General features: G+C 39.6%; 3 protein-coding genes and 1 long non-coding RNA gene across 6 annotated transcripts; 2 read left to right on the top strand and 2 right to left on the bottom strand.

Moving 5' to 3' along the window:
- Positions 1-5,569: 5,569 nt before the first annotated feature.
- Positions 5,570-40,340, bottom strand: LOC135254714 (sorting nexin-3). Of its 2 annotated transcripts, XM_064335142.1 has the most exons (4): positions 40,086-40,324; positions 18,131-18,226; positions 17,263-17,387; positions 5,570-6,202 (listed from the first exon to the last, which is right to left on the bottom strand). In XM_064335142.1, the coding sequence occupies exons 1-4, from the start codon at positions 40,245-40,247 to the stop codon at positions 6,097-6,099; spliced, it is 489 nt and encodes a 162-aa protein (XP_064191212.1). In that variant the 5' UTR covers positions 40,248-40,324; the 3' UTR covers positions 5,570-6,096. The 2 variants fall into 2 exon arrangements, with proteins under 2 accessions (XP_064191212.1, XP_064191220.1); XM_064335150.1 differs by lacking the exon at positions 18,131-18,226 and having other exon boundaries at positions 40,086-40,340.
- A 22,541-nt stretch (positions 40,341-62,881) lies between these two features.
- On the top strand, positions 62,882-84,595 carry afg1la (AFG1 like ATPase a). Of its 2 annotated transcripts, XM_064335039.1 has the most exons (13): positions 62,882-63,041; positions 63,798-64,021; positions 65,628-65,679; positions 67,335-67,436; positions 77,494-77,624; positions 77,809-77,908; positions 78,123-78,181; positions 78,566-78,648; positions 79,133-79,203; positions 79,651-79,751; positions 80,264-80,404; positions 80,725-80,838; positions 83,593-84,595. In XM_064335039.1, the coding sequence occupies exons 1-13, from the start codon at positions 62,933-62,935 to the stop codon at positions 83,719-83,721; spliced, it is 1,416 nt and encodes a 471-aa protein (XP_064191109.1). In that variant the 5' UTR covers positions 62,882-62,932; the 3' UTR covers positions 83,722-84,595. The 2 variants fall into 2 exon arrangements, with proteins under 2 accessions (XP_064191109.1, XP_064191119.1); XM_064335049.1 differs by lacking the exons at positions 62,882-63,041; positions 63,798-64,021; positions 65,628-65,679; positions 67,335-67,436 and adding an exon at positions 76,158-76,270.
- A 7,586-nt stretch (positions 84,596-92,181) lies between these two features.
- foxo3a (forkhead box O3A) lies at positions 92,182-136,606 on the top strand. The gene is made up of 3 exons (XM_064335016.1): positions 92,182-93,760; positions 124,550-125,909; positions 131,497-136,606. The coding sequence occupies exons 1-2, from the start codon at positions 93,209-93,211 to the stop codon at positions 125,888-125,890; spliced, it is 1,893 nt and encodes a 630-aa protein (XP_064191086.1). The 5' UTR covers positions 92,182-93,208; the 3' UTR covers positions 125,891-125,909; positions 131,497-136,606.
- LOC135254667 (uncharacterized) lies at positions 113,361-128,984 on the bottom strand. The gene is made up of 2 exons (XR_010329946.1): positions 128,850-128,984; positions 113,361-115,624 (listed from the first exon to the last, which is right to left on the bottom strand). It is a non-coding gene; the product is annotated as an uncharacterized LOC135254667 (long non-coding RNA).
- Positions 136,607-136,912: the final 306 nt, after the last annotated feature.

Below are 136,912 nucleotides of genomic sequence, written 5' to 3'. Positions count from 1 at the left end.
TTTCTTGACCCCTATATATTTGAGACCACTGTATTGACGGATGCTTGTAATTCCCACTTGAAAATGATGCAACAGTGAGTTTTTTTTGTTGAGTCAAAACAGTTGATTTTTTGGCAAAATACGTTTATATTGTAGCGAGACGAGGCTCCATCAATAAGCTGAGACACAAGCAATTCAAACTCAACGTAACTTTATTGAGAAATACATCCCAGAAACAAGCCAACCGCCAGATCCACCCACTTTCCATAGCAAACAGCGGAGTAGCCCCAAAATACAACACCACGGGCTCACTCACAGTAACACATATAAAACTAAACTAGACAGCAACAAACACCATCCAGTTAACACAGAAACACATATTTACGCATAATAACTCCACTATTTACACATATTTAACACTTCGTAGTCCTGCAAGCACTATTCACAAAAGTCTGCGCGCCGTGCATTCTGGAACCTGCAGGAACAGCCCTGGGACGTCACATTATGTTGTGATTTACAGCAATGTGTAACCCATGTTACTAGGCCTTAACTAGGAGACGGTAACAAAGTAATTATTGCAAAATTGATATTTTCCATAAAGGAAATAACTTGTTATTGGGTGGATTTACAAACAAAATAGTGCACTGTGAGTGAATATGTTATCCTCTTTTTGGCCTATTCAGGCCGGGTTTTTTCCTTTCTCCCTGTTTGTGTATGCTTTGTATTGGATTCGACATCTTCGAAGGAGAGTGGACTTCTTCTGCTGCTTCTCTGCGCTCCTACAGTGGTGGTAGATTTCAGCAGTTGTGGCAAGCCAAGCTAATTGATGGGACGATCTGAACTGTTATTTTCATCTGAAATCCTGGTAGGACTGATCATTGCCAGAACACTGAAGGATACATTTCATAGACTATATTTTCATTCCTTTCACTGGACTGACAAAAGAATAAAAGGGATGCACTGTTCATTACTCAAGTCATTGTTTCATTGGTTGAAGAACTTTTATTGATCTGTTGATTGATATTGATATTTGGGGAATTGGTACTATTTCTTTTAAAAGGTATTTTGATACATTGATGTTAAAGGAGTAACATGGTGGTTGAATGTGACACTTACCAGTTGTCTTTAGGCAACAGCAAAACAAATGTGCATAATTTTTCTATTATTCAGTCATTTAAATGTATTTTAAAACATATTTTTCTGAGCCTAAATTTCCCACTATAAAAGTTCACCCGAACTGTCTGGGCGTGGTAATGAGAACTGTCAGTTAGCTATGATTGACAGACCGTGCCCCGTTACCATAGCTACCCCCATGATACGTGCTCTTTTTGGGAGACTGATTTTTCACAAGCTAGCTAGCTTAGTAGTATATCAAGTATCGACAGCTAAGGACGTTGACTTATATCCAATAATAATTTTTGCTAGCTAGCTAGCTAGCCAGCCAGCCAAGTTAAGATTAAACCACAACTATAACGTCCTTATGAAAGCAAACTAGCTAGCTAAACTTATCGATAACATTACATTATGAAAGAAAACTACATAGCTAGAAATTAATATAACCAACCAGAGATAGTCTAATAGTCCTTAAAAGGCACTCTAATAAGTGAACCTAACGTTAGTAAAATATTTGCATTGGCTTGCCTGTAAGCCAGCGGCACAAACTATGAGTCACGAGTTATCCATTTAGAATGAGCTATCACAGCAATCTGACTGACTTTAGGGATGGCAAAACGTAGTTTTAGAATGTCGCCAGCAGTGTACGCACATGAGCTTGACAATACATTTTTCACAGAAAAGGTAGTTTGTCGCCTTTTTTTTGTTCATGACAGTGGTGATAGAAGTGACAATAATTAAGAGGTGCTGTGCTGTTAGCCTTTACTGATCGCCGTACAAGGTTAATGTGAAGTAGCTAGCACAATCAGACAGCACTAACCCATAAAAATGTACTTTGAATGATACTTACTCAATCGAACGGTAAATCTGAAAAACATTTGATTACAGTCAGCGGCACCGAAATTTTCTTTCACACCGTCAACAAACGGCACAAGTCCCAGTAGAAGATTGAATTAAACCTTTTAAAGTTATATATTTTCTGAAACGTTATCGATTTCGCTTGGCCACAGTGAGTGAAACTAGGCTACCTGAGCGTACAGTTTTTATGTAAATTACGTCAGAAGGATTTAGCCTTGTTGTTTGCTACCTAAACTTCACAGCACACTTGTAGCAGGACGGTGTGTCCAGTCAGACTTCTTTACAGGGCGTGGAAAGGGGAGTGATTACTGTACTTGTGACGCACTAAGTTGACGCACATTCTCAACCCGCTGAAAATAGGACGATAAATTTAATAGATATAGATAGCTATAGACATACTTTATTGAATTTGTCCTCTGCATTTTGACCCATCCTAGTTACTTAGGAGCAGTGGGCAGCCAGAGTGCAGCGCCCGGGGACCAACTCCAGTTCTGAGGCCAGTGCCTTGGTCAAGGGCAACTGCAGGAGTGCACCTAACATGCATGTCTTTGAATTTAAAACACATATTTCTCCAAAAATAAAGAACGGACATATTTAATACTTTACTCATCGTGTTTCTTCAATGCCTCTTGTGCAAATAGCACATAAAACCGAGAAAGTGTGAAAACCACCATGTTACTCCTTTAAAATATATTTTGATGTATATACATTGAGGTTAAAAGGTGTTTTGCCAATACACAAAAAGGGTTTAGCTCATGGAAAAGAAAACCCATAGCGTGTGAGTTAAACTAGTTGGGTAGCTTAACCCTAGGACAAACACCAATATAGGATAACTTAGATTCTAAATAGATCTATGACTAAGTAACCACTAACTACGATCTACTAACTGGTGTTTGGTTATACACCGTGAGTGATTCCATTCAAGAAGGGAAGCAGTACATTGATTTACGGTTATTATATGTTTCATTATTTATTTTTTTAAATATACAAACAGTTAATACATGTTAACTTTTCTCAAACTGTTGGTCTGTGAGTCTTCTTTACTCTTGCTACCTAATGCTTACTGCTTGATACTCCTTTCTCCTGTGAACAAACCTAAAGTCTCTGATGCGCTGGTCCATATGATTACTGATCGATGTAGATGTAGAGATACACGTGTCTGTACCACCCAGTGTCTACTATAGTAAGCTAGAGCTGAGCCTGTTTACAAATGCATAATTTATAAATTTTGAATAGATTTGGAGACGCTGGGTACACTGCTTAGTTTTTGCTTCATAGATCTTTAGTAGTTCTACATATCCACCCTAAGATTTTATGAACTTGTGGTCAAGGAATTTTTGATCCAGGACATGTATAGTTTAACCTGCTGTATATATGCAATCTCTCTCCTGCCTTCACTGATTACTTTAGCTTCACATACATTGTTTTCATTTGTTCACAGTTCAACAATCTTTTCCTGCATATAATAAAGGGCAGTGATTATGTATGGGCACCATGGTAATTGAATTTTTGGTATTTTCCAGTGGCTATCACTGGTTAACAACTTGCAGTAAAATCCAGCACTCAACACAGTCTAAGACTCTAAATTAAACAAGGGGTCAGGCTGATTTTAGTTTTTAAGCCGCAAAACTACTGGTTTTTATTATCTTATTGTTTTTATCTGTTCTATTGCATTCCTTTTGGGGTGCGAAGTGAGTTTTCCATAAATTATGTCCATTTTGAGTTATGGTTTCTTTTTTCTTAGTACTGTAAATAACTATGCGTTACAAATTTATATGAACAGTACAATATATATAATTATATCTTAAGTGTCAGGACTGGAGATTGGAGGGAGAGGACAAGTGCCACCTTAAACTATAGCAGTACTCAGTTTGGTATTACACATTAATTTCTTATAGCCCAAATTAGATGACGGCATTTAAAAATAGCATTCTCTTAAATTACTACTTTCATTGGTCACTAATTCAAGGTGCAATGCTGTAACACCTACACCATTGGACAGCATGGACTCTTCGCACTTTGATACAAAAAAATCCATATCGATTGGTAAAACCACTAGAGATAACAAAAGAAATAACAAGGTAGTCTCCTTCCCCAAAGGGCTGAAAATTACACCCCAGGTGGATGATTATGGTATTTTATAATCCAACAACTGACCGCAACAAGTCACACAACTGCTGATACTACAGTGATGGTATTGCTATCCCTAAAATCTTCCTGCTCTTTGTATACAGGCTACAAAAAGTCATTTTTTATTATGCATTATTTCCATTAAGCTGAAAGCATTTTCATGAGAATTTGAAAAACAAGCATTTCTATGTAAGTAAATAAAAAAATTATCTCAATCGCAAGCTGCTGCAACTCTCTCTAAGATCTACCAATCAAGATTTTTACCCCTGCTTGGAAACCCTGTATACAGTACAGCAATCATACATGTTGTGTTTTTCAAGCTCATTTACATAGCTTTCGAATATAGCTTACGGGTTACTTTTAGCTGAAACTACGGCTAAGCTATTCTACTGCGTACCGACTTGCTTTCACTTTGCATTTTAGCATAGCACATGAGTGGGAGCTTAATGCACACTTTATTGGAGCTTTGTTTATCGGCAAATGCTTGCTTAAAAGACACTGCAGTAGTGATAAAGGGCATAATATTATGGTAAATTGTTTACGACTTTATACTGTCATTTTCCTCCTTGTGAGCTCTGCTGGGATCAGGTTTACAGCTGACAAGCCTCATTTACAGATGTCTGGCAGATGATTGCAGGTCGGAGCACTCAGCATGGTGATTGTTTTCAAGTGAATATAGTTTGTGCAATAACTAACCATTATGAACACATTTTTCTAATTTGCACATAATAGCTTTCCAAAAGGACAGCAATAGACTGAAATACAAGGCTTAGTGAAAAAGAGAATAGGTAAATACAGTATTTGTTTCATGGTGTTCCAGAGGGTACCACCCTCTATTAACACCTGGATGTTGAATATGGCTGGGAAAAAATATATACACAACATTCCAATTTGGAGAGGTTTGGTGCCATTTGGAGAGGTTTTGGGGACATTTGGGCCCACCTTTGGGAAAATGTGTGTCAAATTTCACTGCCTTGTTCAGTCCACTCCACTTTTTTCTTGGTGTTGTATACATCCTGGGGTATAATTGGAAAAAGAAACCTGGTTTCATCCAGCATTAGGAGTACATATAAACACTACAGAATAAAACAAATACAAAAATGATTTTTGGACTTCTTTGTTGTTTTTCTGAATAAATATGCCCTGTATGTTTACAGAGTGAGACTCCCATAGGATCAGGGGATTTTGTCATTTTGGTCATAATATGCTCTTTATTTTAAGCTTTGAACCATGTCTGTTCTGTATATAATTTTGGAGATAATAGGGTTTATTGAAGATGGGGGAATTCTTACAAAAAGCCCCGGATTTTAAGTGGGCTTAAGGGGTTAAGTACCTAATTTCAGCTACCACATTTTACCTCAGAAAGGTCCATATGAACGGATACATTTTAATAAATGTTGAAAATGAAATACCATGTCATATGAAGACATTAATGTATTTCAAAATAACAGTGTTCCAAAAAAGCCCAGTCGTCTATCATGCATACAAATTTGTTCCACTTGTTTTATTGGAAAGTTTTAAAACAAAATGGCACAGCAGTGTACAAACTTTTAAAAATGACAGTCTCTTATTGCCTCAGTGTGTTCTTGATAGAAATTCATTTACAGGCTCCAAGTGCTGGTAGACTGCACACATAATATACATCATAAAGTGAACAAGAGTTGTGCAGACAGCCAAATGGCGAACAGGTGAGGCAGTTTGTGCATGTGGATTAGATATGGTAGTGTAGCATGGGCGTTGTTCATTAAAATGACAGATTTTGCAATACAGAATATATATTAGAAAAATACCTTACTGGTAAAGACAACATTTCACACTGAACTTGTGATATTTCAAGAGTAGATCATGTATTAACCATACTGTTTGCTTCAGAGTTCAGTTTTAAAACAGAAGCATTGTGTATTAAGCAAAATAAAGAACTCTGATCTGAAAATATTTCAATCAAGGCTTAAAACGGATCACTCTCAACTTTGGGATACACAATTTGGACATAATCAAAGCAACTTGCAATAAAAATCAGGCTTGTCGGACTTTGGAGGGTGTGTAATTTTTGTCCAGAGACTCATCTTGTAAAAACATGTGGAGGCAGCGTTCGTTTTGAGCCAAGGGGTGTCCTGCCACTCTGAAATAAGAAAGCCAAAGTCAAAGTCAAACAACACATTCATGAGCAGCAGCAAGACAGAAACATGAAACATTAAAAATATGACCTACAACTACATCTGTTATGATTATGAAATCTGGGTATAATTACCAGTGTATTACTGCAGCAGCCTATTCAAACCACAACTTTGTTGTAATGTACCAGTTACATTTTTTCATACTGCACTTACATGTAGCACAAGAGGGTGTGTCTTCTTGGAGCCATTTTTTGCCTATGCAGCCAACTAACTTAGACATCAGTATTACTCACTGGGTTACTGCTTAAACATGCACTTGCACTGTTGCCAAAAGAAACAGCCTTTATTGCATTTTTAAAAATGCAACAAAGTAGCGATGCATGTTGTCCATGCAAGACACTCTCTGCCTACAACCCATAACCTGAATTGGTACAAAAGCTAGAATTGTTAGGGGGTGCAGATAGGCAGGGAACCACAATTCAGTCTGTGTTGGAAGATGGGCAACAATACTGCCAACCTGACCACTGTGGGAAGATCATTCCTGGAATATTCATTCAACACCATACACTGACACCATAAAAATGTGTTTATATGAGGGTTTTCTCACAGCACAATACTTGATTATTTGTCAATACTGGCAGACAGTGAAATTTGTATGTCTGAACCATTTAGGGAAAGTGAAGTTCCACTTCCAAAAACAGGAAAGCTCTCCCTGAAAATAAAGTACAGCAGTTGGATTACCAGCAGGCAGTCTACCCCTGCCGGCCATTTTCAGCTGAGACGAAAACGATAACAGCACATTTATGTCAGGGATTCCTAAAGACTTTCTGTTATGAAAGCAATAAACAGTTTGCTGGTAGTTAAAACCAGAAAACCCTATATCCTGTGCACATGGGCTCTGTAAAAGATGGCAACCATAATGCCCAAGTTGGGCTTGGTCACAAGCTTATAAGTTAATGGAATCTGCTTGACCATATTTCTCCTCTGGATTCCTCAAACATCTCGTTTTTGTTCAAATGGACTGGCAAATTAAATACATATTATGTTAGGAGAATACAAAATCTCAGATTCAAAAAGGCCTTTGTAAGGCTGCTGGGTCTACTAGGTTAAGTTTTGCCTCAGGTCTTTACAAGTTGGAATCAATGTCAGGGTACTTATAGTGGTTTTAAATACATTTCTATAGTTCTGTTTAACACATGATTGTGCAGGTGTTGGTGGGTTAAATGTTCCATCACACATCACATTTGTTTTAGTGTGGGATTTCCAGAATTTTTGTGTACAATGAAAAATATATTTACAGAGGTTTCTGAACACCTACATCTTTACAACAGCTGTAATGGGGTATTTGGGGATCATGGTCTATAGCAAGGAAACACACCTCAAGTAACTGCAAAGCAGTTCGTACAGCATTGCCACATCTCCAGAGGTTGTATGTGTATATGACCCGATTATTTTCAGCAGGAAATATTTACTACAGTGCATGCCCAGCGATCAAATTGTAAAATGTTAATAGGGAGGATGGTGTTTTTCATAAATCACTGAAACGGTTCATTCTGATGAATACGGAGTAGAAAATTAATTTATTAAACAGTTACAAAATCAAGGATGTATGCATTTTGCCAGCCTTAATAAAACCAATAACATTTTCAGAAAACAAAGACAAGTCTGGAATTACAGAACATTTTTATTTGAACTGCTCATAAGTGTACAGTGCCGTGAAATAGTACTTGCCCCCTTCCTGATTTCCTCCATTCTTGCATGTCACACTGAATGGTTTCCGATCTTCAGACAGAATGTAGTATTAGGGAAAGGGTTACAAAGTGAACACAAAACACATTCTTTTTAATAGTTAATTTATTTACAAAAGAAAGTTATAAAACAGCCATATCACCCATGTGAAAAAGTAATTGACCCCTTATTTCTCTGAGGGTGCTGCAGCAACTCATCCAGAAGTCACAAAAGATCCCAGAAGAACATCCTAAAAACTGCAGGCCTCTCTAGCCTCAGCTAAGTTCAGTGTTAATGACTCCCCAATAAGAAAGAGAATGGGAAAAAATGGGATTTATGGGAGGGTAACAAGGTGGAAACCATAAACATGTATACATAGACGCTGCATTGGCCTTTGGATCGTACGTCAACGTAGCCGCCATATCGGAGCGGACAAGACTGGCCTGTAAACAAATACAAGTATACGGGGGAGCTGCGGTTTTTCTAGATAAAAAGCACTATTTTTTACATTTCTCAACCGATTTCAAGGAGTCATTTTTATATTCAACGGTTTATGATCTACGTGGAGGAGAAAAAAAAAGTGTTTTTTTTTTTCAAAACTTTTTTTCTTCTCCACGTAGATCATAAACCCTTGAACATGCCTTGTGGGGGTGCCACCACCTCTCATTCAAAATGAATGGAGGCGGTGTCGCATACAGTGGCTTCACAGTCAGTGAGCATTGTATTAGCTAGCAAAAGATAATGTTAACTAGCTAGCCATCATCTTTCTCTAAAATTCAGTTTTATTGGCATACATATTGCCAAAGCATGAGTACAATAAACATATGAACAGAATCCAAGTTAGGGTCTGTATGTGTGTGGTATTTGTGTATGTTAGCTTGTGTAATGTCATGTGTAAATTAGGTGAAACTGAATGCTTTGCTGGCTAGCTACAGGACTCATTGTGGCTATTTCTGATATGGTTCATAACATTTCTGCAAGTAGAAGTAATAAATAGGGCAGTCGATGTTTTTATAGAAGCATTCGGCAAGACTGTACATTACATTAGCTAGTTAGCTAGATACGTTGTCTACTTATGAAAAAGCTACGCCGAGCTAGCAAGACTGAAATGCAGTGCGAAGTTCTGGTTAGCTAGCTAACTAAATAACTATTAGGTTTCACAAGCTAGCTCTTCAGCTGTCTTACTGAATAGCCACAGCCAGTTAGCTAGACAGTAGAACAGTTGAAGATGGCTATCGTTTACATTTCTCAACCGATTTCAATGAGTCGTTTTTATATTCAACGGTTTATGATCTACGTGGAGGGGAAAAAAAAAAAAAATTCTACTCTACGTAGATCATAAACCCTTGAATATAAAAATGACTCACTGAAATTGGTTGAGAAATGTAAACATTATAGTGCTTTTTTTATCCAGAAAACCCGCAGCTCCCCCGTATACTTGTATTTGTTTACAGGCCAGTCTTGCCCGCTCCAATATGGCAGCGATGTTGACCTATCGCAGCAACGGGCCAAAGCAGTCAATGCGGTATCTACGTTTCTATATCTATGGTGGAAACTACTGCTAACCAAGAGAAACATCAATGCTCGTTTCACATTAGCAAAAAAGTACCTGGATGATCCCCCAGCCTTTTGGGATAATGCTCTATGGACAGAAGAGTCAAAAATTGAACTTTTTTGATGACACAGGTGCCAGATCATCACACCTAGTCAAACATGGTGGTGGTAGTGTGATGGTGGGGGATGCTTTGCTGTCTCAGGATCTGGATGACTTACCCTCATTGAAGGTGCCATGAAATTGTCCAGGAAACTGTATTCCAATTGCAGTTATATTCCCCAGAATTGACAACTGATTGTCTACTTAATGTTCAAGTTTTTAACCCAAATATAACCGTTAAATTGTAATAAACATCATTAGATTATTGTGACCTGTTCAGCAGACGAGGACAGGGTGGGCGTGTATCCTTCGCTCATTAACATTCATACCTGTAAGACACGTCATATGTAGACCAATTGTCATCGCTAACTAGGTTAGAGGCGGTTAGAGCAGTAACCTTAAGACTACCAGACAGAATGAAAAAAAGTAAAGTAACAGACTAGGCTTTACCATCCTATAGTTAACCCTGAAGATCATTCAATGTTTAATAACGTTGTAACACTGAGCTACTGTACACTAACACAGACTCTATAGCAGTCGCAAACTCCAGACATCACATGTGAATAAAAGTATATGATTCCACAAGTCTAAGCTTGAAAGCTATTTAAGTGTCACTAGCTAAAGGTAGGCCTACTTACCGATCCCACACGTTCAGTGACAAGTTCCAGGTGAAAATGGGCACTGCAAATATTAACTATACAGGTTATTGTAATATTGCAGCGCCCATGGCCTACAGAAATAAAACCCATTTCTTGTAGGCGTCTTCTTTTTCCAGAAAAGAAAAAAATGCATTGCTTTCTCCTCATTCAACTTTGCTTGCCTTACCCGCACAAGAGCGTCATTTAAATTACACGTAGAAAGGATTTCACAGGACTTAAGGTTTGTGTTAAGTAACTAACACCCAGTTACCCCTGCCCACTGAAAATTAGATATTTTTTTATTATTTATTTTTTATTATAGTTTGGCAAGAATCATTACAAAATATTTCTTGGTCATTCATGAATGCAAAAAAGTATTAAAGCACATCACCAAAGAACGCACAGTTTCCTGGACCATTAAGGAGAATGTCCGGCCATCGATGATCCAAAACACAGAAGCAAATTCAGATTTAAATGTTGGAAAATATACAACTTTTGGAGTGGTCAAACTCAATAGAGATGCTATGACAGGACCTAAAACAAGCAGTTCATGCTCAAAAAACTACCAATGTGTGTGAATTAAAGCAGTTCTGCAAAGATGAGTGGCCTAAAATTCCTCCACAGTGATATGAAAGACCGATATCGAATTACAGTGTTTGGTTGTAGTTATTGCTGCTAAAGGTGGTGCAACCAGTTACTAATTTTAAGGGGGCAACTACTTTTTCACATGGGTGACATAAATGACATGCGTATTCTGTATACTCAGATTCCCTTTATCTAGCATTACATTTTGTCTAAAGATCTGAAACCATTCAGTGGGAGACATAGGCCTATGTAATAATAGAGGAAATCAGGAAGGGGCATATACTTTTCCATGACACTACATTTTCTTTTGCCATCCATTGTGCTTCACATAGACAGCTAGATAATGTCAGCCAATCCATTTCAGCTTACCTTAATATGAATGAAAGTTAATATATCAAGGAAACATTTGTATACCAAGGGACATCTTTTTTCAACTTCAAATAGCTAAAAAGTTTAATCAACAGGTTTCAAGCTGAAATTTCTTTAGAAAGAAAATATTCCAACTACATGTACATCTTGTGTCAACCTTCAGCTTAAAACAACACTGGAACTTGTTTAACATTCAACAGCTTTGAATAAATTGATATAATTGTCACTGTTACACATCAATTGTGATATAGCAAATTGCTCCCAACGAGCTGATTGGCGCCTAGCATGGCAGCCTTTCACCGTTGGTGTGTGAGTGTGTGTGAATGGGTGAATGACAGGCATGAATTGTAAAGCGCTTCGGATAAAAGCGCTATATAAATGCAGTCCATTCACCATTTATAGTACAATAAGGGTGTAGCTACCATTAGTTTTAAATTGATAGACCAATATAACCACTTTGTTCATTTGATGCAAATATTTTGAGTTACCGCAGAGAATTGGCAACTCTATCAAACTTGGCAACCAGCCACAAATTAATTCAAATATAATTCAAATACGACATTTTCGACATACAAAAATGCCAAGTTACTCACACATACAAATCACTGTAAGTCATTAAGACTTGCAAAATCTAGGCCTGTCATTAAAAGTGTTGATATCAAAATTAGGCCAAGTTACAATACACAATATTGCCTATCTTAGTAACACTAATTAAACATGCTGTATTCCAAAGCCATGCTGCTACCCAATGTTTCCTAAATTATTTCACGTAACTTGGCCCTTTGTTTTCTCTTCTTACCGTCTCAACACATTGTGGTCATTCAAACTTTTACGTGTCACATCAAAGTATCACAAAAAAAGACAAGAAATGGCCACATGGAAGAACACATTTAAATGAATATTTTAAACACCCGATGAACACTCACACACCAGAAAGCATATGTTTATACTTGTCCAGTTTATTTTACAAAACATACAAGCTCTCAAAATCTGCAACATTTCTGATTGTAAAAATTTAAATAAAATACTGTACACACGTACACAAGCACACACACACAATACTTCATTATCCCCATTTTCCAAGCAGCATATAATATTCACATGTACAAACACACATCTAAACAAAGGAACATTCAATGACTTGAAGGGGGGAGGGGAATAAATAAATATCATATAAAAATCTGGAATATGTAGGCTTGTAAAATACATATTGAATCTTACAAACCTATCCAGACATGTTTGCCACAATAAAGTACTATAGGCTTGATATTCAAATAAAGTTTCGCCAAGAAAGTACAATAGTATAATTTCTTCTATATATCTTGGCTGAAAACAATTTTCCCAAACAAAACCATTTTATTCATGCATTTTATTCAAGATGTGCTTCTCATATAGCCTGAATGCAGGCAATTGTGTAAACATACTATGTAGTCATACAACAGAAATTGCTGTAAAACAGCTGAAATTATTCAACAAATGCCAGTATGACTGGCATTTGACACTTTAATATGACACATATGCTTTGAATGACCACATTCTCTTCACATAGTAAAATGACAAAACACAGGGCCTTGTTACTTGAAATAACATAGGAAACACTGGGTAGCAAAATGGCTTTGAAATACTGCATGTTTAATTAGTGTTAGCTAAGATAGGCAATATTGTGTATTATAACTTGGCCTAATTTTGATATCAGTACTTTTAATAGCAGGCCTAGATTTTGCAAGTCTTAATGACTTATAGTGCTTTTGTATGTGTGAGTAACTTGCCATTTCTGTATGTTGAAAATGTGTTTTGTTTCAGATATCATTTCTCTTTGCCCTGCATTTATAATGAGCAAGTGATAACAGTAATGCATATAAATGTAGAATATGAAAGGTATGCATACACATACATGCATGCAAAAGTATACATTGTAGCCAGTCCTGGATCTAGACAGCTGTGATTGGGAGGCAGACAGAGATTTTGGGGGGGCCAACTTGATCACAATTTGTGATGAGAAGTGCAGCGAACCTGGGTGTAAAATTGTGAACTAACACTTAAAAATGCTTGTGGATTACGGTTATGTTTACGTGAACTTTTACAGTCTGATCAACGTTTACCATTTAGCACAGACGCTTTGCTATATATATATATATATATATATATAAAACAATTGCTGAGAAAAACGGCACGGTGGCACAATGGAAACTATAACAGGCTGGCACCATCAGAAACTGAACAGAAATCTCCTTGAAAAAGCACTATGTACTCACTGGTTCGAGAAGTATCCAACGATCCTTCATTTACAAAATTATCAGCAATGTCTTTCAATTTCAACTTGTGTAGCCTTCTCTCATGCTCCGTATTCTCTTTTTTCTTCTGAGATCCACGTTTTGTGTTGATAAGGTTTATAAGGCATACCCTTAGTTGTGCACAAGGACTCCTCTTTGCAGTCTTCCTTAGCTAGCTGGCTGACCTTACAGTTTACAATGTGCATATTTCCCAGCAATCGTTGCATATCATAAAATAAAAATAGTACCAAAGAAATGACCACATATTATTCAATGGAATAGTTTAAACAAAATGTTTTCTACAGAATGGGCATGTATATTAAGTTTAACATGATCACAGAATATTGTACAAAGTAAGCACCACTAACCATGACCGGAATGAGATTATTAACTGAACGATATATAAAACGCCACCCAGATGCTTCCTGTATTCTCTCAAATGAGCATTTGAAATACAATTTAAGAACTTGTGCGTGAAGGTACTTTTTAACATAGACTACAGTGTTTTTAATGGGTGTTGTAGACACGACAGATGTACTAATTGTTTGTATGTTGGTTGAGAATACGGCTTGCTAACGTGATGTCAACAAATCTTATCCGGGCTGCAAAAATTATCCGGGTGACGTAATGACTTTCTAAAACAGACGTTATAGCCATTGTGATGTCCTTTAAGTTGTTACAGTGTCGGTTGCTATGCCGACACAGCCAGCTTGATACATTCTGTGACGATAAAGATTATAAGACAATTCAGCAACTTCTCTGGTTTAACCATACTCCAAGGGTTTAACAGGTTATTTTCCAGCCTGAAATGCGATCGCATTAGTAAACAGCTACACGTCATCCAACTTGCAAGTAGTTGGCTATCTCCCTGAATATGAATTAAATGTTTTTACAGAAAATAATAATAATAATAATAATAATAATAAATGTAATTTTATCCACGGAAATAGCTATACAAAAAAGCAAAATAAATGTCAAAACACCACAGCGGCGGGCTGTTGTCACTTCAGAAAATCAATAAATCTGCCTCCATAAAATGCATATGGCTCCCCATTCCCCATTTTGCTAAATATATGCATTGCACATGGTGATATAATTAGAATGTCAATATTACATAAGAGAATAAAGTTATACACATACTTAGTGAAATGTCTATGAATGGCTTTGCAATAAGATGTTGTTTAATGCCGTGCTTTTAAAGAAGATAGCCCAGTAAGCACAAGCGCAAATAATAGAATGTAGACGTCTAAAGGCGTGGAAATGTAGGTTGAAATGTTTTGACGTAAAGGACTAGTTTAGCTCAATTCAACTGTAATTCAAGTCAGGTTTTAGTTTATGGCCTGGCTCCTAGACGGCAAGAAAACTTTCACATTGAACCAGATATAGCTGGTGAAACGAACGTGTAGGTATGACATAATACAGTGTATGTTCAGCGAAAGAGCGGCTAGATTGGGTTGAAATGTGATTCTAATATTTTCTAACCGGCTAGGACCTAGGCAGGCTATATCAGGGTAAATCATGAACAAATTACAGGTAAACAGAGCTAACCTACCACGTTCGTGAAAACATCAGTCAATGTATTTACATCCCTTCAGACATTTAGATACCTAACTCACCTTCTGTCTTCAGTCTTGTGCTCACTGAGAGAAGAATAATACTCATCCATATTCATGGTAGTACTACGTGGAGTTTGCATGTGAAATGATAGAGAGAGTTCCCACAAGGATTGTACAGTTGCAAAAGCAATAGGTTTAAAGTAGCAGGCAATTATAAAATATTAGTAAAGAAATAAGCTTACATTGGAAATGACAGATTTTCCTGAGGCTGGACTCGATCCAGAGCCTGAATGGTCCCAAAGGCAAGCGCCAACAGAGTAGTTACACTGGGAGCAATTTTTTTTTTTGCATAAGTGAATAAAGTTATAGACACCTACTTAGTTAAATGACCATGAACGGCTTTGCAATAAGACAACATTCTTTAATACTGTCATTTGCTCGTGCTTTTAAAGAAAGCAGCCCAGTAAGCACAATGCAGCTCTGGTTTTATTCCATATGGCCTGGCTGTATCCTATCTGGCTAAAAAACATTCACATTGCAACTAAACATAACCGGTTAACCGAACAGCTAGATGGTATGTCATAATACAGACTATATGTTCTGTTAAAGACTGGCTAGATTTGGTCCACAAGGATCCAGAAGAATTGTAGACTTGCAAAAGCAAGAGTTCAGAAGTAATAGACAATCATTAGTTATCAAGTAAGCGTTCATACGAAATTAAAAATTTGCCCAGCCTTGCGCCTCAACGGTCCTTTAGCAACAACGTTATCAGCGAGCCACCAACAAAGTATCTGCACTGGCCTATAATTTTCTTGGTCAAAAACATGTCTTTTTTGCATGTGTATGTAATGTTTTGATTGGCTGGTGTAGCTAAATGTCTAATGGGGAGACATACTGCTTGTGGGCTTGGACCATTGTGATGTAATCAGGCAGCGGGAGGAGAAGGAGGAGAAGAAGAAAAGTCCCCTAAGTCTGGGGCTTTATTGTGCAGACAAGTGAAGTAGTTTGTGAATTCTGTATGTTGAAATGGGGTCAGAAGGTACAGAAATGAATGTTTTTAAGGGCTGAGAGTGTGCAGTAATTGTGGTTATTTCTATAGGAAACCCAGAAAAGTTCCAAACTCTCAGTGCTGTATAGTTATGGGGCATGCTGCCCTACCAATTGCATAACTTGGCAGGATGGCATACCTGCCATACCAATCTACAGTATTACTCCCTCACATAATCGACATAACTTTAGGCTTCAGTCGATTGCAAATAGCTTTGCTAAATTGATACTGGAAATAATGTTTTAAACCATTGTAACCACATTCACATAGATGTAGCTAGCGAATAGATAATTAACTCAAGCCATGTTCTCTCCTCAGAATGCGTTCTAGACCAACAATTTCCAGAAGTTGAGATGCAGGACTCAAGTGTTTCAAAGAGACTACAGTCAGTGCCGAAGGCATATAGCAACGGCAGGGGAGAAGGTGACTGGCTGCGAGTGAGAGGTGTTTAGTCGGTACAACGGTATAAAAATCATATAGCAATCTTTTAATTAAAACTTTTTTTATTTATTTTTGCCTCATTCTGAAAATCAATTGTGGATTTAGTTTAAGGGTTTAGTTAATGAGAAACACTACACAACCCACCACAACAGGGATTGAAGCACACCTGACATTGAATATATGACAATGAATATTAGAGCAGCTGCTTTGTTTATGCAACAATATTCCCTTTTGTGGAACCAATGCATTTCATTGTAGCTACAGAATTGCTTCTCTTAACCAGGGGAAAGGCTTTTCCAACTTCGGTTAACAAGGGGGACGACGCTCCCCAACATTCAACGACGATTCAAACTTTGGCAACACCGCATGCAACTTCAGAATGTTGCAATCAAAAAATCTGTTGTGCGGCTTCCCATGCCAACATTACGACATGCATCCTTGGGAGTGAAGAGCTAGTGCCTCTTAAGAAATGAAGATTATTTATTCAGTTTTTTTTTTTGTTGTTGTTGCTTAAAGCTCCAAGGCCTGAATACCCCTGCAACTGTAAAGCTGGCTGATTGTCAAATTTCAAGTATCACAAATGTCCATTGTTGCACATTACAATTTAAAAAATATATATTTTTAAACCGAAAACTCAAAATAAGTGATCACAAGGGAAATGCACTGAAGACCTGCACTAAAAGCATGACTGCACAGTTGTTGGTGTGTTAAAGGTTCTATTATACTCATGCAAGTACATTAAACATGCCGATCGCACAGGTGAATGTACACACTTGTTTATGAACTGTTCCAGGCCTTGCCGTCTCTCTTCAATGAAAGCATCCTCAAAAATCCCGTCATCTCCTCGAAATGGAAGTTGGCGGAACAAAGCCTTCCCAGGTAGAGGGGGAACCACAACCTGGAGGGACACACATAAACGCTTAAAACGCTTTAGCAGTTCCACATGCTGGACCCTGAATTTCCAACACTGGTGATAGTCATTTGTGAAGCTAAAAACACTCCTCAATAATCAATTTGTGAAATCCTTCAATGTAAACTTCTCACTGAAAGTTCTGTGCTAAAAGGGTAATTTGTTTACCTTATAATTATTGTTTTAAAAGATCTAAAAAGAAAGCATCCAAAGAACTCCAAGGAAAGTAGCATGAACCCGTAGAACATCTAACCACTCCCCCCTCCTCACATTGTCAGTCATGATTTGCGAAGCCAAAGTGTTGTCTTGCCATCTCTCCCTTGCCATCTTTGGTTTTTATTTATAAGCACAAATCAAGGCTCTGGACTAATTAAACAATAGGAGCCCAAACGTTTCAGTGCTGGCTTCAGTTTGAAGCAGAATTAACAGATTTCACAGGTAGTCACCTTACAGGACTTCATGGTTACCTTCTTATTGTTGAATGAATTATATCTGGGATTCAGGGTCTTGCCCAAAAATGATTAATATTATGTAAAATGTAGCACAAGAGGATTTGCTTTATGATACAAAAAATGCAGCCATGGAGATTACAGGTTGAGTACATGAAATGTTTTGACTTGTGTGACTTATAATTGCTATCCAAAGAAAATTCTCTTTTCAACTTTTCACACCATAATCGTTAAAAAAAACAAAAAAAAAATCCTGGATTCAGTCAACAGCTACCTACTCACCTTGCTTTCCCTCTCCAGCTCGCTTTTCAACCACTCAAAGTCACTGTATCGTCGCGTCACACAGGAGTCCTTCAGCTTAAAAACAGGGAGGTTGGTCTGAAACAACCAAGGGCACTGCTTTGAGAATGGGAACGGGATGGCAGGAAGGAGCCCAACAGGAATGCAACGCACATTTTGCCTGCGCTGCTAATGGTGCTCTACATTCTAGTTGATGTCAGCTATTTACAAAAAGATTTGCAGGGCTATGTTGGGAATGGATGTGTGTGGAGTGACTAGTAGTTAAATAGCTATAGCCCTTGGGCTTTCCATATCAGAGTTCAGTGAGGCTAACCATATTAGCAATAATTTTAAAATGCCAATGGATATTTGTCGTGCTGCAGCTTTTTCTTGAATGTGTAAGCAGCCAATGACCATGAGTGATCAGGAGGTCTTACCATTTTTAAGTCTCATTATGAAATGAAAGAGAGAATTCGGAAATAAAAACACCATTTGGAAATAGCCTAAGTCATTCAGAAGTGTCATTATGAAATGAAGAAGCAATACGACAAGTTATTATAAAATAAAATATAATGATGTTTTCGTGAAAAGGACAATCATGAGGTGGCAGTTATTTGATTAAAAGAAGTATTTATTTAATTATTGACCAATTTATTTATGTATCTATTCATTTACATATTTGTTTCATTTTGGCACATATAGTCCTCCATAAATTACAAGCAATACAATGTTGAAAATATTATAACAGATACATTTTGATGTTAGTGCTCTCTTTACTCGATCTGTTATCCTCCGTAGTTAGTTACATGTGTTTGTCATATAAAAGTGAAATGTCCCTTTAAATTATGGTTGGGTATCAAGAGCTGGTTCCGAATTGCAACCGAATGAAACTTAAGAAATGCCAAAAAGCTAATTTCCCGATTGAAGTCCATTAAAGTCGGACTGAATTTGCTTCGCTTATATTTTGTACTACCCTTGGTGGTAAAATAGGAAGTGTCAAGCTGTATTATCAAATCATTTACAATTCATAATTTTATGTTTTGAATTATAAAAATTGCTGTTTTAAAAATCACTGCGCCACCCACTGTGCTTTTTTCCACATTTAAAAAATTGCCACTTCCTGACGTCAGGAAGCAGTCTCATTTGCATGCAGCCTATCACAGCGTGTATTTGCTTATGATTGACATTGTGGGCTAGGCTGCATTTGCCACTGTCAAGTCTGGCAAACATGGCACCTTGCAAGCGGCACTGTTGTGTTGAAGGATGCACAAATAGTGACTCACTACACGCAATCCCGAAGGACACAAATGTAAAAAACAAGTGGGTAGAATTTTTTATCAGGTTCATTAGTGTCAAACAACACAAGAGTCTGCAGTCTGCATTTTAAACCAGACGACCAGATGCAAAAACAGAGTGGATTTTGCAAAGAACTGCGACTGAACCCGGGAGCAGTCCCTACAATTCGATCAAGCACAGTATGGAGGATAACCACAAAGTAAGTTTCTTACTATATTTAGATGTATAATTACTGAGTGTATGAATTACCTTTGCCTGGCTTACAAGGAGGATAGCTAACAGCTACATTTGCTAACGTTAGCTGGCATAGCTGAAAAGCAATCTTAGCATCAACATAATTACTACACGAAACATAAAGCAACAATTCAGGAAAGCCAAATATTATTTATTGAACTAGCTACGGAGATTTTTGGACTTTGCAATATGACAACTCATTTAGCTTTACAGGGCTTTCCGCAGGGCCTTAAGCCGAATGAATGTAAAAACACATACCAGATTCAGAATGAATGTAAAAACAACAGTGCTGCAACGGAAACAGCGATAGATTTACCCACTAGCCACATCTGTCCAAAATGTAAACAAGTAAGGCAGTTTTCACGGTCGGGAAAATTTTATGACAACGTTAGCCAATGAAGCTAGTTAGCTGACGCTACATAAAGATACCTCGACTGAGCTAACGTTAGTATCTAACGTGGCTTGGTCAACAAAGTTGTCGCAGGTCAGCCAACGTGGTTGCGTTGGTCACTCTAGCACGTACAGCACGCCCGAGCTGATCCCACAAGTGTTCAATTGGGTTGAGGTCTGGGCTGTTGGCAGGCCATTCCATTCAACCACATTGGCTGACCTGCGACGAATCCTGGTTGAGGAGTGGAATGCCATCCCACAGCAATGCGTGACCAGCCTGGTGACCAGCATGAGGAGGAGGTGCTAGGCTGTTGTGGCTGCGTATGGTTCTTCCACCCGCTACTGAGGCTCCTGACTGTTTGTTCAATGAATAAAGCGTAAAATTACCAATATGTCTTGTTTGTTCCTGATAGAGTTCAATCATCCAATCCCCCAAACAACTCAAAACAATAGAGTCAATACCAACAGGAGAATACACTGTTTGACATTGGCAAGGAAACTTGGCACATGTCACTTGGGACCCCACCAACATAATCAGCTGTGCTGCTCATCCCACAAATGCATGATCTTACAAAGGGGACACCATTGTAAAGGGAAATGAACAGGCTTTCCAATGATATAAGATACAATGCTAATAATACAGTAACAACAGAGATATGATCAACCAAACACCAAATTTCCAAACTTTTTTTGAGGAGTTTACAATCAAATTATCAAGTTACCAACCACATTTCTATTTCACTTCCTTTAAACAGCAGTAACTAGTAGTAGCTAGCTACCATAACACGGAATGGGGCATGCACATTTGACTGCAGAATTTCAACCAGTCAGGAGTTGTGGCTAGCCTGCTAGCTAAATATAATGTTACAGTCGAGTGCTACCAAAATTTTATTGCATTCTTTGGGAAAGTTAGCCAGCTACAGTACAACTGTTCTACTGTCTAGCAAGATGGCTGGGGCTAGTCAGTAAGACGGCTCGATAGCTAAGCTTGTGAAACATATAGTTATTTAGTCAGCTAGCAAACCACAACTTCTCACTGCATTTCAGTCTGGCTAGCTCACGCAGTAATTTAATGAACAATCAGGTGTTGCCAAATGTTTCTATAAAAATATCAACTGCCTTATTTATAACTTTAACTTGCAGAAATGTTAGAAACCACATTAGAAATGGCCTTGTCACAATGAGTAACTTGTTTTCTTCCACAAAATCCCAACAGCAGCCATCTGCAGTTTTGCAGACCGGCATGAGGCGTGAGCAGAACGGCCTGAAGCGTGAGCGAGGAAGTGCGCATGGGCTTACAAGCGGAAGGAGAAAAACAGAGAGAAAGAGCAGCAAAGCCACACTGAAATAAAACAATCGCTCGTAATTCATGGACCCTTCTGAATTTCAAAAGCAATGGTATCTCGGTAACACTTTACAATAATGTTACATGAATTGGCATTAACTAATATATATAGTTAACATTAATTAATGATGTATAAATCCATTAACAAAGCATTCAATTAACTTTTCATTATTTAGTAGGGGATAGCGGGGTATGTTGTCACACTTCTCACTCTTTCTTACATTGACTGGGCACAATACATCACAATGGTATAAATGTCATACCAAATGAAAGAAAGAAGTCTTGGGTACATATTTTGTATTCATTACATATTCATATCTTATTTCCGTACAAAGTTGTAGACAGTTAAATACGGTGTGCGCACTTGTGACAACTTGCCCCATCATCGGGTAAGTTGTCACACTATGTCAGGTAGGTTGCCACATTGGATTATCAACAAATAAAAACAACTACTTAATTGTGAATATTGATTTTTTTTTTCAAATTCAAAACCAAATTCATCATCATAAAAGAACTCAAAACAACAATCATCCTTAAATAACAACAAAGACTCATCTTCAGAGTTACAGTTCTGGCACACATAAATTTCCTGGCCTGAGGTGCAAGCATCATGGGCCCATTTGTTGCACCTCACACACTGCACCCAAGTCTTCTTTGGGCGGCTTTTTGAGAATGGCTCCACACAGACGAGGCAGAAGCACTCCTCTTCATCTGATGACTCATCCAGGATTTTTCTGTTTTTAGCTGCCTTCTTTTCTTTACAGATCCATATTTTGACTCCCCCCTTTGCTTCCCTTTCTTCTGAAACAGACGTTTGTTAAATTGTGCCTTTTTCTTTTCCATTTCTAGTGCCTGCTTCACAGGTGTGTCAGTTAGACTTGCTGTTTTGCGTGGGCCAGCTTTGGATAGGGCCAGATGTCCTCTGGAGTTGGTAGACTCGTGTCAGCACTGACATTGCTGGGCAATGGAGAGCTGACGCTAGCATAGGAACTGGGCAGGTCTGCGTCTGAGCTTGTGGCAGGAAGGGCTGGGCTGGTGATGGGGCCTGCCATGGCTGGATTGGTACTGGGGTCTGGCATGGCTCTGTTGGTGTCATAGACTGTATAAAAATATGGACAAAGTGCTTCATGACGTCACCCACTGATTTGCCATGGTTAGTGCTCACTGGCGCATGAAGCCCAAACTAGGGCGCAGCCACATTGCCCATTGCAACCAACGCAAGCGCAGTGTAGCGAAAGAGTGGAGTCCACGACTACAGGAAAATCCACCCCAACTACCTAACATGGTAATTAAGACACGCCCACGTCTGGACAACAAGAGTGGCCTTGCAACCACAGAACCGTACTGTCATAACATTTCAAAAAAGTTAATTGTGATATGTTTAGTGTTAAGATATTAACATAGAAAAATAGATAATAGATCACTAGCTAACTAGCCAGCTAGTTATATAGACAGATAACAGAACTCTAGATAGCTAGACAGATATATCACAAGATAAATAGCTAGCAAGTTAGCTAGATAGACAGACAGATCGATAGCAAGACAGTAAGCTTGCTCCCCCTACCTAAGTAAATTCCCCTAACTTGTCTTCTTAAAGCTTCAAAACTGCTTACAAATCTGATTTCACCAACAACATACAAATTATAAAAGACGAGACTTAATGAGAATCAACTGAAACCCCGAAATGGTCAGAAATCACGTTTTGACACAGAACATTGTTTATCTGAAAATGTCTCAAATGTATTAACCGAAAGAACTGGAGAGACGAATCCTTAGAATAGCGGTTAGTACAGGTGAACGCAGAACACAACATTTTTGGACCTTTGACTTTTAAATGGTGAGACCGTATGTAGCTAGCTAATCGGAATAAAACGGCACAGCATCACACCTGCCGCTGAAGCACTCTGCCTGCCTGCGAGGATGGGGAAATCCTTATATGGTCATACGGTAGATTTGGGAATTTTGGCAGAATTATTTTAAAAAATCTGACCCAGGGGAGACATTACAAGGGATGGGATTAACTAGTTAAACCATCATTTCTTGTGTAAAAAATGTATAGACTTCATATTTCTTCTGAAAAAATTGGCCTCTTTTCAGGCTTTCCCCATTGATTTAACATTGGTTGGGCAGGGTTTCAAGTTCTTTTTGCAACCAGGCATTGCAGTTCACGCAGTAGCCACTGGGGTAAAAGGCTTCACTAATAGAGGCAAGTTGTTGCCCCTTGGTTGGTGCTGTGGCATGGCTGGGTTGGTGCTGGGGCCTGGCATGGCTGGATTCTGAATGGGGCGATCCATAACATAGGATGGTGCAAACTCAGTTTCCAAAAATACATCCCTGTTGTAAGGTTGTACCCTAGCCACCCTAAAGCCAGCCTGAATGTTCAAGGGGGTTGCACCCAGAGGATAGCCAATTGTTTTCCCGGGATTGTTCCTCATCCAGGCATCACACGCGGTGTTGATGTGCCTCTTTAGCGGCCCGAAGACAGACCTGTCTAAGGGTTGAAGGTGATGAGAGCAGTGGGGTGGGAAAGACAGCATTATTATGCCATTTTGTTTGGCATAATTGAGTCCATCTACGGACAGATGAGTCTCGTGGTTGTCCAAAAGGAGCAAACAGGGCTTCTCCTTTGAGCACTTTGTTGACTTCTTGAAACATTTCGTGGAGCATACAAAGTGCACATCTTTCATCCAGCCAGAGGGATTTGCCCCTCCTTTGCTCCCAGGTGGTCCATTGATCAGGAAGTGCTCTTGGACACGGGGGAATATAAAATATGGTAGTATACTATTCCCTGTGGCTGAGACAGCACAGGCCAGTATGATGAGGCTTCCCCTTTCAGCAGAGGTCAGTGACCCTACCTGTTTGAATCCGCGTCTGGCCACCACTTTTTCAGATTTATGTACAGTGGTCACCCCAGTTTCATCAACATTCCATATGCCTCCTGGTCCAAACTGATGTCTCTGTAGCACTTCTGCCACATTGTCGAAGAAAGCATTAACATTTTCCCTGTTAAAGCTACTTGCCCTGGCAAGGCTAGTTGCCTCTGGCTTTCTCAGCGACAGCGTTGGGTGCCGCTTTAAGAAGGCTATAAACCACTCCGAGCTGGCCTTCTCTTTTTCTGCCCACACTGGAGTGAAGTTCAACTTGTGTGCCACAGCAAACTGGAAGGAAAACCTTCTGACCTCACTTGGCGACAGACCGAAATAAATATCAGCTGACCTAGCAATATACTGAACAAGCTGCATCTCCAAATCAGGTGAAAAAACCTGCCGTGGCTTTCTATAGCCAACCACTGTTGTTGGCACGGCTGTCTGACTTTCCACTTCTTCTGTGGGACCATTTGGCCATACCGAGTCAGAGTATGGTAATTTATGCCAAAATCCCTCGCTGTACTTCTGATTGATTTATTTTGCAACTTCACCTGCCTCACCGCCTTTAACATTATATCAGGTGGTGTGCTGCCAGTCTCCGTCTTTCTTTCATAATTTCTAACTATCTTTCTTCCTTCCTTCCATCAAAATATCACAATGTTCTATGTGCCTATTCAAACTGGGGCTAGTTGTCACGTGACAACTTGCCCCAAACTGACGTGTGCTAATGTTGGCTAAATCTCATGGATAGTTCAACATAGGACTGCAGCTAAAGTATGTCTCCTCTATTCAGTACAAATTAAGAGCCCGACCGATATATTGGTTTGGCCGATATATCGGCCATTATTTGACTTTTTTGACGACATCGGGATCGGCAGTTATGCAGCCGATGTGTCCCTATTTTTAAATAAGTATAATAAACAAAAAAACAATGATTATTTATCTGTACTTGTCTGTTCGAACATTTTTGCTATTTACTAGAATTATCCAGTAGAGGGAGCTCTAATACAAGTGTGAACTGCAGCAGCTGACGCTCTACTTCTGTAATAAGACGTTTGTCACTCGTGCCTCATCCAGTATTCTCTACTGCAAGACTTGTCTGCACAGATGAGATTGCCGCAATAAAGGTATGTATATTTAAGCCGCGTTTCCACCAAAATTACCCGGAACTTTCAGTCCCAGGAACTACTTTACCAGGAACTAAAAGGTTCCTTCAGCCAATGGTTGTCTGCGTTTCCACCGGGGTCTAAAGTACCGCGAAGATTAGGCAAAGTAGCCCACTGACGTATGAAAAAGCGACGTTGTCGTCGGTCCATCTGTCATATGATTTCTTCTGTAACCCCATACTACCACCGAAGTAGCCTACATTATTTTCTAATAACCGGGACAGCCCGGAGGGGTTTATTCCACTTATATACAACGGGTTACCAACAATGACTATATATGGTTACTTTTGTATTTATTGATTTTCGTATCCTCTCAAACACATTCATTATGTTTTTATGCGAACATTCGCTTTCATGTCTTGACATCCGAAGCGACAGAATGCATTCACATTTATATGTATAACTGGCAACAACAGCAGAAAGCATGCACACGTTGTAAACAATTTGCTGTTTGATTACTTTCTCATCGTCAATTCCATATAGGCTAATCGCAAAATGACAAGAATAGAACGAAAACTCGGACTTGCGTGAAAATGTAAATTAGTAGTGGTACAGCCACCGTTTGCTTTCCTTCGAAGTTACTGCTAGCCGAGCAGCGAAGTGTGCCCTCCAGATGCGAACCATGCACCATAAATTAGTCCATAGTCTTCTTGGTCTTTTCGTGGAATTGAAGAATGGCAGTAAAATGGAGTAAAATTACGGCAGTCTGAAAAAGCTAATGGGACGGTTACTAGAATTAACCTTTTATTTTACCCTGACAAAAAGTGCGGAAGGTGATTTCCAGTTTGCTTTTACTGTATCACCAATGTGAATTACGCAGAACTACCGCATACCTCACATAACTGTATCAAACGTTTTGAGTCAATTACAACGGGCTAACAAAGAAAATCCGGAAGAAAATATTCAGCAACCGAATTAATCCGTTTGAATGTTTTAGTACGTAATATGCTGCCCCAGCACGAATGCTTAGCATTTTATAAAACGAATACTAAAGCAAGAAAAGAGCAGAAGAGCACACGTTATAATTCCAAGACGTTGGCAGGCTATAACCAAAAGTAGGCTACTGCGCTGCATAACATACAAGTTTGATTTGAAGTTATTATGAAAATAAATTGGTTTGCTCCTGCTTATTTTTAAACATGGCGCCTGAAAACAAAAAACACAAAAATGCTGCGAGTACTCGACCAATCAGAAATGTTCAGCGCTGCAAGCTCCACCCAAAAGGTTCCTGTACTTTCGGAAAGTACTACCCCCCGAGCAGGAACCTTTTGGGGGGTAAAATAAAGCCCCAGGAACTAAATTTAGTTCCTGCGGTGGAAACGCACTGAGTTCCTCAAAAGGTTCCTAGTTCCGGGGTATAGTTCCTGCGGTGGAAACACGGCTTTAGTGAAAGTTTTTAATTAAATGCGTTAATACGACCACTGTTTATCAATCCTCATTATCAAGCGAGCGAGCTAGCTAACATATTTGGTTCACTTTAGCAAGCTAGCTGGCTAGCAAGGCTTTATGAAGCGGCAGTGAGCACATAAGCAGCGTAGGATCTACATTTCCAGAGGACATCGCTGTATTCTCAAATAAATAACCAGCCAAAATAAAACGGTGATTGAATGCATCACACATTTGTTTTTTTATCTGAGATAATGATATTAGCTACTATATGATGCTGTGTCAATAGCCAACGCGTTATTGCAAGCGAGTGTGTCATCTAGTCACGCGTCATCGTAGCAAGCTAACCAGACAATAAAAACACAGATAAAACACTTCTAACGTGGATAATTTTAATCCATGTTATCTAGCTTTGTCGTGATAACATGAGAGAAGGATTGCTGTTGGAGAAGTGAATCAACCAACAGTTAGCGTGGGTAACCTGCACGAAAGCGCATTGTAGTTTATTTCACGTATTTCATCCAGTCAATTAAATTTTTTCTAACGTTACACTTGATTCACTCATTAGCTCCGCTAGATAATGTCTTATTCTTTGAGATCATGTAGTAGAAATAAAATAAGAAAATATAATTCATTTAACTTACTGAGAATATATAATAAGAAATAATGAGGCTGTGTCAATAGCTAATGCGTTATTGCGAGCGAGTGTGTCATCTAGTCACGCGTCAGAGCGTATTGTAGTTATTTTCACCACCGAATTCTTATGGACAGGGAAGCTCGCTAGATAAAGTATTACTCTTTGAGATCATGTAGTAGGAATAAAATAATAAAATATAATTAATTTACTGAGAATAGATACTAAGAAATAATAACAAATTAATAACAACAATAATAATATTCATAAAAATACATGTTTGAAACTGGAAAACTGATTTTTTTATTTTTTTAATTAATTTTTTATAGACGTCTGGAAAAAAAAAGGAGTAAAAGCAAGGTGTGGAGTTATTTTGATTTCACACACTTAAGGATGGTGTTAATATATACATTTAATTTAATATCATCTTTTATATTTTTTTATCTAAAAAGTTCTTTGTGTGTTTATTTTTATTTGTTTGCTTATAAGTTAAATGTTCTCAAATATAGAAACTTAAAATATATGTTTTTTCAAATTGATTTGAAAATGTTGCACTTTTTGACAAAATATCGGTCAAAACATCGGTAATCGGTGGGCTAGGACTCTCCAAAATCGGGATCGGCATCGGACCCAAAAATCTGGCATCGGTCGGGCTCTAGTACAAATATATAATTTTGAACATTCATACCTGACAAAATTTTATTACATAAAATGTAGTGTCATTTTTTTACCTTTGAAGGTGAAAAATAATAAAATTGTGCTCAATAGTGACTTTGACCACATGTGAACAGGAAGTTGACCATAGAACATGTTGTCACACAAAGTAGCTATTTGATTTTTGAGATAGCGCCTCTTCTGCTGGAGGTATGAACAGTGACAACTTACCCGTGTGACAACTTACCCCGTTCTCCCCTACCCTTATTGAAAGTACAAACCTTTAGCTAATGTATTTGTTAACCGTTAACTAACTAATGGTAAGTTTAGCCCATGATAATGGACTTCATTTATCATTAGTTAATGCTACAATCCGTAATCAAATTGCACCCCACTACTACTGCCATTGTTTTGGTCATAAATGTGTATACACATGGTCTAGCTAATCATTTTCTTAGCTAGAAAACCTCATGTCAGCTTCTGAATTAACTTCGGATGAGCCACTGAGGACGAAGATGAAACGTCATTGTAAGTAGCAGCTCGTGTTGTAGTAATATTCAGCTAAACACAGCGTGGCGCAGACATAACAGATTTTACTGTTCATAAACAGTTGACAAATACATTAACTAATGGTTTGTAATTTCAAACCATTTGTTAATGTTTGAAAATACTTTGTAAATGTATTTGTGCATCATTAATTCATATTAACAACTACATTAGTTAATGCCAATTCATGTAACCTTATTGTAAAGTGTTACCAGATAGTCTTTGGTAGTCAAACCAAGGGCTTTGTTCTACCCTCTATTGTCAAACTTTTGGTGGCAGCCACTTATAAACAAATGTTTCCAGTGGATTTTATCATGACATGCATGGCTATACAATGGTATAATTAATTTGAATGTCATCCACTTTAATCACGCCACAGGACCCCGCTTTCTCTCTGTTTTTCTCCTTACACTTGTAAGCGCATGCGCACTTCCTCGCTCACGCCTCAGGCCGGTCTGCGGAGCTGCAGATGGACCCTTCTCCAAAATCTGAGGCTGGATTCACACCAGATCAGCTTACTGCAGGGTTGTGCGGCAAAAACGGCAGTCTTCCCATTCATTTGAATGGGGGTAGTGCGTTTAGGCTGCGGCAGTGGTTGACCGCATGGGGTGCCGAGAAAAAACGCAGCGGCCTGCAGCAAGAAAGTTGAAGCAGATTCAACATTTGCCGGAACGCAACCCGACGTCACGCTGCAGTGGCCAATCATGTAAGTTGTTTAAATTACCATGTAGCAGTCCGCTGTTTACCGAGCAACTGTCAGATGAATTACTGACGCGATTAATTTCCCAAGATTTAATTTTATAATCGCCATCATGATTTGAGAGTACCGGGTAATGGGATGAGTACAGAAACAATAATTACTAGCTAAATATCAATTCCGAACGTTGGAATTAAGCTGTATAAAAGATTCGCTATTTAGCAGTTCTTGCATGTTAGTTTACTGTACCTAGCACTATGGAGTTCATGGACCAAACGATAATACTCTCCCAGTTGTGTCCTTGCTTGGTTTATTTTGTGTACCTAGCTTCGACGTCTGCGTCTGGCTGGCAGTCTACGCTGCAAAATAACGATAGCAAGAAGCTTCCTTCGGTTTGCGTTTTTGTCCATTTTCTTTTTTTTGAGTTAGCGGACAGGAAATGGAGGGGAAGGTGGTTAAAGTTCACAATACAACGTCACACAAATGGGCCATGTAGTGACATGCCCACACCGCCGCACAACCCTGCGGTAAGGTGCCGCATTGCCTGATTTGGTGGGAATGCAGCCTAAGTCACAGCTCGTCAGACGATTTGAAAGCTTTAAAGGAGTAACATGGTGGTTGGTCACACTTTCTCGGTTTTATGTGCTATTTGCTTAAGAGGCATTGAAGAAACACTATGAGTAAAGTATTAAATATGTGCGTTCTTTATTTTTTGGAGAAATATGCGTTTTAAATTTATCGTCCTATTTTCAGCCAGTTGAGAATGTTATCAACTTAGTGCGTCACAAGTACAGTAACCACTCCCCTTTCCACGCCCCGTAAAGAAATCTGACTGGACACACCGCCCTGCTACAAGTGTGCGGTGAAGTTTAGGTAGCAAACAACAAGGCTGAATCCTTCTGATGTAATTCACATAAGCCGCGTTTCCACCAAAATTACCCGGAACTTTCAGTCCCAGGAACTACTTTACCAGGAACTAAAAGGTTCCTTCAGCCAATGGTTGTCTGCGTTTCCACCGGGGTCTAAAGTACCGCGAAGATTAGGCAAATAAGCCCACTGACGTTGTCGTCGGTCCATCTGTCATATGATTTCTTCTGTAACCCCATACTACCACCGAAGTAGCCTACATTATTTTCTAATAACCGGGACAGCCCGGAGGGGTTTATTCCACTTATATACAACGGGTTACCAACAATGACTATATATGGTTACTTTTGTATTTATTGATTTTCATATATCCTCTCAAACACATTCATTAACAGCAGAAAACATGCACACGTTGTAAACAATTTGCTGTTTTATTACTTTCTCGTCGTCAATTCCATATAGGCTAATCGCAAAATGACAAGAATAGAACGAAAACTCGGACTTGCGTGAAAATGTAAATTAGTAGTGGTACAGCCACCGTTTGCTTTCCTTCGAAGTTACTGCTAGCCGAGCAGCGAAGTGTGCCCTCCAGATGCGAACCATGCACCATAAATGAGTCCATAGTCTTCCTGGTCTTTTCGTGGAATTGAAAAATGGCAGTAAAATTGAGTAAAATTACGGCAGTCTGAAAAAGCTAAAGCGAAGATTACTAGAATTAACCTGTTATTTTACCCAGAAGGTGATTTCCAGTTTGCTTGTACTGTATCACCAATGTTAATTATGCAGAACTACCGCATACCTCACATAACTGTATCAAACGTTTTGAGTCAATTACAACGGGCTAACAAAGAAAATCCGGAAGAAAATATTCAGCAACCGAATTAATCCGTTTGAATGTTTTGGTAGCCTACGTAATATGCTGTCCCAGCACGAATGCTTAGCATTTTATAAAACGAATACTAAAGCAAGAAAAGAACAGAAGAGCACACGTTATAATTCCAAGACGTTGGCAGGCTATAACCAAAAGTAGGCTACTGCGCCGCATAACATACAAGTTTGATTTGAAGTTATTATGAAAATAAATTGGTTTGCCGCTGCATATTTTCAAACATGGCGGGTAATGGCGGAAAATAAATACAACACAAATGCTACGAGTACTCGACCAATCAGAAATGTTCAGCGCTGCAAGCTCCACCCAAAAGGTTCCTGTACTTTCGGAAAGTACTACCCCCCGAGCAGGAACGTTTTGGGGGTAAAACAAAGCCCCCAGAACTAAATTTAGACCCTAGTTCCTGCGGTGGAAACGCACTGAGTTCCTCAAAAGGTTCCTAGTTCCGGGGTATAGTTCCTGCGGTGGAAACGCGGCTATAGAAAATGTTGGAAAACATGGGAGCCACAGTTTACCCTTCTGAGGTGTCTCACATTGTAGTGGGCTAGTTGCAGATAACATTGATTGTTTACCACCACACTCAGTTAAATTGACCTTTTAATCACACCCTTTGTGCTACATCCTCTACCCCCTTGCCCACTCAAATTGTCTCCCTTTGATATGCAGTACCATCGTGTGATATCCTCTACCCCCTACTTCAGTCCAACTCCCCCACACCTTGTTTCTTCTCCCCAATGTCTGATTACTCCCCCCCCCCCTTCCCCATGATGTGTTTAAGATAACCATTTGGCCCTTTGTTTCCTTGAAGGAACAGGGTATAAGTATTCACTGTCTCCATCATTTGTTGGTTCTTTGTTTATCTGTACTTGGGTAACAGACCCACTAGTTCCTTTGCTACATTAAACTACCTATTTTGAAACGAAGACGTGTCTGCATTTATTTTTCTACTTACAAAAGTACGGCGGAATAAATTGAACTCTTAAAAATTCCACAACTATACGCTCAGATCGCCTAGTTTCACTCACTGTGGCCAAGCGGAATTGATAACGTTTCAGAAAATATATAGCCTTAAAAGGTTTAATTCAATCTTCTGCTGGGACTTGTACAGTTTATTGAGAGTGTGAAAGAAAATTTTGGTGCCGCTGACTAATCGAATGTTTTTCAGATTTACCATTTGATTGAGCAACTATCACAAAGTACATTTTTATGGGTTATGACCTGCTAATTGGGATGACAGGTATGCCATGCAGCCAAGTTATGCCTTGGCGGGGCATGCCCCAGACCTATACAGCACAGAGAGTTTGGCACTTCTCAGAAATTTCAAAAAAATTTCTGTACATTCGGACCCCATTTCAACAGACAGAATTCATAAACAACTTCACACGTCCACACAATAAAGTCCCAAACTAAGGGTATTTTGCATTTTCTCCTTTTTCCAGGCAGAAATGCTTCTAGCCCACAAAGAATGTCTCCCCATTGGTCATTTTACATACACCAGCCAATCCTTCACCTACATCAGCCAATCAAAATGTCACACACACACACACACACACACACGTAAAATGGACTTATACCTTCTTCCCCAAGAAAATTGCAAGTCCCTACAGCTAGTCAGTTCGTGGCTCAGTGGTAATGTCGCGGTCTATGGATTGTCGAGTCACAGGGTCAAATCCCACCTGAAGCAAATTTCTAATAATTAGCCTATTAGTAAGCAAATAAGCTTTTGTCTATTACTTCTCAACTAATATTATATCATTACTGGAGCGGCCGAAACAAAGGAGCTTCTCAAAATTCCGTCATTCAAATACCATTAATTCAAGCGAATGCACAGCACTATTTGCTACTAGCTGTTAGCTTGCTTCCCACAGTCTTTTAAGAGAAGAAGGCGCGATGTGCCAGTCGTAACCATACCATAGGCTGTATGAACGAGACATCCTTTGTCAATCTAGTGTCATTTTTAAGTGGCATAACGGTCACTTCAGTAATGATATGATACGTGTTAATTTTACATTTTTATACTATTATCAATGTTGCGTTTATTAAAAAAAAAAAAAAAAAAAACGCTACTTACCCATGGGTTGTTCGAAGATCCAAACGGCTGGCCTGTCTCATTGACAGCACCCATCATAATCCAGGTGAAACTACAGGTTCAGCTTTATGTTACATACCCTTATTTTTAGACTTGCTTGGCAAATTGAGTATTCGTTACCCTTAAGTAGAATAAATTAATTATTCAACCTCGCGTGCAGTTGACCACTCTGTTTTCAGTTTTTGCAACACCGTAAACTCTCTTGCCTGCAGTTACCGGCTCATGTTACAGAATTTTAAACTCGGCGATTGGATGTTTCATGTCGAAGCGCACCATGGGAGTCGTAGTTAACCTAGAAATCTCCACACACATTTGCAAATCGCCACACGCATTTGCAGATCTCTGCCACGGCTGAAATGTAGAAAAATCATGTGTAAAAAGACAGCCAACTGAGAGGCCCGCCTGAGTTCTAACTGATGATATAGACATTTACAGATCTATGCATGCATTTACAGTTCTGTGTACGCATTTACAGATTTATGTATGCATTTACAGATCTGTGTACACATTTACAGATCTGTGTACGCATTTACAGATTTATGTACTCATTTACAGATCTGTGTACAAATCTGATTACGCACACACAGACTGAGATACAGTTACACAACTCTCCACACACATTTGCAAATAATTCTGCTACAATAATAGCAGCCCCATAAAATAAACTCACGCTGTGGGGCCGTTGGAAATATTTTGCGAAAAGGTTAAAACATTATTTAAAAACATGATTCATTCATAATTATAACTATTAGTACTGAACATGAGAAAAGTGCAAGTGCAACAACAGTTTTCCTACACTATTTCACACGTTACTTCAACAACTATTTAAATGAGTAATTAGTAATATTGTCTGTTTTACATACCGTTTGGCAAGGAAACTCATCTCGCTCATAGTCACTATTTTCTTTGTAGTCTTTGATCATGTCAGAATTCGCCTACCTGCCCATTCAGCTAAAAACATATTGTTTCAACTACTCAATTTCATCATTTGTCCTCATTCCTCTCGTACTACTGTTATTTTCTAATATGCAAAGATTGCTGGGACATACGTGTGTGCTGCTATTCTCCACTGTTAAGTGTTCCTCTTCTACTACTTCCAATTCTCAAGTAAGGTCAGTGATCTAGCTAAGCAAAACAGCGAAGATGAGTCCTACCTACAGTTAAGTGTATCAAAATGCCTTATAAACCTTAGAAACACAAAGTGCATCTTGACGAAATAACAGAAAACGGGTCAGGACAGAAGGGTACACAAGTTGCGACCTAGGGAGCTCAAATTCTACGAGCTTGCTAATAATTTGTCAATTAAGGCTCGTTGGATGGCCGTCAAATCGGTGAGTACATACACTGGGGACATATGTGTTGCTTTTCTGATGATGGAAGCCTCTTTTATACTTACGCCACTGCACCCTTTGTCACAGCCATTGTTTTACATATATAGCAAAGCAAAAGTGTTAAACAGTACACGTTGACTCGCTCTGCCTCCCAATAAAACCAGTCTACATCCGGGACTGCCTACGCTGTATGCATGTTTTCATGGATGTATGTGTACGCATACTTCTGATAGTCTACATTTAGGCTATATGCATTACTGTTCTCACTTTCTCATAACAAACACTCTGCAAAAACAAATGATATCTCATAAAAAAAAACATGTTTTCAACGTACAAAAATGCCAAATTACTGACACATACAAAGCACTGTTTATAACTCATTCATTCAAACTGGCAAAATCTAGGCCTGCCATTAAAAGTATTGATATCAAAATGACGCCAAGTTACTGTACTACAAACTATAGGCTATTTTGCCTCACTGAAATTAAAGAAGCTGTGTTCCAAAGCAATACTACCCAATGTTTTCTAATCCAGTGTTTCCCATACATTGATTTATTTGTGGAGGCCCGCCACAATATCAACATTGACTGCCACATATTGATTTTCTATTTTTTTTAACCATTTAAAATTGGTAAAATCTTATTTCACTGTAGAGCTGCGCGCAGCACATTGATTCGCTCTGCCCCTCCTTGCCCCGCTCTTGCTCTCTCTCTCTCTCACAAACACATTGACAACGGACCCATCTGTGAATAGCCCCTCCTCTGCGTGCACACTCTGAATCAAAACAGAATCAATCCGGAGTTCACGAATGGTTTATCATGAACACAAATTTGTCCAAATCTGATGCATTCAAGTTAACTCTGATAAGTTAGTATATCTATGTTCTTAACACAACGCTGTCAATCTCGGAAACCCAACTCTTCAAATAACTTATTAGCAAGCATGTAAGGAGCCTAGCTAGTAAAGATAGCTATAAGTTAACGTTAATACATCTGGGTTGTCAGGGTTAGCAGGCTGTACATAGCTGCTAGTCAATATCAACTGCTCGTGCAAGTGGATAATGTTAATGTTAATTCTTTAACTCTGACGCTGAATGTTTGCCCCCTCAATCCAGATGAATACTGAAAAATATTTTCAAAGACTCAAAAGGGCGAGCCCTGAGGAGGCGCAAAGACAGTCTGGACCAGAGGCATTAGCAAAACAAAGTACCTAGAAACTTAAGAAAACACGCGTGGGAAAGCTGAACAGTCCGACCAGTGTGATTAGCTATCCAATTCATTTGTTTCAAATATTTCCAGGCTGCAACCAGTGCTGCTGTGGCAGCTGAAGCAGCAAGAGAGGGTCAGGAAGGGATAGCTGTAGCTAATAGAGAGAGAGATGTAGGACAGGAGGAGGAGGACAGCAGCCAACATGCTGCTGTGGGAGAGCCAGCTAGGGCAGAAACAACAGGTGAGTGACAGCAACCACAATAAATCTATTTATTAAAATCTGTTTGATTTGATACATTGAAATGAGGGTTGTTTGCGTGTCTGACCAATACTAAACAGCAGCTATTCTTTTTTAAATTTAGGTTCCTGTCACAATTCAAACTCTGAGGAGCATCAAAGAGGCCGGACAGACTCCACTCCCTGGATCATTCCTGTCTCGCCTCCATCAGGACCTTGATGCTCCCCAAGGACTTGGAGCCTTCAACCTACAGCACGAGGAGGAGAGGAATAGGAGAGGGCGAGATGTCCAAGAAGTGCCGAGGGAGGAGCAGTGGGCCAGATTCCAGCGAGAGGTAAATGCCTAAGTTTAAAACTAATTAATTTTCTTTTTTCTCCTCTTCAAAGAAAATTTTATTATTTGTATTAATATTATTTGTACTCCTGAACAGACTCTATGGCCTGGCCCTTAATGACTGTAGTAAAGGTGGGTGTAGGCTCTTCCTAAAAAAATGTTGATCTGTTCATTGTAGGTCATCCACCCTTACATAACTGGCCTGGAAACACACCTGGACAGGAGGTTCCATGATCTGGACATCCTTGGGGTCTTCAGTGTCTTGGGACCGCACAATCAGCTGCTCTACAAGATGATACAATCAACATCTCTCATCTGCAGACTCTTACCAGGAAATTTTGCCCTCAACATGAGAATGAGGTCCTGCAGGAGTGGTCCTCGTTCAAGAATCATGTCCTTACTGGGGCATTCAAGGTGGGTGAATTAAGATGATTGTGACTACAAATGTTGTTTCAAGAACAAGAACCAGGAGGAGATCATGAGTCTGCTGGCAAGCGAGTTTGATGAGTGGGCCAACCTCTACCCCTGCCTGAGCCTCCTTGCGGGCATTGCACTAGCTATCCCCGTTTCCAGTGTGAACTGTGAACATGATTTCTCGACGATGAACAGGGTAAGAGCATCACTTTGAAAAGTACAACAAATATTTACGCATTTTCTTTATATTAGTGCAGTCTGTGGTATTTTTTTTTTGCTTTATCCTCAGGTGAAAACAGACCTCTGAAACCAGCTTCAAGGAGAACACCTGGCTGCCTGCTTGAGGATCTCCATAAATGGACCCCACCCTGAGGCCTTCCCATATGATAGGGCACTGGAATATTTTTTCAGAAAGCCCCGTAAAATAAGATTTTCAATCAAAGGGTGCAAACTTTGCAACAAGTAGGCTGTGGAGCAGTCACTTAAAGTGTAACAATGGAGCACTCACTGTATATAATTTTTTCAGTTATTTGCCACAAAGTGTTGGCAATGGAGCACTGTATATTTTTCAGTTATTTGACACAAAGTGAAGTAATGGAGCACTGTATATATTGTGTTATTTGTTTGACACAACATGAAACAATGGAGCTGTATATATTATTCAGTTATTTATTTGTCACGAAGTACTTGGCAATGAAAATATTTGCCATGGAGCACCTTATATACGGTATTATTTAATAATTAATTTAAGAAAGCCTGGGTGTGCCTCCCTCCTCCCACGCACGCATACCCCCCCCCCCCCAATTCTAATTCTGTGGGAAACACTGTAAACTGTTTCAAGTCACTTGCTTACGTGTTTGCAAAAGCTATAATTTGCTTCGAAAAGTAAGATACAGCTCATGAGAAATTGAACAATGTTGGTCATGTGGAAATTATTTTTTTATTTATGTTACGTTCACTTCACATGTATTTTTTAAGCTGTAATAAGGAAAGATCAGATACCCAAGTGTCACACAGTTTTCTCCTCAAAATCTAATGGTCTCAACATTGCATCACGTGTGTATGAGAGAACAGGAAATAATGTACATCTGAAACTGTGTGGATGAAATATTACTCCACCGTCTGCAAATAATACTCCAAACAGTCTATATAAACAAATACAGTAATAAAATCCTATTGAAAAATGGACATAATAGATGCCAATTTCCCCTAAAAATGTAAAGGTCTCAAACTTTTGACATTTAAAGACAGAAGGGGTCCTGAAGTAGCACTGACCTGATTTTGGTGAAATATTCCTGAAGCGTTTTCAAATAATCCCACCCCAAATATGTAATAAAATATAGGTTTACATATAGTAAAAAAAAAGTAATATTCTGGATTGGAATATCCTGAAATTTTAAAGGTCTCAAAGATTTGACACTTGTTCATGACAGAAGGGGTCCTGGTCTACACAGTACCCAATTTCCGTGAAATTTACAGTAGCATTTTTACATAATCCCACTTCAAACCTTCAGTGTAATCCAATAAAGGGCAATTTAAAAAAAATGGAAATCTGTATAGCAATTTCTCTATAAATGTAAAAGGTCTCAAACTTTTGACACGTGTTCGTGACAGAAGAGTTTCTGTGGAATTTTACTTTAGCATTTGTGAATAATCCCACATTAAACTTTCTATGTAATCTAATACAAACCTAATGAAAAAAAATTAAGATTTGAATTTGAATTTCTCTCCATATTTAAAAGGTCTTAAAGTGTTGATGCTTGTTCATGACAGACGGGGACCTGGTCTATCCTACATTTGGATTAGAAACTGGGTAGGACATAGAACAGGATCTCTTCTGTCATGACCAAGTGTCAGAAGTTTGAGACCTTTTATTTTTTGGGAGATATTTAAATCCAAAAGTTCACTTTTTTAGGTTAGTCTTTATTGGATTACATGGAAGGGTTTAAATGGGATTATTCAAAAATACTAGAGTAAAATTTCAAAGAAATTGGGTGGGATGTAGACCAGGACCCTATCTGTCATGAACAAGTGCCAAAACTTTGAGACCTTTTAATTTTCAAGAGATATTCCCATCCAAATTGTTACTTTTTCACTCAGCCTGTATTACATTACATAGTTTGGAGAGGGATTATTTGAAAACGCTTCAGGAGTATTTCAACCAAATCAGTTTCATTTGCATACAACGCAATGATATTTAATTCCACATCATTTCAGATGTACATTAGTTCCTGTTCTGTCATACATATGTAATGCGATGCTGAGACTTAGATTTTGAGGAGAAATCCTGATCCTTCAACATCACCGCTATAAAAACACATGTAATGTTAACGAAACATAATTTAAAAAATAATTTACACATGGCCACCATTGTTCAGTTTCTCTCTTTAGCAGTATCTCACTACAAGAAGCAAATTACAGCTTTTACAAACACGTAAGGAAGACCGCGAAACCATCAGATCATATAACGCAACCGATTTCAGGGGGACCGGAATTTTCGAATCGGGAGCCAACTTCAGCCTCGTGAGGGACGCGGCTAATTTTTTCAATCGTATTTTAGGAAACAACACTGTTAAACTGCGGTTTATATGTTGTTATTTGATTAGACTGTAGTATGACATTATGCATGAAAAATGAACCGTCAAATTATTTTCTGAAAGATCGCCAAAGCAGGTTTGACCTCCCTACAACTATTTCACCAGAAAAATAAGACCGGTTGTTTTCACAACCTGCTTAGCTGGCCAGGACATGAGCTTTGATGCTGCCTGAAAACATATGGATCCGTTAGCTACCCAGTAACCACATAAGGTTTATATCCAATACTGTAGGTCTACAAAATATCAGTTGTGATTCAACTTATTAATGATATCTTGTAACATGTAAAGCGTGTTTACTGTGATATGTACTAAACAACATTTTAACCCGTTACAACCGAAAAGCGTTTCACTTTAACGTTTTAATGTTTTATTCAACAGCTGTAAAGTACAGCCTCAACATGTAGAGGCTAACATTATACCAAAGAGATCATATCATCTAGTTAATAATCTTTGAATAGCTAGCAAAGACGCTGGCAAAACAACTCAAGCTAAGTAGACTAGTTCGGCTACACAGCGAATTTGCTTCTTATATGACTCGAGCTCACGACCAGCGCAAGTGGAACCCTAAACGACCTTTGCTTTGATTTTTTATATTTGTCCGGCAACCACAACAGTGGTTGTTGGTCAACGAATAACCACCGAGCTATTATAGAGATAAATGTTAAGTGTAAAATCGCAACGTTATATTGCGCTGGCACGCAACAGGATTAGCTTACTTGCTAACACAGTTAGCGGTTTCTGTGGTCCGGATTCCGTTCATCGCTCCGTTTTACTTACCTTCAATTTAATTTCATATGTAGTAAACCTTCCTCTACCCACGCCGACCGTCTGTGGGTTACTCACGTCAATCTCTAAAAAATTACTCGGAGGTCCATAGGCGTCGTTTAAGTTCTGAGGCTTGGAGAACAACCTCCTTGTATCAGCTATGGCCTCAGTCATGTCTCCCACTTCACTTCTTCCTACGCCAGTGATTTGTCTTATGAGAGAGTTCTCTCCTTTGCCTTTCAGAGAACGCACGTCACGTGGTCTGACAGTCAAGTTCACGCGCAGGAAACGCGCATTGGCTTTAAAATGTGATAGGCCACGAATTTATGGAAGGTGAATTTTTCGAGAACATCACCCTGAAACGATTAGCCATACTTGATATCTTTGCTTGACTTCTGAAGCACGGATCAATTATGTGTTTGTATGAAGAGCTCACACATGGGCCCACAACGTCAGAGGCAGCGCTAGCTCACACAGTAGCCTAGTTTAGGTCAGCCTCTGCAAGGCAAGTGCTGTGGAATCTTATTCTTACTCTCACATCTATAATAGGCTACTGGATCATAAGCGGAAGTTTTCTAAAAAAATTAATAAATGAAATAAATAAAAAGACATGTATTTTCCTTCCTTTTTTACTTTTTATATTCAATTTTAAAATGTGTCTTTTTCAGAGGCGGTTTTAGTGATTTGAGGCCCCAGGCAAAGACCAATGTGAGGCCCTTCTCCATTTTGCTTAACGCAATCATAGCTAATGAACAAAAACTATTTGGAGACAGCTCTTTTCAGTTAACAAAGCCACAGAACTAAAGGACAGACCCAAATGAGAATTCTAATTGTTCTAAATGAAGAACTTCAAATGACCTTCAATCAGTTAGAAGACAATATGGCAAGAAAAAGATTATTATATAGATTATTATAAGTATATAATCTTTAATTCGTTCAAGACAAAAGTATTGTACATGCTTTTTGATAAAGCATTTGAACATCCACTATTCTCTAGGGGTAAAAGTCACTGTCCGAGCGGGTATCTGGTTTGTGGTGGGCTGCTGCTGTCTGTTGGTGTTACCTCTGACACTTTCCTCCCACACTGTAGCTGGTTCACCGCAACCAGCAGAAACACTGACACTAGAAGTTGTAGTAGGTGCACAACAGGCTGAGGCAACAGTAAGGCTGCTAACGTTAACTAGCTCAGCTTCTGCAATGTTACACCAGGCTGTTGTAACGTCAGCTAGAGTGAGAGCACCTATTATCGTCCACCTTGGTTCGACAGACAGGAAATCGTAAACTGTATATGAAATAGGCGAAATATCGGTAACAACATGTACCTAGTTATGTAGGAGAAAATGTCCTTGTTATCCTCCAGTGGTTATTTTTTCAGTACTTTCGCGATTTTTTTATGTGCCAGCAAATAACTGGTGGTGGTGTGCTGGTGGTCCAGCGCTAGCTTTTGGTTGTTAAGGGGACGTGTATCGACCACCCCATATAAATTAATGGAACTTGACATACATTTGCTAGCATACTGTGTAAGTGTCCTGTCTTGCGTATTTGAGGTTAGCATTTAGAGAATTCGAACAGCTCTTATCATGGCTGCCACTTAGATACTTCTGGGTCATTTCACTCAGTTAGGAACAGAGACTGTAAAAAATGGTTAGGAACCTTCCTATGCAAAAAAGACTATTCGGACGCAGCCCTAGTTTCAAACTGCTTTCCTAAAGGCTATTTTGCATCCTGCAACTTGGGTTACAATAGTGAATATGTACGGATTCCTAGACATGCTGATAGCGACCACCCTTTCTCATATTAAGGAAAGGTGCTTCAATGCTTCCTATCTTATCTCCTTTACAATTTGGCCGTTCACGAAAACAAGCGATCATCATGACTACGTTGTGTGTTGGTTCTTAAGCTATTATATGCATAGGCTTATAATCAGATCATAATCAGCATATTAATCATAACACAAAAGTCTGTCTTTCAAGAAAAATGGATATCAGACATTTTTAGCCAGATTATGTTTTTAATTCCACATGTTTGAAACTTATGAATGATGTACAGTAGTAAATTTGTAGGCCTAACATGTTATGCCTATCTTGCATTAAATTTAATGAATTATTTTCATACAATCATACTAATTGGGATTCATGTCGATAAATATGAGTGGACAGGAGGGTGAGCGTGCAACCATTCTCAATGTGACAACCATTTCGTTTCACTTTTGTGACTGGTAGCCTATATTCCTTTTTTATTTCAATTCCAACCTTGGTAATGAAGTAATATTTTTCACCGGGTTGTCCACGTTTATATAGCCTGCATGAAACAACACGGACAAACGCACGGGGCAAAGTATCTAAGATGCGCTTTTAGTAGTTCATCTTCTGAACATTGTAGTTTTACCACGGCAGACTCACGTCAATAACATCCGCCGTCGCATAATTACGTAGCCTAGTGTAAGTGCAGTCGGATTCTCTTAGCACCCCGGTTGTCTTTTCCTAAGTCCTTTTGAATTATCCTTCACATCTTTCCTTAACCTTATGATGCTTTCCATCGAGGTCAAGGAAAAGTGGTTAGGAAAAGACATAGGACGTAATTTTTTTGACTATTCAGACGCAGCCTAGAAGAGTGCACTCAGTAAAGTTCAGATCTCCGCCAGGCGTGTTAGCTTTGCTGATGCAACAAGGCTACACAATCAATGCAACCAGACAAATACAATAGGCTATTACAAGTTTTTACCATGTGCCACTGAAAATCTCAAAAACGCCGATTCAGTGAAGTAACGCTAAAGGTGGTGAACGTTGACGTTATAGTTTGGCACTTTCATTTCAAATCTGGACGGGAACAATTCCAAAAGACCAGCAATGTAAAATATTAATTTCAGCGTGAAAATGGCAACAAAATAATTGCCACAGATTCACACATTAACGTACCCCATTAATTGGCGGATTATTTTGTTGGCATTTTAACGTTGAAATTGACATTTTACTGGTCTTTCGTTCCAAACGGAAGCAGTTGTTGATCACTTGCGGCCCCTACCGGCCGGTTAGTAGGAGTGTGGCGTTAGCTGATACATTTCTATCTGCTTCTGTCTTACACCAGAAAACGATGTCAGTTAGGTCTATCAGCAAACATATGGTTTAGCTATGCCCAGAAGTCCTCAATAATAATAGTATTTCCAAAGAAATTACGAAAAATGATTGACAATGTTTCGTTATGAGCAACGTCTTTGACTGCTACCACAGGAGTGAAAGCGATTTTAACGCCGGGCACCCACCGCACGCATAGCGTAAGTGGCACGTAAAAGCAGCATGGCGAAGCAGCACGGCACGGTGCGTAGCATATCTACACTGGTTCCGTTTGTGTCGCGCAAAGGCTTGCTTAAAGCTTTATATTCCTAGTAGTCTGCAGTGGGATTACATTGTGTATTTCACGTTTGTTCACGACTGTTGATTATGGGTTAAGTGAATACTTGGCGAGAGACCTTTTTCAGTTTGTTAATTTGGTAATATTTCGTTAACTCATGTAAATACGTGAGAAAGTAAACGCTTTCAAGAATTACCATAAGCTTAAATCGCAACGTAGCCTGCATAATAATCAATCTCAAACTGTATTAATTTATTTGCTTGGTTAACAAGCGTGCCAATTTCATGAAGAATATGTAATGATCATAATAATAATAAATAATCCGTAATCAACCATTGAGAATTCCCGTGTTGTCTTGTCATTCACGTCAAAACATTTATAGGATCAGATTTAGTAAAATCGGCTAATCATCAAAAAGATGAACAGCGTAACAGTTTAATCTTGAAGGGATATGAACACCACAACACCATGAACACCGGAAGCTTTGAAGTACAAGTGCAATAAAGGCTTGCTTACAACTTCATTTATAAAATAGGTGCATTTTCATCGGCAAGACCACTAAATAATCTGATTTTTTAAAGCTCTGTGGATTATCTGATTTTTATTAACAAGCCCTTTTTGAAAGCACGGCGAACGAAGACATCGGAGAAGTCAAATAGGTTGAGCAATGGTTGGTTAAAAACTACCTTCCAATACTCGAGCTAACAAACCGCTGCTCGGTGCATTCACTTCTACATCATTCAATAGGCTATGTCTTTCTGTGGTGTATTTTCAAATTTACCCCACCCCCTCCGCAAAATAAGAGAGCGAAACTAAGTTTGCCTTTTCCCCAGGTTCCAGTTTTTTTTTTTTTTTTGGTTTTTTTTTCTGCAAGGACAATATAAAAACGAAAAAGGCTTGTATTTTTTTAGCTGCTTATAAAATATCTGGGAGGGAACTATGGACACACCCCCAGTAGCCTAATATAAGGATGAAATATAAATCAGAGCATGTATACCTAGCATTTTAGAGCATATTTCTGTGTATAAACAGGTCATCGTGACGCGCGACAAGCTGAAAAAATAGAACAAAAGCGAAAAACTACACCTCAGTTCGCTTGTGTCGCGCAAGCTTCGCAGCCGGTTCGCGTTCGCATCTGGTGGAGAGGACGTTGCCCGCTGCCGTTAACAATACTTCAACTACGCTTCAGTTACGCGCGTAGTGCGCTCGCGGTCGATACGCGTGCAGTGAGTGTCCGGCTTACGGTGAAGCTCACTATAGGCCTACACGGCGGTACTGCCTCCATTTATTTTGAATGAGAGGTGGCGGCCAGACCCCGCAATGCATGTCGGGCGAAGCCGCAGGGGAAATGGCAAAAATTCTACTTTGACCCCCTCACCGCGTCGTGGTAATCATTAGATCAAATCAGGTCAAATCTGATTTGATCTAATGATCCGTCAAGTAAATTGTCCCTATTTTTTTCTACTTTTAGTTCCACATTCTATCGTTCCACAATGGAGGACCTAACTCGTAATTTCCGTATCAGGTTTCCCAAATTAATAAAATCTCCTACAGAGACATTGATAAGAGGAACGCAACGTGGAGAAAAGTCCCTGAAATTGTCGGTGGCTCTGCAATGTAGTTATCGCCGTTAGCTACTATCACTGTCCAGTCTGAATAAAAATCATTTTTGCAGTAACCTAGCTCTGAAAAATGTTAATAAGCTGCCTAGCTAGGCTGTCTAATGTCTAGCTATAGTGAGTAACAACAAACAAAAAAATCTTCCTAATGCATTAGTTGCAAGTTGTTCGTTTCTACCAGCCACCTAGCTAGCTGACCAGATGTAGCCTAACTCTGAAGGCATTATCTGGCTAATTAGCCAGACAATGTTTTTGTTGTGACTGTCCATGGGTCGATTTCATGATTCATTGTGTCATTTGGGCACTGTTATATTTGTTGTGGACCAATTAGGTTTTTTTTTTTTTTACATTCTCTGCTCTGAACCAAACGCATAATCCCCTCCAGGCTCTCGCCTGAAGTGTTGTATCGTTCCCGAACGATTCGTTCAAAAGAACGAATCTTTTGGGTGAACGAAGTGTGCTGAATCACTTCGTGAAACAATTCGTTCGCGAACGTGAACTGGTCGTTCACTGAACGTAGCCTACTACGCCCGTCCCGAATCGTTCGCGATCGTTACAGTACAGTACACTTGCCCGAATCTATGGCGTCAATTTAATGCAAATAATCAGCGCGAGCAGATATTCACTGCGCGAGCAAAAAACCACTTTCACGCACGCAAATTTCAACACCGAGAGTAAACAATAAGCCGCGCGCGAGCTGGTTCTACTAGCTCGCAAAGTCAGTGTGGGGGCGGGGATGGGGTGGAGACTTATGCTAATGTATTCACTGCTATGATTGGTCACTTTAAATAGGAAGCCTATGCATACACTTCTTATGCCTTCTAACGGCAATGTTCTTGTTAGCTAAGGGACGATATGGAGACACAAGTTGTGATTAGCCTACCAGAGACAATGCAGTGCCATTAAATGTTTATTAATATATGTAATTAAAGCCCCATTCAGATCAGATTTAGTGGGTTACTCGCGCAGTGAATATCTGCGCGCGCGGCTGCTTGTTTTACTCACGCGGTGAATATCTGCTCGCGCTGATTATTGGCATTAAATTGACGCCATACGAATCGCTCGCGAAGGACACAACAATAGTTAGTTCCTCTTGTTGTAGCAAACGAGGAGCCTCTGGTGAGGAAAGTGGGTACGGTATGGAAATATGGATAATAAATGGATAATAATCGAACATCACTGTCAAGTGTGCTGTTTATTTTCAATGAAATAACAAGCCTTTTTTTAAAAAACGTCTCAAAGTAGGCTAGCCAAGGCTACTATATTATCGACTACATTTTATGAGAAAACGATAGTCTATACTTAGAGAACGGAAATCAGCACTTTCTCTTTCAAGCAGCCGTTAGAATAAGTCACGGTAAATAAATCAGCATCTAGGGCTAAGACAACACATTTTGGGAAATTTAGTAAAATAAAATGGCCATATCACACACATTCTTTGAAACTAAATTGTTTAGAGTAAAATTGAAACGAAAACAAAATTTTATTACAAATAGGAAAAGAAAGTGCTTGGTTCTTTGGCTGTTAAATATTCTGTGGGAAATGCTAATAGCCTTCTTTTTAAACTGGAAAACTACATTCAATTAAAATAATGTGCTAATATATGAACCGTGGTTCGCCTGTTTTCATTTTCGGTAGGCTACTAACCGTCAGCTGTTTTCGGTACGATTTTTCGGTACACTGGGTTTTTTCACACCCCTAATCTTTATCCAACTAAATTCTCAGCTCACTGGCTTCTTCACGAACGACCGTTCTCAGTTCACTGGTCAACAAATTATGAATAGCATTAAAATATGTGAATTACAGCAATAAATATGAATGACAACTCAGTATACATGTCAGCAGAATATATGCATGGCAACGAATATATGAATAGCAGAACACAATATGAATAGCAGAGCAAAATGAAAAAAAAACTGAAAAATAATACCAATCAATTACAAAATAATTGTTCATAGTCCTCAGGCAGCTAGTGCAAAAAAAAAATTAAGCTTTTACTATATGGGCTGCTTGTTCAAGTAGCCTACTGAACGAAATATGATTTTATATTAGGAAGCTTTGTTTTATTTCTTGTACCTGAGAATTCATTGCAATGCAAATTGTATGCTTGGCTTACAATTAAATTGCACTTCTATATAACAACTTTTTGTTTTCTTGAGTGTTGTTTTCTTCTGAAACTAGCTGTCACCTGGTCCTGGATAGGACCCAACCATTAGTGAGGTGTTGTAATGGGTCTGTGTTTCCGTCTCTGTCTTTCCTTGTTGGGCCGCCAGATGGCGGCACGTCTGTTTTGTGTCCTGCTTGTACCCTGTTTAATTGTATTATTGTTTTCAGTTGTTCAATTATTGTTTTTTGGTTGTCTCGTTTTCCCTTCCCTCTCTGTGGCCTGATTGCGCATTGTGCCCTGCTGTGTCTCGTCAGTGTCTCGTCTATTTAAGTTCCCTTCTTCCTTGACTCAGGTGCTGGATCCTTGTTTGGTTTTTGTGTCTGTGTTTTCTGATGGTGTTTCGGTATGTGCTCCCTCGTCTACTTGTGACTCTCTATTTTAGTCCTGAGTGTTTTCTTCCCTGCCCGAGTTCTGTTTTTTGCCTGGTTATGTTTTTCTGGATCTTCCTTGTTTTGCATTTCAAGAACTCTTGCTTAGTCCAGTTTTGAGACTTGCCCTGCGTGGCTGAGTTTTTGTTCTCCTTTGTCTTTCGTTCTTTCCCGTTTGGTTTTTGAATATTTTTCTCTGCGTTTGGGTCCATTCCCTCGCCCACCCTGACAGGTGTGACCACACAGCACACACACACACACACACACACTTTTATTGACAGTTATCAAAATCTGCAAACAATCGCCGTACACTGAAAAGAACCATCACTACTTGCCTAGCGGAGATAATTAGGCTTGTTTGAGATGACTTTCGGCTTGCCTCGAAAACAGGCGAAAGTAGCCGATTGCAGTCGGGGGAGGAGTAAAAAAAATCGGACTCTTCTTGGTCGACTAGCCTGGTAGCCTCGTCTAGCAATGGCTGAAAACAAAAAACACAAAAAAATGCTGCGAGTACTCGACCAATCAGAAATGTTCAGCGCTGCAAGCTCCACCCAAAAGGTTCCTGTACTTTTGGAAAGTACTACCCCCGAGCAGGAACTTTTTGGGGGGTAAAATAAAGCCCCCGGAACTAAATTTAGACCCTAGTTCCTGCGGTGGAAACGCACTGAGTTCCTTAAAAGGTTCCTAGTTCCGGGGTAAAGTTCCTGCGGTGGAAACGCGGCTTAAGACAGCATTCATGAGGAATATGTAAAGCGTTCAATGTCAGTACTCTGATAAAAATAATTTGGTGTCTGTCTGACAGTTCATGAAGTTTATCTTGGAATAATGATGGATAAGATAGAAGTCTCATAACTTCCTTGTGGGTGGTGACAGCTTTTCTGAGCCAATAGGTGCTTCGCTCAAACCAGAGCAAGTTGTTTCCCATCATGCATGAAGTTGTGCAGTCGGTGGAGAGCAACTGCGTCGCCTAGCCTTGAAAACTGCGAGTGCCTCGCTCCCGTGAGATTTCCGCGGCTCGCGCAGTCGGATTTCCAGAGCAAGTTGGACAACATTCTAACCGTCATACAATGCACATGGCAAGGCGGTGGTCAAAACTGCGCAGGCCTAGCTAATCTCAAACAAGCCTATTATGAAGCAACGTCTGCGCCATAGGATTTAATGGGTCGCGATGAGATAATAACGAGCGTGTTGCTTGTCTTAAAGTTGATATAGTAAATAAGGCTGCGTTAATATAACTAAATGTATATGTATGATATATGTTGGTTTTTTACATTTAGACAGTTTATTATGTGTATTTTTACAGGACTTACATTTAAATAGGTAACAATGTCCAGTTCTCTCTAATAAATACGAAGTAAATACACTAGCAGTTAGGGTGGTCGATAATAGGTGCTCTCACTGTACTTGCTGCTCCTCCATCGTGGAGACTCTGGCTGTTATATTTATTTCATCAGTTTAGGCGAACTTTCTTTAAACTGGGCATCTTCCTTCTTCCTCTTTCTCTTCTCAGATCCACTTTGAAAACGCTTCATGGTAACAAAGATAGTGACTGTCTGATGGTAACTCGAATTGCTACGTCATTGATTTGGCACAAATGCAGCATGCAAAGGTACAGGAAGGTCAAGGTGGAATAGTCCATTATGTGAAATGTGGGTGATAATAAATATTGGCAAATATAGGGTGAATACTGGTAAAGTGGGACAATGGGTAAAGTGGGACAATGGGTAAAGTGGGACAGTTAAGCTTCATCATTTTTATATTTACATGTATATACTTCCATTACTAAAAATCAACACTGAGCTCATCTTAAGCAAGTATGATATACATAGGTTCTGTGGCTACGAGATCACTTCCGGGGGCGTGGCACACCATATTCAACATCCTTGCAGTGAACCACGATGGTAAGTAAAATGACATAGCATTCTGAGGTGGATAATGTTATGGTTATAAAAATAAAAAAAACTGATGGATTTTATTATTATTATTGTTGTTGTTGTTTATATTATTATTGCGTATTTAATTAATTAGGCCTACACTTGAATAACAATTGAATATGTTTTAAGTATCTGAGTTTGCCAATAAAGGTGTCCCAGTTTGACAGTAGCGCCTGGAAAAATGTGGTTTTGGGTCAATGTGTGTTTGAGGAAGAGTCATCCATCCTGTGTTTAATGTTTCTTTCTTTTTTCTTCTGTATAGTATAGTACAGCTCTTCAGCTATTTAGAATAGTATCATATGTGGGGCTAAGACATTTGGATCATAATTAAAAATGACGCAGAAGATGAATTATCAGAAAGTGTCCCACTTTACCGGAGAAAGAGTGCATGAGTCACATGCACAATTTAAAAGGAAACACAAATGTGACGGGTGCTGGAGGAAAGGTCCACAAATCGCAAATCTTGAATAGGAGGCAAAAAAGGTTTTTTTTTGTTTGTTTTTTTTTTTTTACTGTTTTCCTTTTTTTCATATTATGAAAGTTAAAGTGTTGAAGAAGTCACTCAATATAATAAACAACATTTTTAGGATCACTAAATACTCATATCTTTTCAGAAAATTCGGCTTGTTTTAGTGATTCTTACAGCGGGGTTTTGGGGGCGTGATGGGGGTGCAGTTTGATTAGCATGTTTGGTTTCGTTGGCTATTGTCACTTAGTTTCGGTCAAGCCACCGCCCATAAATAAAGCTGCGTGGTAGTATGTTTGTTTACTGTGAGGTTGCTACAATGGCAGACACTCATTTCACTTGGCTATTGTCATTAGTTTCGGTCAAGCTTCGTTTCGGTACCACTTTTTAGTCCCTCCAGGAAATCGCGATCTTGCGATCGCAATAATTAATGCAAATTCAACCAACGAGACAAAGTTTAAAAAAATTATACCATGTCATTCTACAGTCAATATCTGGGACCAAATATTGAATAAATATACAACCATACCATTGGTTTTACACATGTGAGACTGAGTGGTCATGTATTGTCTTGGACAATCCGTTTGTGAAATATACGTGCATTTGTGATGCCTGGGTACCTTCCAAAATAGCTGTGCGTAATGCCACACGTGTTGTTTATGGCGTTGTCACCCTTTTTAGTACAGTCTGGACGATTTACAAGTCATTTATTCTGTAGGTGAGAGTATAAGCTTTCTTATGATGTATACCGTCTAATTTTGCTTTTGGAATAGCGTTTTATAAGTCAGCGTAATCGAAAATTTTCTTATCGCATTCACTTACGCATTCACTCTGTGGTAGCAGTAAAAGACGCTGCACCTAACGAAACGTTGTCAATGATTTTTCGTAATTTCTTGGAAAATGCTGTTATTGAGGACTTCTGGGCATAGCTAAGCCATATGTTTGCTGATAGACCTATCGGTCATCTTTTTCTGGGGCAAAACAGAAGTGGATAGAACAGTCATTGATTTGCTGTCTCTATCTACTGAACACAGATAACATTTCATCATTTCTATGTAAGTATTACTGCTCAAAATATTTCAGTTATATACGTTATTTTTTAAATTGAGTGTCTTTAAATAGGTTAGTGGTATTATATAATGTGGATATTTCACACTGTAATGTAAGCGTTAGTTAGTACTGTAATCGTTTTTGTGAAGCATTTGGCAAACCTCAATTCAATTAGGGTACACAATGTTACCTTTAGAAGCAACCTTGTTAGTTTGGTGGTCTTTTGTAGTGTGTAATAATAATGGTTCAGAATGAACAATCACAGATTTCAATATAATACACCTGTTTTAGAGAGGACCCACAGTCAGTCGATCATAATGACCATAACTTTCCAAAGTACATGCAAGATCAAGTTATAGCAAAGCAGATATGAGGAGAAATGTACAAAACATTGTTTCAGTCTCTGAACCACATGGGGACAGTCCACCATATCATCAAGCAATGAAAGAAGCATCATACAATACAAATATTGTCAAATCAGGCCGTCCCTCCAATCTGTGCACCTAGGCAAGGAGCAAACTGGTAAGAGATCACAATCCGAGACCAAAAATAACTTTGAAAAAGTTCAGTGGCAATAAGAGAAAGAGTGCATGAGTCACATTTTCTGAATGCTGTACAAGTATGGCCTATATGGCATGATGGCAAGAAAGAAGCCATTACTTTTTCTAAAAAATGGGGGGAAAACTCATCAAAGATCCAAGTGGCAAATGGCCCAAGGTACCGTGGTCAGAAAAAATTACAATAAAGTTGTTGACTTCATACAAACCCTCACTTTATTGTGCAGACTCAACACAGGGTATCACCCATGTACCCCAATCACAAAAGTGAATAACAGGTTTATAGTCTGTCACTTCAATCTTGGAGTGGCTGTGATCCAGTTCAAGCCATGTTTAGGATGTTATGAAGAGTCTGTGCTGAGACTTGCAAATGCAATCTACAAGTGAAGTCCATGCAACTTGATAGAGCTCAAACTGATTTGCCAATGTGCACACAACTGTGTGTGTGTATATGTTACTGTAATTAAGAGTTGTCAATTTGTTCAGCTACTCTCTGCTGACCATTTTAGCCCTGTTAATAAAAGCATTTCCTCTTATACATCAACTATTCAATTATGTGACTAGAAAGATACCAACAAATCTGAGAGAACTTACATTAATGTTGAGCCACAAAGCCATCACTTGGTTTATAAAGGTTATGGTATTATGCAAAATATTGAATAAATGAAAAAATAAAGAGAGTCACATTCTTCATGAACTACCAGCATCAAATTAAAAGATAATGAGGTGTAAACAATAAATGAATACTAAATAAAGATTGTTTTAAAATTGGCTCAACTCAACCCAAACCCCAACCCATCTTACCCTAAGGTACAATGCCACTTAACCCTTCACTCCCCTTTTGCCTTAAAACATCTCTGCAGATCATTCCTTCTACTTTGGGAGAATTAAGCTGTGTTGCCTCACCTTGAGGGTGGAAAATCTATCAATCACTTTTTGGTGTTTGACTCTCTCGAGCACCTCCTTCTCAATTGACATCACAGCCAGGTGCTGAAGTCTGCTTTGCCCCATGGTCCTCCTGAGCCAGGTATGGAGCCGACGCAAGGCACTTTCACAGCTACAGCTGCTAACTGGTATAGTCAAGGCAACCTGAATAATAGCTTTCGGGGAAGGGAACATATCAGAATCCAGTAGGTTGTACTCTGTGAGCATGTCTTGAATAGCACCAGCCTCTCTCTTGTGCCTTAGATAGTTTTTGGAAACCATCACTTCCTCTAAGGTCAATATGGTAATGCAGGGTCAGTTCTGACAAATGTGGCTCAGACAAGAAGTGGTCTGAGGTTGGACTGCACACCTGAATTCCATTAAGCAATCTTCTTCATTCACACCAGAAAAATGCTTCTCAAGTTCAGAAGTCATTCTGTCCATACAGGGAAATAACAATTTCCTTTTGAGTTCTTCTGACTCGGAAGAACCACTGACTTCACTAGCTGCCCCACAAGTCGACTCAACAACGAATCCATCCATTCGCTTTGTCTTCCGCCTCTGTTCAGAAGATGACTCTGGGACTGCTATCTGGTTAGCCTCACATAAGGCCTATTGTTCTGGCGTGAAGATCTGCAGCAGTGGCATCACTGCGTTTCTCCTTAAGGGAGTCAATCACTGCATCTTTGTATTTCACTGCTTGGGCAAGATCAATGGTCTCCTTCTGTAGGTATCTGTGTCAATATGCTGTTACAGACGGGAGAGCCTGGAAAACAATCAGCAAATACACTGAGGAGAATTTACTGAGTTTTGCCTTCAATCCCACTGCCATAGGTGTGTTGATGGTAGAGAGGCACTCAATGATGTATCTTTATTGGTTTTTAACATTTTACATTTAAAACAAATTTCCTTTTAAAAGTCAAAAGGTCAAAAAAGGAAAACCAAACACATTTAAACATAGACATGAGCAATAATCACAAAACAAGAAACTAGCCAAAAAAGAAAAAACCGAGTCTACAAAACTTTGCGAATTACGAAAAACAATCAAAGGAGAAACCCAATCTACAAATCAAGAAACACATAATGTTCATAACAACAATCGCAAAGACCATAATTATTTTAAGAAGCTTTACATTAAATAGTAGTTAAAACAAAGAGTGAAGTACGTGCGCTCTGGAAGAGTGAAGGGTGAAGAGCGGGTGCCCCTCCTAGGGGGGTGGACTATATGATTAGTTCTTTCCAGTGGTCCACCCCCCATTTCTCTCTCGCTAGGTCCTTATTTTTGTAGACCTTGATATTCTCCCACAGGACCTGCTTGATGGTGTTGATGATCCCCCACTGACGCTGGAGCTCCTTGGTCTTAAGTCCCTCTCGGGGACCATAGAGGACTCTCTCAGCTGTCAGGGAGGACATCGGCAGCAATCTGTTTAGGGAGACAGAGGAAACAACAAGGCCCCAGACCCGCCTAGCCACGGTGCACTCCCAGAACAGATGGTGAATGTGTTCTGAGTCAGTGCAACTGTGGCAGCAGCGTTCAGTTAGAGCTAAGTGCCGGCAATACATGAATGTTCTTGTGGGGAGACACCTATGAGCTGTCATCCAGGCAATGTCTTTTTGTTTATTTGTGAGACACTTGTATGTCACATTTGCCCAGATGACTTGCGAGTCCCGGGCCGGCCCTGACCTCGGGAGTGTGGCTGTTTTGTTAGATCTTAAATAAGCCATGATGATTTTATTGCTCCACGAGGTCAAGCCAGCCCTGGGCAATCCTGCCCCAAAAGCAAAGTCCTTCAGGGCCTGATAGACATAGGGGGGGTCCCAGCTGTACGGTATGGTAAGATCCAGCACACCTAGGCCCATTGTCCTTAGGAAGGGGGTGGCGTAGTACCTAGCAAAGGCACCAAAGGCCTTTCCCTCCTTCCCAGCATTCTGGACCAGGGCGGCCAGACCCTGCACCATGATGATTTTAACTATGTCCGGGACCCCCCGCCCCCTATTCCTCTCCTCTTTGAGGAGGGTGAGGGTGGCTCTACTCAATTTTTCCATATTGCTCCCCCAGACAAAGTGAAAGGCTAACCTAGCGATTTGCTTGCTCGTAGCCTTGTCTGGAGGAAACACCCTCCCCACATTCAGAAGAATGGGCAGGACAATTGCCTTCAGGACGAGGATCTTACCCGCAGGGGCTGTGCACTCCAGCTCCGGGTTTTATTCCGGACGTGGTGTAGGGCTCCCTCCCAGCTCGTTCGTCCTCCTCCGTCAGCCAGGAAGGTCACCCCGAAGAGCTTGATGTTATCTCTGCGCACAGGGAAGGAAACGGTTAGCGGCTCGCTATAAGGAGACAGAAACAGTTCACTATCGACTATCTGTGGTGACGATGGTAATGTCGTCCATGTACGCCATCACCTTCAGCCGCTCTCCCCTAGCCCCTGGCAGCGGGTAACCCACCACACCTGGGCTGGCCCTGATGGCCTGGAGAAACGGTTTGAGGTAGATAACATACAGGAGAGATGCAAGAGGGCACCCCTGCCTGACGCCAGATCTGATGACAAACGGGTCAGAGGGCTGCCGGTTGACAACCGCTCTGCCCGTTATGTCAGTCAGGCAGATCTTCATCCAGCGCAGGAGGGGGCCAGGAATGTTCATTCTCTCTAGCACTCTCTCCAAGCACACGTGACTCACCTGGTCAAATACCTTCTCTTGATCGAGGCTGAGAAGACACAAGGGGGACCGCCGCTCCCCAGAGTGGATGATTAAGTCCCTCACGAGGAGCAGGTTGTCATTAATGGACCTCCCCTGCATGCTGCAGGTCTGGTCCGGTCCGATCACCGATGTTATCAGGCCTTGGAACCTCCTCATCAGCGCCTTTGCCATGATCTTATAGTCGACTGAGAGGAGGCTGATCAGCCGCCAGTTACGGAGGTCCTTCAGATCCCCCTTCTTTGGGTCAAGAGCTACTGAGCTCTGTCTCAGTGAGGCCCCCAACCGCCCCTCCCTGTACGCCGCTCTAAAAACTTCCGCCACGTCCTCCTTCAGGAGATCCCAGTAAGTTTGGTAGAACTCGGCTGGGATTCTGTCAGGACCCAGAGCTTTGTGCTGGTTGAGGGAGAGCACGGCCATCTCCTGGACCGCTCGGGACTGGAGAAGGATCAGTCTCTGGAGGGCAGCATTGTGATATACAAAAACTGCCCTCCTTTCCTTCCCCTTCCTCCCCCTGACTGCCCGGAAGTAGCCTCGCACTCGCTCCTTCACCATCTCCCACCACTCCACCAGGGAGTCAAAAAGGTGTTTCAGACTCACCCACTCCAGGTAACGTCTCGAGAAGGAGAGTCGCACATGGGGGTCTCGGAGATCTCATTCGCCAGAGCCCCTTACCCACCCGTATTTTGTTGAGTTTTTGGTTTACTATGTCCTGGTTATTGAGGCGCCTACTCACCCCTGGACCATGTGCGCTCACAGGCCTCCCCTCCTGACTGCCTGGGAGGTTCCATCCTGGAGAGGTGGGGGCAGGTGTTCTTGCCCCAGGCTTCCCCTCAGTCCCTGGAGGGCCCTGAGAGGAGGATGATGCTCCAGACCCTTTAACAGGGTCTGGACCGGAGGCTGGCTGGTCCTTAGTGACTCTGGGGTGAATAGTGATGGCGTTCTGAAGTGTTTCCTTATGATGCGTGGGCGGTGGTGAGGATGGTTTGGCAGGACGAGGAGGGGGCTCAGGCCTAGCTGTAGATTGTGTATTATGTTCCGGTTTTGAGGTTGTTGAAATATTGCGGTTGGTGATCTGATACGTTTGCCCTTTCTTCTCTTGATTTTTTGCCACGGTGTGATTGAGTTGGAATCTGATTCGGATGTTGAGGAGTCTGACTCCAACACCATAATAGAGGTGTCGGAGTCAGGCTCCTCTTTAACTGTGACGGGGTTGGTGGGTCCTGATTCGACGGGGGGGCTGTGGAGTTGGGGGTTCTGAAAATAGTGATGCAGAGGGTAGGGTCTTGTGCTGTGTCCTGTGCTTGTGGGAGTGGGCTTCCAGGCTGGGAAAGGGTGGGAGTGGGTGGTCTGGTGCATGGCATGGGGGTAGGCGGGGGAGGCGGTGGAGCCGGAGGGGGGGCAGCAGATGGTGGAGGGGGCGTGGTGCTCCTAGCCCTGTTCGCGTACGAGAGGGGACAGTCTCTAAAGAGATGCCCCCTCGCTCCACATAGATTACAGGGCTTTGGGTCACGGCATGCCCTGGTCTCATGCTCGCCGCCGCACGTCTTGCACTTGACCACCGTGCAGGCTGTGGCTAAGTGGCCTAACTCGCCGCAGTTCCTGCACAGCTTGGGCATGCCGTACTAAAACACCACACCCCTATGTCTCCCCAGCGTGATAGAGCTGGGGATGTGGCATACCCCCCCCCCCCGGTGCAGAGGGGTCGAGCCATTTTCTAGCTCCTGTCCAGACCCCGTCCTCATCAAGGACTCTCCGGGCTTCAGATTTAACAAGACCATACCTGCCCAACCACATACTCACGTTGTGATCCTGTACAGCTTCATTATAAAACTGCACAATGACCACCTTGCTTTCTGTGTCGGACAGAGGCTCTACTTCGAAATTACTGAGGGGAGCCTTATCCTTCCCCTCTCTATAGAGGTTCCATAACCTCTCCAGGATGTTCGCGTTTCTAAAGCTAAATTCTAGGCGGGTCAAACCTGTCACTCTCCTGTTTGCATTTGGGGCAACAGCATTGTTTGCCCCCCCCAGTGGCTGCTGGCTCAGTGGTACCCCCTACGGCTGCGCCCTTCGCCCCTTGTGCCACCTGGGGGGGGGGCCACTAGCACCGCTGCCCCCTTCTCCACTGTTTTGGAGGGTCATGCGGACGGCGTTGTGGCATCTGACTCCCGGCTGTCCTCCCAAAGCCATCCTCCCTCTCACTCAGGTCGGACCTAAGCAGGAGAAAAGAAGCACAGGCACAGCTCTCAGTTGGTTGCTGGTCCGTCCCAGGGGGACCGAGCAGTGCTGGAACAGAGGGAGCTGATCTGAGATCAGATCCTCCAGCTGCAGAGGAACCTCCCTTTCGGTAGAGGGCGCCAGGCATTGAGGTGTGGTCCCCGGATGGCGGGAGTTTTCTGGCAGGGGGGCCTCCAAGCGCTGTCCTGGCTTTGAGCGTTGGGGGTTCAGCAGGCCGTGGTCAGGCCACTGGTACCTGCCTAGCCCCAACGCTAAAAGGGTCCAGCCTGGTCCGCCGGTCTGGTGCTCAAGACACAGCCGCGGTCAACCCACTGGTAATGCGCTATCACACCAGACCTTCAGAGAGAGAGAGGAGGAGAATGTAGGAGGATAGGGAGAGAGAGAGAGGCACGTCTGCTCAAATTACACCCAAAATCCACGAGCCCACTGTCCTCAGCTAGTTAACCAGCAGAGGGCAGTACACTCGTGAACAATGAAGAGAAACCCGAGCACTCAATGATGACAGGGAAATTGTCAAGCACTGCATTCACTGAAGGAAGCTGGAATGCCCAATGTGTGTTTGACAACTGCACAAGTTCACTTGGCGGCAATCTTAACTTCCTTTATGTGTCTACAAACTTATGGCGGTTCACGAGCGAGACGCTAAAAAAAGAATGGACACCTTCCAGCATGCTAAAAAAATCTGTGGCCTCAGAAACCGCTCTGCATGTGTGACATAAGACATGATTCAACTCATGTGCATAACAATGCACATGTATCGCTTCAGGGTGCTGCTTTCAAAAATGGGCTTGCACACCCCCAACTTCCCCACCCATGACTGCTGCCCCGTCATAAGTCTGTGCCACACATTTCAACTGATCAATTCCTTTCTCTACCAGTTGATTCTCAATTGCAGCAGTTATTGATGCAGCATCAAAATTTGTCATCTCTGTAAGGGCTAGGAACCTCTCCTTCACTGTAGCCTCCATAGAAACATACCTCACACAGAGTGCCAACTGTTCTGTCTTTCCATCTCAGGCTTCATCAACCATAATGGCATACATCTGTGATTTCCTCATCTCACTGATAATAGTTGAAGTTACCTCTTGTGAACAACACTCTATCATCTCATTTTGACTGGCAGACGAGAGGTATGTGCTGTTTGATGGGGGTGTATACCTCTGCAAGAAAGGGTCAAACTGCCTCAAAAGTGGCATGCACTCTAGGAAATTGCCTTTATTTTGGCTTTCAACTGTTTTGTCATGACCTTGAAATGGTATTCCTTGCTTCCCCAACATGCAGGTCACCGCCACAACACGTTTCATTTACCCCCTTTCTTTTGCTAATTTCAGTGGAACTCGGTGTCTCTATCTGCTGTACAACATTGCCTTGTGATAGACTTGCTTTGTAGCTGTTCCAGCAAACTATACTGTCCTTGTGTGACTGGGTGGTTTCATGTTCTTGAAACATGCTCAGTGCCTTTCTCCAATTTTTGACTCTACCATTCACAAATACATCCTGTCTGAGATTTTTACCGAATACCTGGCAAGCGAAGCAGAAAGCAGCATTTTTCCTATAGTATTCCACCCATTTAAAACTCTGGAACCAGTTTTGTTGGAAGGCTCTTTTTGCATGCCAAACTGATCGGGTACTGAGACAACATTAACTGATTAGGACCTGTGTCCTTATCCCCTAAATTAAAAGAAACATCTTGAGACCCTGCAGCTTTGGCTTGGCCGGTATGCTGCTCTCTCTCTGTCTCTTCATTTGTCTCTCTGGTCTGCTGTCTCTCTCTCTCATCTCCCAGAGATTCTCCATGTTCTTCTCTTTCTCCTTGTATTATGAAAATAAACAAATAGCATATGTAGTTAACTAGGAAAGTGATAATGAAGATGTCCCGTTTAGAATGAAGTCCACTAACATATGTTCTACTGTAAGTGTACTTCTGGAAATCGTTTAATGTGGGAAAAAACACAGCATCCATGAAATACATGTAAAATTCTATTGTGAATGAAATGGGTTTTTTTTCCTCGGCTAAACAGTTACTGTTTTTCCACTATAACAATCTTGACTTCGCTATCTGTTCACTTTCTCACCTGGTTCTTCCTCCTCTCTCCCTCTCTGCACTGACAATCACAAACATATTGTATGCAGCTAAAAAATGACATATAATCTGATAATAAATAAAGTAAACAAACAGAGTATTTATGATGTAAATAAATGTAAGAGAAGGTTGGGGCTGAATCCACATTTGATAACAGTATATCAATACACCGCTCAGTAATGTGCAATTAGAATTAGAATAATGTTATAAATTGATACGGGTTCTCCCCATCTTCCTACCTCTTATTATATTATAAATATTCTGTTTTGTTGTTATGTTTGCCTTTTGGTTGACAGCACAAAGAGGGAGAGAAGGAGAGAGAGCAGGATGGAGTCGGCACAGAGAGAGAGCAAGGACCAGGTGAGAAAGTGGACAGGTAGTCTAGACCACATAGTTATAATGCCAAGTCAGTTACTGTTTTGCCCACATTCATTGCAGTGGACTCCACAATGATTGCACATTACTAAGCAAGAACTGGAGACAGCTTCCGCTTCCGGTTCCACGGAATCCTACGGGAGCTGAGGGCCAATTCATGGAGGCAGCCATGTTTAACTATGGGCTTTTGGCATCAGAGCATGTGCACTGGGTACCTTACCCTGCGTTCACACAGTGAGCGACTTGCTTGATGGGTTACTCAAGTTTACTAGGCTGAGGGAGGGGCAGGAGCTTCCCATTGTATCCTCTTATTGGTCTTGTGCAGCTACATGTTATTGAAGAGAAATAACGGCATCATCAAAGATGTATATTTGCCATATAGCCACATATAATCTCCTTTTGTTTATGTAGTTATGTCAGACACTGATAAATATTTGTTATTGCTATCTTGTTAGCCATCTATCTCTATATCCCTAGTTAGCCACCTACCTAGTGACCTCTCTATCCCTCTTACTAGCTGGTTAGATATATCCATATCTCTCTCACTAGTTAGCTGCCTAGCTAGCGATCTCTCTATCTCTTTCACTAGCTAGCTAGCAAGCAAGTTGAAACTGCCATCCAAGCATTATTTTTTAGACGCTTGTCCCTATACTCTTTTTTAAAAATGTTTTATAACACCGGGTGTGATCGTGCCATAATGATAAGTTGTTTTACCATTTGGTACTGACATAGCTAACCTCTAAGCAGTACAAGGTGGAAATCATTCAAGATGTCATTGCCTAGTGCTGATAAATACCCATTCACTCAAAAACTGTCCCGGTCAATTGTACTATGTGTGTGTGTGTGTGTTTTTTAAATTTATTTTTATACCATGAAATACACGCTAAGAGATGGTCTGAAAAATGAACATGCTTTGAAAAGCAGTGATTTACATTTCATGTTCCTCCATTCCAGCACTTTTTGTACTTTGTATCATCCTCCTGTTGTTGTTGCTTGTAATGCTTCCTAGTTTGACTTATCATAGGTTAGGTCAGAGTAATGTTCATTGTGTGAACTTGACTTTCTGTGTTCTTGGCTATGAATAACTGTACAAAATGAGTATTGTACCTTATCGGACTTGTTGTCATGGTTCTGTCTTTTTGTTTCTATTTTTCCTTTTTTGGGCCGCCAGATGGCGGTAGGTTTGTTCCTTTTCCCTGTTTAATTGTATTATTGGTTCCAATTATTCTATTATTGTTTTTCAGTTGTGTCTAGTTATCCCTTCCCTCTGTGGTCTGATTGTGCATTGTGCCCTCCTGTGTCTCGTTAGGGTCTTGTCTATTTGAGTTCTCTTCTTCCCTGACTCGGGTGCTGGTTCCTTGTGTTTTCGCTTGTGTTTCCGTGTGTGTTTTTCACCGAGTGTCTGCCTATGTTCCTGCCTCCGTGTTGCCTGAGAGTTTGCCCGTGTTTCCCCGTGTCTGTTTTTGTCCGCCTGTTTCTGCCCTGCCTGTTTGGCTTTTTGTGATTTTTGGATTTTCTGTTTTCTGTTTTTGGGATTTGCCTTGCGAGGCATTTTTTGGTTATCTGCGTTTGTTCTTCAGTTTTTGTTATTAAAGTCTGTCAATTTCCCTTTTGGAGTTCTTGGGTTTTTTTAACTCTGCATTTGGGTCCATTCCCTCGCCATTCCGTGACACTTGTGTTTTGTAATTGTTCCAATGACCTTTGGTATGCACTTTGTACGTCGCTTTGGATAAAAGTGGATGCCAAATAAATATAATGTAATGGTGAGTAGTAGCCTACAATAAAAAGGGGACTGCGAAGCATTCAATAACAGTGGTATTCTGCAAACTCCTGTAGCCACTATTGTGATGGTCGGTCAATAACAGCACACAGGCAAAATTTCACAATTGCTGAGTGCACTGAACTATGAGGTAGCGAAGAAATAATAAATACATGGGTAAAATGCAGAAATTATGTAAACTCTTCATAAATTTGGATTATGTACCATTTCATATTTATACAATCGTCATCTTTGTAATTGACATGTTTATCATCATCATCACCACTTCACCTTAATCAGCACCATAGCATCATCTGAAAAATAACTTAAGGACCCATAAATACAGCTATTCAGATTTTTTTTTGAATTTGTTGGCCTATTTATTTTTCATTTCTCGTTGTCATCAGCACCATCATCATGCAAAGACAGAAATAGTATAACATTTTGATGATAGTAGGCTATTAGTAGCAATATAAGAATGAAAATGTAGTCAAAGTAATATGGTGGAATCAGCATATTAGCATCTTAATTTAAGAGCCACATATTCCAGCTTTATTACTAACCATTTATTTATTCGTCACGATTCATCACCATGAAAAATGGGGAAAATAATAAAAGTATGGCAGGTAACATTTTTATTAGTAATATAAATGATAATAATATTAAAATAACAATATAATCAAAACAGTAATGGCGGTGGATTTATGTAATACTAGGTCTAGATTTAATGCTCGATGTATTCTGATACAGCGGTTCTGTGCAGGAAAAGCTCAGTTCAACCCTTTCAGTATCGATGAGTCAATCACAGTTTCATACTCATTCGCGGGCGCGTGTGTACGTTTAAGCAGTTGTAGCGTTTAACGCAGAGCCGTAGCTCTGGTTTAACGTTTGAGCGTGCTGTGACGTAAAACCTTGCGGAAATAAATCTTATATTTTCTTCTGTGGGACCTGGAGAAAAATTAGTTCGATGTGAATACATTTTAGAGCTTAGAAGTACTGTCCCAAATAATTGCACTTTTTGTACGTCGCTTTGGATTAAAGCGTCTGCTAAATAAATGTAATGTAATGCAATTGAATTTGGCCAGGGTGAATTTGTAGTTTTGAATGGACTTCAATGGGGACATTAGCTTTTTGACACCCGAGGCTTATTAAACTGCAATACCTCGAGTAACCACTGGAGTTTACGAGCTTCACTGAAAAAGGCAATCCCAGGTCCCCGGTTAGCTACATGCGAGCGTAGCTAATAAAGTTGCACAATTTTGAAAAAAATGGCAGCTTGCAGGTCGTCCTTGGCTGTCGGTACTATTCAGTATGTAATAAAAGATCTTTTTTTATCTCAAAAGAAAGTATGGTGTTCCGTGAGCAATTTAAAAAGAGGTGAGACTTGCGTGAACCACACATTTTAATTTCGAGCAGCGGTATTACTTGTCAACGAACATTTCCTGGCAGTATGGCTTGTATGGTAATGTGTTAGCCACATAGCCACATACGTATCTATTGACCACTACCAGGGCTAATTCGTTAGTTTATCATAACTAACTCAGGTAATTGTTATGAATGAAAGCTATATCCAGTTTCAGCTAAGCTAGCTGAGTAGCTAACCTTATATTAATGGCTTTAGATGTTGTTGTGGTCAGCGGAGTGTATATATTATAACCTATAATTGCAGAAAATGTAGCTAACTTACAGGTCAGCAGTAAGTATTGGTTACAAGCTTGCCCCGGCGAGCTATCCACAATCTCTGAGCCTGTACAACTTTTGAGAGCAAGCTAATACGAAAATGGCACCTTGTACCTTTGCTGTCTTTTGTCATTGAATTTTATTTATTATCAGCTTTCCAATGAAATGATTATTTTAAAAACACAGTGCCCTTTGGGAAGCTGCTTTCAGTTAATATAACCCGTGTTTTGGAGTGTTGCTGAATAAAGAATTTGATGCACTGGTTCCTCTTCATGATTTAACCTTGAGTGTAAATTGTGGTGCATGTTGGAAATGATCAGTATGAGCTATATTTTTACATTGCATTCTCTTGCACAGGCCTAAAAATGATGCTAAAACATTGATCCTGGCAATGTCACCCTGCCTGTTAGGTGTGATTGCTATAAAATTGGCATTGTTACTTTTCTGTTTTAGGCTATATTGCAAATGCAGCCAATGCAACTTCACCAGACTCAGAAAATCACAAAACTGATGAGGGTACCTGCACTTTCAGTGGACCGCTTGAGCACTATAGTAGTCTCATTCAGGATGGGACACTGCGAGAAGACCAACAACAGAGATTGGTGCTCCAACATTTGGATCAGATGCGAGAAACCATGAATACTTACACCAACAAACCCACATCATTATTTTCAAAGGTGAGGATACTTGACCTGCAGTTTTCAGCTAGAACTACATTTCAAAAATTCTCCTTCAGCCATGAAACCCTTGATGAGTGCTATAAGTTTGCTCATGCTATATCACCAATCAGTCATTGCCTGATGGATTGAGGGGCTGAGGGTTGGTAAAAAAATAAAATAAAGCAAAATTTAGTGGACACCTTAAAATCAACATTAGTTTGGCAGTGCTATCCTGACCTTCAGAGGCATAGCTGGGGGAAGGGGGGATGAGCATTTCAGGGTCCTTCAGAGGCATAGCTGGGGGAAGGGGGACAAGCATTTTGGGGTCCTTCAGAGGCATAGCTGGGGGAAGGGGGATGAGCATTTTGGGGTCCTTCAAACGCATAGCTGGGGAAGAGGGGATGAGCATTTTGGGGCCCTTCAGAGGCATAGCCAGGGGAGGGGGTATGAGCAACCCTAAGAAGTATAGCTAACTGTAATCCCGCAAAATTCTGGAGATGCGTTTAAATTATACTGAAGTCGATTGCACTGAACCTGAAATATTATCTGCGTCAAGTTATCTAATTACCACAAATCAAGCTTCTAAGCTTGAACAGGCTTTGAAGTAAATCTATGGTGAAAATGTATCACTTGCTTTTCTATTCAACTGTTGAGAAACAGTCGATGAAAATTAGTATTGCGCATTTGCTTGGTATCAACATTTTAACTGCTGTGAGAAATTTGTGTTAAAAATGTTATTTGTTATTGCAAAATGATGCCCAAAATGCATCTCTCAATATATCTGTTTCTTTAAAAATCCTCTAAATTTGAATGCCCTGCCTTTGGGCAGGAACATTTTAATACCACCAGCCTCTAGAGGCAACATACATCTGGTCGCTTCTACTCCAGACTGAAAGCCAGGTCCAGTTGTGCAGATGGCTTTGGCTTGTTTCCTAAAATCAATGAGATAGTTAGATTCATTTGGCCATATTTGTAAGAAGTCACTGTTTTAAATATTGTGACTGAGTTAAAAATGGTATTCACACCTTGCCATCTTTCTGATGTGATGCTACTGCAAATTTAGCCTCAGCCTGCAGACCCACCGGACACAGTTGGCACCGGCAAGGTTGGAAATCAGTCCTGGACTGATTGAGTGCATGCATATGCAAGAACAGTGCCTTGCCCAGCAGCTGCTGTCTTTCTGTTTTTTTTTTTTTTTTTGCAGTGATTATTTTGTGAATATGGTAGTTTAGTAGTTGATAGTTCTGGCAGATGGTTTGGTTAGATGAGGACTGATTTTATTACCCAGGATCAAGCACACCAGTAAAATAAATTGTAAACTCAACTTGCATGTTTTATGTTTAACTAAACTTTTTTTTGTTTGTTTCTTATTTCTACATAATTTCTTTAGATTTCAGAGAGTAAAACTTATGTAAGAAATTTAAATATTTTTACTTTAGTGTACATTATGTTTAGAATGAATAAAGGTATTGTTCTCATTGCAAATCAAAAAAAGCTGAAAAGAGTTGTTACAGATAACTTATTTGAATGTTATTTATATTTACTAAATCCAAAAGGTAGGGACCACAGCATTTTGTACAACAAATATTTATTCTAGTTTGTTTAAATTCTTTTATTTTTACAGCTTTTCTCAAAACCCAAGCCCCCAAAAGGCTTCTATATCTACGGTGATGTTGGTAAGTTAGTCTGAATAATGATTATGCAACTGGTCAATATGATAAAAAGGTTTAAGCAGGTACCATTGAGGCTGGAGTTCCACCAGAAGGTATGTTTTGTTTTACAGAATGGAGTGCAGTTTAACAGATCTGTTCAGATTGCTTGTTCACACTGTATGTTACACAGTGCCTCCTTGTTACAGTGTATGTATGCATAATGAGCAAATGTAGTGATGAAAGTATAGTTAGATAGAATCATTCCTATTGAGAAGCTGCTTAAATAATATTTGGATATGAATCAAGACACTTAATATTAATAGGATACACAATCTATTCATACCTCATTCATTTTTCTTTCTAGTGAAAAATATGAGCTAATTAAAGGCCTTTCTTAAAAAATTGTATTCTCTTGTTTAGTCTTCTCAATATCGTGTGGCCTCAAATAAATTTGTTATTGTCTGTTCTTCAACATGGTACCTAAAACAATTTCTGTCTGTACATCACGCACTTGAACTGTATGGGACCCCTGAAGAGTCATTCTAGTCAAATTAATGATTGATTATATTTTGGATTTTGTGTTACACAAATGTGTACCTGCTGAAGTAAACTATAAATGTTGTCAAATCAGCTTATATATATAGTGTGTTGGCTCAGAAAGTACTCCCAAGCAATTCTCCAAGTCAGCTGTTCAACAGTAGGACTTTACTGTCTTCAGCCTTGGTTTTCCTTCTGATCTTAAAGGCATATTGTGCATTCTCAGCCTGTGTTTACAATGAAAGAAGTCTCCGTCTTCAACTCTAGCGACAATAAGAAGGCTGATTCGATTGTAACTTGATTAATTCCATTATGTTGAACATTATAGTAGTTTTATCGTTGGAACTTTAATTTGAAAATTTCTGAGTCTTGCGAAAGTCCTTATTGTCACCAGCTTCACATTACCAGTGACGTTACTTGCAGGTCCAAAAGAAAACAACCCAACTTTGCATTGCTTTTCTTGGCTAACATTAAGCTGATTCCACCGAGGGAAAGCAATTCAAAGCTTGAACGAGCCTTGTCGGATTGTCTCTTTGCTTTGTTGTATCTGGACTTATCTGCTAGCTAGCTCTGCAGCCACACCCACCCCTCCCCACAGAAAACAGCGCCACACCCAGAAACATCCCGAAAACATTTTAGAATAAAAAATACAGGTAAATGTGCACAAAAGTCTGTGAAGACACAGATTGCCAGTGTTATAGATATGCCTCAGCATGGTTATTTTATAATATTTTCAAGGTAAAAATCCTGCATAGCATGCCTTTAATGAACCACGATCAAATACCTGTAATAAATGATAACTCTGGCAGAAATGCATGTCCTTATCTCTGACAAAATTTGAAACTGGATTTTTACTTGCCCATCAGTGGTTACAGAATCTGAACATTAGGACAAAACTAATTCATATTTTATTGGAAATTGACCTCTAATGTACTTTTCAACAAAGGTAATTGTTTTTTTTTGTTTTTTAAAAGACACTCCTTTTTTTTGAAATTTCAAATTTTATTAGGTTGACTTGGCTATCAAAAGGTTAAAAAGCAAAGCATGCATTGCAATCCCATGAGGCCTTCACGTTCTCTATAACTAATTTCTGTGTTGTTTTGTAGTGTAGTTTCAACACTAACGTGTTCTATTTTTTTCAGGGACAGGAAAGACCATGGTTATGGATATGTTTTACACTTATGTGGAAACTGAAAGGAAAAAGAGGGTCCATTTTCATGGGTTCATGTTGGATGTGCACCAAAGTAAGTATACTCAATAAACTATCTCACCTATTTCCTATAGAGCTTTCACTATTTGATACTGATATGGACAAATTCACTTAAAGATGGAAAAACCTGTATTTTTAATGTATGTAGACAATATGTACAGCCAGTGTGTGATGTGTAGTGCCCTTTTTCATAAGATGGTTCTCACAAATTATGATATAGGGAGGCTTATCAAGCAGTCCCGCAGTCCATTAATCCATTGTGTTTATAAACAAAGACCACAGCCTTTTTAAAAGCAATAACAAAAATTTAAAATAGCAATTTTGAAATGGGAACCAAATGAGAGATTTTTAATTTGCCATTTTCTGCGTTTTAAGTTTTATTGTCTCCTAGCGATTTTCTTTCTGACTTTCTGGATCATTCCAAGTGACAAGATTTACATGCATACTATATTCCGAATAACAATTATTCTGGTTATGGTCGTATTCGATTTTTGCAATTTACATGTGTCATGAAAATAATAGCCTAATATTATTCCTGAATGCATGGTTAGCTCCATTTACATTCTTTGGTCAGTGCTAAAAGACAGGGTCTATTAATTCTTCAATGTGCATGAGGTGATTAAAGTTAGCTGGGTGTGAACTGCTGGTATTGTTTTGTATTCGAATTAGGGCTATCAACATTAACGCGTAAAGTCATGAAAATATTTTTTAATGATTAATGCGTTAAACTTCTAAAAAGTCACATTTTTTTATTTGGCGCTGGCGAATAAGTGCAGATTTATGACCACATTTCTCATCTACCATCCTATTTTAACAATTGTACTTGCATTGATAATTGTAATTAAAATGAATCACATGAGTTAGCATTGACAGCCCTTCTTAAAATACAGTGAGCGTCATAATGTTTGGGACAAAGGTATATTTTTTCTTGATATGGCTCTGTACTCCACAATTTTAGATTTGTAAGTAAACAATTCATGCGTGGTATATACAGATTCTCAGCTTTTATTAAAGGATATTTGTATTCATTGTGGTTTCACCGTGTAGAAATTACAGCACATTGTATACACAGTCCCCCCCATTTCAGAGTATCATATTGTTTGAAGACCAGAGTTGTGCCAATGAAATACAAGGAAGCCATTATGAGGCTGAGAAATAAGAAAAAACAAAGACAGTCAGACATAGGTCAAACCATAGGCTTACCAAAATCAACTGTTTGGAGCAGCATTAAAATGAGAGAGCACTGGTGAGCTCAGTAATCTAAAGGGCTTGGTAGGCTAAGGAAGACCACCACTGTTGATGACCGAAGAATTCTCACCATAATGAAGAAAAACCCCATAACATCTGTGCGACAGATCAGAAACACTCTTCAGGAAGCAAGCATGGATGTGTTTGTAACTACTGTCTGAAGAAGTCTTCAGAAACAGTACAGCGGCTGCACTGCAAGATGTAAACCACTAGTTAGCTGCAGAAACAGGATGACCAGGTTATGGTTTGCAAAGAAGTACCTAAAGGAGCCTGCAGAGTTCTTTTGGACAGATGAGACCATTCCAACCACTTATTTATTATCTAATATCCTGGTATTTAAGGCTAGACTGGTCAACAATACTTGAAATTGACACCTGGAATCAAGCATTGTCAACATCGTCTCATTCCATTTACTTATTTAATCTCGTTGTTTCCTTTCCTTGCTTCTAGCTCCGCCCATCGGAGGATGCAAGGAAAGGATGTGAAGGCGGAGGAATCGATTAAATGTTTATAAGGCAATCTGAACTTTCAAGCATCAGTTTGAAGCCATGTCAATTACAGACGTGGTAGATGGGGAGAGGTGGATCCACAGGTCAATCATTATACATCACGCATATTCTGAAAAAAATAATGCAATGGATGCACTCGTGTTTCCTTTCTCAAGAATTGTTTGGCTGCTTCCTAGCCCCTTGAAGGAGAATTTAATGAGTTGGAATGTTCTCAAAGATGGCGCGCCTTGATCGATTGCCAACAATGCCGAAACAGTCGAGGTCAAATAAATAAAGTAAGCGATTGTACCCATGTTCACAAACACGTGATTCCAGACATCAATTTCACATATTTTCTGACTTGTTTGGCCTTCCATACTAGGAAAGGAGGCAAGAAAAGGAAGCATGGATGTAAAAAATAAGCGGGGGTGTTATGGTGTGGCATGCATGGCTGCCATGAACTGGTTCACATGTCTTCATGGATAATATAACTGTTAGTAGCAGCAGCAGAATGAATTCTGAAGTGTACAGAAACATCTTAATCTGCTCATGGTCAACCGAGTGCCTCTGACCTTATTGAATGGCTGCTTCATCCTAGAGAAGTACAATGGGCCTCATTCACAAAAATCCTTTTCACTTTTGTTTGTAAAAATTCCTATGAGAAACCAACGTGGGATTTACGGAACATGCCGGCCATCAATTTTGTCTGTATCCCAGGTGTATCAGATGAATGCCAATTGTTCACCCTAGCATTCCAATAAAAGGCATGCCACCTGTAGGGTTGTGTGCAAACATTAGCCATTCATTGCTCTCTGCAAACATATGTGCACCTCATATGGGTGGTCCCATGCAGGTCTGTAGCTGCTTAAAATGACTAATGAATAATAAAATTGTTCCAAATAGGAATGTCTTTTGCATATCCCTTTTTGTGTTTCCAAACCCACATAGATTTTGATCTTACCAAAGAACATGTTCAGATTAAAAAAATAAAAAATAAATAAATATATATATATATATATATATGAATGCTGAAATGTTCACGGAAACCTTTGTATGAACTGTTAATGATCAAATTTGATTGTATGCATGTTCTGTGAATGAGGCCCAGTGATCCCAAACATACTGCTAAAGCAACAAAGGAGTTTTTCAAAGCCAGTTACCTGAAAATTCTTGACTGGCTAAGTCAGTCAGCTAATTTGAATCCAATGGAGCATGTGTTTAATATGCTGAAGAGAAAACTTAAGGCAAATAGCCCCCAGGACAATTAAGAGTTGAAGATGGGTGCAGTTCAGGCCTGGCAGAGCAACGCTAGAGAGGATACTCAGCATCTAATGATATCTGTAGGTCACAAACTTCAAGCAGTCATTGCATGCAAAGAATATCCAACAAATTACTAAACATGGCAACTTCATTTTCATACCATTAATATGTCCCAAACATTATGCTGCCCTAAATGGGAGGACTGTGTATAAAAGTACTGTAATTTCTACGTGGTGAAACCGAAGCTTTTAAAAATACCCTAGCATAAAAATTGTGCGTGCAATTTAACCACTTGTGAGTTGATTCATTACACATCCAAACCCTGTTGCTTTCAGGGTCTTCCACCTGTCTACTTTGTTCTGTGGTTTGCCTGAACATCATCTTTCATTTCATCTGCTGCAGCCTTAACACCTGAAGTCACACCGTAGTGGGCTTGTTTGCGTTAATTCTGTTTTTTTACTGAGAAATTTTCAATCAATCTGGTCACACCGTTTGAAAGTGTCACAGTTTTAAGTCTGAACTATTTTACAATACCAAAGTTTTAGTGACAAAGGTTCCTTATTTTGTAACATGGGGTGGCAAAACAAGCTTATGGGTCCTCACCATTGCGTTTTGGAAATCCGCTGACGACACACATCATGATAAAGTCAGCAAGAATCTATCATGCAAAATCCATAGTCATTTCTAGTCCCAGAAATGTGCTACCTCAGAGCAACCTCGATAGAATGTCCATAGTTTACTCAGAAATTCTTCGGAGGAATTATTGTTGTCCGTTTGTCCATTGCATACATGACAAAAATATTGTATACAAAAGAATGTTCAGAATTCAGAAAAAAAAAATGTATTATAAAATTTTACTTCAAACAGCTTTGACATGTTAGCAGTCATTAGCCGTTTCAGTTACATTCATAAGTTATTTGAGTTGGAAACAATTAAAACTAAGGTACACACAGCCCGATGTTACATTCTTACTACCTGGTCGGTATGCTTGCATAAGGGGTACAGAATAATTGTTACAGTAAATGAAAACACCCTGTTATCTGCATACACAGTTTTTTTAAAATCACACACTAATGCTAATCAAGGAAACACATTTCCATTGATAATGTGAGACCAGCCACAGATTATGAAGCATTGGGCTTTATTCATGAAAAATGAATAAAATGTTTGTAAACATTGACACACAAGCAACTTCGTAACTAAACACAAAGTGAGTTGTGGTAACATCCAAATAGATGAGGAAAGCTGCTTTTGTTGGTTTTTTGTCACCCTGTTAAGCTTTTACATTGCAAATAGCCAAACATATGGATCAATCTGGTGTGTGTTTATTTTAAATGCCTGAGACCAGGTTTCTTTTCCATTAATCCCAGCATCCTGAAGATGAGGCTATGTTAATACAGCTATCAAATTAGCTGGACACATTTAACATTAAACACTGAACTTAAAAAGTCAAACACGTTGCTGAGAAAAATCTTTATTTATTAAAGAATTTAAACATCATTTAAAATGCCTAAGGCCTCCCCAAAAGGACACTACGTGTAGATGGTTTGTAACATCATCTAGTGTCCCTAATCTCCAAATCTGAAGCCCCTTCATGACCTCCTTGGCTACAGACCTTCTTGTTTTCTCTTTAGATGGCATTCTGTAAACATATAACAGCAAAAGCACCTTGTTTGTTATAGTTTTATCAGAAGTGGCATAACTGAAAGAGCTGTAACATTTATACAGACAGGGACATGTAAAGTTTTTTTGGTCACCTAGCGAACAGTTCCCACTAAACTTATCTTGACTTGAAATTGACTTTAAAAAAACCATACAAACTTTTCAAGGACAGATAACTTCTTTAACTGATGATTTGATTTCTTGCAAGGTCATATCAGCCTGGGCCGTCTATTTAGATATTTTAACGATACAATTGTAAAATTAATTTTTAAATACCCAATATATCTTATCTTCATCTCAATTATTAGCAATATAAACAATATATATGGTTAATACTTACCTCTAAATGACCATGGATAGCTGTGAAAGTGCCATTCTGTTTGGGTGAAAAGTTTGCTATGATGAAGGCATGTCAGGCTCTTCCTGTCTCGGCAGGATGCTCCTTTTGATTCGTAGACCCCTACCAGAACTTGGATCCCCAAATAAGCATGTAAAAGTGTCTTGTCAATGTCTTTCCACTGCTCCCCAAAAACACGGCTACCCCATAGGTTGGTCATTTCTGAATTATTTTTTAATTTGAGCCAGGAAGCCGGTGGCAAAAGGCAAACATGATGTCACATGTTACACTGCCATATGTGTGGGCACTGGGATCATCCTTATTATTTGGCAGCTGAACATGGTGGCACTCTCATTGGAGCTGAGGACCATTCAACCTGATCGTTCTTGGAAATATATGCCCTTTTTGCTGCTGGCTTGGATGGTGATGGTGCTGGTGCTGGCTGGGGGGTCCTCTTCCTAAAATTCACTGTTATGATCAGAAGTGAATTCCACATTGCCCTTCGTGAAAAATTAGCTCCAGGGCCTTCTGAACACTGAATCATTTACTCATATTTAATTCCCAAACAGTGTGTGGATGATTGTGGAAGATATCCACCCTGTTAGATACATAAGGCTCATTATTTTTATTTTTCCCACGCACAGAAAATTTGAGAATGTATCAGTGTTTATTTTGAATTTTTAAAAACGGGTGAAAATAGGTTTTAATAATTGCCAAATCCAAAAATCCGGGTGAAAATCGGATCATAAAAATAACAATGCAAAGGATGGAAATTTGATTTTAATTCCAAACATTGATATCTTACTGCTTTTCATCACATAATCAGCAGCTTTCTGCCCAGGGTTCTCTCCAATTTCTGTTTCTGGAAGTTCCGAGCCGTACTGCATGCTTGCCTAGCTGAATCACCAATCAGAGCGCTTGTGTGCATAGCGATTATTGCCAGCTGTCCACACAGTCTGTAGCTGTTTTCATTTAGGATTGTCACTAAAATGAGGAGTTGTAGCTCATCTGTATGTCAAAACTAAAACAAAAAATGGTTAAATGGTGTACCCTGGGGGTAAAGATTAGTAAATGAATTTTCCATGTCACATAGATTAGATAAACAATAAATTTAAACATGATGTTCAATGAAATTGTTAGCTTGTTAGTCTACCCAGCAATGCGCGGACAGTTCTACCCCGTTATGACAGACAGAAGATGAGGCTTCTCTCATTTACGCTGAAAGCTATAACATTATGTGCTAATATTCCTTATTGTTTGTTACATCATTAATAAAATCCTGGACTGCAAACTGGATTCCCTACTGTCGACATCTGGATGAGATAAGAGATCCCTGGCTGCATAAGTGGTCATAGATAATCAGGGGTGACTCGGCGGTCGGGATTCTGACATTAACGTTAATAAAACTTTTCCATTACATTTATATGGCAGGTGCTTTTATCCTAAGCGACGTACAAAAGTGCATACTAAAGGTCATTGGAACAACTGCCACAGAGTGGAGTGGTCAAGCAGGTGTATAGAATTGATTCATGTCCTGTAAGTAGACAGGGGCCATCCTTTTGGCTGCAGTGTCGGTGATGGTCAGGACTTTGAACCTGATCCTGCCAGTGACCGGTAGCCAGTGCAGTGATCTCAGCAGAGGAGTGACGTGGAAGAACTTGGGAAGGTTGAAGACGAGTCAGGCAGCAGCATTTTGAATCATCTGTAGTGGCTGTATGGCATAAGCTGGCAGGTTTGCAAGGAGCGAGTTGCAGTAGTCAAGACGGGAGGTCACCATAGCCTGGACAAGTAGCTGGGTGGGGTGCGTAGTCAGGTATGGTTAAATTCTCATGAATCTGCAGGACCGTGATGTTGCCTTGATGTGCTCCTTGAGGTCCAACTGGTCATCCAGGACCACCCCCAGGCTCTTTTCAGCGTGAGAGACAGTAACTGTGGTGCCATCAACCGTGATTGATAGCTCACGTAGTCGGGAGGTCTTGTAGGGGAAGAACAGCAGCTCAGTCTTGTTGAGTTGAGCTTCAGGTGGTGGCAGGCCATCCAGGTTGAGATGTTTTCCCCATTACATATAAATCTTAATGTCAACTATGATCAGGAGAAAAGTAGCCTGTACAACTCTGACCTCTCAGGATAATGGGAGCACAAAGATAATAAAATAAATATGACGCAGCAGTTTATTTGATTGGATTACTTGGAAGCATTTAGTTAGTTACTGGTTGGATACTGAGCCAACTGGTCAAACTCTTTAAGTGCCCTACAGTAAGCACTAGTCAAGTATGGTACTGTAGCTGTACCGTTTGGCTGCTTAGGAAAAAGATTTTCTGTATTTTTTCAAGATTTTCATGAAATGAATTAAATGCAGTGCATTGTATTGTTCCAGGGTGTTGCTTGATTAACAAGGGGGCAATCCGTACAAATACAAGTGAATTTAACTAACAGGTCTTCTCAGTGGCTTTTCTATGCAAACTTACATTCCAAAGCAAAACCTTGATGGAATTTTCAACAGTAACTAAGGAGAGCGGGACTTTGGCAGGCCTTCACAAAGGGTCAGTTTCGCCACAAGAGGACACTGTTTACTTAATCTCACACTAACAAGAACAACTTTTTTGATGCAGGGAAACATTAAATGGGGGTGAAAATCAGTTTAAACCAATCAGCTCATTTTTAAAAATCCAGGTATTTTCTGTGAAAATTGGTAAAAACCAAAACAATGAGCCTTAGAGATGCACAACTCCCTTCCCCAATATGTGCAGCTGTGAGGGGCACAGTGTTGGAAAATGTAATGTTCTCAGGCCCTATTTTAGTTTCACACACTGCAGAGGGTAAAAGGCTGAGGCCTGCACACTGTGGTGCACAACTCTATTTTCCCCTCCCCTGCGTTACACAGTTACATGTTGAAACTGATTTACGAGGTTGGTTCTGCTTTACAGTAGACGTTAGAGCCACTGGCTGTGTTTCAAACTGTATTGTGTTCTATCTAGAGCAGATAGCAGGTACGGAAGTAGAACAGCCATGTGATCAAGTGTGTCCCAAACTCAAGAACGCAACAAGGCAGGAATGTGAGATTTTACTGGAAGTTCTCTACGTGGACTTAAAAAAAAGTATGCTGCGAAGCACACTTTTTCATACTTTCCTTTCACAGTAGCCATTGTGTTTCTGCCGAGTAAGAATTTTTTGCTCAGCTAAGAAAATGGACGACAGAAGGCAGGAGCATTATGTATACAATTGTAAGCATATTTTATTTATGGATTTTTGTAGTGTCAATGTGTTTCTAAGGTTAGAGGTCAGTAGTGGTGTCATCAAAGGTCAAGTATGTTTAAAAATTACATGTCTTACACTCAGTAGTGTATTATTGTAAGTATACCTGGAAGTGTATTCTTACAAGATCATGAGAAAACAAAACACAAGCATACAGTTTAAAACTCACCTAATTAGCTGAAAAGATAGCTAAGTAGCTTAAATAATTTATGTTATTGCGTTAGTATGTTCAAAGGCAGACCAGGCAGATATCGAGGAATACTTATTGCCTTTATTGCAAACAAAAGCTGCCAATGCATGCAGGATTCGACTGAAAAAACTGACACCAAGAACATGTTGCATAACTTAGCTAGCACAAAGTTGGCTGGCTAGCTACATTACAATCTACAAAAAAGCCAGGTTTGTTATTTATGGTAAAAGGACGCTCATGCTTTTTATAAAGGACAACACTTAGCTAGCCCCTCAGTGGTTAGCTAACTTGAACAGACACTCTGCTTTTTTACAGATTGCCTTCGAAATCTCTGTGTCATTCCTCTGACTTTCATTCAGCTGGTCATGAAGTGGGCCCTGTCAGGGCAGGACTTCCAAAGCAGCTTATGACTACAGTAAATTAGTCAGGTTTGTTCATTATTGGTATTAGTATAGTTTTATAGCCTATATTACCAGTATTTTTTTTTTTACCTGTCTGTGTCTCTGAGGAAGCTAAAAAGAGAATCCTCTCCAGCTTTCTTGAAGTAGCCCATGACTGCACAATGCCGTGGAATTTTGATCTTTATCTATTTTGAGTAGTGTGTCTATTGTTGTATTCTTGCTCTGTCATATAAATTATTTAATATGAGTGATGTTTATGTTTATGTTGCTTGCCTGGTTTTGTGTATAAGGTGATAGTAAATAACTGCTCACAGAGAGCATTACAGCCATTAGTAGCCTATTCCTTAGCAACAGAACTTAAAAAGTTGCATTTAAAAAGTATACTTAATAGCATACAGTAAGTGTCGGACAGATAAAGAAGGGACAGCACATGCATTTTCCTCAGAAAATATTTGTTACTCTTTTTAAGATGTGTTTGTTTGTTTTGTTTTGCAATCCACTACCTCCATATGCTACGTCGCAATGCAGTCGCAAACACCTAAATGTCCAGTTCGCCTTAAACGGCCAATCAGTGCTATTTAGACGCATCATGCTACGAATGTTGAGTTGAAATATATATATATATCTATAAATCAGAAACAAGTGGTCATGTGAATGGTAGGATTTGTGAATACTCAGTACTTTCCAGAACCTGAGGGAAGTAAAGAGCGAATGCTTTAAAGCAGAATGAAATACAACCATTTAGCTGTATCTTTCCCAGTCATTTTAGAGGTTGTTTATTAATTGGAGGTAGGGGGCGCTCAACGAAATACGGTTTGGCACATCATCTCTCTGGTACCTTTGGTAAAATCACCTTTTTGTTTCATATTTACAAGGACCAGTCAGCTTCAATTGATGTTTCACCTTTTTTTTTTTTTTAACACATTTTGCCTTGTTATTCTTGGGACAGAATTATCCAAACATAACCTCTGTAATATAAATCTTTTTATAGCATATGCACCAACTGTAAATTTGTTCTTGTTCATGTTCATTAGAGGAATTGAACCGAGCACATCGTTTGATTTTGGAAAAATATTTTTTTTTAGTTTTGTTCCACCTGTAGTAAAAATTTTAAATGGGTAATTTTGACCCAAACAGAACATAAGGGTTAAGTACACAGAGGGAAGGAAATGTCAACTGTAGTATTCCCAGAAAACTGTTTGGGCAACTGTCTTCCAAGTTCATTCCATCCAACTGTGGCCCTCCTTTAGGAATACATCGCCTTAAACAGAGCCTACCCAAGCGGAAGGCAGGGAAAATGGCCAGATCCTATGACCCGATTGCACCCGTTGCTGCAGAGATCAGCGAGGAAGCCTGCCTCCTGTGCTTCGATGAGTTCCAGGTGAGTGGGGTGTTGGATCAGCCAACAGTTCACAATCAAGCTTCATGTCCTCAAAATAGCTCAATACCTTATGTGTCCACCACTGCACACCTTTGGTTTAGTTTATTAGCAGTTTAGTTGGCAGCCACTCACTAAGTATCATTTTGGTTGGCCAGACAAACAAAATATGCTCTTCACCTCACAGGTCACAGACATTGCAGATGCCATGATACTGAAGCAGCTCTTTGAAAACCTCTTCCAGAATGGGGTGGTAGTGGTGGCGACGTCCAACCGCCCCCCTGAAGGTGAGACTTGTGCACAGCTTTCAGATTTGTTCTGTTGAGGAAGCCACTCTCCTGCAGTTGCAGTTCAGGAATGGCCACAGTTGTGTGTGCTTCTGAGGGGTTTATTACATTTTACATCTTTCCATTCTCCTTTTTAAAAGGAAGAAAAAGTCATGGCGGAGAATTGAGGACATTAAGGCTAAACAGCGAATCTAATGCACGTTTCCTCTTTCAGATCTGTACAAGAACGGATTGCAGCGGTCCAACTTTGTACCATTCATTGCCGTGCTAAAGGTTAAGTAGTAATCTACAGTGATGGGGCAGCACATAAATATAGTGTTAACCACGGAACCCTGGTCGATACAGTCATTTATTCCACCATTAACCAACTCTGATCCCTATTCAGAGTTGGTTAATGGTATACTCCCCACTACCTAGAAGTGTTTAAATATATTGTACAGACCAAGCACCTTTACCGACTGTGCAGTCAGGAACCCACGGTCACGCTTTTGATGTTTTTTCATCCATCGTGTGTTGTTGCTATTATTATTAGTATTAGTATTATTACTACTCTTTTTTTATTATTTTATTATTAAACAGGACATTACAAAAAAGTTTATAAAATACGAAATAAAGATTACAAGTGATTGGCACACGGTCCCTTGTTTTCACTTTCAGAGATATTGCCAAACCCTGAAGCTGGACTCTGGGATTGATTACCGCAAAAGACAACTACCTGCAGCAGGAAAACTGTACTACCTGTAAGAAAACAAATCCTACTTTTAAATGCCTAAGTCCATGTTAGGGACTGTGAAATGTAGCAGTGTATGGATGCAAGTGGCACTGAATAGACATGACACAATTCTTCATAACATGTTACGCTGTTTTTTTTTTTGTGATCATGCTGTTTCTGTTGGCTGTCGTAGTTAGGTTGGTCACCTGCAAATCCACAAAATTCTAGAACAAAAATACCATGTTATTCTGGTAAAGTATGTTGCAGTTGGATTTTATTAAAATATGCTGCTCAGGCATGTATGTGTGTGTATGTTTATTAGGTAAGATATTAAGGCTGTATTCAATTATGAATCTTTCCTAAAAATAGGACTGAAAAATACACCCAACCTATAACTTAAAAAAAAATTAATATTTTAATATGAGCAATGTGCTTAGCTGGTCCGGGCTGCTATTGAATAGTGCTATCCTCCTTTAGACATTTTTTTAATAGATAATTATTTTTTCCTGCAGCACAAGTGAAGCTGACGTGGAGGCTGCCTTGGATAAGCTGTTTGATGACATGGCTATGAAACAAAATGACAGTATGTACATTTGTTTCCCTTTAAAACACCTCCAATTAGGGTTGGGGTCAGTTCCAAATTTCAATAATTCAGCTCAAATTCAAATAGTCTAAATTCTGTTCCCAAGGTGGCACTTTTATAATTCCAGTTCAAGGCAATTCAGTTTTACATTTACAATGCCATTTCTTAAAAATTCTTATAATTGTAATTGATAATCAGTTCCCCACATCAGGTTTTAATTGAAATGGTCTCATTTAAATTGTCAATTTAAAATTTATTTGACCCCAGACCTGATCTGCATACAGTAAAATGGCTGTGCGGTGTAGTGTTTCGGGAGGCTGGGTTTCCAAGGTTTGAAGTTTGATTCCCATTTGGGGGCATTGACCCTGTCCCCATTAGCTAGCTGGGTACTTAACTGGCTTCCTTCAGAACATTTCCAGCTGTAATGTGGTAAACATGTCTCCATAGTCACTCGACCAAGGACTCTGAAGGTGCAAGGCCGGAAGCTGATCCTGAGCAAAGCATGTGGGACCATCGCAGACTGTACCTTTGAGGAGCTGTGCGATCGGGTAAATGGCATGCTTATCCTCAGCTCCTTTTCTCTCCTACTCTCCCATTCTGTCACTGTCCCACTCAGTTTCAAATAAACAAAATTATTGTTTATTTTTAGGAACATATTTCATATTCATACAGTTGGAGCTTAAGTTATATTCATACAGTTGGAGCTTAATTTAAGAGCTCCAAAATGAAAGTGTGTGTGTTGTATTTTGTAGTTTTCCAGTGACCTTTGGTATGCACTTATTGTACGTCGCTTTGAATAAAAGCATCTGCTAAATAAATGCAAAATGGGAGCAACTGTCACCCCCTCCCCCACCAAACTGTTGTTTGCGCTGCCCCGTTCTTTTCTCTTTGACATCCTCTTTGCTTCCTGCTCACTTTTAATGAGCTTGCTTACTGAGGTAATTATGAAACATCCTTTTTGTCTGAATAAAAGAATAGCAGAATGGCATTTGTGTGCCAAAACACATCACCCATTTGGCTCTTTGAATCAAAATATTGAAGTGAATGACAATTGTTTCAGCCACTGGGTGCCAGTGACTACTTGGAGATCTCCCGGCTGTTTGACACCATCTTCATTCGGCACATTCCACTCCTAACTCTGAACCAAAAGACCCAGGCCAGGCGCTTCATAACCCTCATCGACACCCTCTATGACCACAAGGTGAAGTGAAAACTGTCTGCTGTACATTGCTGGGTTCTCAGAAATGCTATTTATTCTGCACTGTATGTACAATAGAAGACAGCTGGCAGTGTATCACAAGGAGATTTTATCTGTCGGATTTATTATTTTTTAATGTAAATAAAACTTTTGAAGCAGTCAATTGACTGTTCAGGTGGTGAAAAAAGATTTGGCTTGTGATCTAGGTTTTGATCATATGATTGTCAGTCAGTGCTTATGTGTTTCCAGTTGTATGTTTCTGTCTGTGTGTCTGTCTGTGTGTGAGTGGTTCAGAAGGTCACAGGTTCCCTTACCTCTTACAGGTTCGAGTGGTGATCTTGGCTGAGATGCCACTGGGGAGCATTTTTGTTCACGATGAGAATGCAAACGATGACGAGGATCACCGAATTCTCATGGACGACCTCGGTCTGACCAGGGTAATAGATTCCTGTTTCACACGAACTTTTGGAAACCACCTCCAACAGAATGAGATTGTGTGCAATATGCTTCGAGTTTTTTTAGAATGCTATGTACAGTATTATGTGAGAGGCAAAAACATGTATCCCCTGCTTACATTTGTTACAGAAACTTACAATTGCAATACTAGACCAGATGATTTATGCATTTATTTATGCATGTTAATATATGGCGGATCAGCCTGTGAAGTGGTGTAAGGCTGTAACTGCCTTGGAGATGTTCTCTCTCAGAATTAGGCCTTTTTAATGTCAGTGTATCTTTTCACAGAATGTGTCCCAACAAAATCTAGCCTCCTGATTCCATTTGTCATTGACATTGGGTCAATATCGTGCCCCTCTTCTATGTTTCATTATCCATGGTAATATACACCTTTCAGGAAAATAGCATATACACCTGCTTTTAAGCTTTTATATGTCAGGTACTGAAGGTCAGAGTTGAATTCCAGGTCCCATGGAAAAGGACAGTGGGCAGGGCTTGACATTAACACCTGTCACCTGCCAAATGCGGGTAGAATTCGGCAGTGGCGTGTACCTTTGTGATTCTTACCAGCCACTTTAGCAGGTGACCTTTTGGTAGCATTTTCTATTTTTAAAAAATCATTGTAGTTTACATAAATATAAAAACGACTCATTGAAATCGGTTGAGAAATGTAAACGTTATAGTGCTTTTTATCCAGAAATACCGCAGCTCCCCCGTTTACTTGTATTTGTTTACTGGCCAGTCTTGTATGGCAAGCCGTTTTAGCTTTAATTCATTTATAGACGATATCACAAATTCAAATTCTAACTAGTTAGAATGCAAATTCTTGATATCAGAAATTAAATTTTACCTAGTTAAATACATATTATTGATATCGGAAATTAAATTTTAACTAGTTAAAATGCCAATTTGTGATATCGGAAATTCAATTTTAACTAGTCAGATTGAAAATGTTTTTCTCATTCATTTCAATGGGAGTTGGAATTTGACCTAGTTAAAATACCAATTTCTAATGTCATAAAATCAATTACTGATATCAACAATATAATTTCAACTAGTTAAAATACCTGTTTCTGATATCATGAATTCAAGTTTAACTAGTAATAAAAGAATTTTAACTAGTTTTAATTAGAATGTCCCATTTTAATGAGTTAAAATACAATTCTTGATATCAAGAATTCCTATTTTAACTAGTTAAAATGTAATTCTTTATATCAAAAATGAAAGGTCCCATTGGAATGAATGGGGAAAATGCTTAAATTATAACTAGTTACAACTGAATTTCTAATATCAAGAATTTGCATTCTAACTAATCTAACGATTCGCAACGAGACTGGATATAGGTGGAGCAGAGCTAGGTCTGATTTCTGTGTAAAGATGCCAAGCCGGAGAAAACTAAATAAAACAATACGGCAGTATGGATTAGCGTTGTTATTATTTTATTACGCTTCCTCATATGTTCCTTCAGAAATGTTTCTGAAATCTCCTTTGTTTTTGTTTTATTCTTCTTGTTCTGATTGCTAATTTAACACCCAGCTCAGCTTTATTCTCGAACAGTTTAGCTAGCAAAACTAGAAACAAGGCAGTTGTTTCAAAAATATCACACAACAATCATTTACGATGATGATGCACGAGATACATAATTGCACGAGCCACAGCGAATCCCGCGAATTCTTCTCTTCAGTGTAAAGATGTTCATACCGGGCGAAAGGATAAAGAACGTTTGTAGAAATTGATCATCACTAATTCTACCCCAGGTCTGCTACAGCATTTTAACCCGACTCGGCAGTGTAAAGACAGTTTAAGTTAGCCTAATGTTAGACAACGAATGAGTATGTACATAACGCTACTTTTATAACAACCATTTTTTATTCAGTAAATAGTGTTATAGTTGGCGTGGCCCAGGTGCCAACTGACTGACGTCACACAGGCGACACTGGTTGGATCCGGTTGGATCTATGGGAAGTGAGGTCCAAAAACACACCTGCAATTACCTTTTCTCGCCATTGGTACCGCCAAAGAGAACGAAACGGAAATCTTCGAGATTGTAACTTTAAAACTAAAATAAAAGCAAAAAAAAAAAAAAATTAAGTGCATCTGCAAAACTTGACGTTATTATATGTATGTAAGCACATTATATTCACACAATGCTCAATACTATGTGATATAGCCAAAGTAATAAAATAGTTTTTATTTTCGTGTCAATATTGTGCACATTTCACTACTATTAGAAATTGGCCACATATACTTTTTGTTCTCCACACGGACACGTGGAGAATATTCATGGCAAGGATCTGAAATTTGCAGATTTTGTAAGTTAAACGATCTTCAAGTGCATGTTTTGTTGATAACATTTATTATAGGTTGTACTTTCATGAAGTGTAGGCTAGTGATTAAAACTGATTTGTCCTCTCTCTCTCTCTCTGTCTCTCTCTCTCACACACACACACACACACACACACACACACACACACACACAGTTTACTTAGGTTGGATATCCATAATAGTATAGGTATTTTGGCCTGTGAAAATGCTGAGTGACTAGTGACTTTGGAAAACCATTAGCCACAGTGGCTGGTGAGCCAAAAAGTTAATGTGAAGCCCTGACTGTGAGATATACTGTAGAGGACCATGAAATTTCCTTTGCTAAAGTCATTGAATTCCTAATGCTGAAATGGAGCAACAAAAGACATATAGATTATTTGTTTTTCTTGGTCTCTCTCTACTGGTTGCAGGAATCGGCTAGTGGGCTGTCGATCTTCAGCGGAGAGGAGGAAGTATTTGCCTTCCAGAGGACAGTGTCCAGGCTGTCAGAGATGCAAACGGAAAAGTACTGGACTGAAGGGGACAGGAGCGCCACGTAGCTGTGTGACCGCCCACCTGGCCGCCTGTTCACTGCACAGCCCCACCGCCCTAACCAGGGCCATGGAAAGAACAGCAGCAGGATATACTGTTAAATCAGTGCGATATATTTATAGCTTCTGACTTTTATATGATCTTAATTTGCTCTGGCACTTCATGAACTGACAGGGCCTTTTAAAGCAATGCCTCATTTCACTGAAGTTGCAGTGTTTTTATATGGGGATACTGTGGCGTGACATGGGGTTTACTGTCATATTGTATCTGAGGAATAAGTTATATTTTTGTATTATTTTGAGAGGGGTGGTGCTTGAAGTGTTACCCAAAACCAGACCACGGTGTTGTAATGGATAGTATTTTATTTTTTTGTCTGTCTTTTATTTGCATCTTTGAAAAGCGCACTCATAACTAATGTATTTTTTAAAGGATGAAGATGCAACCTCCTAGTAAATCCCTACTTGGTAGTCGTAAGAGCTCTAAATGAAGGGTTGCAAGTTCAACTGCCAGAGTTCATATGACTTGCAAACTGATTTTGTTTCACCAGAGGTACTAGGGTGGGTCAACTTTGATGAGGGTGTTCGTGTTATGGCTGCAGTAGTTCCTAACATCAACATGCCAGCTGCAAGCCAGTTGTCAGCAAAAGCAGCTCTCCTTCAGTCTGAATTAGCCCTCTGCTGTGAAACTGTTTGTCAGACATGGAGATTGGAGACATGCAAGCACTTCAGATGCAGTATTCCTCTCTCAACTGGAGGGTAACCCTTGTAGTAAGGGGAGGCATTGTTAACTGAATTTGGGAGAAGTACTAGAGAACGGTTGTTATATATATTGCACTACCTCGTCTAAATTGCTCATTTGATAAAACTCCAACTCTGTACATCATTTTTGTTGTTGTCGGTGTCTGTGAATTTCATCCTGGAGTTCCCCAGTGTATGATGGTTTTGTTAGACAATCTCTTGAACAGTCAAGATTGTTGAAAAGATGCTTCTGTAACATTTGTCTTCCAAATTATTGTCTTTGAACACAAATGGTTTTACTATCAGTGACCAGGACCCTTTTTCCCCCCAGTCTCGCACAGGTACAGGTTTGTCATTTGAAATCATACCATACCGATGCATAACAAGTGGCTGAAAAGTAACATGCAAGCTACAGACACATTTTCTTCCTTAGCCGAGTCATGTGAAGACCTCAGACTTTGTGGGTCATAGTTATTTAAAGGACATTTTGGTACCAGTTTGTTTCAGCAAGTGCTGGTAAAATGACAGTTAATCAGTGACCATGAGGTACAATGTCACACAAATCTGAATAGCCATGTATTACTTATGGAAGGCTTCAGAAATGAACCTGTGATTTAATAATGAGAGCCAAAATGGTTATGGATTCTGTTATAATACAATGTTTCCACCTGCTGGCAGTTAGATGAAAATACAGCCTTGTCTTGCCAGGTTTTGGCTGGTCTGGCAAACCCTGGTCCTGGAAGTGCACAGGGTCTGCCGGTTTTTATTGCTACCCAGTGCTTAATTGATCAGAAGTAGTTGATTACACAATTAATGCACTTGTTTCTTTGGTATAAATGTGTTATTGATTTTAAATGAAAACAAAATGTAATTTCATGGACAATAACACATAGAATAAATTTTCCCCGAGGAAAGCCAGTCAATTTGACTTCCATTGAGACCCTCCTGTCTTGCACATGTTATTTTTAAGGCATAATGGGGGAAAAACGATAGCAAAAAAATTGGTTCCAGTATGAGCAATGTCAGTGGAATGCTCCTCAAACTGTTGAGCAACTACGAGTGTTCTGAGGATGGGGGAGTTGTCATCTTGAAGTACAATCCTCTCTGAAGGAAGTCACAAAAAACATGAAACATGCATTCTAAAGGTATGTCTGCACCCATTACAGCACCACCAATACCCTTCAATGTTGGAGCAATATTGTTTTTCCAATTTATTTTTTCAGTATCTGCATCTTTCATTACAAAAACATTACAGCGCAATTAATTTGTTAATTATTTATAATTTCTATATTAATGAAACATTTTGGCAATATTAAGCAGCATTTATTCAATATCTGCTCCTGCAACCCCACAACTCTTCTGTTACTGTTCTAACAATTGCAATTGAATTTTATTAGAATCAAATTTGTAAAATGGAAAAAAATGTTTATTAAACAGACTCTTCAGAATATACAGATAAGTCAAAAATATGCAGTTTGCTGGTCTCTTAATTTAAGTCTGGTAAGATGAAGTGGTTTCTCACTGAGAGCTTTGACAGCTGTTCTTCACACTTGTTGTATGCGCTTGTTGGATGACTCCTTCACAGACTGGCTTCAGTCACAATTTTCAAGACCTGTTCTCACTCAAATCATCACAGTGAGAACTTCTCCTTGGGCTAATCAAAATTACTTAGTGCTTATTTATTTAAAACGTGAAACATTTTGTCTTGTTAAATGTTCTGTGATAACATAGTTGCTTTAATTAAAACAAAAATCAGTTTGTGGGTCATAAAGGCACTGTAAATACAGCTTATGGGAAGTAGTAAAGGTGAACGTGTAACTGCTTCATATTTAGTACCTAAGTATCTACAAGAAATGAAATATGTGTGTGGCAGGGCATATTGTGCAGCCTCAATGATGTAACAGACATACAGTTGGCTTGCCCAAAGGCTATTTTTAGCTTTTTAGGTCCATCACCACCATGTCTGCTCCAGAAACCAGATGAGAGAAGCAACTCTTGAAATATCTCTTACAAGGTCTAATAAATTAACAGAAAATTATTTTACTAAAAAATGCCCACAAAAATAATGAATGCTATGTTAAATGTATGTTTTTATAAGAATTACTTCTCAACCTCAAACAGATAGTGATGCATAGCTCATTAGCCCAAATACTGCTAATTACCTAATAAAAACAGAGTATGACAACAGATCAGGAGTTTCACCTTTCACTAGATGGTAAAGGTACAGTACTCATTGAGATAATATTACATAACCACTACTGATAGAGATGATGAAATCCATACTTCTGGGTGATACCTCACTTGGTGCATTAAGCCAAGGAAACCTGTTTTAATTCTTCATCTGCAGTCTCACCTCACAAGACTTGCTGTGAGAAAGATCAAAATTTGAGTGTCCCATACCACATGTAAATGATTAAACTGATAAGTAACTTGGAAAGCCTATACACATCATGTGCCTCATTACAAAAACAAAAGACTCAATCAGATCTTAAGATTTTTTCACTCTTTGATAAATAAAATTATTCTAGGATTCTAGTACACTACATTTCCAAAAGCACGTGGACACCCATTACAATTAGTGGCTTTGGCTATTTCAGCCACACCCATTGCTAACAGATGCATTAAATCAAGCATATAGCCATGCAATCTCTATTGACAAAAATTGGCAGTAGAATGAAGAGCTCAGTGACTTTCAACATGGCACTGGCATAGGATGCCACTATTCCAACAAGTCAGTTTGTCAAATTGCTGCCCTGCTAGAGCCTCAGTCAAGTTCTGTTATTGTCAACTGGAAATGTATAGGAGCAACAACAGCTCAGCTGAAAAGCGGTAGGCCACACAAGTTCGCAGAACAGGGCGCCCAGTGCTGAAGGGTATAGCGTGTAAAAATCATATGTCCTCGGTTGCAATATTCACTATTGAGTTCCAAACTACTTCTGGAAACAACGTCAGCACAAGAACTGTTCATCAAGAGCTTCATGAAATGGGTTTCCATGACTGCCCAGCCGGACACAAGCCTACGATCAGCATGCGCAATGCCAAGCGTCAGCTGGAGTGGTGTAAAGCACACCGCCATTGGACTCTGGAGCAGTGGAAACTTCTATCGTGAGAATCACGCTTCAATCTGCAGTTTAAGATGATTTGATTTGCAGAAGCATATCAACTGTAAGTTGGTGGAGAGGAATGGTCTTCTTTTTGTCATTTTGGCTGGCATTATTCAGATGAATGGGATCTATGCTTACAGTTACAGTGAGTTTAGTGTTGTTACAGATATTAGCTAAACATACCAGAATTTCAGTTTGCAGCAGAGTTCAGATAGACTTTAAAAATGAAAGTTTGCATAGCCAACTGTATTGAGAACATGAACTTCTCTTTGGTTACATGTGCCAAATCATAGGAGGAAAAACTGAGAACCCACTGTGGAAACTGAGATTTGAATTTTTAGTGCTGGATGCACTCTAGACTGTAGGCAAAATGATAAGATTGGTTATAATAAAGTACCTATTCTCATTATCAATCATTCTTATGTGTTTGTGTAAATGTGAGTTCGAATTTTTCATAAATATTTTATGAAATGTTGTTTCCAGTATAGTCCACAGGAGGGTGACACCCCAATTTTGCTACAATAATCAAATCAGTTAATTAATTTTCTACTCATGTTGTACACCCTTTCCCCCCAAGAATATGTAGTGTCAACACTACACATGGTTTTTATTATCCACACTGACTTCCAACAATAATTGTTATACTTCACAATATTTATAAAATGCAAGAGAACTTTCATATTCAGAAGTTGGTTCACAGCACATGTTGAGTGTGCTTCTGTGTGATAATTACATTACATTACAGGCATTTAGCAGACGCTCTTATCCAGAGCGACTTACACAACTTTTTACATAGCACTTTACATTGTATCCATTTATACAGCTGGATATATACTGAAGCAATGCAGGTTAAGTACCTTGCGCAAGGGTACAACGGCAGTGTCCTTACCCGGGAATCGAACCTGCGACCTTTCGGTTACAAGCGCAGTTCCTTACCCACTGTGCCACACTCCGTCCTAATGAGGGGTCAGCCTTGATTTGGAGTAATGAAAGAGTGAACAAAAGTGAACATTCCCAATTTAGAACACAGAATGAAAAGTCACATTTTAGAGTCTGAGGTTTCGTGACTCTGCAGGTCTTGGTGTGGTTCTTTAAGAAAGGGAAGTGAAAAAAGGAGACATGAACTAGAGACAGCAGGAGGAGGGACTCTTTGGGTTTGTCCAAAGGCTCTGCTGTTGAATCTCTGCTCTCTCGAGACATTCGTCAGAACCATTGTTTCCCCCACTCACTGGGGAATGAGACAAAAGTCACGGAAACAGAATTAATCAAGAAGTGTCAAAATGCCATTTTGATGATATGCTGATGCCAGTCTGACAAGATGTGAAACAGGTAACAACGCAGTTTTAATTTCAGGTGGGGTTAGGACTATTGTTCCACAATTTGACTGGTAAATTAGACTGGTTTGCACGGAGGCCCCCTAGGCATCTTAGACAACAACAACAAACAAAAACATTTCAGTGTGGAAATCTGTACTCTGGGTTTTGCAATTTATGCGCTCAGTTTTTCAATCTGTTCACACGGTTTGGCACACGATGCGCAAAAAAAAATATCTCAGTGTGGAAATCCATATTCTCAGTTTTTGCAATCTGTACATTAATTCAATTAAATTGCTAAACAGCTAATGTAGTTTCTATGTAGCCAGTTAAAGCAATGTTAGGTCCAAAGAAGCAATTATCATCACTTAATAACTTAATGAATTCAGCAGGACACACCATGCAATCGATTAAAACATTATTCTTAAAGTTGTTGCAGTGTATTTTTATTTATTTATTATAAGATATATAGACACTTCTATAAAAGTGATATGGCACTCAAAATCATGGTAAATCATGAATATTGGCACAGTGAGATGGTTTTCCGGGGTTCTCCACTTCGAGTCGTGCCTAACATCACCCCCTAGCTGTGCTAATATTCATGCTATAGGCTACCATGGCTTCTTGTACGATATAGCTATATTTGTCTTGTTTTCGCAAGTGTGAATTGTAGCTATGACTAACTTTCTTGCAATGAACCCTTTATTTACAAATGGATTTAACACTGTAAACTCGAGTGAACTCAAAAACCGTGTGCACGGATTTCAAAACTGAGTTTATGGATTGGCAAATCAAACCCATGGATTGAGATCACCAAATTGAAAGCTGAGTGTACAGATTTCCACCTTGAAATATTTTTTCACTTTGTGTGTCTAGGGGCGCTCTGTAGGTTCGTAATGTGTGTGATGTGTAAAATGTCTCCCTGGGTGGTGAAAAATCAAACAAGTGGAACAAAGTATCACAGCCATATGAAAAGTGATATATTAATTAAATATTATTAAATCGGGGAAATTACCCTAGCACAAACAGAGAACAGCTAAACCTGAAACTACCAAATATGTGGTACTGTTACTTTGACCAGGGCATCTGCTAAACAAATAAATTATTTCCAGAAATAATTGCTGACACCTGTTCTGAGTGATGTCATTGTCAAGTATGTCATGTGAAGTCATGATTTTAAGCCCATTTCCTAAATTCTGAGAAACCCCTCACCTTATTGTGACATCACCATTTGGTTTCAAAACGGTTACTAAAACAGGTCTGCACACAAAGCCGAGGTATTGCTATACTTAAAGTGGAAGATGAATACTGGTGTTTAATAATTTGAAAAGCAACTGTGATGTTGATGTGAGCACTGTCTTATATGCAGCAAGGCATTCCTCCTGTGAAGATGTTTCAAATTTTTCACACAACATACTCAGCAAATAATTAATCAAGTTAAAATGAATAGTGTAGTTGCAATGTTGTATATTATAAATATATAAACAGAAGGCCATCAGGACCCATGCTGACCACACTGCTAACCTTGCACCCTGCGGGCAGAACCCCCAGAGTCTCCAGCTAGCAGGAACGTTCTGAGAACATGAGGCAACTTTCCTGCCTACAATATGATTCCAATGTTTTAGAACATGTCCAATAACCCAGAATGTAGCAGGAATGTCCTATGGACATTTCGTTAGCTACCCCCAATTCATCTTAGGTTTTTTGATGCAATTTTGGTATTTAAATGCCATTTACCTACCTGCTCAACTATAAATAGGAGCAGCAGAATACTTGGGATCTACAGATCTCCATTGCTGTACTAAAACTTTTTAAAGTCCTGGTTCAATGCTGCCATAAGTGAAGTGCAACACAGTTGACAGAGATATTGTGGAAGCATAATGTGTACTGTGACAGTAACCTCCTTGTGGTTTGCATTGTAGTTTGGCAAGCTTTGAGCAAAATGGGATCAAGAAGTGTGACTTTTGTGCTTACCTTGGGAGCAACAGGAAAATAATCCCACTCAGTTGAGGTATATTTTCAGTCGTTTATTAAAAAAGAAAAAGTCCAATTTAAAAGTTGTCTAAAGCACTACAATGTTTATGAAGTCTACCAGCACTAATTAGAACTACAGCTGTACCATTTCACCTATCTGTATACTTCCAGCTCAGGACAGGATAATTACTTTATCTGAATATATTTTAGAAACCAGTATATTCCATTTACAGAAATATCACCATCATATCTTCATCATAATCCAAGATGTATAAAACTTTCCATTTATTTTGAACAGAGCCAAATAACACGACAAGTAGGCCTAACCTCATAACATTCTTGTCGAACAAAGGCATCAAAGCTATGTCTCTCACCGCGAGAATTCGGAGGTGGGGGATGGACTGAATCGTCACTTTAAGGATGGCTTGCCCTTGGATTCCTCTCTGATTCACAAACTAAATGACGTCATTAGCTTGAGATAGTCGCAGCAGCCTGAAGGAGGTGTGGCCTGTCTTTACTTGATGGACAGCAGGCAGGGAAACAAAAGAATGTCTAAGGTGTTTTTTTATTTTTATTTTTTAAAACTATTTAATTTAAATCTACTGGCACGTTATGCACATTAAATAGCACATATAGCTACGGACATGCAGATTACAGTTAAATACGCGAAGCTAACACCATTCATTTTGGAATCAAAATAGTGGATGATGTGGATTACCAACACTTTAGTGCGCACATGCATGACTAACTATTACCTAATTTAAAATGAACTGTTACTAACTCAAACGCCAAACACAACTGCAAAGGCATTTCATTTCTAGTGATGTTTAACTCTCGGCAGAACTGGATCTAGATTAAATCAAAATCTTCACCATGTTGACCTCAACATTCATTTGCTCAGTAAAAGCCCAACTGTATAGGCTACAGGGAATGATGTAGTCTAAATAAAACGTAAGCTGCGTGAGTCGTTCTGAAATTAATCAAGTGGTTACAAATGCCCTAACATATTTGAGAATCAAATAAAGAACTGAACAGTAGTGTAAGAATGGCCACGTTATTTACGTCATTCTCGATGTAATATGTACACAAATATTTCCATGCGCGTACAAAAAAAAGCCAAATAAGATTTGATAAAGATACATGGCCAAGAGCGCTTGCATGTAGAGAAAAAAATGTATTTCTATTTTGAAAAGATATCTCGCTTATATATATATATATATATATATATATATTTAAAGACATGCTGCTTGAGTGTTATCAGGGGCTAGCTTTCATTCTGACCTGCAATATTAGTGATTATTTTGACGGTGTCCCTTTAAGGCAATCCCTCGGCGGAATCAAGGGGGCAGTTCCTTTCTTTCTGGGGTTGGGCTGAACCTTCATTCTGTTCTCTTTAAGTTTGCGCTTACTGCAAGATCATAGAACAGCAAATTGTAAATATTGTAGTGGTAATTTAGTTAAGTATGCATGTTGCGTACGGTACAGCCAGCAGGCTGTGAAAACGAAAATATTTTGTCGTTGGTTGTTTTGTGCTCTCCGAAAGACAATGAGGTGATGACAGATCTGTCCTCTGCTAGCTGGCTAGATCCATTACTGACGACTCCTTTCCTCAGCTGTGCGCTTATGAAAATGAGCATTAAGAAATTGTCAAGATGGCACCAGCTATAGAAATTGGAACGTGGTGGCAGTTTTTTCCTAAGGGATTTTAAATCTTGAAGCAGCTTGGTGGATTATTATGTACAAAGGATGCTTTTCTCGTTTAAGTATTTTGCATTTGCGCTTTTTCTCTCAGTATGTGTCGCCACTTAGCCAGTGGCTGCATTGCATCAGTCGCCTTGGACTCGCACGCAATTCTAAGAGCTGAATATATTCAATGATGGGCAAATACCGTTACGCCGCATTACGGGCACCAGATGTGTTTGGTCTGTTGGAGCACAAACTGCACAACGAGGAGCTTTTCACGTAAACGTCAGACCAGGAATAGATGTAGTTAATCCATTTGTAGGCTACTGCGATTAGCTACAGTTAGTTAAGTAGCTACATTGCGCGTGAAGTGCTATGCTATATTAACTTCTGGTGTCGGCTAGGCGTATATAAACAGTGTACATTGAAATTCTGCCTGATTTGTAAACATATGCAAATGATTTAATATTAGCCGGACTTCACTAACATTAATGCACCAATGCAATGAATTTTATTCATAACAGAAATGGTTAGACTTATCATTAACAGTTCTGCTTTGCAATGGGTACACGCGCAATTTAGTTAATGGAATGCATATTTAACAGCAAACTAGCCATCCATTCGGCCTGGTTCGTGTGACTGACAAGTGTCTTCGCTGGGACGAGCGACAAGAGTTGAGTGAATATGGAAGAGTCGCTGTCACCTGACCCTCTATCCTCGCTGGACGTGGAAATAGACCCAGATTTTGAGCCACAGAAAAGGCCAAGGTCCTGCACGTGGCCTTTGCCTCGACCAGAGTCCAATGCAGGAAAACCTGGATCTACTGACAATGAGATTATTCCCGAGGAAGGGGACGATGACGCTGCCACTTCAGTCACTAGTGGCACAAACGGCATAGTGAGCTACATCTCCACTACGGGGGGTGACGGAAACAGTCCCAATGCTACTACCGTGGAAGACATTAAAGCTGCGTCCGCCATCCTGCAAAAGTCGGGTTCGCAGCTTTCCTCGCTTTCTCCTGCAGCGCCTGGGGCTGGTCAGGGGTCCCAACAACCGAGAAAGTCGTCTTCGCGCAGGAATGCGTGGGGTAACCTTTCGTACGCAGACCTTATCACAAAAGCCATCGAGAGCTCGCCTGAAAAAAGACTCACCTTGTCCCAGATCTACGACTGGATGGTTCGATGTGTGCCATACTTCAACGATAAAGGCGACAGCAACAGTTCGGCAGGGTGGAAGGTAAGCCTAGGACCTGCAGCATTTTAAAAACATGTTCAGAATTCAAAATGCGTGTGGTAGCCTACGCATACTGACGCTAGCGAATAAGGCGCAGACTGCAAAAGAGGCTATGTCTCTACGAAGAGCCGTTCTTACTGCTTTGTTGTCATTGTCACGATGAGCTCTAGGTTGTTAACCTTTTTTTTTTCAAACCAAGGAGCAAAGTGTCGAAATAATTTGGAGGTAAATTATTTTGATACAATACCATGGAATTGTATGAAATAGTAATAATAGTATAATTTTTACTTGAAAATCTCTGCACATTTATGTATTGCACAAAACGTTTTGTACGGCCAAGGCAGGCAACAGTTAGGCTATTATTAAACATATTAATATAAAACATTTGAGAAGTTCAAGTCGGTCGGTCTACACACAGTAGGCTAAGGGAGTGCTGTTTATCTTCTTTCAGAATACTGGAGATCCAATGCAACTTTTAGTTTCAAGAACTGGGCTTCTGCTTTTTTCATCAGATAATTGTACTTTGCAACACAATGGATATTTTCCAATCTGCATATCTACAATTTTAGGGGGATTATTGGCCTGTTATTTTTATGTATATTGTATAATATTTGCTCAAAATGTTTTGTTTTTTTCTCTCCATGTAATAAATAGCATATAGTTAGCCTTTTGATGGTACTTAAACAGTCAAGAAATAACTGTGTCCAAAGCACACACGGTAAATGAGTGGAGGAAAAAGAATGCGCCTCTCACCTATCCACTGAGCAAGCAGCTCCCTAAAAGACCTTTGTTTTGCCTTTAGGTGGTGAAAAGGTGCAAACATGAATAATTCTTGTTTTTGCTCTTGATTAAGTGTGCTCTCATAAGAAAAATGGTAAATTTAGTATAGTTTACACAGAACAAATTTACAGTATGTGTATGTGGAGACACACTGTGTGCATGTGGGCTTGTGTGTGTATTTTCCTTTTCTAAATGCCCTGCCTCTTGGAAGTAGATTATCACATTTCAGGCCTGGCAAGATGATGCATTGCTAATAGAGCAAATCCTGCAGGACAGCTATAAAATAACTGCATATCAAGCTCCTGGGTGGTATCGGTCTTTAACACTGTCTGCCTGGGTCAAATCCTGACTGTACTAGTGTCTACACAAAAGCTCCTTTTCCTCCACGGGGACCCTTTTTGGAACTTAGGAACTTTTTGTGGAACTCAGGAACTAAGAATCTTACAGATTTATCTGGTTGATGTGGCACTGGTGATCAGTGTGTTGCCGCTGTGAAGTCTTCCTGTGAAGTAACTGTGCAGCTCTGAAAATGTGTACATGTGCAATACCAAATGGACTGAGGACATCGTCACAAAGGATGGGCCTAAAATTAAAACTAGAAATTCCAAATTGGAGGTGAAAAAAAAAAAAAACGTTCCAAACAAACTTCTCAAAGCTTCTCAAAAGTGATATCCATCCTAGTTACAACAGAAATGTCAGTCATTGTTATTGAACTGTTATTCTCAATGAAATACACGCATAGTATCATCACATCATGACAAAAGCAGAAATTTAAATTTTAGGTGTTTTTCTGACAACCCCAGTGAACAACTCTAATTTGTACATGTTCCTGTCAGTCAGAATTGTAATATTATTTAAGGTATCTTTCTTCATATTTAAGATGGCCATCAGAGTGTTACACAAGTGTGTAATACAGTGTGATGCACCAAAGTGTCAAGATACTGTGTGTCATAAATGTGTTTCATTTGGGGCTATGCCATAATGCCATAGTGTCTACCATAACATCAATAATCAGTTGCTTGGATCAGAGCTGAAGGAAGTTACGAGTGGTCTTTTATTTTTAATCAATATTCATGAAGGAGACACTATAACCACAGTGAAAAATTCAGATTAAAAGAGTTCATTCATGTTATTAATGATTAATTTTTCTTCCTGTAACTGGGAGTAAATGTGTTGAGTCAGCATTTTTGCAGAAAGGACAAAGGTCTTATTCAGTGTTTTGGGGGGTAGGGGTGTGGTGTTGGCGTCTGATCTTGGGAGCCTCATAATATTAGAAACAGGGCTTGAAAACTAAAATTTTCAAAAAACTTTGTACTGAGCAGAATCTGAATTTTAACATTTATGTTCTTTTGTTCCTTTTGCAGCATGCTCCTGAACTGGTTAGAATTAAATGAAAAACCGGTTAATTTTGCATGTTTCTCCCACTTCCTGAGCATTGAAACCAGCCTAGTAGCCTTTCTCAAAACCTACCGTCTTTGTGATCATGTTTCCAAAAATAATAATGAACACAGGAACAGTGAAGAGTTTTTTATTTTATTTTTATTTTTGTGGCACTCATTCTCTGATATGCACATGGCTTTTAACTTATTAATCATGACTGCACACATGAAGCCCCCCAGCCCATCACCACCTGCCCCGGTCTAGAAAAAGAAACACATTCTATACATGATGAAAAACACAGTGGGCATACAATATTACACTGCGTTAGCACTGGATAATAGTCCCAGTGAGGATTATAATGCGAGTTGCTATCTTGATGAAAGATGAAAAAATGGAGCTAATAATTATGTAATCGGTTCAATTAAGTTTCAGGTCATTTTGGAGGATTCTGTAGAATTCCAGAGGATCTATCTTGATTTTTCTTTTCATTTTTTGCAGATGTTAGAAATGTAAACAATGGCTGTCATTTGTTTATTTTTGTTTGTCTAGAGAAATGTACTGTACCAATGGAAATTATGCATAAATTGATTAAATTGGCTTGTTAGTTATGTTATTTGTTCTCCCATGTCCCTGTGTGGGTTTCCTCTGGGTACTCCAGTTTCCTCCCACAGTCCGAATACATGGTTATGTTAACTGGAGAGATTTAATTTCCAGTAGGTATGAGTGGGAATGCTGTATGTGCCCTGTGATGGACTGGTGACCTGTCCAGGGTGTGTTCCTGCTTCTCAACTAGTGCATGCAGGGATAGGCTCAATCAGCCCCTGCAACTCTGACCAGGAAAAAGCAGGTTAGATAATGGATGGATGGATGGAATTATGTTATTATCTGTTTAATGGTAGAAATACAAAAAATGTGACTCTCCAATCCTGAATTTATTTTAGGTGTTGAAAAGTTAATAGCCAATTAAGAACTACACCTGTGTCTGGCAGTCTGAATACTATTTAAAACATTGAGAGTGTCTCTTTATCTTATGCAGCTCAAGGAAGGTTGAATGCCCAAAATGTTTCTGCTCAATGAAATATAGATTTTAAATAATACAATAAATCACAGTAAATAGCCATTTTTGTGATTTATATGTTATATTGAGTATTTGAAAGCAGCTATATTTGAATGGTGTGCAACAAGGATTGACAGCTGACCCCACCTATGGCACAAGCGACCCTGAGGAGCAGTTGTTCCTTTGAACATATTCTGTTTAAAGTCAAAATGTGCCTTTCACATTAGTGATTGAATTAAATCATCACTAAAAGTTTTCAGACAGTATGAAGCTGTTAATTTGAAAATACTGTCATTCTTGAGCAAGCAACTCTTAGCAATCATGTAAAGACGAAATGGGGCACAACCAACCCCGGTCTCTCCTACAATCGCAAATACCATTAGGCATTTAGACGTAAAAAATTTAATTACTGTAAATTACTTTAAAAACTGTAAATGCAATAGCTACCCTCCACCTTCCATGACTTTTCCTAAATATTTGGGCTTACAATTACAGCGTTTGTGCCAGAAAACACCCCGTCAGACAATAGGCAGCAGGTTTTGGTACCTGACCAGTTGCGAATGCATTGAGCAACTGAATGAGCAACGCTTTGATGTAGGCTAACCAATTTGTGTCCCGTACCTGCTCATTATGACAGAAAATTTATTTTAAAATACTGTACTTCATATTTATTTTAATCGTAAACGGCCTGTATTTATTAACTGCGTCACACTCAATAAACTCCTACATTTTAAGTCATTCTGCCAGACGTAGCCTAAATTATTGAGTTTGAATAAAAATATGTTCGCCTAATATGTTCGCCTAATTCCTAAAAAAAATGAAAACATGAAAACGTGTTTATTAGTTAGCTAGCAGGCAGGTATTCACTATCACAAATAAATAGCAGCTAATTAGTTTTATGGCTACCTTCTTTCCCCTTAGGCTGCATTTAGACCAGGTCAGGCAAGGCGGGAAAAACGGCAGTCCTCCTATTCATTTGAATGGGGGTAGTGCGTTTAGGCTGCGGGAGTGGGGACTGCATGGGGTGCAGAAAAAAACCGCAGCGGCCGTGCGGGAAGAAGTAGAACCAGAATCAACTTTTGCCATAAAGCAACCCGACGTCATGCTGCGGTGGCCAATCACATAAGCCGGTGATCAGAGCGGAAGACGCCCACGGGAAGAAGAGCCTTGTTTAAATTACCATGTAGCATTCCGCTGGTTACCAAGCAACTGTGAAGATATGGAAGCGAGACTGAAACATTGCTTGGTTTATTTCCTGTACCCAGCTTCGACGTCTACGTCTGGCTTGCAGTCTACGCTGCAAAATAGCGATAGCAAGAAGCTTCCTTAGGTTTGTGTCCATTTGTTTGAGTTAGCGGACCTGAAATGGAGGGGGGGGTTAAAGTTCACAACATGACATCACACAAATGAGCCATGTATTGACACGCCCACACCTCCGCACCTCCTACAGTAGTCCCTTATCAGTCTCCGCTTCAGTGTCGCTGAATTAACTTTATTGATCAGTCACCTCTCTTGGGTAATGAAGTTCAGCACTATTTTCATTTATCTCTGCAGCTGCAACAGAACTAGCATTAGCATGCCACCGCTACAACTGCTGACTAAATCTTGCAACTGACTTCTTTGTTGAAGTAGCCTGGGTAGTGTATGGTAGGCATGCGCTTGACTGTCTTGGTGTTTCTCTGAACCTTTTGGTTTTAATACGGATATCAAACTAGATTGCCGTTTTTAACCAAACGTTCTGCCCACAATGTAATCACAATGACCGTTCCGTTCATCTGGGCTCACTTTAACAGGTAATTTCACAAGGAAATAAACAAAATTAGAGTAGATAAAGCTTGTTTCAGAAGTGCACTGACAGTTCAGCAATGTAACTTTTCACTTTTGAAGTCAGAAAGTATGATAATTTGACTGTTAACTCATTCACAGCAGTGAGAAATGATTGAAATAACATGTGCAACTGTAGCAAAGGTAACAAGTGCTTGAAGTTTCAAGAAATCAATGGGTAGTAACCAGCTGCGAGGAACAAATAGCCTACTAGTAAAATATTGATAGGCTGGCGCATTTAATTGTGGAAAGAAGGAGCATGCTGTTTTGGCTTTCATTTAACAAAACGTTAAAAAATAGAGCATGTTCAAATTTCACTACAAAAAAAAAAGAACGGTTACAGTGTGTCCATTCTTTTTCTTTAAAATTTGATTTGGTACATCATGTACATTGCTAGGTCTTGATGGAGCACCTCTTGTCACTGTGTGTTGCCATGAAGGGGGAAGGAGCACTGGGCTTCAACATCATTGACAGGGGCCAGCAAATATCTGATTGTAACAACTGACAAGGACGGGAATCTGAATCCCTGTATTTGTTATTCTAAATGCGTTCGGGAGGTTTCTGGGCATGGCACTCTTTTCTGTGTGGGGATGGGTGGGCATGGCTACAGAGCCTGTGGTATGGGACCAGATTCCAGAAGTGCTTGTTGCCTATTAGTAGCTGCAATGACGAATGCTACCAAGCCTAGATACAGCAAAGCAAAAAGAAAAGCTGACAGGGCTTGTTCAATAACTAGAGTCAACCTTGGAATTGTTTTTCCTTGGTGGCTGAAGTTCGCCAGGCGGATGAAAAGCCATGCAGAGTTGGCCTGTTTTCTGTTGGAGCTGTAAGTAAACTTACTTTTAACTATCTAGTTATGTGAAGCAGCTACATGCCCGAGGTTGGGGAGCTTTTGGATTGAATTCTGTTCAACCATCAAGATGTCTTCCTCCCTATGGGAACTGCTGTTACTGTGTATAGTTGCAATTTAGCTGGTTTGGTAATTCATAAATGCTTATTTTAATCGGGGACTGAATTGATATGCATGCTATCTAGCTATGTGCCAGCTTTACAATCAAAGCTAACAAAAGTTGCAAACTTATCAGCGTTCACTGATTATAAAACACAACATAACTTATATTGAAATATGTCAATAATTTATTTCTGATTCTATACCTCAGGAATAAAACATTGTAATATTACATAACATTTTATTTGGCAGCAGCTTTATCCAAAGCGATGCACAATAACTGCATACCAAAGGACGTTGGAACAACTACGGAACACAGGTCAGATAAGGTAGCTACAATTCGCATAAAGTACCAGTTAACCACTTAGCGGACACACCCTAGTGGTCAAAACGCTGGCGTGCCTAGATTGCTCAATTCAGACATTATGTACTCCTGCAACCAAATTATAAGTTGAAAACACAAACGCGGTGTTCTAGCTTTATTAGTAGATGATTCAGGACAACTATGCTGAATACAGAGTTTCACAGCGCCACCATTGTCGCGTGGTCGTGCATTTACCAAGCACCCCCTCCTTACAGTCTGTAACTACACCGCCCACACACAATATACTGGACAATAGTGTTGATCTGGGCATACATGAAAACATTCTTTTACCACTAAAAATTCGTATTCCGTCATAGCAACAAGATAAAGCCAACAATAGCCGAAGGTATGCCAGCACAGCTGCGAGAAACGCTGCTCACTGAACACTGAAATAAACGAGGAATTTTAAAAATGATGCCATGTCATTCTACTGTCAATATCTGGGACTAAATATTGAATAAATATACAACCTTACCATTGGTTTTATGCATAGAGATGCCCCTTTTGAGACTGAGTGGTCATATATTGTCTTGGACAATTTGTTTGTGAAATATACACGCATTTGTGATGCCTGGGTACCTTCCAAAATATCTGTGCGTAATACCACACGTTGTTTTCGGTGTTGTCATCCTGTGTAGTATAATCTGGCTTGATCGACAGTTAATCGACCCAATAGGTGACAGAATAAGCTTTCTAACAATGTATAATATGTCTAATTTTGCTTTTGGAATAGCGTTTTTATAGCTCAACGTAACCAAAAGTTTTGTCTCATTATAGCTGCATTACACATTCAGTCTGTGGAAGCAGTAGAAGTCACTGCACCTGGTGAAATTCTATCGATGACTTTCGTCATTTCTTGAAATACTATTGTTCTTGAGAAATTATGAGCATGGCTAAGGCATATGTTTTCTGATAGACCTAGCTGATATACTGTTTTCTGGGCTAAGTTAGAACTGGGGAGTGACAGCATTCATTCTGTCTCTGTCTCTATCTACTGAACACAGATAAGATTTCATCATCTAAATGTAAATGTTACTGCTGAAAATGTTTTGCTTATATACAGTTGGGGCTAAAAGTTTACATACACCGAGGCTAAAGATATTCAAACTCAGTTTTTCACAACTCTGCACATTTCTTGTTACCATACATTTCTTTTGCCACTGTTTGGCCATAATGATCAGCGCTATATATGGAGGAAAAAGGGTGAGTCTTTTAATCTAAAGACCACCATCCCAACTATGAAGCATGGGGGTGACAGCATCATTTTGTGGGGGTGTTTTGCTGGAAAAGGAACTGGTGTACTTCCGAGAATAGATAGCATCATGAGGAAGGAGGATTATCTAGAAATACTGAAGCAATACCTCACAACATCAGCTATAAAGTTAAAACTTAGTCGCAACTGGGTCTTCCCACAGGACAATGATCCTAAGCATACCTCCAAAGTTGTAAAAAAATGGCTTAAAGACAACAAAGTGAAAGTATTGGAGTGGTCATCGCAAAGCCCTGACCTGAATCCCATAGAAAATATGTGCACTGAACTGAAAAAGCATGTCCGAGCAAGGAGGCCCACAAACCTGACTGAGTTACACCTGTTCTGTCTGGAGGAATGGGCAAAAATTCCGGCAAAGTATTGCGAGATGCTTGTGGAAGGCTACCCCCCAAGCATTTTATTCAAGTTAAGAAATTAAAAGGCAGTGCCACCAAATACTAACAAAGTGTATGTAAACTTTTGACCCACTGAAAATGTGATAGTACATAAAAGCTGAAATAAATATGTCTCTTAGCTATTATTTTGAAATGACCTTTTATGGAAACAAAGTAGGTACCCTAATTGACTTAACACAGGAAATGTATGGTAACATGAAATGTGAGGGGTTGTGAAAAATTGAGTTTGAATGCCTTTAGCCTAGGTGTATGTAAACTTTTGTCCTCAACTGTACGTTATTTTTGAAATTGAGTGTCTTTAAATAGGTTAGTGGTGTTTTAGAATGAGGATACTTCACACTGTAGCATAAACGTTTGTTGGTTTGCTAAGTAGTTTGTGTTTAATGTATGTACTGGATGTGACCTCAACTGGAACATTGCAAAAATGTGGCGGACGTTTGAATATTGAATATAGAAAAACATAGGCTACAAGAGTTAATGATTACACATTTAAATACGGTACCACATAGTGTGATAATGTTTTTGCATTGTTTTTTTAATCAGATATCAGTGTTTCATCTTAAACCTTCATAAGGGGCTCATTTATATGCTTTATAATGGACAAAAAGAATTTTATTCATTTTTGGAGAGATTTTGGATGTTTCAGGACCCCTAGATATTTTAAGCCACTGGACTGACGGAAAGCCTGTAATTCCTACTTGGAAATGATGCAACAGTGAGTTTCTTTAGTCAAACAGTTAATTTGTAGTGAAATACATGATTATGTTGTGATTTACAGCAATGCACAATTTAGACATTTTGGATAGATTTTGAAGACACTGTGTACGCTGCTTACTTTTTGATTCATAGATCTTTAGTAGTTCTGCGTATCCACCCTTAGATTTGAAGCACTTGTGGTCAAGGAGTTTTTGATCCATAGTTTAACTGGCTGTATATTTGCAATCTCTCATTATTTCATTGCAAACTAAAAAAGAACAAATTCATTTTAAATTTTTGCCTAGTCTATAGGCCTCAGAAGTCTGACGTAACGCAGAGCAAAAACCTTGCCTATATATGGAATTCCGGTTCAAAGGGAAATTTCTCTATGGAAAAATGAATGGATTTTCACATAACCGTCCCTGTCACAGTCTGTGATTTAAGCTGGCATTTAAAACTTGGACGTTTTTATCCGGACACATTTCTCTCTTAAATGGCACTGGATCCGCTGAATTCCGATGTCCTTTTTCAACCGAAACAATTATTTTGCTAACAAAAAGCTAACACTGCTGCGCATGTTATTTACGTCACAGCTCTTGCGGTTCCCTGGCAACGCTTGTGAAGCACAAGTAGCCTAGTTATATTAAGATGTTTACAACGATATATACAACTGTAAAAAATTGATAAATGTATAATTACACTAACGGGAAACAACGAGAAGAAAACGGTTTTCGCGTGTGTATTGAAACAGCTCTGTCTGTGATGATGTAGCCTAATTGTGCGATGGGTCATCTTGGGTGGCTAACCACTTAGCCGTTAGCAATTGGCTTTTTAAAATGGCGCAGAATTTTTTAAATTATAAAAAATGGGTAAAATGCATTATTTTTTCATATACAAAAAAAACTTCCAAATGTCATAATTTATTTTAAAGGAATTCGGAAATCGCCATTCATTTGTCCCATAGGGGCGTCTATTCTTTGAACCAGAAGTCTCGAAAATGCTAACGAACCCGAACGGAATGACGACGCGACTTCTGAGGCCTATTGCATTTGTGGCACTTTATTTCTTCCTAAATTATGAATATAAACTGATCTAAGTTAGTATTATAAATGGTACAAACGTCTTGCTTCATTTAAGCCATTTTTCAAGTGTCTGTGGTGTTCACATCTGGTGTTATAAAGCTTTAAATTGGGTACCCCCTAAATTGGCCAGATTTGGCAAGTGCGCTAAGGGGTAATGCTACAGCATACAACGAAATTATAGATAATTGTGCTTCCAACTTTGTGGCAACAGTTGGGGAAGACCCTTTCCTGTTTCAGCTTGACAATGCCCTCGTGCAAAAAGCAAGGTCCATAAAGAGATGGCTTGCTGAGTTTGGTGAGGAAGAACTTGACTGGCCTGCACAGAGCCCTGACCTCTACCCCATCAAACACCTTTGGGATGAATTGGAATGCTGATTTCTAGCCAGGCCTTAGGCCCAGCATGTTTTTTGTAATTATGGTGAAAAGGAGACATGCGCGACCCTCAGGAATCCGAATCCCCAGCAGATAAAATAGTATTCCATAGCCAGATATAACCTGCTGCTAGTGTATTATTTCTGGTGGCTAAGTCACCAGGAAAACTCATTTGAACAATAAGATTCTTACATGCCTATCTTTGCCAAGGTCATAACTACAGTGTGATATAAAGCATTTGAGATATACGAATGGGTGTTTTTTGTAATCGCAATGAAAAGAAGACCTGCGCCGCCGCAGGATTCCGAATCCCCAGCAGCTCGAATAGCCACAGCTAGCTATGACCTGCTGTAGTGTACATGTTTTCTGGTGGCTAGGTCACCGGTAAAACTTGTTTGAACAACAATATTTTTACTTATATTTTTCCTCCAAGATTGTGTCTACAGTATGGTATGAAGGATTTTAGTTTTACGAATGGGTGTTTTTTTTTTGGGTGAAAATGGGCACATAAACCTGGTCGATTCCAGGCCCCAACTGCAATGGAATTTTAAAGCCACAGGGTCGCAATATTTGAAACTTTTTGGCACATATTGCGTTTTGAGAGTACACTTTTCATTAAATAATGCATCCCATAACAATATATACCAGTAAGTGCGTACAGTATATTAGTTTTACTGAACGAATACCACAAAATATCGGTTCATTTTGTTGAACGAAAACAGATAACCTCACCCTAAAAGTCGCACAGGTGATGATGCGTTTCCCTCCAACAACAGTGCTTACATGTGGAGGGAAGTGGCTAATTTAGTCGTATTATAGGAAACAACTGTTATATTCAGGCAAATTGGCCGATTATATGTTGTTATTTGATTATTCTGTAGCATTTATGACATTATGCATGAAGAATAAACTGTCAAAATATGTTTTCTGAAAGATCGCCAAAACAGGTTTGACCTCCCTGGCATAGATGATAATTATTCCAATTTTAATGGTACATATATATTATCAAAATAGATCAGTTAAGTTGCCCTTTCTATTTTTGAAGATGATACAATGTTTGCCATATTGGAGTGGGATTTTTTTCAAGAGTTGCCTACGTTGCCTTTTTTAAAGTTTATACCGCTTTAATTTTTCAAATCATATAGGCTACAGTTTTTGCTGTTGGATTACACAAAGAATGTGAGTGAATGTAAAAAGACAAGACTCAATGATGCGGTGTTGTTTATTTCAGCTAGCGGGCTAAAACATAATTTTTTTTAATTGGTATTTGTGGTTATGAAGAATTTAGTGGTCAGTTGTTGTGTTCCCCCAATGTTAAAATGAAACCTACACCCTTGTGTACAGTATATACTACATTGCAGTATTGAACAAAGCAAGTTCAATTTCCATTCATGCACTTATGCACAGTATTTATTTTTTAAAGAAGGACAGAAAAGACTGTAATGCCTTGTAGACTTGAGGTCAATTCCACATCAATTCAATCAGCACAGGAAATGAAAATGCAGTTCGCAAATTGAAAAATGTCCAGTGTTCTATGAGGACTTTTCCATTGCTAAATTGAGTTTTCTTAAATTTTTTGCACTGAATGAACTGAATGTTTTTTACTTTGTGACCAATACCACTAACTCCATGGGACTGCACTGCCATGTTATAAGAGACCCTGAAAAAAAGAACAATGCTATTGATCAGAAATTACAGTGGCGATATTAGTGTGAAATCATCCACATGTATGTCTATATGAAATAGTAATTGGGCAACTGTGCCTGAAACACCAGGAGGAAAACACAGCTGTTATTCCTGTGAACAAGTAAATTAACCTCAATTGCTTTGGTAAATATCCAGCTTTATAAATGCTTATTGTCAAACAATTTTGTTACTGCATTCACTACACTGTACAGGACTTGGGATATGGGTGTCAGCTGAATAAATAATGTAAAATCCCAAGTGCTTGGATACACTGGGGGCTGTCTGCACACACTTTTGTTATGGGAGCGTGAAATTGTTCCACCGGCCCAGGGCATCCTTCTTGCCGGACTCCCCCTGTGCCAAGTCATTCTGCTCATCTCTCTGGTTCACATTGAGGGCGGGGGTGGTAACAACTGTGGTTCTGACTGTGGTCAGTAATTCTGGTCATTGAAGATTTGAGGATGTTGACGTGCACTGAAAGCAGATTGAATGAACTGAACACACTGTATGGTTTTACTTTATTTTATCTTACATGTCATTGCATTGATAATACTTGGAAGTACCTTGATAGTTTTTGTCTTCATTCTGTAGCTTTTGATTGATGCCCATGTCCTCTTGGTGCTTGTAATTTATATGTATGATGCTAGAATGCTTGTATGTTTGTATGTACATTACAAGCAGTTACTGTAAATATTTGTTTGTTCAGTTAAAAATCTCACTTCTGGAGAGATCAGTGGGCAGCAGCTTTTTGTTAGCCTTAGTTTTTCAAACCGTCAAGGACAAACAGTGTGAGTATCTAATCGGTACGAGGTGATTAAGCATGGCTTGCAGTTGGCTTTCCAATTGATCCCAAAGGTGCTGGATGGGGTTGAGGGCAGGGCTCTGTGCAGGCCAGACAAGTTCTTCCACGCTGATCTTGACAAAACCATTTCTATATTGACCTTGCTGTGTGTCCGGGGGCATTGTCATGCTGAAACAGGGAAGAGCCTTCCCGGTAATGTTGCCACAAAGTTGGAAGCACAGAATCATCCAGAATGTCATTGCGTTAAGATTTGCCTTAACTAGAGATAAGGGGCCTAGCCCAAACCATGAAAAACAGCCCCAGACCAAGGGGCGTCCAGATACTTTTGGTCATATTGTGTACCATGTTTAGAGTTACTATTTTCATGTAATCACCCCTTGCCAATATTGCATTGGGAATATAAGAGTTTGGAAATATTACTGGTCTCTTAAACACTATTATAAACTTTTCTGCAACCAAAAATTAATTGCGTAATCTTTTGCCATCCCCACGTTTTTTCCCGAAATGCAGACTTGCTTTCTTCAGATGGTGTGACATGTTGCATTGTAATGATGATGTAATTATGCGAGTAATGATTGTTGTACAAGGAAGGTTGGCTGCAATGGCCAGTGCTGCGGTAAATAAGTTTGTTGACATTATTTTTGCACCATTCTCACATACTGTCGGCCAGCTTCAGCCAGTGTCAACTAGTGAGAGGGGGTGGGTGCTGAATTGGCTCAATCTGAGTAGTGTGCCAAACGAATAATTAATAAATAAATAAATAAATAAATAAATAAACTCTTTTTTCCCCTGTCATCCCAAAGGTGTTCTGGAGATGGTTTCTGTTTGTCCCAAAAACCTTTTTTTATGAATGTTCCAATTCCAAATTTTTATTGTTACCCTTGGTCCCAATTCACCTCCTAAACACTCACCCTCACTCACCCCACTCACCCCTCAAACTGTTTTCAGTTTAGCTTAATTATAAAGTGTCACTTTCTTGATGGACAGTGAAATTATGCTGTTTCCAGGGCCATCTTCAGTGTTTTATGTTGTTTCTCTGTTCTGTCTAGTAGTTAGCCTAAATTATTCAGGGCCGGCCTGTGGCATAAACGGTCTATGCGAATCCAACAGCAGCCCCCCCCCCCCCCTTGCTCGGACAGACTTGCTTAGGGCCACCAAAATCCTAGGGCCGGCCCTGTAATTAGTTTAATGTCACTGATTAGCTAGAGATTCCATTCACCTGCTGTCCTAGATCTAAAGCAGTCCCTGCTTAGAGGGCCAGACTTGAGTATCCCTGTAACAGAGGATTGTTCAAGGTTTCCATGAGTACCCAGTCCTGGTTTTGGAGAGACACAGGGTTTGCAGTTTTTGTTATCAGCTTAAAATCTGCTACCAGTTCAGATTCTAGAAATAAGTTGAGATGAGTTAACTGTCTAACCACCGTCGATGTACTTAGTAACAATTAGAAAACAGTAGATGCTGTGACTCCATGACCAGGGTTGCAGACCCCTGTGCTAAACACTCAGTAAAGCGTAAACAAAGAGTGGTTCCCTGTGGCTCAGTTAGTAAGAATATGCCAGCTGTGAGTGCAGACAGGAGCTTATAGTCATAGGTATGAGCCTTGGCTGTGCCAGTGGCTAACTGTCTCTGCTTGGCCAGCCACAGGGTTGGGACACAAATGTCTTTGTTCTGTCAGTGATATGGTGGTTTTAAGTCAGCCAGGTTCACTTCTTGGTTACGTCTATGTTAGTTCTTCCTAACAATACATCAGGTACCCCCTTGCAAGAAGTTGTAATAAAAGATGAGAAAGCTTTTTACTTATCAATGTTGGGTCTCACCTATAGTGCCGTATCATATAAAAATAGCATCGAGCTCATGGGAAAGTGCTTTGGGGTAGTGCACACATTTCAGTTGCCACATTCCTTGCATGTGATTGCAAAGACAGCCACAATTGACTATTTCAAATTATGGGGGAAAAGGGGGAGATTATTAAAAAACAAACAAGACAAGGATCCAGGAGTGGGAAGCAAGAAGGGGTGGGTAGTTATTTTACCATATCCTCCAGGGATGTTCTTTGCTTCTTCTGAAGCCAGTGCTCTGGGTTATATGAGGTGAAGGGGTTCACTGGCTCCCACTCTTAGTCAAAGTGAGAGAAAACAACATTACCATATGTGCAAGGGTTTGAGAGGCCTCCAGATTGCAGAGCACGTGAGAAAGGGGAGCGTTTCTCAGACCTGGTTCTTGGGGGCACATTGGCCTGGATACAAACATTTGTCTTTAATTTTGACTCATGATGAAATGCATGTGTTATGTTTTCCTTCATGAAAACAGTTTGTTGGGTTCATCAATCATCAAAATGAACTTGCCAAAATGAGTTTGTCAAAGAAAAAAGTAAGACTGGTATTTAATTACCATCAAAGTTAAGGACAAATGTCACTTAAATGCAGACCATTGTGTACACTGGTTTTTCTTACAGCTGGCCAACTGTTTTCGTCTTGGTTTGTTTTAGTCTCTGCTTTTTTAACTGTTAAATGAAAGCTAACCCTCTTTTGAGATCTACACAGTTAGCCCGCTGTAAATCCATTGCAAGGAAGGTGTGCTGGTACAGGAGTGTTTATGGAGTAGATATAGTCATATTCCTTCAACATTATTTATGTTTATATCTGCCCTTTGAATCAATCTGGTTGATTGTCTCAAACATCATTAGTTTGTCAAACAACTAATTATGCCTGGTAAATGAAGCTGCATACCTGTGTCATTAAGTTGGTCTAGGGGTACTTGCAGAAATGACTTTAAAAATCCCTTGGCTATTAACACAAGCACACAATAACCTCTGTCTCTCAGAAAATACTCATATATTACAAACAGATTATATCACATTCACAGGTCAAGTGTTCAAATACGTCAGTTTACTGAGGAGTCAATTATGAGAAATCGCAGCATGTAGTTTTCTCCATTAGTGTGTCACAAATGTGTGTCCATTAGTGTGTTTCCTTACTCTTCTGTGTGCTTGTACGTCGCTTTGGATAAAAGCGTCTGCCAAATAAATGTAGTCTAATGTGTGTGTATTTCTCTGTACACTAGCCATCAGTATTCAGTATGTCAGTGTGTTTCCCCTGTAGACTGGATATCAGTATTGTTGCGAGTGTTTTCTTGTAGACAGCAGGCATCAGGGTTCTGGGCAATTCTCTTTGCCCCCTCCTCTGTACCCAGTGTGCTCCTGTGCTGTCTTCCATGGACCATGTGAGCTGTGGAGCCGAACCGTAATGGTGTCTCCCAGGGATGGGAGGTCTGGCTTTGAAAATCAGCTCATCTGGAGCTACTGCTGATGAAATTCTGCATTTTGTAAAATTCACATAAAAAAGTAAAAATAGGTTTGTAATTCCTGGAAAGAATCCGGGGGTATTTGGGAATCAAGGAAATATTTATCTTTCTATTCTAATCAGGGCATACAAGACAGAGTAGGAAAATCAAAAGCAAGGTGAAATTGTAGGTGCAGAACTGGGCAAGGGACAGCTGTACTCACCAATTTTTAGACGCAACATTTTTCCTTTCTAGTAAATTGGAATGCCTAAATTGAGCCCTTAGTCAGTTCCAGAGAGTTCTTTCTTCTGAAACCAGCTGCCATTACTTTTAACATTGCATTCCAGCTGGGCTGCGCTAAAAGAGACAACTTCATTCACAGCTGACACAAGGGCTGTGTCCCAATACGATGTCAGCTGCCTCACTGTCTACATCCTTAGAAGGCAGCTCCCTCTGCAGGCATCATCCTAATGGTAAAGGAACCTCAAAAGGCAACAAATTTGGTGCGCACTTTGGTAAGGCAGAGTGATGTCACAGGGATTTCACAAAACCAACACAAGATCAGTGTTTACGGTTACAGCCGATGGCTTTAACTTGCCAACTGACAGACTCTACGCAAATAAATACTTCTGTTGTTGTAGTCACAATTGTTCTGACTCTCTGTTTAAAGGAAAACAAAATTAGTTTTACAGTCGGCTAACTACATAACTTCCTACTAGTTTAGTTACTTTTTTTGGTTTTAACCAGATTATCATGATTTTATTTGTTTGCTGTATGTCACTGTATATTCACATTTCCACCACTTAGCTGGTTTGAGCCACCATTAATTTAACGGAAGTCAGAAGTCAGTCGGAAGAAATTGCAAAAAGACCTATGGGATAGCCTTCCAGCTGAAGGATGCATCAGACACTGCCTTCAAATTTAACCCAAATAGGGCACCTTAGAAGGACACAATTTTTTGATGACTTCGGTTTGGGACATGCCTACAAAGGACAAGTGGGAAAAATAGTGAAAATGCTGCCTTCAAATGCTGCCTTCTGAGGCAGCTGACTTTGTATTGGGACAAAACCAATAAAGCCGTGTTTCCACCGCAGGAACTTTACCCCGGAACTAGGAACCTTTTGAGGAACTCAGTGCGTTTCCACCACAGGAACTAGGGTCTAAATTTAGTTCCGGGGCTTTATTTTACCCCCCAAAAAGTTCCTGCTCGGGGGGTAGTACTTTCCGAAAGTACAGGAACCTTTTGGGTGGAGCTTGCAGCGCTGAACATTTCTGATTGGTCGAGTACTCGCAGCATTTTTTTGTGTTTGTTTTCAGCCGCCATGTTTAAAAATATGCAGCCGCAAACCAATTTATTTTCATAATAACTTCAAATCAAACTTGTATGTTATGTGGCGCAGTAGCCTAGTTTTGGTTATAGCCTGCCAACGTCTTGGAATTATAACGTTTGCTCTTCTGTTCTTTTCTTGCTTTAGTATTCGTTTTATACATTTTTTTAATAAAAAGCATTTGTGCTGGGACAGCATATTATGTACCAAAACATTCAAACGGATTAATTCGGTTGCTGAATATTTTCTTCCGGATTTTCTTTGTTAGCCCGTTGTAATTGACTCAAAACGTTTGATACAGTTATGTGAGGTATGCGGTAGTTCTGCGTAATTCACATTGGTGATACAGTAAAAGCAAACTGGAAATCACCTTCCGCACTTTTTGTCAGGGTAAAATAACGGGTTAATTCTAGTAATCGTCCCTTTAGCTTTTTCAGACTGCCGTAATTTTACTCTGCCATTCTTCAATTCCACAAAAAGACCAGGAAGACTATGGACTAATTTATGGTGCATGGTTCGCATCTGGAGGGCACACTTCACTGCTCGGCTAGCAGTAACTTCGAAGGAAAGCAAACGGTGGCTGTACCACTACTAATTTAAATTTTCACGCAAGTCCGAGTTTTCGTTCTATTCTTGTCATTTTGCTATTTGCGATATGGAATTGACGATGAGAAAGTAATCAAACAGCAAATTGTTTACAACATGTGCATGTTTTCTGCTGTTGTTGCCAGTTATACATATAAATGTGAATGCATTCGGTCGCTTCGGATGTCAAGACATGAAAGCGAATGTTCGCATAAAAACATAATGAATGTGTTTGAGAGGATATATAAAACAGTTACAATCTGACTATTGGCCTGTTATATCCTATTTGTTGCATAACAACGGTCCAAGTTCAACTACCAACGACAGTTTTGCTTGACAACGGTAAAATATGCCCAAACGGCTGCAGAAGAATATTTCAATTCCAAGTGATTAAATCGATAAAAAAAAAAAAATACAAATGTAACCGTATAATCATTGTTGGTAACCCGTTGTATATAAGTGGAATAAACCCCTCTGGGCTGTCCCGGTTATTAGAAAATAATGTAGGCTACTTCGGTGGTAGTATGGGGTTACAGAAGAAATCATAGGACAGATGGACCGACGACAGCGTCGTTTTTTCATACGTCAGTGGGCTAATTTGCCTAATCTTCGCGGGACTTTAGACCGCGGTGTAAACGCAGACAACCATGGGCTGAAGGAAAAAAGTAGTTGAAAAGTAGTTCCTGGGACTAAAAGTTCCGGGTAATTTTGGTGGAAACGCGGCTTTTGTCTGTAGGTAACAGAGGAGACAAGTCTGGTGCGCGGTAAGACCAGATGACAATCCTAATGGCTCAAGCCCCCCCTCCCTTGGTGACAGTCGGGCCAATTATAACTTGTGGGGTTGCCAGTCACAATTAACGAGGCACAGGTGCACTGCTTTAGAGGAGAACCTGTGCTTGTTTGCACTGTTTTGAATTAATGGAGGAATATACAGTGAAAAACAACCGCAAATTCCAAATGGAGATAAAAAACTAGGTAAAGAACTACATTTAGCCATTTAAAATTGGCTGTGATGTCTTGGCTCCAAAATCTGAATTATAAACTAGGGGTAGGTAAGAATAATGGATTGATTGATTACTGGTGGGATATGTGCCTTATCGATCTTTTTATGCCTTCGCGACGGCACAGCCTAGGCCGGAGACATTATATTTTTGGGTTGTCCGTCCGTCCGCCCGTCCTTCCGTCCGTCCCGATTCTCGTGAACGCGATATCTCTGGAACGCCTTCAAATTTGGCACAAACTTCCACTTGGACTCAAGGATGAACTGATTAGATTTTGGTGGTCAAAGGTCAAAGTTCAAGGTCACTGACCTCACAAAACATGTTTTTGCCTTGAGGGAATACAAAACACGTTTTTGCGTTGGGGGAATTTCTTCACATTTGGCATACACATCCACTTGGACTCAAGGATGAACTGATTAGCCTATATTTTGGTGGTCAAAGGTCAAGGTCACTGTGACCTCACGTCCGTCCCATTCTCTCGTGAATGCGATATCTCAGGAATGCCTTGAGGGAACTTCTTCAAATTTGGCACAAACGTCGACTTGGACTCAAGGATGAACTGATTAGATTTTGGTGGTCAAAGGTCAAGGTCACTGTGACCTCACAAAACATGTGTTTGGCCATAACTCAAGAATTCATACGCTAATTATGACAAAGTTTCACACAAATGTCTAATAGGATAAAATGATGAAGTGATGACATTTTATATCCAAACTGACTACTGGTTGGCGGAGGCATATAACCACGAGGCAGTATTTCAAGTTTTATTACATTACATTACATTACAGGCATTTAGCAGACGCTCTTATCCAGAGCGACTTACACAACTTTTTACATAGCATTTTACATTGTATCCATTTATACAGCTGGATATATACTGAAGCAATGCAGGTTAAGTACCTTGCTCAAGGGTACAACGGCAGTGTCCTTACCCGGGAATCGAACCTGCGACCTTTCGGTTACAAGCCCAGTTCCTTACCCACTGTGCTACACTCCGTCCTATTTATTGTCACATAAATGCTATGCATGCACTATATGTTGGAACTTAGCTCCATTTATGAAAAGCTTGGGTACTGATATGCCTTGTTATTGCATTGGCCATTGCACCTTTGGTCCCACTGGGGTAACAGTATTAGTTATTGCACTGTGGTGAGATCACTGAAACGCCAACAGGCTTTTAGTCTGATTAATATACAGCCAGGAACACTGCTCCCCAAAAAAGGCCTGCTCTGTGCCAGGCCAGTACATTTGTTTGTATCTGTGCATCTTTGCATGGAAAACTGATAGCTCCGAGTAATGGGCGTTGAGCGTCGACTTTTTAAATTGGGTGTCTAAATATTAGTCAGTAACTTTTACTATTTCAGAGGGAACTTAGCTGCAATACTGGCTGCAAATGTGAGTTGGGAATTTCTGCATAGGTTTCTTGCTCACAGCATATGCAGCAACAGTGATTGCACTCTGCTTTTCCCTTATTAATAGAATGTGTGCTGCGATAATAAAACTAAGTACTAAGAACTGTCTGATTAAACAAGCTATGTGTGTATTTGCATAGTCAATATTAATTTATTCATTCAGTTATGTTTATAAGGCGTTGTTATTTGACTAAATGCACAGATGTGTGGTTCATGGTAAAGTAATTGCAGAATCAGTATAGTGGTTAACCAAAATAATTTTTTGATTTCATTGATTAAACGCATGAATGCACGGCTGTGTGAATCATGTTCTCCACAGTCCTACAAGACTATAGCATTGAATATCACAGCCTGAACCGCACAGTATCTGTGCTCTGCTTAGTGATTGTTGAGAGCCACATTCTTGGTGTCTGCAGCCATTGGCCAATGCCTTCCCCACCCCTGCTTCTGATTGGCCACTGAATGTAGCACAGGAATCAATTGACACGTGTAGGTCAGTGTGCGGCGATATGGGAGATGATAACCGTGCTCACTCCACAAATCGGATGTTCCGTTCCTAGCAACAGCTGCAGGAGGGTTCAGAGCTCAAACAGGGAGGGATGCAGGCTTGTGTTAGCATCACAACATTTATCTGGTGTATGTTCAGAGATTCTGTCTTCTGGTCAGTTGCTATTTGTAATTCATCCTGGTATCAGTTGCACACAAGTTAAATCATGCTTAAGCTGAACAGGTTTTGCTAAAAGCTTGAAAACAAAAAAATTTATGTCCAAGCACTACTCTAATGCTCCCTAGTGGCTTTGATTTATTTATGCAAGGATGTAAATTGGACATTGTTTGGCTGATTTTTGTCAGATGCCCGGGGATTGGATTTTAAAGATTTACTTCCACATGTAGATAAATTAAGAGCCAAATGGGAGCATTAGAGTAGAGTGCAGGCTTTGTTTCTAGGTTGCCCATTCAGTAGATGCACCACAAGAACAGTTTCACTTTCTGTGGTGTGACCCGTGCTTCTTCTGCTGCAGAAAGCACCATAGATGGGCATTCCCATCTAATACTCTGTGTGTGGCTAGTGGCTGCATGGCTGTGTGTTTTTTGCTTTTTGTGGGATGGGTACTTGTATCACTCAAAATGGCATCAAAATGCAAATATCTGACAATTTTCAAACTGACAACTCTGTTTCCTCTGTGTCATTTGGATGGGCTGGAGCCTATGTTGGATATCTGTTTAATACAGTTAGTAAGATTTAGGAATGCTTCACTTTGAGAATACTGAGACATGACAACAGATAGGAATAGCAATCAAGTTAAAGGTAAATATTGTACAGCCCCTTGAATTTCCATATGGCTGTGGATGTTACACTGGATCAGCCAACCTTTCAAAAGCTGCACAAAAGCTAGCCATCACAGCCACTATGTAAAAAGAAGATAGACAAACGTCACATCTTCAGTTTTTGTCTTGACATCTGGACTGCCTGGTCCAGTGAAAGGGAAATGCCCCCTTGTTCAGCAGATTTCCGTGTGGACTGCAGTAGGGTGACAGGATAGAGGCCAACCTGAACAGGAAATGCTGACTTCAGCACAGCACAGACGTTCACGTCCAGTCCTAAAGGTCAAACAAAGCAACAGTAAAACTTCAGCAACACGATAGAGCTGTGTTTCAAGAAAGACAGATACTGTGTTACATAACTACAAACAATTACTGTATTTACAAACAGTGCTTCACTGATTTCCTCACAAACACTATGTGCAAAGTGCTGCATTGGAGCCACAGTAGATTAGTAGTAAGGTAGTAAGGTTTTCATAATTGTTTTGTAGAAATTTAGAAAAAAAAGTATGAGTTGTGCAACAGTTGTAATTTATTCAAATAATTTCTGCAAAGTAGTACATATTTCATATTTCAAGTCCAGGATGTGATTATTTGAAAAAAGAAACATTTTGGGCCATATTTACTAAGGATTTGCAGGGCTGGTTTTTGCGCTGGTAAAACAAGAAAAAATTTGGGTTTGGGTTAATGAATATGTATTTTAGGGCTTTCTTATGTTTGACATATGGGAGGAGAGAATGAAAATTTATGCATTTGACCTGCTACAGGTGATTTATCATAGCTGGTGTCCCCTGTGGAAAAGGTAATTGCATGTTTTTTAACGTCTGCGAAAAGAGGATGTTATTTTCAAGAATAAGATGAACATGGCAATTCATAAGAGTGTTAGATTAGGGGAGAGTTGCCATAAACAGTTTTTGGATTTAGCTAATTTATTTAGAAAATATTTAGCCTAGCACTATGAAATTTTAATTCAAGCAGCTTTGACATGTCTGCAGTCTAGTCATTAGCCATTTTAATTACATTCATAACTTAAGTTTTTTAATTAGGGAGAGCAGGTATTCATTAAGGGGAAATAATATCTTTGAAAAAAAGAGGGTAAGGACAAATGTGAAAAATAGATGTGTGACAGTTAAAGGGGTTAAATTATGGAATAGTTGTAATGAACTAAAAGAATGTAGTAATATGTGTAAATTTAAGAAAATGTTTAAAAGCATTACATTAGAGAAATACAGAAATATGGTGTGACCATCAATTAAAAATGAATGGCACTTATGATCTGTAAATGTTTGTCTATCTGTTTCTGTTTTGTGCTGATGTGTTGCTTTATTTCAGTTTATCTTTTTGGTTTGTTCTGTTAAATTGTTATTTTGGACAGAGTATGGGTAATGTTTGTATTAAGGGTAGGCACAATAAGCTCAGGCTTCAGCCTACACTTTTTTTTTCAGTGCAGAGAATATTATGTTTTGATTTCGTTTATTTTGATACAATGACTTGGTATTATTTAACCTTTTTTTCATAAATGTATGGTAAAATTGTTGTTAAGACCGAAAAAAAAAATAATAATAATAATAATAATCGAGTGGGATACAATTAAAACAAGGTTGATATGTCTGTATCTCAAGTGTCTAATAATTGTAACAGGAATTTTAAAAGTTTTTAGAAAAAGGACACTACATGTACAGTAGATGGTTTTCTACTCCATCTAGTGTCCCTAATCTCCAAATCAGAAGCCCTCTCCATGACCTCCCTGTGTACTCATTTTTTCTTTGGATGGCTCACATTGTTTGTTATAGCTCAGAGGTGGCATAACTGTAACACCTGTTACATTTATACAGATGGGGACATTTTTTGGTCACCAAGCATCCCATTTCCACTAGAATACTCTCCGAAAATAATAACTTTTCAAGGACAAATAACTTTTTTTAATGCGCACAATTTGATTTATTACAAATAAAAATAAAGCCTATACCTGAAAATTACATCTGGAACAGATTTTTACTTAGCTTGCTCAAAAACAGTTTTTTGGAAGCCTTTCTCACAAAGACTATCACATTGCTCCATTCCTTTGGGAGGCAGTAGAGGACTAAATTGTACAAACCTGAAATGGCACATTCGCATCCCATGTGTTGCCAACTTGCTGGTGATACAAAGCAGCCATTTTGCACTGCACACAAGGTGAAGACAGGGATTTATGTGGAAAATGAACCTATTTATAATTAGGCCTATATATTCAATACAAGATATCTGTGTATATGCATGCCCACACCCATCCACAGTCTGGCCTCACCAATAGACCAGAGCTGTGGGGGTGGAGGTCACAGGGAGTGGTGGCAGTGGCTAGGGTTTTCCTGTCTTCAAGCCAGGAACAAAGCATGTTATTTTATTTTGTGTCGTATAATAAAGGTTACACCCACATTGCACCTGTGTGTGGGTGGACTACACCGAGCCTTTAAAAGTGCACATACAGGACATACTGTTCTAGATCACTCCACCTCCTTTCTGCTGGAACTACTTTTGCCGAATGAGAGGCCGCCCCATCCAGTGTTGCAAATAAAAACTGAGACCATGCTGGATGTACTATGTACCACTCTAAATGAAGCCTGATCACAGAAGTTGTTGCTGTGATGTTGAGCATCACGGAATTCCACTAGCAATGAAAGATAAAAGAGCAACTGCTGCAGTGACTTCAATGGGAAAAGACAGATTTAATTGAAATAATTGATATTATAGTTAATCAGTAGCATTAAATTTAGTCAGGCTGTTATAGTAGCATTTTGACAGTCTTTTGAGAGATTCATTGGCAGAGAGGTGTCACATTAAAATGATTGTACTTTCATTATGTCACTAAAACTTAGCAGACATGTGGAACAATAATTCTAAGAAATGGCCCAAACTTCAATATCCTGACATTTATTGTTTTGTTATAGCCTATCTGTTATTCTTTCAAGTTATTTGAATTTGTTTATGCTTAATATTTAATATGTATTTTGGAGCATGCAGGCTTATAAACTGCCAAATAAGTATTTCCATCAGTGTGCAGTGTAACCAGGAGGAAAGTCTACTGTTGCACCTGGGCATTCAAAGACTTTTGTGCTTGACATTCCATCCTTGGAACTTTACTTTCACTTGGTACAGCCTATTACATAAACTAATAGGTTTGTAAGGGTTACAATGCTTCTCTAACTATATAATTATATATAATATATAATTAATCAATTTATTGTGAAAATCCAATAACTGCAACAATGCCACGCTGATTTAGATGGTAATGCAAATTAAAATAATTTTGGGTTAGGTTCCCTATACTATAATGTTTGCAGAGGTCAGATAACATATGACCATTCCTTCATGCAGAATCTCTCCAGATCCATCAGAGTCCTTGGTTTTTGCTTGTTGACTCTCCCTTTCAATGGGGACTAATTAATTTGGCCTGGGATGGCCATTACAAAATTTAATATGTGGCTGGTTGACCATTTTTGTTGATTTGGAGGAATGTTTTTCATCATTGTCCTGCTGGAAAATAAAACCACAACCTGTTTTAGCATCCTAGCAGAGGAATTTTGATCTAAAATCATGTTGTACTTGATACAGCCCTTATCCTTTAGGTTTGTCATATGATGGTACAATATTTAAATGCTATTCACATTGTAAAAATAAAGACATTTGAGCGTGAAAATTAATATTGAAATGTGAAAGGAACAAAAATCAGCGTATCTTTATTGCAGCTGTCTTCCGTTCAACCTGGGTTGTGTTAAACCAAAAATTAATCTCACATAAAAAATTAATATGCGCAACAATGTTATTGTATCCATTTTTAGATACGTATGGGTACCTTCCAAAATAGCTGTGCATAATACCACACGTTGTTTTCGGTGTTTCTAACAATGTATACTTATAATAGGCCTATGTCTAATTTTCACTTTTGTAATAGAGTTTTATATATCAGCGTAACCGAAAGTTTTGTCTCATTATTGCTGCATTACGCATTCAGTCTATGGTAGCAGTAAAAGACACTGCACCTGGTAAAATTTTATCGATGACTTTCGTTATTTCTAGGAAAATACTATTATTCTTGAGAACTTCTGAGCATGGCTAAGGCATATAATTGCTGATAGACCTAGCTGATATACTGTTTTCTGGGCGAGCGACAGGATTCATTCTGTCTCTGTCTGATTTAATCGTCCAAATGTGTTACTGCTGAAAATATTTCGGTTATATATGTTATTTTTGAAACAGAGTGTCTTTAATTAGGTTAGTGGTATTTTAGAATTAGAATATTTCACACTGTACCGTAAGCGTTCGTTGGTTTGCTTGTAGTTTGTGTTTAATGTAATACAAGAAAACACATACTGTAGAGTACAGAAAAATATACAGAGATAAAGATATAATGATTACACATTTAGGTATTGTAGCACAGTGTGATATTTTTGCATTATTTTTTAAATCTGATATCAATGTTTCACCTTAAATCTTCATAAGGGGCACATTTACATGCTAGCCTATATAACGGACCAAACCCATTTTATTCATTTTTGGAGAGACTCTGGATATGTTTCAGGACTCCTAGATATTTGAAGCCACTGTACAGAAAGCTTGTAATTCCCACTTGAATTAAAACAGTGAGTTTCTTCAGTCAAACAATTGATTTATAGTGAACTACATGATTATGTTGTGATTTACAGCAATGCATAATTTAGACATTTTGGATAGATTTGGAGACAGTGGGTACACTGCTTACTTGACAATTGCATTTGTGGCACGTTCGTTTATATTTCAAGTCTCTGTGATGCTCACATCTGGAGTTATAAAGCTTTAAATAGGGTACCCCTAAATGGGCAAGGATTGGCCAGATTTGACTTGTGCGTTAAGGGGTTAAACCTGTAGCAAAATAGCTTTAACACACTGTACTATAACTAAGAAATAATGGTACCAGTATCTTGATGTTTTATTAAACAAAATAAAACCAGGGAAGATCACGCAATGCCAGTGATCCTGTTCACAGCAGCAAACTGACATGGCGTTGTTCAAATGAAAGAAAGAAAAGCTGTAATGTGTCATTAATTCACAACAATGGCATGGCTTGGGTGGGACTGGGTGAGTTGTGGTTTCATCATGTTTTATATACACTTATTTCAACCATTTATCTCCTGATTATGATCTCCAAATTAGCATAGGTTTGACTTGTATTGTGTGGACATTGCTAAGCAACGAAATAGCAAGTCTGTCCCCATGTGACATGGTTGTAACCGATACATATGGAATATAAATATAACATACATATAGGGGTATAGAAGAGGCAAACCTGGTTTCACCTCACATATGATTAGTAACTGGCCAAAAAATGATGTAACGGCAACAGAAAATCTGTTTCTTTTGCTTTCTGCAGAAAAAAGATTTCTTTACTCTTCCCTATTGACATGGGTATGGACAAAATAAGTGTATTTAAAACATGACAACCACAACTCATCTAGCTAATCCCCCACACATACCGTTTTTGGCAATAAATAAAAAAACATGACCTTCCTAATTGGTTGCTGGTTTAAACATCCATGCACAGTATGTTCCTTTGAACCGACAGCATTTTGTAAATATAGCAGATATTAAGGATTCATGCAGTTATTTTTCATTGTTAAAATTGTATTGCACCTTTGTTATTACTGTCATGTGTTATGTTTGATGCAGTTTACTGTGAAGCTAGAACATCACCACCATTTTTTTTCTGATGGTGGAATATTATTATACTGTAATCTTGTACATAATGCGGGGTATTAGTATCTCCATGTACTTGTCACTTAGGGCATTGAAAATACTCGCTGATATGCGCTGGATGAACATAAGATTTCCCTCATAAATAGTAACATTTATAAAATGTCATCCCATCCCCATTCAACAAAAGATTATAGACTGTAGAGTACAGAAAAATATATGAGAGTGAGTGATTACATATTTTGGTCTGTGTATCACACAGTTTCACAATGTTTTTGCATAGTTTTTCAAAGTGATATCAATTTTTTATCTAAAACTATCACAAAAGGCAAATTTATATGCTCTATAATGGACAAAAGGCATTTTGGACAGGTTTTGGACACGTGTCTAGGAGTGTATGATCCAGAACATACATATTACATTACATTACATTTATTTGGCAGACGCTTTTATCCAAAGCAACGTACAAGAAGTGCATTTTATGGTCATAGACAACTACTAAACACAGGTTCAGTAAGATACAATACTTATTTTGTACAGCTATTTCTAAGGGTTAGAACATAGGTTTAATTATGTGATCTCTCAGTAAATAATTTCTAATTAAAGGTAAATAACTTCATTTTTGCATTTTTCCTGAGGTAATAGCATTTCTGGCACTATTTCTACCTGAATTATGAATATGAACTAATCTAAATTAGCAATTACTATTGTAAATGTACAAGTGCCCTGCTTCATTTAGGTAATTTCCCAAGTCTCTGTGATGCTAATGTCTGGAGTTATTCATAAATAGAACACTACCTTAGTGAATGTAGATTGGCCAGATTTGGCATCTGCACGAAGGGGTTAGTAATTGTTCATAAGTTTATTAAATAAATCCAAAGATTTCTTTTTCATTTTATGTAAAGGCAACAGCAAATTTAATACTGTTAAGTGCGTGCGTATCACATTCCTACCGTTTTTAAAAAGGAAGCTAGTCTGCTTCGACCAAGATCACAGACACCAGAGGAGAACTTCTTGATTGCCATTGCAATCTCACAGCTCCTGGAGTTGTTATGAAGCGGTGCTAGCACCCACATTTTTCATGGGGTTTCTGCTAACATCAGTGTCAGCTAGCTAGATTGCCATGCAGTGAAGTTTTTGGAGGCCTGTCAGCACTGTTTGTATTAGAGACTATCCTGAAAATGGAATGCCTCCCTATAGTAGTAGGCTACATCAGAATAAAAACTAATTCGATATTTGGAGTGCTCTGCACATTAATTTATTATGCGTAAAGTGATTCATTTATTATATGTATACACATAACCTACCACTAGAAAAATCATTAAATTTGTCACTCCCCCCTGCATAGACTAGTTTACATAACTCAAAGCTAGTGATAATTTATTAAGTTGGCCAGCTATCTGTTTATTCATGCTGAATTTGATAGGAGGCCTACTGCCATTTTTTCACAAAAGTTAATGGATAGTACCAGTTGATGTAGACTTGTGCTTTCATTTGTGATAACATTATTAGCAATAGGTAGCATTTAGCCTAGTAGTCTAAGCAGACTAGTTGTTATATGCAGTGCTGTCGTTGTGCTGAATGGGAGTGAATGTGATTGGGGAATGTGCATTTCGGTTCCTGCAATTTCTAAAACATCCATAGATCTCATTTGTGAAAAACAATAGCTGTGAAACAATCATTTCTTGTAAATTCTATGGGTAAAATACTTCTACTAATCAGTATATGCTATTATATATCTTATCATCATGCTATATTATTGGGAGCTTATTTAGCCTGTTTTGTAATATTGGGGGGTTGTAACCCCCCATCTCCCCCATAAATTACGCCCTAGCATTTGGGTCAACATGCATTCTGTGCCACAATTGGGGACGTGTCAGTAGGAACATTCAGTGCTGTGTAAGTTTGGTATTCTGTGTAAGTAATTGCTTTTAATTCTGTAGGTCTACTCACTACTCAGGCAATTTGTCATTGCAATACGAAGGCATGGGGTAGGAAGACACATAGTGTCTTGGATCCAGACCTGGACCTAAGGAATCAGAATGTCCAATTCCTTCAAAGATTTGGTCCTCAATGACAGAAATGACCTTCCCAAATTCGGTCCCCACCGCTTTTAGTTGAGGAACTGAACTGCTGTTGCTTTGGTCAGCAAAGCATGCCCTGCTCAAGCAGATCAATGCTGTCATTGGCTAAAGGCTACTACAGACACCCAAGCCCAATGGTGAAAATGGTTAAATAAGAGGAGTAGCTGCAGGTCCAGCAAATGGCAAGTTTTAATTACTGAGAGCTGAACAAAAGGAACAAATCCTTACATCGAGGTGAGTCAGTTCCTTTCATCCACCCTAAAGATTTGTTTAAAAGGAACGAATCATTCATGAACGACACACCACTACTATTAGGTGACAGTAGCTATCCATTAAAATCATGGCTACTTACTCCATACATCTAGCCCAGAACACACTGATAACTTGCTTTTATTTGTGCATTTGGCCGGGCAAGGTCAATGATTGAGCGAACCTTTGTAAAGTTGAAAATGTGGTTCAGATGTTAGGACCGGTCGAGTGGTACATTACAGTATAGCCCACAGAAAATCAGTGCATTTTTTGGTTGCTGTACACAATTTAGATTCTCTGATTAGCCTACCTGCATGTCTTTGGACTGTGGGAGGAAATTGAAGTACCCAGAGGAAACCCACATGGACACAGGAGAACATGTAAACTCCACACAGAAAGGCCCAGCCTGAGATGTAATCCTGTACTGTATCCTGCTGTATAAGCAGATGTAATTTAAAAGAAAGTGCAACAGCTGTTTAAATGGATGCAAAAATACACAGGAAAGTAGGAATTGGTTGACTGAGGTGTTTCTCTGGTGAGTATATATACACATCTTATCAAGTGCATACATACATCTGATAGAGATTTGAACCCAGGACCTTCTTGCTGTGAGGCAACAGTGCTATCCACTGCACCACCATGCCACACCCAGCACCCGCATATACATGGAAAATGCATTTTGTTTAAGGGGGAAATAAATATGAAAATAAAATCTATTTAGTCTCACATTTCTTTTGATATCATGAGTAATGGTTCATAGAGATGCTCTTAGTGTGCTGGCTCTTCAGCCATGACAAAGTTACCAGTTAGCTGTGGTGTTAACGCACTGCTTAAAGGGAAAGAAATGTAGCAATCTGATTGGCAGAAATGAAACCAAACCTCGATCACACCCATTATCGAGGTTTTTGCAGGTGTGAATTTCTGTTTTATGCAAATAAGCAACAACATTGTCGCCCAGCGAGTAGGGGCGGAGGTGGGCAGAAAAGGGGGCTTTAGGCACCCCAAAAGTATTCCTGTAATCGTAAGGACAAATCAGCTTGTCATCCTGTAGAAAAAATCATGAAATGTCCCACCCCTAATTTATTCTTAAGATATCATAGGGAAAATTACAAAAGTTATTTTATGTATTTTATATATATATATATATATATTTTTTTTTTTGCAGAACTCCATCCGGCACAACCTGTCTCTCCACAGCCGCTTTGTGCGGGTGCAGAATGAGGGAACTGGAAAGAGCTCCTGGTGGACGATAAACCCGGATGGCGGGAAAGGGGGCAAGGCCCCTCGGCGGCGTGCTGTATCCATGGACAACAGCAGCAAGTATGCCAAGAGCCGTGGCCGTGCTGCCAAGAAGAAGGCTGCCTTGCAGATATCCCAGGATGTTGGGTCTGAGAGCCCCTCGGGTCCCTCCAAGTGGCCCGGCAGCCCCACGTCACGCAGCAGCGAGGACCTGGACGCCTGGACAGACTTCCGCTCCAGAACCAGCTCCAGCGCCAGCACACTCAGCGGCCGGCTCTCACCCATCCTGGCCAATCCCGAGCTGGATGGGGTGCCAGATGATGATGACCTGCCCCTCTCCCCCATGCTGTACTCCAGCCCCAGTGGCACATCCCCCTCAGTGGCCGCCCCCGGTCCTGCTGAGCTCCCCCGGCTCGCTGACCTGACCGGCACCATGAACCTCAATGATGGACTGCACAACGACATCCTGGATGACCTCCTTGACGATGTTGCTCTGACCCCGCCCCATGAAGCCTCTCCAGGCACCGGCGGGAGTGGTGACAGTGCAGTAAGGGGTTCAGGCCTCAGTGCTGCTGGCTATGCCAGCTCTATCTTCGGCCCACCGTCATTGGCGGGCCTGCGCCCATCACCCATGCAGACCATCCAGGAGAACCGCCAATCCTCCTTCTCCTGTGGCACACACTTCACTGCTGATACCCTGCAAGACCTGCTAGGCTCTGCCCCCCATGCCCACAGTGATGTAATGATGACACAGTCGGATCCACTGATGTCACAAGCCTGTGCTGCTGTGTCTTCACAGAACCCTCGGCGTGGCGTCATGCTCCGCAGCGACCCTATGATGTCCGGCCAGGGTGGCTCCGTGGGGAAGCCCTCAGCCGTCCGTCACCAGGCCCAGCGTCAGAGCTCCTTGCCAGCTGCATGGAGGGCTGGTTTAGTCGGAGAGATGAGGGACCTGGTCTCCCTCAAGCAGCAGGCCCTGTCCCCTGGAAACAGTCTGTCTTTGCACCAGGGCTCGTCCGACTCCTCCTCGTACTCCAGCCTTCAGCACTCTGCCCAGGACAGGTTCCCCAGTGACCTAGACCTGGACATATTCACGAGCAGCCTGGACTGTGACGTGGATTCCATTGTCCGCTCAGAGCTGATGGATGCCGATGGGATAGACCTCAGCTATGACTCCCTAACCTCTACTCAGAACGCTGTGACCCTTAGCATGGGTGGGTTCACCAGTGCCAAGCAGGCCACCTCCCAGAGCTGGGTGCCAGGGTGAGGACCCAGGGGTTAAAAAAGTAAGCTTTTACTGTGTAATCATGTTTTACTCGAACTCTAACTGTGCACAAATGGTTTAATCTCAGGGTACCAAGCGCTGTTCTAATGTATTACTTAGGTTCTACTTACTGGTTCTTAAAAATCTCACTCTGTTTTAACCATTGACTGTAGAAAAATATGGGCAAAGTCACAGTGATGTCACAGTTTGACTGTCCATGGGCTTGGTGAAAAGCATTTTGAAGCCTGGGAAGTGTAGTTTGTGGGCGCCGCCATGTTGTACAAATTGGAGGCAGAGACTGCGCAGTAGGGACATGAAGTCCGGTTGTCCACTAAGCGTGTGAGATGCAGTGACTTGGTAGTGACACGAACTGTCCCTGATTCATCCACAAAATATTACTGTCTTGTCCAAATAGCACAATAACTTAACAAATCGACATATGGGGAAACATTAGGCAAAGAAAAAACACCTATTGCGACTACTTTTTTTTGTGGAAAAAAATTATTGACTTTGTATTTTGACAATATTGTTACTATTGACTTACATTAAAACGGGTGACTGAAACACCTATACTGATACAACCCCTGGCGCTAGTGAGCAATGTCTCTCAACAAGGCAAGGAAGTGAGTTTAAAAAACACAGCCCAGGTTTGGCTGCTTGGTTCTAGCCAGTGCTTAAGTCTGACTGTTCACCAATGTCTTACTAAGGGCCCTTTCCAACCAGTCATCCTGTTAAAGTGCTGTTCTATTGCATGGACCCCAGTGTGGTAGCGGCAGCTGCACAGGGTGATGCACGATTGGTTCTAGCTTTACCCAGGGATAGGAGGGGTTCAATTGGCCAGGATTAGAGCAGTTTATCACTTAAAATTGGGAAACAACATTCTATGGTCACATAAATGCATGCTAATGGAAACAGCTTCTGCCATATTGTTCTAATATTCTAACTGAGAGTTTCTTCAGTGTTTCTGTGCAATTATCAGTGTTAAGATCTCAGTTTCCTATTGACACCAACCTGTCAGTGTCCTACCTTTTCACTGCATGTGACTCCTTCATGTCAAAGCATGGTATTTTTAATATGGAAAATATATTAACCCCAAGAAATAAGGCACAAACCATAAGAGGAGAGATTGAAGTTACTGCAAAAATACAGGCGGGTGACAAAATAAAGGAAAAACCTGAATAAATGAGGGGAGAAACATCAAATATGGATGCTTCCATACAGGTGTACTGCATGATACAATTAAGTCATTTACATCTTATCATGCTTTGTGGCATGTATAAAAAATGCTGAGTAGGCCCAGTTGACCTCAATTGTGGATCAGTATGGAAAGAGGAAAAGATCTTTGGAAATGTGACTTTGAAAGAGTGATATTATTGGGACACAGATGGCTCAACTGGCTAGTGTATCAATAGGAGTGATACCCTAAAGTGATACCCGCATTTAGTAAACCTTCATTTGACTAGGAAGTCACATTGAGATTAAAACCTCTTTTACAAGTGAGACCTAGCCAAGACAGGACCAAAGCAGTATAAAACAGCATACAAAACAACAGCAATGACAACAGTAGCACACAGAATAAAACAACCAACATGATAAAATACATAAACTAAAACAGTGTTAAATAAGTTCAGAGTTTAAAACAAGAACAGGTCATAGACAAAATATCAATTATCTGTCTTTTAAAATCTGGTAACGAGATGAGATAATCAAGTTTGAGTTTAGCCTGCAGCTCGTTCCAGGACCATGGGCCTTGATAGAACAAGCTCAACTTAACCGCCTCAGTTCGGACAGCAGATACCATACAGTGCAACCACTTTTGAGATTTTAGTTTGTGACTACCTTGCAGGAATAAAAACTTGGAGTTTATGTACCTGGGCAGTTTACAAAGGATAGCTCTATAGATAAAAATATACCAGTGCTGCATCCTACGTATTGCAAGGGATGGCCAATCAACTAGGTTGTACAAAACACAGTGATGGGTCCTATAAATAGAAATTGTAATGTATCTCATGGCTCAATAATACAGGGGGTCGAGCTTAGCCAAAGTAGAGGGGCAGGGAAATCTATAAACAGTATCACCATAGTCAAGCTGTGGCAGGAAAAGCCCGGCAACTAAAGTTTTCCTTGAAGACATCGAGAAACAAGACTTCAACCTGTACAAGAAGCTGAGTGTGAATTTCAGCTTCTTAGCTAGACATTCAATGTGATGTTCAAAATTTAGTATTTTGTCCAACCAGATTCCTAAATATTTATAGCTGTCGACAAATACAATGGAAATGCCGTTTAGAGTACTAATGATTTAGATCTATGGGACAGACATCAGTAAATAGGGTCAGAAAATTGTGGTCGAAAGTGCACATTCGATGACTGTAAGGTTGGCAAAACTGCCATGAAATTGAGCTTGAATATTAGCTTTTGTAATTTGTTAGAGTTCGAATATATTTGAATATAATTTGCCTATAATTCACAAAAATAAGCTGCTTATTGTCGGGCGCAATATGCACGTGACGCTCCCTCTAAACTGGCCTGCGCGTTATTTTCCACATGCCGGCAGTAGAATAGAGGACATCGGTGAACTTTCAAACTAGGTTACTACATCTGGGGCCTCATTTATAAAACGTATTTTAGATCAACTTTGTGGCGCATACGTAAAAAATCAAATCACGGCAAAGTAGTTATTTATAAAATTTCAACATTACTCGATTTGACCGTGGAAACGGTTGTGACCCTACGTCAGGTCTTCACTTTGGGTATACACGCAAGTTCATTTTATAAATGAGCCCCCTGCAGTTTCTTCAAATGCATAAAGCACTTTCTCGTGGATGTAATTTGCCACAACTCGGCATTTATTAATCACAATAATAGGGAAATGACTATTTATAGGAAATCCCTGTTTATTTCTTAACACAAAAACTATTAAAACGGCTAATACCTGTAGCCTAAAACAACATAAATTACTTACTCTGTTTAGTTTAACTTCTTTCGTCATCCAATTTTATAAAAATCTTCAGAACAGAAAGGAAACATAGCCTGCCATGGGTACGTTATTTAGCCTAAATTGTTAGCTGACCAGACCTGTTGAACGAAGTGAAAAAAGAAGACTGGCTCACGAGGCTAGCTGACCAGTAACGTTAGGTGTCCATGGAGCTGAAAGTATCACCGGAGGTTATTGGCAAGCAAAACCAGATGATCCACTTGCTCTGGATCCAGGGCAAAAGTTTTTTGTTGACAGAGGAAGTAACGTTAGCACAGGAAATGAACTTTGCGTGCATGAACATGATTCGCCGCATGAAATTAAAGCCTGTATATTCATGTTAATTACAAAACGCAGGATCCAAAACTAATATTCGAATGTTCAAAATTAGGTTCGAACTTAAAAAAAAAAAAGATTTTCGAATAGTTTTCGAACTTCGAATATATTTTGACAGCCCTAATGACCGTGATGCTCGTGCATTAGCGCGATGTTCAGGAAAAACAGAAGAGCAACTCTTTCGCAGGTCACTGAGAATGTTAATGCAGGTTGTGATCAGACTGTGTCAGCAAGAACAGTCCATCAACAACTACATATAGAGGGATATTATAGTAGGGTTGCAGTGCATAAACCCCTCATTACAAAGATGAATGCACATTTGAGAGTTCAGTGGTGCAAAAACCATAGGCACTGGTCTATAGGGATGTCGGAAAAAAGTGATATGGTCAGATGAGGCATCCTTCACTATATTCTCGACAAGTGGGTGAGTGCATGTGTGGTGTACACCAAGAAAACGGAGCAGGCCTGAATACTTGACTCCTACAGTGAGGGGGTCCAGTCCGGTGACTCTGTTATGCTGTGGGGGGTATTTTGCCTGGCATGGTTTTGGCCCACTTGTCCCCTTAGAGCGTTGGTTCACTTCAAATCAATACAAAGTTATTCTGAGTGATCAACTTTATCCTATGATGAAAGATTTCTATCCTGATGGGAGTGATCTCTTCCATGATGAAAATGCCCTCATCCACAGGGCACGAGGGGTCACTGAATAGTATAATGAGTATGAAAATAAATTTAATCATATGCTATGGCCTTTGCAGTCACCAGGTCTCAACCCATTTTGAACACCTATGGGAGATTTTGGACTGACATGTTAAACCACCATTAGCAAAGTACCAAATGAGGGAATATTGGAAAGGAGTTTTGGAAGAATGGTGTTCCATCCCTCCAGTACCAGAGACTTGTAGAATGAATCTGTGCCAAGGTGCATTGAAGCTGTTCTGGGGGATTGTGGTGGCCCAACACCTTACTAAAACACTTTATATTGGTTTTTCCTTTAATTTGTCACCGTCTGTATACTCTTTAGTAAAAAGCCAATGTTTTGGGAATCTGTGACTTTGACAGGCTCCACTGCCCTTTAAAATTTAAAGTTAATTTTCAGCAGACACTAATGATTAAGTATCATGGTAACAACGAGAGCACATTCTGTAACAACAACAGCAAACATATTACCACAGAGTCTGAACTAAGTAGAACAGAGACAAGAATGTGTTTTTTAGGCTCTTGTTTGAAATCATTTGAGAATTGTCCTTTGAATTACTGCTGAGGATGAAGAATCAGCAACCAAAAAAGAAAACATTCATGGTACATGCCCACTTTTTCAGTCCTAGTTTTGTAACATTTACAATTCAAATCATTAAACTACCTTTGGCAAGCATTTTTGCAACAGTGGAATGCAGTACTTTGTTGGTCCCCCTTGATGTGATATCGCAGTCATCCTTATTTAATCATCCTTATATATAGGTATAACAATCCATTCTATTTGAATGAAGAGGAGGTTGTTATTGCAGCAAAGAATCGACTAACTCCATATTAATGCCCTTAATTTTGGATGGGATGTTTTGTGTCAGGTGTCCACATAATTTTGGCCATGTAGTGTAATGCCGCTGAACAAGCTGCTTTAGAGTTACTTGAATTGTGTGTTCTTGCTTTAAATCACACACCCCGGAAAGCCCTATGCCTGCTGTTATAAAGCCAAGTCATCAAAAACTACTTTAAAAATCTAAAATGACCTTAAAAACTGTCCCTTTAAAGCAGAGCAGAACCCCCATACCATATTATTCAATATTATGAGGTTTGAAGTCTCCAAATCTTCCAAATACAGCCTCCAGCATGGTAGCACAAGCAATCACGTTCATAGTTGGCCAGGTATTCAATAAGTAAATGATTGTTGTGTAACATGTAATATACATATTTAATTAGTATACAAATTAAATTACATTAATTGGCAATGAGGAAAATAAGGACAGGAACTGAAAACAAACCGCAGCATTACGTGTCAATTGAATAGAGGATCAAGCACTAAAACCTGATGTTCATTATTTGTCAGTATTTATTTGCAGAAGTAATTAGGGTGAATGGTTGTGGTTTCATTTGCCACATTACTCATTTGTACAGGTGTTTATGTACTGAAGTGATGCAGGTTAACCTCTTTGGTGTAGGGCTCAACGACAACAACCGCCTTGGATTTGACTCTGCAAAACTCCTGGGTTAGATACCCAGTTACATACTTACATCTCCACCATCATGAATTCTGCCTTGATATTTCTTACAAAAAAGTGCACCTTTTGTCTTCTTCCAGGTCCATCTGTGATGCATGACCCAACATGATGTCTTTTGCCAAACCAGCCATCTGCATAATGTGGACGCCAGTCAGTTTATAGAACTGTCCTCAGAACCTTTCCATCGCTACTACAGAATCAAGAAATAATGACTGGAGAAAACTTGCTGAACTCAGCTTTTTATGAAGTTATTTGCAAAAAGAATTCTGAATTATGCACTGCTTATTTTCAATGTAAAATGTAACAACCACATGCTGATATAAAGAATTTGGGGGGTTAACATAAGTTGTGTGAGTATAATGTATCCCTTGGTGTAGTTTTTATGAAAAAAAGTGATTTGGTATTATTTGTACAGTGGGACACTGAATATTTTAGTTTTCATTTCTTCCTATATATTTCTCTCAGTGTTTAAAATACGTAAAGTCACCCCATTCCTCTGCAGCAGAGCATGTGAGTGGAGCACAGAGCGAACAGAGTGGACATAATTTGACTGGAGTGCAAAGTGGGGTTTCAAAGGATGGAGCGTCTGTCTTCCCTCACTCCAATATTGTTCAATCGCAAGCTTTGCACGTGAGCAGACAGAAAACTTGGCCCAGTGGGCCTACACAGCTTCCCCATTCCCAACTCCTACTCTGTAGCAAACAATTAGCTACTTGTGCTAAGTGGGTTAAATATTTTTCCAAGGAAACTGACAAATAGGTGCACCATGAAAGTATACTGAAAAGAGCAGAATGTAGAGAGAGAATGTGGTGATATTGACCCATTCCTGTATCTAGTAATTTCCATGTCTCGTTCAAAATTCCTCATTTATATATTGAATGTATTAAATATATGTATCTATTCCACAAAGTCAAAGACTCTCCAGTAACTCTTGTTTCATTGTAATTGTAGCCTATACATTTTATTAATTAGCTATGTCAAGGCTAACTATCATTTCACGTGCACATACACTGTTAGGTATTGTGTACACTGTAAAAGTTAAAGTAATAAATTGACTTGTTTTCCCTCACTTTATGGGTGTTTCCCTATAACAGACCATTTTCCGTAAAATTAAAAGGTAACCTACACCCATTAAATAACAAATGCGATAAATTGGCTCGTTAAACACATTCTTTATAGGGGAGAGTTTATTCAAGAATGTAACAGTTCTTGGATTTTGCCAATTTACTCAGAAAATATTTATCTAAGCACACAGGAATTTTACTTCAAATAGCTTTGACATGTCAGTAGTCATTAGCTGTTTCAATTACATTCATAACTTCATCGAGTTGGATACAATTAAAACCAAAGTACATGCAGTCTGATGTTACACTGTTGGTATGATTGTAATAGAGGAATAATTTCTGCAGTAAATGAAAACTATACTATAATGTGCGTACGCAGGTTTTTTCTGCACATACTAATGTTAACCAAGGAAACACATTTCCAGTGGTAACGTGAGATCAGCCACACTGTCAGAAGCATGAGGCTTTATTCATGAAAAAACACTTCAAAAGACCACAAAGCCAACCAGCAGTGTTAAGCGCTTAAAATTAACCACAATGATTAAGGTATAACTGAAAAAAAGACGAGTACAACAGAACAAAAAGGGACAAAAGAACAAAACACAATAGTCACGGTGTGTTGTGGTGCATGCCTGCAGGATCAGAGTGTGACTGCCTCAAATTGGCATCTTATATAGTATGTGCAGGGTTTGCACCCGCATCTGAACAGTGCACACGCATCACCTGTGCTGCAGCCTGTAACAGACAAAGAACACACATGCAAACCAAAGCACACTCACATGACAGAAAGAGAAAAAATTACAACCAAATTCAAATATATAAATTAACTGATAGTTTTTTTATTACTCTACTAGCCTATAGAAAATATTTTAGTGATTAGACTTGCCTGGGTTAAATGATGCTTTAAACCAAAAAAGGAAAAACAAACAGTGAATTTTGAGATAAACATTTCTTTCAGTGAACAAGCGGCGAGCGATTTTGGAGCAAAGCGGTGAAAAGGACATGGAGCGGGGGCGCGATGCACAAACACATGCTTATGATCAAGAAGTGACATTTCCTACCACTCTGCTCTGCTCACATGCTCTGCTCCCCAATTACTTTAATGCAAGAACTTTAAAGGGCATTGGTTCCATTTAGGCACTTTATCATTTTGCATCAGTGTTCTCAATACTACAATACTTTAATTAAATCTCTCTATCCCCTTTAATTGTTATTATTAGCCCTGTTAATGTAGCGGTAATTAATATTGGGGAGATTCTAAATGTTCATGTGTTTGTAACTGTAAGTATCAAGGCCTTGGCATTGAAAAGGTGTTGTTTGTGGGACGGAAGATCAAATTGAAGTTTCGGATTTGTGTTACTGAAGCCCAGTCTCGTGTTGGTATGAGCATTTTTGGTATGAGTTTTTTCCCATCTGAAAACGAGAACTCCCACCAACCACAAAAAAACATCTGCACCAGAATGTTACCAGGCAGAATTATGTGAAGAAATACATTACAGAGAAAATTATAAGCTACTGCATGCTGCCAAACTACTTAAATATTTCAGAAATGCTGGCAGACAAAAAACTGATAAAAACAAGAAAGTAAGTAACTTGGGTAACTTGGGAGTTCATGGGAACATGGAAAATGGGCAAAATCGGAAAAGGAGTATCTTGAGCACCATCTTGCAGGCACAAAAGACCTATCAACAGGTAGCCAGGCAGAAGACTCCATGTCATGCTGGTCTACATTTATTTTTCTTTGTAAGAAATGGATAGTAGACATAACACTGTCCGTAGCACAGTATGCTCGTGTTGTACTTAGCCTTCATTTTTCTCATGATGTTAAAAATGGCAGACAGTAGATGTGTCGCTATGGAGAGAAGGTTCTGGAATATTGGTTCAGTAGGCTTTTCTGTTCTCTAATGTGCTGTAATATATTCTGAGAAAGAGATATGCATGGCAGGGTCTGCAATTGCATTTAGCGATGAAACCTGATAAAATGCATGCCCCTCATCCATCCCAGTACACACACACACACACACACACACAGTTAAGGTACTGATCATCTGCACAGTACACACAGTGGAGGGACCACCTGTTCCTGAAAAATGCCCCAAAATGCTGCAGCTACAGCAACTGCCAGCAGCTCTCATTTGTGTAGTAATATACCTAGACAGGAGAGCAGAAGACAAGGCCATGAGCCAGCTGCTGTCTTTAAATATGTGCTGAATAAATCATGCTGTTTTTCAGTTGGATACCGGCCAGGGGGATGTGAGGAGAGGTGAGCAAATCCAGATTAGGGAAACTCGATAGGCGTGACCTTTGACCTCAGTTTAATGGCAGGTACCATCAAAGGGAGCAGGTTTGTGTTTAAGTGGAAACCTCAATTAGGCCACCTCTCCATGGGTGCCAGGTTTAGATCTAGCAGGGAAAAGAGAGAGAAGTATTTTTAGCAATGGCTTGCATCAGGATTAGGGCTGCTTAGCCTGTGACCTGGCCCCATTGGATGGGAGAAGAAATGAAAAATCCCAGTTCTCCATTCCTCCCAAAAGGCCATACTGTAGGTGCCTGTGTGTGTGCACTTATGAATTTGTGCACACATTGTTTTTTTCTTTTGTGCAGTTATCCTGCAATTGATCCCATGAACTAATGACCCATGAAAGTTTACACTGATGTACCTCCCAAAATTCACTGAACACACCTGCTTTCCACCTGCTCTAGCATTTTCTTGTTCACTTCCCTCACCACCAACCACCCCACTCCAAAGGCCTCTTCCACCTCAAACAAAATTCAGACTGTACTGGTATCACATGGACAATGGCAATTTTACACCACTCAGCAGGTGTTGAACATGTTGGTGTTGAACATGTGGGGACGACATAGCTAAGGAGGTAAGAGCGGGTGTCTGGCAGTCGGAGGGTTGCCGGTTCGATCCCCACCCTGGGCGTGTCGAAGTGTCCCTGAGCAAGACACCTAACCCCTAACTGCTCTGGTGAATGAGAGGCATCAATTGTAAAGCGCTTTGGATAAAAGCGCTATATAAATGCAGTCCATTTACCATTGTCATCTGTTTGTTGCTGGAAGTCAACATGGCCTGCTTCCCAATGGAGGTAGATGTTGTTCAAAGTAGAAAGCACAATTAAAGCTAAAATAAACTCCCTTTAAGGGCACCTAGTGCTGTTTTCTGAACCTAGTGCAGTTTTTTTTTACATGACAGCAAACACTCAGCAGGAATTGTCTTAAAGGGATAGTTCACATTTTTTAGACCCAGGCCTGCTAAGCTACTCACCACAAATTATGTGATGAACTTGGAGACATGTCAGGCTCAAGCCTGACTCAAGTATGCATAGCTCACTCTCTGTTAGCTGTTAGCTTTGTTAACTAAATAACACTGATTTAATGATGAGCTGAGAATCACCCCTGACAGCTGTTTAACAAAGGCACTATTAAAAACAGAACTTAAATAAACACTTCTTCATATGTTTATTTGCTTGCATAAATACATATCTTGTCATCAAAATGGGCCAATATAGCCAAAAACAGTATTATTACTATGGACAACTATATCTTGCACCTACTCGAGGCAGGAGGGCTCGAGCCCGACATGTCCCCCAGTTTGTGGCCAGTACCTCAGTGGACCTGGGTCTAAAAACTCTGAACGATCCCTTTAGGTGAGATTGACATTAATTTATGTTCAGGGTTTCTTACATACCCATTCAGAAAATATGCAGTACTCACAATATACTTTTTTATTGAGCAGTGCATTTAAACATTAGAAATTTTTGTTATTTATGGTGCAAGTGTTGCACTTCTGCTGTTATGAAACTAGGATGATTTCAGCTGTACTTTGTTTTGGGCTGATCACAGCACTGTCTTGAAAATTAACCCCAGGAATATAAATGCTTTGCTGGACATACATGCAACCTTTCCTTGAGTTTTACTTTGTAATTGAACAGCTCTAGGTGCCTTTTATTGATATTAACCCCATGTCCTGGTACCTCCTCATTACCTTTTAGCACTAGTTGCTTCTCTAATTGATGTTAGTTGGCATTTCTCTGTGTGATCCATTTTGAATAGTTATTGACTTTGTAACAGAAATGATGTGCATGTAAATACAGCTTGATTAAACTCTTGGATTTATCAACATGCTGTTCAACTGTTTTGATTTGCAATAAACACTTGTTCTTCAAGTGCTTACTAATGCATATTAAATAAGCACAGTCTGATATACTAACACTATGTTATATTTTATAATTTTTTAAAAACTGAAATGTAATTTTTTGTTGTAAAGACATACTGTGGACTTCTGGTCTGACAATGCAGGAGGAGGACGCAAAGCAGATGGTCCCAGTCATCTGTGATCAATTGCTTCCTTAGTGCAGGTATAAGAGAGCTTTTCGTATCTAGTCTTGAATCTAGCTACTCTTATTGGCATCAGTCTGCACCAGAT

Source organism: Anguilla rostrata, chromosome 1, assembly GCF_018555375.3.
Source record: "Anguilla rostrata isolate EN2019 chromosome 1, ASM1855537v3, whole genome shotgun sequence".
NCBI lineage: Eukaryota > Metazoa > Chordata > Actinopteri > Anguilliformes > Anguillidae > Anguilla > Anguilla rostrata.
Note: the sequence above shows the minus strand (reverse complement) of the source record. Positions and strands in the feature narration are given on the sequence as shown.

Coding starts and splice junctions, on each gene's coding strand:
- LOC135254714 (XM_064335142.1), bottom strand. CDS start 40,247: ATGACTGAGGCCATAGCTGATACAAGGAGGTTGTTCTCCAAGCCTCAG. Junction 18,227..40,085: donor CATATGAAATTAAATTGAAG/GTAAGTAAAACG, acceptor TGGTTGTTTCAG/ACCAACCTCCCTGTTTTTAA. Junction 6,203..17,262: donor CTGGAACAGTTCATAAACAA/GTGTGTACATTC, acceptor TTCTTATTTCAG/AGTGGCAGGACACCCCTTGG.
- afg1la (XM_064335039.1), top strand. CDS start 62,933: ATGGCAGCTTGCAGGTCGTCCTTGGCTGTCGGTACTATTCAGTATGTA. Junction 77,625..77,808: donor TGTGCTTCGATGAGTTCCAG/GTGAGTGGGGTG, acceptor TTCACCTCACAG/GTCACAGACATTGCAGATGC. Junction 79,752..80,263: donor TTGAGGAGCTGTGCGATCGG/GTAAATGGCATG, acceptor CAATTGTTTCAG/CCACTGGGTGCCAGTGACTA.
- foxo3a (XM_064335016.1), top strand. CDS start 93,209: ATGGAAGAGTCGCTGTCACCTGACCCTCTATCCTCGCTGGACGTGGAA. Junction 93,761..124,549: donor ACAGTTCGGCAGGGTGGAAG/GTAAGCCTAGGA, acceptor TTTTTTTTGCAG/AACTCCATCCGGCACAACCT.